The sequence below is a fragment of the Schistocerca piceifrons genome, chromosome 6, assembly GCF_021461385.2.
Source record: "Schistocerca piceifrons isolate TAMUIC-IGC-003096 chromosome 6, iqSchPice1.1, whole genome shotgun sequence".
NCBI lineage: Eukaryota > Metazoa > Arthropoda > Insecta > Orthoptera > Acrididae > Schistocerca > Schistocerca piceifrons.
Window position 1 is genome coordinate 373,493,082 of NC_060143.1, and position 144,179 is coordinate 373,637,260.

Below are 144,179 nucleotides of genomic sequence, written 5' to 3' on the forward strand. Positions count from 1 at the left end.
AGTGTGGGATAACTTCTCATGGTAGTGTTTGGAAATCATAAGTGGAAACATCAGTATGCCTGAGAGGCTTGGCGTCATGCTCAGAGAGACTAACAGTCAGTGTTACTGTTCATGCTAAGCAGGAAATCATGGTTCAAGTCCCAGTTTGGCACAAATTTTCAGTTGTAACATATTCATAACACTGCAGTCTTTAGCATATATGAATTGTTCACACTGATAGCATTTCATCTCACTGAATCTTCACTGATTTCACAAAGATCAATACATTGATTTCATGTTAGTGCATTGAATAAACTTCACTTAAAGCACTATAACACTGTTTGAAAACACAGGTATATTAAACACGGGCCATCACCTGACAATGTCCAGATCGTATTTGGGCAGGAAAACAGCTGGTTTACACAAAACAGTCATTATGCTTTGAAGACTAGTACAATAAAAATTCAAATAAATAAAAATAACCAGCTAGTGTAAATAATCGACATCTATGGGCCCACATTAAATCAAACAGAAGACGTCAATTATGTTGTGTCCAGCTGGATAACAAGATAAAATTATGAAATAACTTCCATAAATTAAGAAGCAGCCTAGTTTGACATATTTTGAACTTAAAAATATCTCTTAATGTGTTAATTCAAAGACAAATGCGCTAGGTTAATTTGCATACTTTTACTCCAAGTTATCTCCTGTAATTATATTTAAAGTCAGTTAAGGAAAAGTAAATAAAATATTAGCTGTGCACTTAAAAGTCATGTGTAGCCAAAACTGTAGTTTGGGGAGAAATGTACAAAGATCTTGTGGTTATAAAACTCACTTTCAATTTCATATAAACCATGATTAGCAAACCCACAATACAATATACACAATTTCCTTGTACAATATGCACAATTTCCTTGTAGCTCCACATTTACCACTTTAGGATTCAGAGTAGGATTCTACATTCTGATGCAAAGGACTTTAATATCCTACGATATGCAAGAAGCACAAATTCTAGACACTCTTTCAATTTAAAAGAAAGTTAGATTTCTCATTAATCACGCCTGCTACTATTAACTCATTATCAAGATTTAAGAACAGAAAATTCCTGTTAACAGCATGATGACCGTCTACATCTGTGTCCTGTGTTTTTGCAAAATTAGGATTGGTACATTCTCATAGTGATTACTGAACATCTTGTAATAATTCAGACCTAATTATGGGCAATGTTATAAATTAATATATCTCATAATTTCATCAAGATAATGATTCTGAGGTTCTACATAACTCATGTTATTGTACTGAATGTATCTATGACTGAATTTTGATTGTCATCTGTTTTAAAAGCAATGTAAAGAAAATGTCTACTAAATTCAGTGAAATGTCATCTGTATGTAAGGAAATGACATCAAATATTAATGAAGTGCTAACTACACCAGATACTACGCTTCCCAGCACAACACAATGTCCAATGAATTGTCAGTTAACAGTAAAAAACAATTACATTTCAAACTGACATAATGCACCCTTCAACCATTTAACTTTCATCTCAGAATGGCACTTCAGGCATCATTATGGACCCTGAAGTGAACTTTAAGTGAAAATTTACTGTAATCACAAGACAATAATAATGTTACAACACAAATTAGTAACTTGCAACAGGAACAGTCCAGTGCAAAACATATGAAACCAGACACATTGCAATCTGTTGTTACTACACATAGCAAAAATATTTATTCCACACTACACAATAACATCTCTAGCACCAAAATAAATTATGCAGTTCTGTCTTCAAACATGTGTCCTATGAGGGGGCACAGTATTACCATTACAGTCAACTCTATTACATGAATGCTTGTCTGCAAATGAACAGTTGCTAGTGCTCAGTTCCCTAATTTAAAAAAAAAAAACTATAGTAATAATTCAAATAACAACAGCAGCAAGGTTCTGCTGTTGTGGCATGTCAAAAGAAGGTAATGTCAATTCTGTGATGCACCCAATGCTGTCACCACTACAAAACACTTGACATGTGGAACATAGTGCACCAAGTCTCATTAAACTGAGCAGAGACAGTGACAAATGCCAAATCAGTTACCATCACACCAAAATAAGACAATGCCATGATTACGGCATGTCCACAAGCAGAAAAATAAGCAAGACACTTTTACATGGAATTTTAGTACTAAAGTGTACTGTTATGTTGAACTGGCAGAGGATCCATTCAACATAAAAAATAATAAATTGAGAGCAAAAACAGTAAGCTGTGGGGTGGATCGGGGCAAAAAAGATAGAAGAGTGAATTTATTCGATTACAGTGACAACTCCGACATCAAAGAGTTATTAACGTCTGAGCAATTTAAATGCCATGTTCGAATGAAGAGAGAATGCCACCCAGGATATATGCTGTAGTGGGAAAGATACCAACTACAGCTGTAATAGAGGTAGGTGAATGTTATATCATTCAGTTTGTTTCTATAAGATTTGTGAGGTCACAAAAGTATCCACATATCCTGTATAAAACTGGAAAATTATCGGAGCTGTTGATGTTAAATCATGAAATGTCAAGATGCAAACTCAGGTGGAGCTTAAAATAGGAACTGGACTGACAAAACACCTGTTTCTAAATACAAATGGATTGGTAGCAGAACACATTTTTGGTACTGATATTCTGTGAAAGACAGATGTAATATTTTATTTCTCTTCAAGTACTGGTAACTATTTTTTAAATTTTGATAGCTGTAAGATGCAAAGTAAATTTAATAAAAGCGGAATTAGAACATGGTAAATACTGCCAGGAGTAAAATTACTTATGACAAAGGTAACATAAACCGGTAGTATGCCCTTACACTGTAGTCAGGTTGAAAATCTGGTTAAAGATAAGAGCATAGAGCCCACTACTATTGACTCTCTACAATAAGAAGAGTTAAAAGAATATGAATGAAGTATGTACATGTGTTTGGATGTAAGCCTGATATTATCACAAATACTTGTATAAAATGGAAGTTCACTCATGAGATCTAATTGTTACAACACACGTTCCATCCCAAGAACAAAAAAGGCAGCTGTCACAAATAAAATAAAACAAATGCTTGAATGGACAATAAGTCAGCCTTCCTTGACACCTTACTGTAACCTACTGTTAGTTGTGACTAAACCTGATCAAAGATTTTGTCTAGTTTTGAATGCGAGGGACATTAATAAGATCATTATTCCTGTGAGAACCTAACCCAACCCTGGATGAACAGTTACAGAGGTTCCATGCAGTTAAATACCTTATTAGGATAGATTTGAGAAGTTCACGGTGGGAGGTAAGTTTCACTAAGAAATCTAGAAAATACACTGTCTTTACCTTGGGAGGAAGAGATTACGAAGCTTGTCTACTAAGATACGATAAATGTGAGTTCAGGCTTTTTCATCATGTTCATTGCTGCTTAGATATTGGACAGATTTACATTATACATTGATGAATTATTGATAGCCACCCACACATGGGAAGAACCTGCAGATCTGTTAGAAAAGACATTACACAGAATTTGTGAAGCCGGGATCATCGCAAACAGGAAAAAGTCGAAATTTGTGATGGATAAAATTAAGTTCCTTGGGCACGTAATCTCGTCTTCAGGACTCACACCAGACCCAGATAAAATCAGTGAAATAAAGCACGAAAAAACAGCTTAAAGTACTTTTTATGTTCATGTTTTCAAAGATTTGTGCCACATCAGTTTTTCAATAATACTTTTCTATTGAGTTTACTGAAGAAATATGCACCTTGGGTGTGGACATGCAAATGTAAAAAAAGATTTTGATGTCATAAAAAAATGCTTTAGTTAATTCTGATATTTTACACCATCCAGGCATGACCAAAGATTGTTACCTCCTAACTGACTCTTCATTTTATGGCCTAGGAGCCTGACGATTTCAAGTAATTGAAGAAGATGACAAGCAGGATATTCATGTTGTTAGTTTTGCTATCTGTACATTGAGAATGTGCCTACCCTGCTATCAATTCGAAAAATCTAGTGGTAGTATGGGTATTTAAAAATTCAGTTCTTATGTTTATGGAAAAAACATTAAGGCTTACTGTGATCATCAGGTATTACATTTTTAATGTGCTGCAAATTACCCCAATTTGGTATTCAAACCTGTGGGGTCACTATGGGGGATCTAAGTATAAGTATCAGTTTATGCCATTATTTTCCTACTTGAGAAGATGCATACAGCAGCTACCAAAAACACATCCTACATCACAAGAAGCAGAGCTCACAAACAAATGCTGTCATGCAGAATCACACACAACAATACCAACAAAACCACTGGCAAATCATCTCAATTGATACCATGACACTTGTCCTCAGCTAGAGGTGGAGATAAGTCTGTAGTGGCACTATATTACATTTTCACTAAGCTAGAAAGTCTACAGCAGCAAGTGCAATTATTAAAACAATAATAAACAGTTATATACCAACAGTTGGCAGGCCTGCCACCTTGCTGTCAGGTAACACTTCAAACTTCACTTGTCAAACGAGGAAAACATTTTTAAATGAATATGGAATTAAACAGATAACATCATGCTTTCATCCTAAAGAAAATCGTGTTGTAATATCTTTCGAGGATTTAACAAATTCATTAGGATCTATGCACACAGCAATCAAACTAAATGTGTAGAATATGCTGAGCTCTCTGAACAGGTGGCGAACAGCTTGCCATGGTACAACAAGCCGTCCACTCCAGCTGAATTCATATGTACAACAAAAGAGAAGAAAGATTAGATATATCCTCTTCCATGTCTAAACAGAGAAGAGTATTCCTGGGAAGAGAAGGTACGAAAAGTTCTAGTCTCACTGGACTCACCAAGCAGCCATGCCTGATAGAAATATACTGTGATAGACAATTCAGACAAATAGGTATATATCAGGTAGGAGAATATATTCTGTTTAAGACCCACCAAAATCTTCACTTCTTATAAAGGAAACTGTGTACATGGGTCCTTATAAGATTGTGAGGATTCCACATGAGGGCAGTTATCTCCTTGTTTACCCTAAAACCAATAAAATTAAAGAACTGTATGCACACCAGGACTTGAAAAAATATTTGCATAAATGAATGATGTCATTTATATTATGTGTAACATTTTATGTTTAAATGTAATTACAATTATTATTTGTAATCTGTGACTGGTCTAACTAGTGCCAGATGTGAGAAAGAAATGAGTATGAAATGAAGGAATGCTAGGAATTATATGCCTTGTGCTGCCTAGGGCATTCAGATTTTTATATACATGTGTGTGTGTGCGTAAATGGTAGTTCTATGATGACTAAAGCAAAAGACACTTGGTGTTAGTTTATACACTACTTGGACAGTACACGAAAGTGCATAACCGAAGTGCTATAGTGATCTATGATGTACCATAGTTACTTTAACCTATGAAGTGAATGAGAGTATTTAATGATCCTCATTACTAGGCAATGACAATATTGTGCTGTTCTCCTAGAGGATTACCATTTTGGTGTTTAGAAGAGAAAATGAATACCCTGGCATATTTAGTAAGGGTTAACTCTTCACAATGTTAACAATCTGCTATGATGTCTGCAGTATTTAGTAATAAAGCTGCACGAGTTTTAACTAAACATATTCTTCCACTGCTCCTGTAATCAGCAAAAGAAAGACTTGGCATAAGAAAATAGTGCTATAAATTGCAAACCTTTTGTAAATATTCATCTGTTATATTACTATACTGTAGCTCTAAGAGAGTGACTTAGTTTCAGTATTGTTCAAAATCATGTAAATATTAACTTTAGTAAACCACACAAGTTTTGAATTAGTGCAGTTTTCTTAGCTCCTTGCAAGTTTAAGTACACATTTTGCTCAACTTTGGGTCTAAGTTTTCCTTTGATTTTACTTCGCTTTCCCAAGTTCCAGTTACTGATTTGATCTAATGCTCTATGCAAAGGTTGACTTTCGCCCTATAAATAGACAGTGTTGTCCTGATCAGTATAATATGTAATTCTTACACAGTGCTGGAATGCATAGTGACAGAACTGAGTCGTATATGAAAGATATTTCATAACTGTAAGCCCACTTTTGTCATAATATCTGGTTATGTTTCCTACAGAAATATGAAAACATTTATTCTATAAACTTGTAACCTATGTTTTATTAAGAACACTTGAGATCCATGGGAGGGACCAAAAAGCATGGACTGGAAGTAATAGACTAATGGATTATGACATTTTGAATTGTCTCTAAGAGATGAGGTTGCTGTATTAGTGAGTCTGTGACAAGGCTATCAGACAGTGATGAATGCATATCGAGAACAGTTATGGCACACTCAACATAGCACTGTGTTAATGCATTTTGATGTGGACTATAGAACTAAACTACTAGCAAACATTTTACAACCAAGTTTGCACTTACCGGGTATGGATTCAGCAAAAGGCCATCTGCTCCTGATACAGTTCAGAATGATGGTGAGGTTATCCCAGATTGGTGCATTCTAACTATTTGTGAGGCACAAGATCCATCTAATACGTTAAAATGTTCATGTATTTTTTTTAAATTGTGTTCTGACAAGAATTCCTTTCAGTGTAACTTGTATACGCCATACCCTCCATAGAAGTAATTCTGTAAAGCTGTTTAGTGTAACCTGATAATGCTACATGGTCTGGGGCACCCTTAGGATACATGGAGAACTGAGCAGAAACCCCTGTATGGTGTTCCATTTGATGGCCTTACTGTTGAGAATCTGGTCGTTAACATGGGTTCTATCACAGCCGATGACGTTGCCTGAACCACACCCTTGGGTCCATACACCTGGTCATCATCTATCACAATATCCAACTAGTGCTACAACAAAGCCTCTCATACACTGTACTGCACACTGTTTATGAGACAGAAGCAAAACGTTTCTTTTATACCAGCATTACAATAAGTTGTCTACAGGGATAGTTAAAGTGATAAACATCTGTACACACACACACACACACACACACACACACACACACACACACTCTCTCTCTCTCTCTCTCTCTCTCTCTCTCTCTCTCTCTCTCTGTAATTATTAAGCTGTCAGTGGATGTAATTAAGCACAATATTAAGTCATGACACCGTATGTTTTACTGACAGAAAGCTAAACAATATGTGATGATTACCTGTTAAACAAGTATCATGGTGTGAATATTGAATCATCTGGATTACTTGTCTAATACTACTTGCAAAACATCACAAATACTGTTAGCACTCTTAATTTCACTTCCAATTAAATGTAACTACTGCTATCTACCACAACTGTGTCAAGACAACCCCCCTGAATAGTGCAGTTGAATAGTGCAGTTTGAATGTCTCCCTCAAAGTCTATTACAGACTTTGTTTTAAGGCATTGAACAGGGCATTGTGATAAATTAATATACCTGGTAATTTCATTGAGCTAATCATTCTGAGATTCTACTTAACTCACTTATATTGTACTGAATATATCTGTGACTGTGTGTGCTGACATGAAGAAGTTTCATATCAGTGCACACTCCACTGCAAAGTGAATATTTCATGCAGGAACCCCTCCCCAAGGCTGACGCTAAGTCATGTCTCCACAATGTTCTTTCTTTCAGGAGTGCTAGTCTTGCATGTTTCACAGGAGAGCTTCTGTGAAATTTGAAAGGTAAGGTATAAGATATTGGAGGAAGTAAATCTGTGAGGATGGGTGTGAGTCGTGCTTTGGTAGCTGAGTCAGTAGAGCAGTTGCCCACAAAAGGCAATGGTCCCAAGTTCAAGTCTGAACCTGGCAAACAGTTTTAATCTGCCAGAAAGTTTCAGATCCCATGCAGAGTGAAAATTTCATTCTGGAATGTCAGGTAATTACAGAAAAACATTTGTACAAATGCTGTGAACCAAAACTGAAGTAACTTTATCAGCTTGTCTGTGCAGTCGAGGATACTGCCTTGGTGTAAATTTTATAAAAGTCATATAAATTCCTGAATTGGACAAACAGGTCACTAAGCTGGGTGTTATACAGTACGTCTATCAGCTCAACTTAGAAGTAACTGGATACATTAACAGCCAAAAGCACAAATAGTCTGGCAGATAAATCAAACTCCATCTCCAGTCATGTAATGTCTTCGATTCTTTTTCAGTAATCAAGATTGTGTATTTCAGTTACTGAAACATAGTCACTCATGTTTGATCTACAAATGACTGCCTTGACTTTTGCAAAATGTTCCACATCATGAACTTCCAGTTGATTTTTCCATAGGATTCTTTTTATTTCATAGCATCATTCTTGTCTGCTATATCCGTAACAAAATGATTCTGTGCTTGCATTAAACACTTAATGGATTCAAATAATTGGTGATGTTGTCCATAATATATTTTGTCACCACTCTGCTTACTCTTAGCTCAGTTTTTCTATTCTGCAATGGCTGCCTACAGTTCAGCCAGCCTTCGCTGTTAGTGGTCAGAAAACAATCCTCACTGTGGCTGGCAGTGTTTTCCCGGCTCACAATAGTGCAATGGCATATTAAGCACTTTTAATGGCCTTTAAACAATACAAGAAATAAGGCATTTCTCATTTGGCTCAGGTTGCAGACACGGTACATGCCATAGTGTTCCTAATGCAGAATGAAAATCTAATTTAACGCAAGTATTGTTGTCAGCAAATTGCTTGGTGTCAGAAAAGGCGACTGCTTTGCTCTAGCGATGTCCAGCTGCAGCCTTCATTTTCCTCTTCCCCTCACCCCTCAGCCACACTTGTTGCAGCGCTCTGAGCAGTAGGCAAGACTAAGGCCACACCACTCGCACCCACAGAGCCTTATTTGGCCAGGCCTTTTCTGGATGGTCATTTTCTATGTTAATGTGCCTATGTCTCATTTTACAGCCCCTTAAATTTGCAATGACATGACTGAAGAAACATCCATTTTTAGTTCTGCTTGATATTCATTAGAACGTTTAATATAAGAGTCTAATCATCTGTTGAAATATGGCCCCATGTTTTTTGCTTAGTCACTTACTTTAAGGAACTAGAACTTCTTTATTATATCAATTTATAGAAATGGGTATTATAATTTATTTCAGTCTCCCACAACACACATATTGAGTCACTGGTTGAACACAAAGTTCTTTAAGTAATAGAGATATTCCAGCACTACACTGGGCACTGTATTTCAATTAGAAGAATTATTGGTTTTGAGTAGTGCAGTATTTTTTATGGTTACACCACTGTACGTGATTTTCATTAGTAAGGCTTGTAGAGTGAGCCTGTACAATTGTAAATAATTACTGTTTTTATTGATTTCTACTTTAATACTACCTCAGATAATTTTATTTTTATTTTTCAAATTTTCTGTTTCTTTCAATGTGAAACAACCTTCATTTTTATTTAACTTTCTGCTCTTATGTTTTATTACATGCATGCACAACATCATGGTTCAATGCATTTTGTGAATTACTTGTTTTACAAGTCAGTTCACAAGAGGATATTGAAGTATATTCTTTGTCACCACAGAAAAATTCTTTGCAGACTTCAAAAAGATTTATTGGGCATCTACAAGGTCCAGTTCACTATTACCTAGAGCTGAATCAAAGGATTTGTAAAAATATTAGCACATGTAAATTGTGGAATGAGACTATTAAGGCTGCAGTTAACTGATGGAAACAGACTAGCTGGGATCCTGAAGAACTAAAATAGAGGATTACCACTTTAAAACTAATTTGTTTTACCAACAGTTGAGCTTATGAATTTATTTATTGCTTAAAATACACAGTCCTCTTTTTGCACTGCTTGTCAAATGTCAGCATTATTTTTTCTGCCTTTTTCTTATCTATCACCATAAATAGCAACACAGTCCTTTAACATCTAATAACAAGCCTTATGCAATGCAATATATGTTGTGCCATTTGTTTCAGTAAGATTTGCATTTTCTCTAGTTTCTTTCATAGATGTACTCATATGTGTATGCTGGTGCACTGAGACTGGATGGATGGATGGATGGATGGATGGACAGATGGGTGGAAACACAGAGAGATGAAGGAAGAGGCTAGTGAAGACCAAAAACATACTACATGATATAACTTACACAAAATCAATCTCATATTCTCCTGTGTAAAGTGAAACAAATTTAAATTCCAAAATCATTTGCTACTTTTCAAGTGGCTACAATTGTGTGGATTTCAGCTGCTAATCTGCAAAGACAATCAGGGCATAACAATATCAATATCAATGACATTTATTTCTTCAATATCCATACAACGATATAAATATATCATGCTTTACAAAATCTGTATATGTAAAATATAATCTGCTGAAGGTGGAAGACATTTTCATAGAGATTCATACAAAGTTCAGCATTATATCACAGTTTTCTGGTAAGCAATACTGCACATTATCCACATTATATACTAACAGAGATATAAAAAATACTCTGCTTTGGCTACCAGCACCCTTACAACAAATGCACTGTATATATCAGTTCAATATATAGAGGACGGAATGAATACAACATACTTTGGTGTTTGTCTGATAACTAATAAGCTTGCTACGTACACAAGAAGCTAACAGACTAAAATACTGCTACGATAAAGCTGTAAAAAGCATTTCATAATACTTACATTAGTGAGTTTGTAACTTTCTGCATAACATTCTTTGGATACTATCAGTCTACTTTTTTCCATGTATCTTGTTGGAGAGTAACAGTAAGAGAGAAGGTTCAAATTTGAAATTATAACAATCATACTCATTGTTTATCCTACAAAACAGTACGAATCAAAAGAACTAAGGTGACAAAAATTTTCACGAATGGTTCTCTTTTTTTATCGTTCATTCAAAATTTTCATTTACCTTATTTATAATTCAGTTTGAAGTATGAAGACTGATCAAAATTTTTCAAAACAAAAGAAATGTTTTGGCATTTTCCTGCTGCTACTGAAGAAAAATAAATTTCAATGCGACCAGCAGGACTGTCATTTCAATCTTTGTACAGAATATTTCAACACTTACACTGGCAAAGATGACTTGACAAAATGCTGTGTGCAAAACTGGAACCAATTACCTCATTTTACTTTCACTTACAAAAACAATTATTAAAAATCACTTTATAGTACTCTGAACAAAAATTTGTCACTGATGACCAAAAATAGGAAGCTTTGAATGCTCGATATGTCAAATAAATACTGTGCCTACCAACTTTTCATGACCTGGACACACATTTATAATTTCAAAGTCCCACAATAGATTACAAAGTGTCTGAAATATAATGTAGAAGCATAGCACACAATAAAAATCTATCAAATAAAAGGCTTCTGTTTGAAGGTACATTGTGAGATATTTTCACAGTGATTGTGATGATCTGTTATCACTATTGGTAACTGAAACAACGATGAAACATATTACTGACACTTCCCATTAACAATTCACAAATCAGCAAAAAATCTTTGGTAATAGTTCTTGGACACACACACACACACACACACACACACACACACACACTCTCTCTCTCTCTCTCTCTCTCTCTCTCTCTCTCTCTCTCTCTATAATTTTCACAAATATTGAACTAATAACCCAATTAAAAGTAGGTACATTTTCTTAACAATGTAAATACGTTCCAGTACTAGCTATATTAAAAATCTTGTAAAAAACCTGAGATAGTCTGCACAGAGTACTGTGCTACTCTGATGTGGAGACATCCCTTATCCCATCATACTACCAAAATATAGCTATGTAATGTACAAACTGTCACACTACACAGCAGTGCACCATCACTAAACATCATTCCCCAGTGAGAAATGTTTAGAAGCAAAAAATACAGACCCATTTTTAACAGTCGTAAAAGACAACTACAGACTGTAAACAAACATAACTAAAAACCAAACAAGAAAAAGGCTATTTTCTAGAGGACATCCACTACCAAATGTGAAAACTATAATGAGATTTTCTTTATTTAACCATGGATTACTACCATCATCAAAATGCATTGGACACTGGTCACGTTCTCTTTCATACTCTACCATATCAATGGCGACAGCAGCTCCTTCTGTGTAATTCCAGCTGGTAACATCTTGCTTGAGATCACAGAATGGGCCAAGAGCCTGAGACATCAGTACCCTGTTAAGATCAGCTCTTTGATATACCCAGCAACGATATTTGCTAAATGCATCAAGTTCATCATATGTTATTAAATAAGACTTCAGATTCTCCTTCCAAAATCCAATACATTGCAGTCGGTAATCAGGATCACTATATATGTCAACAGGTCGACCACGGTGGTCTACACTAAGGCAATATGTTTCATCAATTGCAATTTCTTTCTGGTCTGGGTCACAAACCGAAAAATCTGATATATTCTGCTTGCAGTAGATATTTGGCCTTGGTGATAATGTCACACCTCCAAGAATGCGGGTTTCAAATGGTATATCTCCTCGCTGTGTGAAGTTAAATTTACCTGCAACAGGACACTGAACAGGGGCAGGATTCTTTGCCAAATATAAATCGTACTTCCATGCTTCTTGATTTTTGAATTGCACCCATGAACATACAGTACGAAAATCATCTGTGATAAAAGCTATACCGCGCCTATATCTTATTATATTATGATGTCGGGGCACAAAGTCGAAACATACATAATCTTTCTGACAACCATCAACAGTGAGTCTAGCCATCATGTAACGAGTTCCTCTGTGTTGGTGGCAAACGTATATGGTTCGCCGGAAACGTCCCTCATCTGGATACCATGTTTCCATAATGTGTGTTTCATTTATGAAAATATCAGCATCTATGTTTGCTGTGTTTATCCATTCACCTGAGAAATTTTGTGGAAGTGTACAACCAGGAACCACAGCTTCAGATTTCACCGGTGTGAGATGTAATCTCTCCGGACTCTGCTCCACTGTTTTGAGTGTGTTGCATTCCGCTGTAATTGAAACACCAATATACAGGTCATCATCCCTATTTTTCAAAAAACATCGATATTTTTCGTCTTTCCTCGACTCTTTTGTATTGGCAACGGCAAAAAAGTGATTTTTACCCACAAACCAGTCTCCGAGGCAACTATATTCTACAACACCATCAAACGTTTCACTCATTCCGGCACATTTCTTGTATGTTATGTTAAATTTCTGATTTGTGATCAGAAACTGTGTACCAGCAGTCTGACAGGAACGGACCATAGCGTCTGGGTGGTTACATTCTCCTGTAAAGCGAAATCGATTCTGATAACCAAACTGCCAAACGCCTTCTAAACTTGAACGGCAATTAACTGGTACATAATTTTCATCGAAAAGTGTTATCAGTTGTTGGTCGGGCTTCAAACCTTTGCAGACATTCTCCACAGTTGCCTCTCTTTCGGGAGGTACAGAAACACACGCAGTTTCCATCTTTTCCAAAACGTTAACTGTCCTGACCAATAATTTCACGCATGTATAGCAGCTTGAGCCCTCCTGCTTAAAAATAAATGTATAATTAACATGATATTCTTCTTTCATGTCAATACAGTACCCTTTCCTTGACATGGAATCCGCATTTATCTCAGTCGTCGTAATTCTTCCATTTTCCCAGGAAAACCACGAACCGCGGATAACAAGAGGAATGTTGCAGTTTTGTTCAGAGTAGGTCGGAGTAATTATAATAAATGTTAACACGACAATTAACCTTGCCATTTCTCTCTCTCTCTCTCTCTATTTCCCAGCAACACCCGTCCGAAGAGTCACGCCCACCTTCGCCACTACCGAAAAAAACCAACGCACTAGAGGAATACGTCGTCTGCTGCACAGTCAAGGAGATTAGATGCATACTCTACCATGTAAATCTATGGAATGGGTATCGATACGCGCAAGGAAGGACCTTTTTGTCTCTACATGCATTAACTGCTAGATCACGAAAGGTTTACCTATAACAATCCGCTGTATTTTAGATTTCCACTGCACTTTATCGTTTTGCCAAATCCCTCATTTACATTGCGAAAGTTACAAACTGAAAAACATCGAATGTGTAACTACAACACACGGCAAACAAGCGTGTCATACTTGTCAATTATGGATTTCAATTTTTCTTCTTTTAATAGGCCAGCTCACAATAATATATTACATTTTATCGTATATATTGCACGCATTTTATGTGTAAATATCGACAAAATTACAGGTGAAAATATTTTGTAAAAATCTCAAAAGTGTAATAATTGAACAGCAAAACTAATTTTGATGTATATACTGCGCAGCAGTTTTTCTAAGTTTATGGAGAGACTATGCTAACGGAGAAGGTGCAAATTAAATTGTACTCATGGAGTTATATGACTGTACTGCTCTTTCTTTTGTCTTTGTCCGTCCAGAGTTTGGAAATGTTGAAAATAATAAACATTAAACAGTTTATGTGAGAAACGAAAGCGTGTTTTCTACCAAATTTGAAGACACCGCCGCGATCAACTGAGTGAATTACGACGCGCTTTTGGACGTCTGATCTAAAACTTTTCCCACGAACTTTACTAAGCGCCGTTTAGCGTAGATTTTGGAGATACAGTTTAACGACGATTAGTAGAACCGGAACGACACAAGGAGAAATCTTTTAACATTGTAGCGAAAGGAGAAATATCCGACTAAAGTGGAACTATTTAAGAGTGTGCCGACTTGGATAGCGCAACAAGTTCACCTAAGCATTAGGTTTGGCACTCTTAAGTTTCTTTAGGGCTCTTTTGGAACGTTGCGACGAATGCAACAAAGTGGTAAATCTATAAATGGTAGCGCGCTAGGCAAAAATCAAATAAAAATGTAACCTCGGCACCGATTAAAGTTATTTATCAAATCCTTACATAAGCTAATTTCGCAAACAGTTCCAGAGGATGGAATAAATCTGAAATGTTTGTGGGAATTTTCTTACTCTTTTGTAATTAAATGCTGGCGAACTTGAAAGAAATTTGTGATTAAATGAAGTCAGAAATAGAACTGTGAGCAGTCTGCTATTATGGGACGAAAAATGAAATAACTGTCGAAAGTTGTTTTTATCAATCCAACATTGACAAACGAGCACTGAAAATTAATGACGATGTAGAACATAATGATTCCAATGAATAGGATGCAATACAAACGTTTAGTGAAGAAAGATGGAGTTTTCTGGAGAAGACAAAATATTCAGAAACAGATGACAAAAGTGAAACAATTTTCATCCCATTCATGGAATCAATGCTGAGGATGCTGTAAATCAGTAAAACTGGTAGTAAGTTCTACACAGCCCTGGTGCTCAAAAATGGTTCAAATGGCTCTGAGCACTATGGGTCTTAACATCTGATGCCATCAGTCCCCTAGAATTTAGAACTACTTAAACCTAACTAACCTAAGGACATCACACACATCCATGCCCGAAGCAGGATTCAAACGTGCGGTCGCGCGGTTCCAGACTTTAGTACCTAGAACCGCTCGGCCACTCCGGCCGGCCCTGGTGCTCAGCTAGGTCTCCACCAACACGATGTGAACTAAAGAGCAAAGCACATGAAGTTATCACACATTGAGAAAAACAACTCTTATAAACATATCAATGTTGGTTTAGTAAAGGCTTTTTTCCCCATTGCGTAACAGCCAAAAATGAAGCAACACACAGCATATGTCTACAATAGTCCTATGATAGAAAACACAAAAGAATAGAAATTAGCCTGCTTGTTCCCATTTAAAGTCGCTCCCATCAGCCACAGCGCCAACTGTCCACACACACACACACACACACACACACACACACACACACACACACACACACACACAGCCTCAGCATGACTAAAAAAACCACCTGGATTGTAATGATTATACTGATATTTGTGCAGATGGGGCCAAGTACACAGGGGTATAATCCACTGACCACGTAGTGCAAATGTGTTAGCCAGCTGCCAATTCATGGCTGATATGTCTGTCGTACTTACTGTGTTGTTTGCATGTTTCATTGACATGATGTTGTACTTCCACTGTATCCGAAGTAACTGTATATGCTAGCAGACTCAGGTCTGCCTGCACAGATCTGAATGTGGGAAATGAATTCACTTTCACTATCAGACAACTCTCATATGTTAAAAGCTACTGCAATCCAATGTTCTTCATTCTTTGTTGATTCCTGTTGCTATATAAGCCAGCAGCAATCTCTCCTCAACTAACTTCTATTGTGTTATTGGTTGACATGTAATTGGAATAGTAAATCATCTTATTTCCCATAGTCGTATACAACTCTAAAATGAATGTGTCATCTTTTTATATTTTCTGTTTCTTCTTTTTTGTGATATTAAGTAGTTAAGCTTATGTTTAATTTACATTTTAATCTTGTTTCGACATCTGTATGATTCTATTTATGCGAAGATTGTTGTTCTTCACTAAGGAGAGGACCATGCCTACTCGTCATAAATTTCCTCCAAATTGATGGTTTATGCAGGGCTTGACCGGAAATAAAAGTGACAAGTGGAAGCTCCAATTGGCAAGTGGATAATTAGCATTTTTGGCATGGGTTTCAGGAGGCACAATGCATTTAGTTTACCTTCCAGGCAGGGAGAAATGCAGAACTGTGTTTTGACAGTCATGGGATTGAGTCCCTATGTGGAAATTATTTTCAATTTTTACACTGCTAATGAATCAAAATTATGCTCAATGTGTTGTATTTGTTAACATTTTCATAAAAGGCAGGAAAAGGGCAGACAAAGGAAATTTGGGATTGCAAATATTTTCAATGTGCTCCACAAGTCAAATTCTTTATCGTCATAATGAATTTGACCAGAAGAGCGAAAAAGAAATCACATCCGGAGGAGAACGCCTCAAATTCTGTTCCACTGTACATCAACTACCTTCACCAATATTTTGGAAATGAAGCATTATGTATACTTATGCTGCCAAACTGTGTGATGAAAATTTACATTTTATGAATGTGTACCATTTGTTTTTCTGTAGAATCTTTAAAACAACTGTACAATTGTAGAGATGTGAAGAAAATTATTGCTTTCCCAGCTTTTACATTGAATATCCATGAAACACATGTAACTCATCAACTGTAAAATAACAAGTTTCTTGTCTAACACTATTATGAGAAGGAAAGTTGTTACCATACAGCGGAGATGCCGAGTTGCAGCGAGCACAACAAAAAGATTTTCACACTTAACGCTTTTGGCCAATGGCCTTTGTCAACAACACACACACTGCAGTCTCAAGCAACTGACAGTGTGGTTTCAGTTGCCTGAGACTGCAGTCGTGTGTGTGTGTGTGTGTGTGTGTGTGTGTGTGTGTGTGTGTGTGTTTTTGTTTTGTTGACAAAGGCCATTGGCCAAAAGCTTTAAGTGTGAAAATCTTTTTGTTGTGCCTATCTGCAACTCAGCATCTCCGCTATATGGTGAGTAGCAACTTTCTTCTCATAATTTTGTTACATTCCATCCTGGATTTGCCATTGTTTAAGTTTCTTATTTCATCTACAAAGTTCTTGTGTACACCTAATAATCCCTTCCCAGAAAATTATTTGCAATGCCATATTTTCAGTTGCCTTTCCTTTTCCTGCTCTTCATAAAAAGCTAATAAATACAACGTACTGTGCATTATTTTGGTTTATTTGTGGTGAAAGTAATGTAAATATTCAAAATAAAGGAATGTCTCCACACAGCCTTGACCCCATGACCCATTAATTACCATTCTGCACCAACTGCTACCTGGAAACTAGGCTAAAATAAATAGCACATGCCTCATCTGACTTTCACCAAGAATGCTGTTTTTTATAAACTCTTGACAATCTGAATCTCCCACTTCTGTCACTCATTTCTGGACAAGACCTGCATATACCACAAATATGGATGAAATCCTTGACTCATATGTGCAGTACACTAATAAGAGGTTGCCTTAACTGCCAGATTTCCTAAACTTGTTGCAACATCTGAATTATTCATAAATTAGGATTTAAACTACCATGATAACGTTGTATTTATCATGGTTGCACTATCCAAACTAATACGAAAAACATCACTGACTTGTTTAAGTGAGCATATGTTGTTTACTTCAAAATTAACATTGGGAACCAAGACAAGTCTTGGGCTTTCCTTAATGTTTGTAGAAGTTGTGTGGACTGCAGAAGACGTAATGTAAAAGGATTTAGATTATCGTTTGGTGGTATAGAGAGAGCCAAGTAGCCATCAGACAGCTTTGTGCTGTCAATATGAAAGGCTCCAATCTAGACAAAAATCTAATTGGGAGTATCCAAATCAGGAGCTAGCAAGCCTATACATACCACTCCCAGAAAATCCACCATCACATGTAGAACAATGGGCTATATTGGAGGAAATGGTTAAACATCACAGCAATTTTCCCTCTAAGAACTAAGTGATCCGATACGAAACAAATTTAAACAAATCATCTGAACTGTCGGCATCTAGGTGAAAAGAAAAGAACTATGACACCAGATGTTAAAATCACAAGAAAAGGAACTTCTTTCATACTTCAGTGTACATGCTGAAGTTCAGCACTGCAAGAATATCCCTTAACTAATCAAAATACCAGACTGTCAACAAGGTGTGTGTAAGTTTTTTTTGTAGATGTTACGTATATATGCAGACTACAGAGACAAATGAAAATTTGTACCAAGGCTGAGATTCGAACCCAGTTCTCCTGTTCACTAAGCAGCTGGGCTAACCACTAGGCCATTATGGCACAGTGGCTTTGCACGAATGCACAGACTACCTTAGGATGCCTCCTTCCTCAGTCAGTACATCATATATGTTTAAGACTTTAAATGATCTCTAGAACCATATAGTTTCATTTGAGTTTTACAGACAGGTCCTCAAGAAGCTTGAAATATTTTCTATTACACAATGGGAACTACTATGAATCTATTTCAACAGCTCATTCAACAAAACTATGAGGTATGTGAAAATCTCAGGATTGTCCTGCACAAACTTATCAGCACAAATGGCTTATATGACTAAACATGTTACTGACAAAATGGTTAACTTCTTGTTTGGCAACAAGGTGCATATTTGAAGTACTTACATTTCATATGTAAGTGCAATATAAAATAACAGTACCATAGGTGAAAGATAACATAGCTACAACGGAAAACATGAAAGTTGGCAGATCCAACATCAAATGCACCATTGGTTAACATGGAAAAAATAGTAGTATCATTGCATATAAAATCAGGCCTAAGTATGCACTTTTTCATGGTCTTACATAGAAATGGAAACTGATTCAATTACATCCACAGACTGTTTCCTGGATACTGTTCAAACAACAAGGCAGGGACCTTAAATGATCCTCAAATTCACAAGCACGTCAATGATACCAATTTCACTTAAGAATGTGCTTAGTTGCCTGTTTTAAAGCACTTCTTGGGAAATCATAAAGCACACAGTTAGGAAGAACTGACCTACAGGGTATTAAACTTTCAGAATATGGGAACTAGGATGAGTGTATACTTTCTTCACAGCCACTCACAAAGATTTCATGAAAACCTTTGATTTTCCATCAGGGTGTAAAAATGATGGAGAGAAGGCATAAAGATAGATGGTACATACACATGATGGCAGCCATCTGACAGACCCTGAAAGGCGACTCCTAGTAATCAGCAGATAAGAATAGGATTTCCCATGCAAAAATTGTGAACTTCGTGTTCTAGACAGACTTGATGGTTCATACAAGATATTCAGTTTGTAATGATTTGGCAATGCTTTTATATTTTTAGTAATGAGTTTTTTTCATTTATTTATGGGTTATCTATAATTACACATTTTCTTACAAATCAGAGCCAATCAAGTAAAACCACAGACACTTGGCATCAACATCATGAAGGTGTCCTGAAGCAACTTTAAAGCAACCTCCCACTCTTGTTCAAATTTAATCTGAGCACTTAACAGGTATGAGCTCATTGGTAATAACCTAGAAATGCTGCTCTCCGTATACAAAATTGACACATGAATGAACAGTAACGTGATCTGTCTTCTACTTGTGAGATATCGTAAAGTAGGATAAGTTTCCATAGAGTGACGAGAAATATAAGGCACTCTTGAACCATGTTTAAGTAATGCAAAATTTTGACCAATATAACCAAACCCGCTAACACATCCAGGAAGTATATTGTATGCTCTTGAATACCAAACTTGATTGCAATGGAGATTTAGACTCCACGTATGGTCTGTGCTCTATTTGTAAGAAGCATTTTAATCACAATTGTCACTCAGCATATTCGGGATCAGCAGATGTCTACAAGTTCTCAAGCAGCTCAAACCTACCTTTTACTTGCTGTAATATGCATTCAAACAAATAAATATATTATTAGCCAACAGCAATTTATCTGAATAAAGATTCAACTGAAGGCAGAACATAATTTACCGAAATGTGCTCATCTCAACTATGTATTCAGGCAAAGAATGAGTGAGCCCGTGGGAAATGACCATTGAAAGGTGATAAATTGCACATGGCTTCAGGATGAAAATTAATTGACGAGACATTGAAATAACTTTATTATTCACTAAATAACAAGTTTACACGTGTCCTCCAAGGGATCAGATGAAGTACAATGCCACAAATTACAAAAAACAACAGAACAAAAGGAATCCCAATAATCTCAAATACTCACAGTTATATTGACCTGTTAACATGGAACAATTTCTCAATTGGAGAAATAGATTTACACTGTCATGAAGAAGGGCTAAAAATGATATAAATAGAATATTATATCAAAGTGCACCAGCGGGCAACATTCTCCCCACAATTTATGTTCTAGTGTAAAAATGGCCATCACAGTGAAATAAGACAAAGGTGTACCACCTGAAATGTAACCATGAAAATTGCAGGCAGTAGCCTTGCAATAAAACATACTAATCTAGCTCCAGTGATCAGCAGAAGAATACTACTTGAATAGCATTCCTTGTCTCTTTCCACATGGATGACGTAACTAAAACTTAATTGTCCTGCTACTGGAGTGACCAGTCATTTATGGACACCAAAGCATACGTTCACACACACACACACACACACACACACACACACACACACACACACAGGCAGGCAGGCAGATTTAGTTATTTCCATTGAATGGGTTTATTTAGTATTGAAAAAAAGCTTTTCAGCTTATTAGGAGAATTTAATCAGATCACAGATACAAAGTGCAAAAAAAAATTTATATCTTTCGCTAAATTCAGTACTCAATGAACAGAAAATTAATAATCTATGTACCCCAACAGTCGCTGCAGTAAAATAAAACAATACTTTTTTCAACTTTTCACTCTAGTACATTTTTGCACTGCATGCACTTCACAGTAACACTTTCTTCTGTGTATATTACAGACAGGTTTCTTGCACATTACAGAACAGAATCTTTGTTTTCCGATCTTCGTTTCTCTTGCAATCTTGACATCATTGTGGCACTGGTAACTTGGAACACTGGGTCTGGATCACTGCTGCAGGAATTGCAATACCACAAGCTTTCAATGCATCTTGTACCTCTTTATGAAGACCATTTATATTTTTGGCTCTTTCTTCCATGTTGCTTTGCAGAGTACAAATGCCAGTTCAGTCGTGAAGAGTTTACGTCGGCTTCGGTTATTCTTCTGCCATTCAGGAAATCTTTGAGTGTACAGAATATATGCATTCAGTGCTGCAATATCTATCATTTCCGTGAAGATTCTTAGTGGCCACCGCCTCATTCCTCTAACACAACTGTATTCTCTTGTCATTTTGTCCCCATTTTCTACAGCACCTTTGGTTTTGTTGTAGTGCAGTATGATTTCGGGTTTGTATTCACTTTCTTCACCACTCACTTGTCTCTCATTATGCTGAGTAGAGAGTAGTATTACTGCATTTCCCTTCTTTGGAACATAGGGAACTAGGGTCAAGTCATTTGTGAAACCAAACATTGAAGAGTGAACTTCTCTCTTTCTGTTTGACAAGAATTCCTTCGAAATCTCTTTCTTATTGGAACACAAGGTACCAACCAATGCGTGTTTCATTTTAGTAGTTCAGCAGCCAGTGGAAAACTAGTGAAAAAATTATCAGTTGTTGCACCATGACCATTATTCAGAAATGGTTCCATCAGATCCAAAACAACTGTCTGTCCTTAATTCACTTCCCGAGTATTGTCCACCATTCCTGTGTAAATTTGGATCCATTAGAAGAAATCTGTCTTCACATCAGCACAAACCCAAATTTTAATGCCATACTTGCCAGGCTTGCTTTTCATATAAACCCTGAAAGGGCAGTTTCCTCGGTACATTGCTAATTGTTCATCAATAGTCACGTATTCATAAGGATAGAAGTTCTTGCACAAGTTAGACTGAAATTTGTCGAACACTACCCTAATGGCTTGCAGCTTGTCCTTGGTTTCTTGAATTCTCTGTGCTCTTGTGTCTCTGTTGTCAAATCGCAAGAATTTCAGTATACACAAACATCGGTTTCCTGACATGGCAGCAGAAAAGAATGGTTGCCAAAAGGCAACATTAGCTCCCCACAGATCAGAAGCACTTGTGCGATGTCCATGAGTTCGACAAGCTCCTATTAGAATTACTAACACAGCGTACACTTCAGTTGCATTTATATATCTCCATGTCGTTTTGTTTGAAGAATGAGCTGCATTCCACAAAGAAATTACTCGTTTGGCTTTCCCTGTGTTTCTTCTAGAATAATGCCCACGATTTCCAGTGAGATAAATAATAAAACTGACTGTTATTGTTTTGATAGTTTTTCCGTCATTCACTGGGCCAGGTGTTACATTCAAAATGTTGCAACGTCGACGCCACCCACCTTTTGGTGGTTTACTAGAAAATTGTAGTCCACTTCTAGAAACAAACAAATCTCCAGTGTCGTCGTCGTCTTCTAAACTACTACTACTACTACTACTATTATTATTATTTGTTCATGTGAATGTGTAGTGTCTTCTGATATTTCATCATCAGCTTCATCTGATACTATGATATGGTCTTTGTCAAGAGATCCCATATATTCATTCAGTTCATTATCATTGTTCCATTAATTTTCATCGCCACTGACATCAGAATTTTTTAGAATTTCCATGATCTCTTCACTAGAAAGTCCTTTGGACATCCTTACTTGCAGATGAAATACTCGTGTAATATCAGCTCAACAGTGAACATCAAATTCAACTCAACAATAGTAATCAGCAACAATAAAAAACATTGGATCTATGGCAAAACTCAACAAAGAAGGTGAATAACATATATATTTCCCAAAATCATCTTTTTCTACAAATAAGAAAATAAGACGTTTCATACCAAGTAGGGTAGTTTCACAGTCCCACCAATAAATGACCTGAATAACAATGATAAAGACAAAAAATTAGACAGTCGTGAGTGTGAATTCAACGTCAATCATTTTAGTACAAAGTCATGAAACCACAGGCATGTGGCCCTTCAGATAACATTATTATAGGGAAAAATTCAACCTGGGGTAGTCAGAATACCCCACTTGGTAATGCGAGGGTTAACAGAATTCATAAGACGATTGAACAGAGATCATGATTTAAACAGTTGCCACATTTCTAGTCTTCATATTGGAACACTTACATATAAAACTATGAAGCTTTGGCATTAGACCTAACATTAACTGTAATTGATATGTTAATGCAAATTCACATATTTCAATATTTATTAATAAAGAGCTTTATTTTATGAAATTTAGAGTAGGAAAGCTTTGCAATTCGTACAATTGTTAAATGAAAATATATTTCTATTTTCAGTTGAGCGTATTAAAAGAAATACTTTTGTTCAAGCATTTTTCTTTCCTTGTAAATTATGTAAAGTATCAACTATAACAATGCTGTAAATGTGACGCTTTGCCAAGATTCTCTACAAGGGTTGATGTTAAACCTGAAAGAAGAATTGTTAAAGTACTAGTTTAGTAGTTAAAATAAGAACTGTTGAGTTACTGTTAGAGACATGTAATGAAGCTGAAAGTGGAAAACCTACTGATAAATGAACACTGTGAAATTTGTCTGTGAGAAGATTGCTTAAAAATCAAAATACTCATTATTATGTAAGAATGCAGAATAATATAAGAAGTCATCCAGGGACATATTCAGCAAACAAGAGTGATTTAGCAGATCAATGAATGACTCCTACCACCTCCAATTCATGAAGTCAAAGTATGTTTTTCTGTCCCAGAAACATTTTATCATTTACAAGTATTTTTTTATAAAGAAGATATCATTGGAATTCATTAACTGAAACTTTTAATAAATTTATGTCTTCTTAGTTAGCAGGAACATGTGAAAATTTAATTGGATGGTTTCGATCAATCCATAGTGCCTTGGCTACAGGACACAGGGCCAAGTAGTGCAGCTCAGACTTCTGGATTCACTGGAGAACTGTACTGGATTTTTGGCATTCCTTTTGTACTGGTCTGAGAGAGGCACATTTTGTTACATTAGAGAACAGCTACATTTTATCTGCTTGTTTAGTTCTGATACTATCATGGAAACACAAGACAAATGGTGATAATGTGTTAAAATGCCATGGAATGAAAACTTCTCAATAATATCAAGGTTTGAACTTAACCTTAATTTTATTTCAAGAATATTACTATCAACATCTGTAATACATCACTTTATGCAGTCCAAGTCTGCACTGAATTCTGTGCCAACAACTTAGGTGAATGATCCTGAACATGTATGTAGTAAATAAACTACTCAGAAAAAAAAGCTACGGCTCTTACTCCTACACTTTTCAGCTGACATTTTTGCCTTAAAATGCAACCCAAGTATATGTGGATAATCACACAACACACTAAGCAAACTAACAGTTGCCTGGGAAATGACATCTAATGTGAACATTATTATAGATCAGAATTTACATCTCGTACCTCAAATATTTCTGATTCATTATGGGAGTGGTAAGTAAGTTTCTTCTTTACATTAGTTTTTAATCAACAGAGATTTACAGTTTCTCTCCAATATCTTCCAGCAACCTGTTTCAGACTTTAGTTTGTTACTGAGACCCAGGGAGGTACACACAGCCTATATATAGGTTTTTATTTTTTACTTGAAAAAGAGCTAGAGCTCAAAAGCTAGTGAACAGTTTCCTGTTACATGTGTGCATGCAACACACATCAGTCCACTATACTTGAGTGGTTTCCTTTTCCATATTTTAACTACATGAAACATTTTTAATTCTAATACAGCATTTTGGTTGTGAATTTCAGTTCATCCAAATTCATCGTTATTAAAAATGAATGTCATTACAGAGTAATTGTATTAGCACATAGGTGTAAGAATTCAGACACCACATCTGTCTAATCGTGCCCTATCAATCCCTCTCTGCTTTTTCAGAAAGGAGCTAAAGTTCAAAAAGCTAATATTAGTTTTTCCTTCTTTCATTTGTGTGTATTGGCAGTCCTGAGAATGTTAACACCTGAAGATAATTACTGCCAATCATTTGGTCTCCTTTTAATTTTATGCTTTTCTCCAGTGACTTTTCCTTTTTACACAGAACTCATTTGTTTCTCTTTTATCACTGCAGTAGTTAGGGAGTAACATGTATTTACATCTCAAGGACGTAGAAAGCATTAAAAACTTGTTTTAAAGTAGCATATATTTATTTATATTTTGAGAGTGCAGTAATACTCCATATATACACATGACACTTTCTAACATGCATAGTATTAACAATACAAATAATAGGTAATTACAGGACAGATAATTCTTAAAAGAAATAAGAAGTAACCATGACATTGTTCAAATGGTGTTACTGTTGGACACCTAACTTTTTGAGCTTCTTGGTGCAAGTTAACATGAGACGTTCTACATCCTGCGCAAAATTGGCTTCGGCCTTGTCCTGAAAATTAAAAAAAATTCTTGAGACTTCAAAAGGAGGCCACAAGACAATATATAAGTGAAAAAAAGTATTTCAACTTGTTAATGTCATAAGGACCCACCAAGCTACAAGACAGGAAACTTCTGTGAAGGAACAAAACATTGAGTGAAAATGAGTTTTCTTATTTGACACTGAGAAATTAATTTTTTCTCCCTAAGTTCCATTTGAGTTACTGTCTTTTTAAATAAGGCATAAGAATGTAGGAAACACTTTCTGAAACAAAGATTTATACATTAGAGAATTTAGTTCATTCACTAGAGCAGCTCCCAGTCGCGCATAAGTAGTAGTGCAGAATAAAAATAATTAAGATGAGTAACGCATTTAGAAGAAAAGGGTGGTGGGGGTGGTAGTTCTGGAGTGTTTGTAGTACAAAATATTGCCTAATAATTGTCCATTTGGATTCCTGCATGCAGTGCAACAGCTCTTCCATTCAGTAAGTAGTGAATTTTCTCAAACATATTTAAATTCCTTCCTGGATTTTCCATATGTGTAATATGTTATTGACTATAATAGATGGAAATTTTGTGTGTGTGTTTGTGTTTGTTTGTGTGTCTATCGACCTGCCAGCGCTTTCGTCCGGTAAGTCACCTCATCTTTGTTTTTAAAAATAATATGTTATTGAGTTACACATACATTGTGAAAGTGTTCGGAAACACGAATAAAATTTTAACTCCAAGTTTGTCATCACCGACACAGTTTTTCCCTTGACTCTGAATAGAATGCAGCACCAAGTGGTGTATATTACTGACTTATGTTCATCTGTTTTCCAAAATGGAGCAATTTCTTTCAGTACGGATGAGCCAGGAATGTCTGATAACCAGTATGCTTGTTCCAGTTTGTCACTTTACAATGGTTGTTTGGTCGGTTTGTTTAAAGGTGAGAGAAGGGACCAAACTACGAAGTTATCGGTCCCCTGTTCTTAATAAAACAAAGCCACAAGAATGAGAATAAAACGGACGAAACATATAACACAAAACGGAAAGAAAGGAAAAGCCACAACAACAAAGGGACGGCAACAAACGCTAAAAGGAACAAGGGACAAGAAAACAATGGAGAGACGCTAGAAACAGAAGAGAGTAAAACATTATAGCAGATTACAGTGACTGGCCAACCACGTGAATAAAAAGGGAAAGCCAACCACTATGCAACACATTAAAACCTCCACTCTAAAAGCACTAGGGTGGAGGACACAGAGGGACAAAGGACATGCACTAAAACCTACATAGAAGTATAAAACCCACTCTCGCGGACAAAATGTAAAACTAAAGCTGCTGTGGAGGCACTGTCACCCAACACCGAAGGCAGGGTGCTCTGAAAGTTAGAAGAGTGCCTCAAAGTGACTAAAAGTGGGCAGTCCAGCAAGAGGTGGACGACTGTCATTTGGGAGCCACAATGACACTGAGGTGGGTCCTCATGATGGAGTAGGTAACCATGAGTTAGCCATCTCCCAAAGCCGGAAAACCCCGCAGTGTAAGACAGAACACAGGCCAGCTTCGGAGATGCCTATCTCCAGAAGCTGTTTCCGTGTCACCTGTTTGGTCAGCCTGCGGTAAGTTTGTTGTCAGAGATTCCGACGTGTCCTGGGGTCCACACAAACACCACAGAACAGCAGGACTGTCCCAAGGCATAGATGGACTCCTGAATGGACTCTACCAGAGGGTGGCGAGGGAAGCACTGGTAGATAACTTGTAGGCTGCTCAATGAGTCAGTACACAGGAGAAATGACTTGCCAGGGCATGAGCGGATGTACTCAAGACCACGAGATATGGCCGCCAGCTCTGCAGCGAAAACACTGCACAAAAATGGCAAGGAGTGCTGCTCAATATGTCCTCCATGAACATATGTGAAGCCTACGTGACCATCAGCCATTGAGTCATGCCGTCGGTGTAATCATCTTCAGAGCCCTGGAACATGTCAAGAATCAAGAGGAAGTGACAGCGGAGAGCGGCAGGGTTAATGGAGTCCTTAGGGCCATTCAAAAGGTCCAGACAAAGTTGCGGCCGAGGCATACACCATGGAGGCGTACGTGAACGGACCGCAAGTAGAGGTGGTAAAGGAAAGGACTCCAGTTTGGAGAGAAGGGACCGCATGCTAACCGCAATCTGGGCCAATGATGCGGGAGATGGACTGCCGCGGGCAGGAAAAGGAGACGGTAATTCGGATGCTCAGGGGAACTATGAATGTGTGCTGCATAACTGGCGAGCAGCTGCGCACGTCTGATCTGCAGTGGAGGGACACCAGCCTCCATCAGTACGCTGGTCACTGGACTCATCCTAAAAGCTCCTGTCACTGATGGAACTCCACAGTGGTGCACTGGGTCGAGTGAATGCAGTGCTGCAGGTGCAGCCAAACCATAAACCACACTCCCATAGTCAGTTCAGGATTGGACAAGGGCTCTGTAGAGCTGCAGCAGCGTACAGTGGTCTGCACCCTAATTGGTGTCGCTCAAGCAACGGAGGACACTGAGGTGCTGCAAACACTGCTGAGAAAGATGAGGGAGCCAAGTCAATTGAGCATACAAAACCAGTCCTAGGAATTGATATGTCTCCACTACAGTGAGTGGATCGCCATTAAGGTACAGTGCAGGTTCAGGATGAACAGTACGATATCGACAATAGTGCATGACATGACTGAGGCTGAAAACTGGAAGCTGTGGGCTAGAGCCACGAATGCGCCTTGTAAATGGCTCCTTGGAGGCGCCGCTCAGCAACAACAGTACTGGAACTGCAGTACAAAATGCAGAAGTCATCTACATACAGATAAGGTGAGATAGAGGGTCCGACAGCTGCCACTAGACCGTTAATGGCCACTAAAAATAGAGACTCAATACAGAGCCCTGTGGGTCTCCATTCTCCTGGATATGGATGGAACTATGGGAGGCACCAACTTGGTCACGGAAAGTATGGAGCAACAGGAAGTTTTGGATAAAAATCTGGAGTGGTCCCAGGAGACCTCACTCATACAATGTGGCAAGGATGTGATGTCGCCAAATCGTGTTGTATGCTTCACATAAGTCAAAAAAGACGGCAATAAGGTGTTGCCGTCTGAAAAGGCTGTTCGGATGCATACTTGATGGACACAAGATTATCAGCGGCAGAGCAAACCTGGCGGAGGTCGCCCTGACAGAGCCAGCACGCCACGTGACTTGAGGATCCAACCCAACAGCCGACATACGATATGTTACAGCAGCTTACGGAGAACGTTGGTGAGGCTGACAGGCTGCTAGCTATCCACATCAAGCGGGTTTTTACCAGGTTTGAGAACAACATTCACAAAAGCAAAACGAGGATAATGGAATGTAGTCGAATTAACTCAGGTGATGCTGAGGGAATTAGATTAGGAAATGAGACACTTAAAGTAGTAAAGGAGTTTTGCTATTTGGGAAGCAAAATAACTGATTATGGTTGAAGCAGAGAGGATATAAAATGTAGACTGGCAATGGCAAGGAAAGCGTTTCTAAAGAAGAGGAATTTGTTAACGTCGAGTATAGACTTAAGTGTCAGCAAGTCGTTTCTGAAAGTATTTGTATGGAGTGCAGCCACGTATGGAAATGAAACGTGGATGTTAAATAGTTTGGACAAGAAGAGAATAGAAGCTTTTGAAATGTGGTGCTACAGAAGAATGCTGAAGATTAGATGGGTAGATCGCATAACTAATGAGGAGGTACTGAATAGAATTAGGGAGAAGAGGAGTTTGTGGCACAACTTGACTACAAGAACGGATCAGTTGGTAGGACATGTTCTGAGGCATCAAGGGATCACCAATTTAGTATTGGAAGGCAGCATGGAGGGTAAAAATCGTAGAGGGAGACCAAGAGATGAATACACTAAGCAGATTCAAAAGGATGTAGGTTGCAGTAGGTACTGGGAGATGAAAAAGCTTGCACAGGATAGAGTAGCATGGAGGGCTGCATCAAACCAGTCTCAGGACTGAAGACCACAACAACCACAACAACAGTAACAACAACAACAACAACAACAACAACAACAACGACGACGACGACGACGAGCACCAGAATGACGGTGCTCCCCCACCATTGTGATGGAAACATGCCATCGCACCAGAGCCGGTTGAAGATGACGAGAAGATGTCTCTTGTAGTCAGATGAGAGATGTTTAATGATCTGGCTGTGGATGCTATCAGGCCCAGGAGCTGTGTCAGGGCAATGTGCAAGGGCACTGAGGAGCTCCCACTCTGTAAATGTGGCGTTACATGATTCACTGCAGCGTGTAGCGAATGAGAGGACGTTCCCTTCCAGCCGCCATTTGAGTGTGTGAAACGCTGGGGGGTAATTATCTGACGCAGAGGCTCAAGCAAAGTGCTCGGCAATTGCATTTGTGTCGGTACACAACTCGCCATTTATGGTAACACCAGGAACAGCTGTTGGGGCCTGATACCCAAGAAGACGTTTGATCTTTGCCCAGACTTGGGAAGGTGACAGGTGGCATCCAATGGTGGAGATGTATCTCTCCCAACACTCCTCTTTTCATTGTTGATAAGGTAGCGAACACGGGCACGGAGCCGTTTAAAGCCTATGAGGTGCTCCAGGAAAGGGTGGCACTGTAGAGCTTGCCGACACTCTATAATTGCTTCAGCAACTTCTGGTGACCACCAAGGGACTGCCTTACACCTCTGGCACCCTAAAGAGCAAGGGATCACGTTTTCTGCCTCAGAAACAATTGTACTAGTCACCTGCTCAACCATCACATCAATGTTACCGTGTGGGGGAGATTCAGTGGTGACAGCAGCGGTGAAAGTTCTTAGCCCGCCTTGTTCAAAGCCCATCTGGGCAGGCTTCCGTGTGCCTGACACTGGGGCAGTGACAGGAAGATGGGGAAGTGGTCACTACCACACAGGCTGACATGTGCTCTCCAGTGGATAGATGAGAAAGTCCTGGACTGCAAATTGATAAATCAGTGCCCAAGTAACTACCATGAGCCACAATGAAGTGTGTGGCGGCCCCATTATTAAAGAGGCAGAGGTTGAATTGTGACAAAGTTTCGACATCGCTGCCTCGGCCAGTAAGCATGGGACCACCCCACGAGGGGTTGTGGGCATTAATCTCTCCCAGAACTAGGAAAAGTTTAGGGAGCTAATCGATCAGTGCAGCTAATACATTCAGGGGTACTGCACCATCTGGAGGAAGATATACACTGCAGACAGTTATTTCCTGTATCGTCCTTATTCTGACAGCCACAGCTTCAAGAGGGGTTTGAGGGCACATGTTCACTACAGACCAAGTTTACATAAATGCAAACTCCACCTGACACACTATTATAGTCGTTACAGTTCCTGTATTATACCTTATAGCCATGGAGGGAAGGGGTCTGCATTGCTGGGAACAAGGTTTCCTGGAGGGCAATGCAGAAAGCAGGTGTAAAGCTTAACAGCTGCCATAGCTCAGCCAGGTGGTGGAAAAAACCGCCGCAATTCCACTGGAGGATGACATCGTGAGACTGGGAAGGCATGGAACATTGAATGAGGTAGTTTACACCTGAGAGTCACCTGCTGCCACTGATTTATTGCCTGAGCAATCTATGTCCATTGTGTCTGAGGGTCTGGCAAGATCTAGGCCCTCACCAGACACCAAAATAATCATCCCATCCCCAGCCGCAGAGCTTGTAGGCAGTGGTGGTATGAGTGCCACCGCAATTTCCTTGGTCTTAGGGGGTTTTCTCTTTTGATTTCTCTCATTGCTCCTTGGGTTTCCCTGGCTGGGAGGACTTCACTGATCCAGTCTCCGGGACTGAGGATGAGCATGAAGCCCTACGACCAGCTGCTTTTGGGCTCTTCAGACACTGGCAGGTGTCACCTTTCCCCCTAGCAGAAACTTGGAAAGCGAGTGACCTAATAGACCCCTTCCTAGGGAGAGGAGCCGAAGAAGCCTTACACTTCTCTGGCTTAGAAATGTGGACTGAAATGCCCGATGGTTGGGGAGGGTGTGTTGCTCGCGAAGTAGGTGGTGCAGGAGCAATAGGGAGGGAAGTGCCCCCCACCATCAAGTGGGCAGGTGTAGTCTTCTGGCTCTTAGAGGTGACCTGGATTGGCGGAGTTGATGGTGCCAGAACTGTTGTAGCGGCGGCGTAAGACGATGTCATACATACAGGATGCAGTCGCTCAAATTTTGTCTTAGCCTCAGTATAGGTCAGTCGGCCCAGGGTCTTGTACAACATGGTTTTCCTTTCTTTCTGGAGAATCCTACAGTCAAGCAAGCAAGCAAGGCCAATGATGCCCTCTGCAGTTGACACAGATGGGAGGCGGGGCACATGGAGTATTGAGATGTGATGGGCATCTGCAATCTCGGCACGTGACGCTGAAAGTACAGCGGAAAGACATATGGCCGAACTTCCAGCACTTAAAGCACCACATAGGAGGAGAGATATAGGGCTTTACGTCTCAACAGTAGACCATCATCTTGACCACCTCGTGCAATGTATCACCCTCGAAGGCCAAGATGAAGGCATTGGTGGCAACCCGATTATCCTTCGGACACCAGTGGACACGCCCGACGAAATGGACACCTCATGGACACCTCATCGTCGCACTGCAAAAGACGGTCTCTGTGAAATATGATACCCTGAACCGTATTTAAGCTCTTATTGGGCGTGGTGGTTACAGCAACATCCCCCAGTTTGTCACAAGCAAGTAACTCCCGTGACTGGGCAGAGGATGCTGTTTTGATCAAGACTGACCCAGATCTGATTTTTGACAAGCCCTCCACCTCCCCGAACTTGTCCTCTAAATGGTCAACAAAAAACTGAGGCTTCATCAACATGAAAGATTGCCCATCAGCTCTCGAACATACAAGGAACTGGGGCGAATAAGATCCGCTGCCATTCTTAGCCTGACATTCTTCCCATGGTGGTGCCAGGGAGGGGAACGATTTGGGGTCTTACTTCTGTGCGTTGAATTGAGCTCACGATCGCTTAGAGACTGTTGGTGTTTCACCACCAGCAAGAGTTGATGGACTACGCTTCATGGCGTGTCATCCACTCTGATGCCAGCCACTCCGGCAGGGGCCCTCCCCACAGGCGCCACCCAGCCGCAGCAAAGACCACCTGGCAGGATGGCCATTGCCGAGAGTCCCGATGCCCCAGGGGGATGGGCATCTACCCCTTGGCATACATGGGGAGTTAACGGCACTGGCATCAGCAGAGTGATCCCTGTGTGGTCAGGGGGCTACAACGAACAGGGTACATGGCGGCCCCACCACAACGGACTGGCCACCATGCTGGTTATCACATGCAAAGTAGTCCATGGTCATCGTCAACACAGAAAGCGACACTGCATAGTGCATGACGGAAAACGCACCCAGGAAGATGTCCTCGCACAAGACATGGAGAATAGGCAGGACTGCAATGAGACTACGACGAAGTGGGCTAAAGATCTCAATGCATGATGGACACGAGGCACCTTGTAAGGCGCCCTTCCCCAATTGGCTCACTATTCGGGAAAATTTCGAAGACTGGAGGTCAAACCCTACAGGTGACCAAAACATATAAACTCCTTGTGGTCGCCTCGTAAGACCGGCAGGAATACATCAGGCCTATTCTAACCCCCGGACATGCAGGGGGGTCACTTAAAATGTAGTGAAAAACTGCAGTCCATGAAACTTCTGAATTCTGAGGGAAAATACAGATCAAGCAACACACATGTGCCTTTAGATATGTGCTACTGAAATGGCATCAGAGCAATGGTAGTATTGAACACTGAAAGCAACAATGTGTCCAATATACTTGAGCAACATACGAAATATTGTAGTGTACAGTTGAGCTATTAACTCACCATGCTATGACATTTCCACTGCTGTATTGAGAAGACATCAAGTATGCAAAACGCAAATACACTGATACTACAGTTGCTTAACAACAAAAGCAAAATTTTTTTACCCAATTAAACAATAAATTTCATGTAGTATGTGTCTAGAGATTTGATGAAATTAAACATGGCCTGGTTTATGCTTGTCGAGATGAAAATGCCAAACACTTTAAAATTCAAGATAACACATGTGTGTATTAACGTAAGAATTCATTTGTACTGCAAACCATGTACAATGCAAGTACAACAATGAAGATTCTGAAATTTGCTCTGGTAAATGCAGATCATCATCAATTATGCCCCAATTTCTGAGTATTACTACTTTTGAGCTTTTCAGAATTACTCACCAACTGTGCAAGAATGAAAGCTTGAATCAGATCACAGAATTCAACTGTTGTCAGCTGTGTTTCAATTTTCTTCTTTTGGGCGTAATAACATGTATTTCTATGCTTCAAATGTTCAGCCCTGTAAAATAAATAAATAAATAAATGAGCCTTTATCATTCATCCACAAAACTTACACAATACATTAAACAGAAACAGACTAATTACACAGAAAAAAGGCCACTATATAATTCTGAAAAGGAGAAAGCATTGTGACTAAGCAGGTTTTCAATGATTAATTCCCAAGCAGAATAAAAATACACAAGGGCACAGTCAAAGCACCAGAAACACTTTATACTGTATCTCATGAGGTGAGTATTCAGTTTGACTGCAGTGAGGTGCAAGCACCTGAAAGAAAAACAGCTTAAGAAGACTGCTAATAATTTTGTGGTCTCAGGAGGAAAGGAATTTAAATTTTCATCCAACCATCTAAGATTATGTTTGCGTTTTCCGTAACTGGTTGAAGACAAATTCCAGTATAGTTCCTTTTGAAAGGACACAGTCATTACTTGGCCAACCTGAATTTGGCTCTCTCTAATGAAATCATTGCTGATGTGTCGAAGCCTAACCTCCTATCTATCAGATGGTCTGTGTGTGGCTTTGTGAAATCATGCAGCTCTCGAGGAGCTAACATGTGAATTAAGCTGTCCAAGTTAGAAATGTAATGTCATTTGGATAAATGTTATTGAAGCCTTGGAAAGAACTGAAGAGAGAAAATATTTATTGAAAGAGTAAAATAGTGGGCTCGTTTACTTGCTTTGTGCTACACGTCTAAGTAAACTGATACAAAAATCCCAGAGATACTGAATAGACACTCACCTTACAATGTAAGATTTTAAAGACAACTCTGGTAGTCTTTTCAGTACTTCACAGGCACAGATTTAGCAGACACACAACATTTCCAAAAAAATAACATACTTTTGAGCATCATGGTTATACAACGTAAACTTTGTAATTGTAGACCATTTGAAAGGAAGTATAGGCTAATGGGCCTATAGCTATCCACATCAAGTGGGTTTTTACCGGGTTTGAGCACTGGAACGACGATGCTCTCCTGCCATTGCGATGGAAGGACGTAATTGCATCAGATCCGGTTGAAGATGATGAGGAGATGGCGCTTGTAGTCAGATTAGAGATGTTTAATCATCTAACTGTGGATCTGATCCAGCACAGGAGCTGTGCCGGGGCAATGTGCAAGTGCGCTGAAGAGCTCCCACTCCGTAAATGGGGCGTTATAGGGTTCATGGTGGCATGTAGTGAACGAGGGGACTTTCCTTTCCATCCGCCGTTTGAGGATGCGAAAGGCTGGGAGGTAGGTCTCCGATGCAGAGGCTCGAGCATAGTGCTCAGCATCGTGCTTGGCAATCGCATTTGCGTTGGTACATAGCATGCCATTGGTGGTAACACCAGGGACACCTGTTGGGGTTTTGGTACCCAAAAATACATCTGATCTTCGTCCAGACTTGGGAAGGTGATGTATGGCACCAATGGTCGACACGTACCTCTCCCAACACTCCGGTATCCATCATTATATAAGCTGGCATACACGTGCACAGAGCCGCTTAAAGGCTATCAGATGCTCTAGAGAAGGGTGCCACTTATGTTGCTGTAGAGCTTGCCGACGCTCTAACTGCCTCAGTGACTTCCAGCGACCACCAAGGGACTGACTGTCACCAGGGGCTCAGTAAAGAGCGAGGGATCGTGTTTTCTGACGCATGAACGATTGTGGTAGTCACCCACTCAACCATCACATCGATGTTACCATGTGGGGGAGAGTCAACAGTGACATCAGAGGTGAAAGTTCCCAGTCCACCTTGTTTAAAGCCCATCTGGGCAGGCATCCGTAGGCCTGAACCCAGGGCAGTGATAGGAAGACAGGTGATCATGTGCTCTCCAGTGGATAGATGGGAGAAGTCCTGGACTGCAAATTGATAAATCAATGGCTGAGTAACTACCTTGAGCCACACTGAAATGCGTGGCGGCCACAGTAGTTAAGAGGCAGAGGTCGAACTGAGACAGTAAAGTTTCAGCATCTCTGCCTTCGCCAGTTAAGCACCACGTCACCCCACAAGGGGGTTATGGGCATTAAAATCTCCCTAAATTAGGTAAGGTTTAGGGAGTTGATCAATCAGTGCAGTTAATACATTCAGGGGTACTGCAACATCTAGAGGAAGATATACATTGCAGACAGTTATTTCCTGCATCGTCCTTATTCCGACAGCCACAGCTTCTAGAGGGGTTTGAGGGGCCTCATGTTCACTACAGACTGAATTTACATAAACGCAAACTCCACCTGACACACTATAACAGTCTCTACGGTTTCTGTAATATCCCTTATAGCTGTGAAGGGCAGGGGTCCGCACTGCTGGGAACCAGGTTTCCTGGAGGGCAATGCAGATAGCAGGTGTAAAGCATTTAAAAAAAAGTTGCCGTAGCTCATCCAGGCGGTGGAAAAAACCGCTGCAATTCCACTGGAGGATGATATCATCATGAGTCTAGGAAGGATGGAACATTCAATCATTCAATGAGGCAGTTTACGCCTCAGGGTCACCTGCTGCCACCGGCTTTTTTGCCAGAGCAGTCTATATCCATTGAGTCTGACACTTAGGCGAGATCCACGTCCTCAGCAGACGCCAGAATCTCCACCCCATTCTCAGACTCAAAGCCACCACAAGTTCCTTATTCTTTGGGGTTCTTCTTTTTCGATTTCTTGCACTGTTCCTTGGGTTTCCCTGGCTGGGAGGACTTCAGTGAATCAGTCTCCAGGACTGAGGATGAGCGTGATGCCCTATGACCAGCTGCTTTTGGGCTCTTCAGCCACTGGCGGGTGTCACCTTTCCCCTAGCACAAACTTGGAAAGGGAGTGACCCAAGGGACCCCTTCCTAGGGACAGGAGCCGAAGAAGCCTTACGCTTCTCTGGCTCAGAAGTGGGGATTGAAATCCCCGATGTTTTGGGGTGTTGCTCCCAAAGCAGGTGTTGCAGGAGCAACAGGGAGGGAAGTGCCCCCCCACCATCAAGGGGGCAGATGTAGTCTCCCAGTTCTGAGAGGCTACAGGAATTGGAGCAACTGATGGGGCAACAACCATTCTCTTAGCAGTGGCATATGAGGTGGTCATAGCCACAGGATGTACGTGTTCAAACTTCTTCTCAGCCTCATTGTAGGTCAGTCAGTCCAGGCTCTTATATTCCGTAATTTCCCTCTCTTTCTGTAAAATCCTGCAGTCTAGCGAACAAGGTGAATGATGCTCTCCGCAGTTGACGCAGATGGGAGGCAGGACAGAGTATTGGGATACGATGGACGACCACAATCTCGACAGGTGGGGCTGGAAGTACAGCAGGAAGACGCAAGGCCAAACTTCTAGCACTTAAAGCACCACGTCGTAGGAGGGGGCGGATATAGGACTTTACATCACACCGGTAGACATCACCTTGACCTTCTCGGGCAATGTGTCACCCTCAAACACCAAGATGAAGGCACTGGTGGCAACTGGTTATCCCTTGGACCCCAATCAACGCACCAGACGAATAGAAACACTTCGCCGCTCTGAATTGGCGCACAGCTCATCATCAGACTGCAAAAGAAGGTCCCTTTGGAATATGATACCCTGGACCATATTTAAGCTCTTATGAGGCATGATGGTAACAGAAACATCTCCTGACTTGCCACAAGTGAGTAATGCCCATGATTGTGTAGACGGTGCTGTTTTTATCAAAACTGACCCAGAGCACATTTTGGACAAGCCCTCCACCTCCCAAACTTGTCCTCCAAATGCGCCACAAAAAACTGAGGCTTCATAGATTCCCCATCAACTCTCGTACAAACGAGGTACCGGACCGAATAAGCTTCACTGCCATCCTTAGCCTGGCATTCCTCCCATGCAGTGGCCAGGGAGGGGAACGACTTGGAGTCATAATTCTTAGCACTGAAGTTACACTTTGCCCGCTTAGAGACTCCTGGCGGCGGACCACCAGCAAGAGATGATGTACTACGCTTCATGGCGTGTCATCCACCCTGATGCCAACCACATCGACCAGGGGCCCTTCCCACAGGCGCCACCCAGCCGCAGCAAAGGCCACCTGCCAGGATCGCCATTGCCGGGATTCCCAATGCCCCAGGGGCATATATGGGGAGTTAAAGACGCACGCATCAGCAGAGTGATCCCTGTGGTGTGAAGGGGCTACAACCAAAAGGGTACATGGCGGGCCCACCACAACAGACTGGCTACTATGCTGGATATGAGGTGCAAAGAAGTCGACGGTCATCGTCGACGCAGAAAGTGACACTGCATAGTGCATCATGGAAAACACACACAGGAAAGTGTCCTTGCCAAAGAGATGGAGAATGGGCAGGACTGCAATGTGACGATGAGAAAGTGGGCTAAAGATCTCTATGGACGATGGACACGGTGCACCATGTAAGGCGCCCTTCCGCAATTGGCTCGCTATTCGGAAAAATTTTGAAAAATGGAGATCAAACCCTACAGGGGACCATCACGTAAGGCCAAAACTTGTCAGACTCCTTTTAGTCACCTCTTATGACAGGCAGGAATACCTCGGCCCTATTCTAATCACCAGACCTGCAGGGGGTGTCCATAGACGCTCAAAACTGTCAGTGCTGGAGATGAAATTTTCATAGTGACATGTCAGGTAATCTCAAAACCTGACATTTGCTAAACAGAAAGATCTTCCCGTCTTTCTTTATATTCCTATTTACAGCTGTATTCAGTGATAGTGTAACAGCCTTATGATTAGCGATTCCCTGTTCTTAGCTGAGTCGAAAAGTTCAGAGCTGTTTGTCACCAGGAGATATTAGATGCTACCTTCATGAGTCAGTTTAACTGCTGCAGATAATTTTTGGATAATGCATTTAGAACAATTTCACACTCCCTGTCCCTCTACACATCCTAATCACTAGTCTCCCAGTCTATAGCTGCAAAGTGAAGATCTCTATCTGAAACTATAAAATTACCAGTAAATTTGAGCAAAATATTTCCCAAGTTTGCCCTCAATTGTTCTGTCACTACTATTGTTAAGGCAGTGTGTCTATTAAAGCATCCTATAAGCATGTTTGATTCACTTCTCTCATCTTCATCGAAATTATTTAAGATTCTGAATCTGCATTAATCTCACTAGATATTATTCTATTTCTTATTGCTGTAAACACATCTCCATCACCAGGGTTTAACTTACCTTTGTGATGAACATTTCACTCTGAGTTTAGAATTTCACTGGTGTTAACCTCTGGTTTAAGCCCAGTTTTCTGTCCTAGTTGCCATTTATAAGTGAGACCAGTTCCACAACCATTCCCCAGGTGCTCCTGCAGTTAATACTATATTAACGCTTTCTTACTCCGATCTACTATGACGAACACTACTCTTATCGGAACTGTAGATGGATTTCTCCATCCTTAAAAAACCCTAATGTACATACCACACACAATTGCTATTGTAGTAGCCACTTCCTGTGTGTAGTGCAGGCCTGACCTATTAAGAAGGTCCTACATTTTCCACCACATAGCAGAAGTCTAGAAATTTGCAACCAGGATATTCACAGATTTGTCTGAGCTTCTGGTTTCAGCCTTCCACTTGGCTCCAAACCAAGAGGGCCATGATCGGTTCTGGAAATGATACTACAAGGCAATACATCTGCTTTCATGACGCAAATGAGACGAGCTATCAGCACCAAGTCAGACAGCCACCTGCAGAAACCAAGGATGACCTCTGAACCCTTGTGGCAGGCGTCATTGGTGCCAACATGACCCACAGTTTGTAGCTGGTTGCACTCAGCGCTCTTAACCACTGCCGGCAGCAGCACCTCCACATCTCTGAGGAGACCCATGGCATGCAAACAGGGTGGACACTCTTCTTTCCCGACCTCCTCCGTGTTTCCCTCAGGGGCTCCATCACCCACCCGCTATTGTCCCTACAGCTGAGGCACCCCCTCCAGGCTTAGATGTACTTTCAATAGTGATCATAAGGGGACAGCCACACGGCCAGTACCCACTTTCGCCTTATACCCAGAAATTTGCGATTCTATCACTGTTTGCCATTTAGGATCAGGTAACTGCTGACTAGCCTGGACATACCAATTTGACAGTGCAGCAGCAACAGCGATTCCAAAAGGATGTTATAGTCTCCAGAGGTGACAATTTACCTCAGGTGCCACAACACCATTGTTGCTCAGGGTAACAAACTGAAGCCTGTCAACTGGCCCACACAGCTTCCAGCTGTTTCTGGGCAATTCTTCCTGCTTCTGTACACAACAGGCACAGTCCCCATCCATCTTTAATCAATATAATATTTTACACTTTAAAATCTGGTTTGGAAATCTGTCTTTATATATATAATCAATCTAAAACCTTCCAATGTCTCCAGGACTTTGACACACCCAACATTCTTATATAATTCTCAAACTAAGTATTAGTGGTGAATTAATTATGCTCTGTGCAGAATCCTCCTTGTCAGCTTCATCTTTTATTTCTTTTCCTTTATCCACATTTGATTTTTGCTTCTCTTCCTTTCTGTACTATCTAATTCCAATCCCCCAGTACTGATTTTTGCAGGGTTTCAAAAAATGGTTCAAATGGCTCTGAGCACTATGGGACTCAACTGCTGAGGTCATTAGTCCCCTAGAACTTAGAACTAGTTAAACCTAACTAACCTAAGGACATCACACACATCCATGCCCGAGGCAGGATTCGAACCCGCGACCGTAGCGGTCTCGCGGTTCCAGACTGCAGCGCCAGAACCGCGCGGCCACTTCGGCCGGCTTGCAGGGTTTAAGGGAGTGTACGTGGCCAAGAAAAAACAATCCCAGATTTTTCTCGGACGAAAATGGATTTTTCCAGGCTGAAAATTTACTTTTTCCACATCAAGTGACAGCTTACTTTCCCTCAGAGCTGTAAAACTATCAGTCCTTTGAATGGTAATGGTTTCACACACCAGCGTAGAGCTTCCCGGAATAATGGGAAATGAAACATAGGAAAAAAAAAGTGTTTTGGTAAGATCTTTTATGCACAGCAACATGCACACTGCATTATTACTAAAGCATAAACAAATTCCATCAATACAGCACATTAGGTTCCAAAGCACTGAAACCGAGATTGTGATGTGCTTTTGTCAGCCAGCCATAGCTCATGTAACGTAATCTCACCAGCCATTGACAGCAGATATTCAGAGATTAGGACAAGATATGTAATCAGCCAATAGCAACTTCACTTAAGTAGCTTGAGCACACAAATAGGAAAAGGTAATGGTTTATAGTACAGCGACAATTAAAGCTAAGCTTCACATATAATATTGTTCCTTTTCTGCATGTGTTATCCTTTAAGATACATCAAACAAATGTGCCTCTAAAATTTTAAATAATGGCTTGTCTTCTGGCCCCAAATTTTTGGTTGGTTGGTTGGTTTGGAGTGAAAGGGACTAAGCTGTAAGGTCATTAGTCTCATCATCCATTAAGTGGCAAACCACGAGTAGTCATCAAAGGAATGAACCAAGTCAAATCCTGGAAAGCCTAAATGTAACAACAATAATATTATTATTAATAATAATAAAAGCAGATAGAAGCCCATAAAAAGACAGCACAGACAAATCATTAAAAGGTCAAGACTAGGCATTAAAAATAAGAAATGAAAAATAATAAAAAGATGAAAGGGCAGAGGCCAGACTGGGCCACCAAGCAAGGGACAACAAGGCACCTGGGGGGAGGGGGGAGGTATCCCACCAACCCAGTCTCAGGTAGTCAATGAGCACAGAAGTCCTACCTTACAGGATGAACAGAAACCAGTTTTGTAGGCAAAATACCAGATCAACTGCTATGGCATTGTCTACTAGCACCAGAGATGGTAGTGCATCCAAAAGATTGCAATGCACCTCAAAGCAGCCAAATTAGGGCAGGCCACAGCCAGTGGTTTACGGCATATAATCGACCGTATGTCATTCTGGGATGCCCATTTCCAGAATCAGCATCCTGATGATCAGTTTGGCCAACCGGTCAGTTCGTTCATTTCCCAAAATCCCAACATGACAGTGTCCAAATGGAAACGATTGGCTGTCCAGATTGATGGATGGTCAGAGACAAGATCCTGGATAGCTGTAAGCAGTGAGTGAGGACAGTAGCACTGGTCGACGGCCTGAAGGCTGCGAAGGGCGTCACTACAGATTAGGATACTCTTGCCAGAGCAAGAACAAACATGGCCATCAATTCAGCAGTGAAGACATTGTACCCGTGTGGCAGAGAGTGGATTTCACTGCACCATGCATGTATGTATGCAAAGCGTGTTTGTCCGTCAACTGTTGAGCCATTGGTGAATATCACTTCCGAAACCGGATATGTCTCAAACAGCCAAGAAAAAGCAGCAAACTAATGTGGGTCAGACAGTCACCAGGGGCGTGAAGCAATTGTAAACCCAGTTCCGGGTCGCTGTTGTGGGACGTGGAGTTCTCTTCCAGGGAAAGGACTTGGTAGATGGGATGTTCCCTGAAGCTACAGATGCATATAGCAAAATTCACCAGCTGTTGGTGGCTGCCTCATAGGTAATGGAGAGACCCCTGCCTCGACTAGGTGGCTGTTCACAGGGCTAGTATGAAAGGCTCCTGTCACAATTCGGCCCCTACAATGATAGATGAGGTCCAATAGCTGCAATGCTGAGGGTGTTGCTGAACTATACACAAAAAATTGAACAGACTCAGACTCGGGGCTTTGTAGAGCCACAAAAGGGTAGAGCAATCAGCATCCTGTGCTGGGTTTGGGGCATGTAACAACAGGAAGGAAGGATGTCAGAGTGGAAAGGCACAGGGGTGGAGCATACACCGTAGTGGGCAACCTTCTCTGCACAACATGCACTTCTGTAAAATTTGGAGAAGATGGCAAGTCAAACACAATAATGGGAACACTACAACCATTAATGGAAGGTGAAGATAGCACCGAGAGTGAAACTAGAAATCAAGACCAAAATCATGAACCAAGTCCAGGCAGGGTCTGCACCAGAAGGACCATTCGACAGAAAATCAGAGGAGTAAGAGATAGTCTAAGTGTTGGTTTGCAGCCCAGAAAGAGGAAGTAGAGCTGCAAAGACTGGGGCTTCGTGGTAGCCAAGCATGTACTCACCAAAGAGTGATTTTGCTAAGTGGCTGGTGCTCAAAGTTTTAAGTTTTGAATGAGAGTCAAATGCTCTGATTTACAAAATTCATCACACGTTCTCACATGCAACATAGTTCGTCTTGCATTAAAGGAAATTTACCTTGAAATTAACGCTTCTCAAACCATCATTCGCCATATTTTCCCCTCGATCTGTTAGAAATAGGTTCTTTAGTGCACTTTCCAGAGAGACCAGAAAATGGGGCATTCCTGCACATGTGCAGCTACAATGATGTAGGAAGCTCTTGCTCATTATTTGCTCTACTCATATAACCTTTCGTTGCATTTCTGTTTGGAACTTTGTGCATACTGTGGCACCACATGACAATGTGCAGCATCACACATTGCTCGGAGAGGGCATACTCTGTTATTGTATTTAAGGCAACTGTCTTGTCATATCCTACTAAGATAAGGAATGCTAAGTAAAAAAGCAGTCCTTGGCATAATATCCAAGTTCAAAACTAGACTTTACAAGTCAAAGTACCCTAATATTTTTCTATGTGGTAACTAATACAGATTTTTTATTTTTATTTTTTTTGTACTTTGAAATACTGTTATGTGACATTTCCAATCAGGTTTACATCCACACAGCACTGAAAAAAGGTGGTAAGAATGAATACAAATTTCTTGCAAAATTAAAATAACATTTTTGTATAAACGAGCACTAAGGACATTAAGTTTTTCGTGACTTTACAAATGGCATAAAAAATTAACAACATTATCTGTGAATCCAAGTAACTGTATAACTGGCAGTTTATACTCTACTCCAGGAGTAAATTGCACCCTTTGGGGCGTTACAGTGATAAAACACAGTATGCTGCCCATCTGTAATTTACTGAAGAATGGTGTTCTGTAAATTTAAGATGTAAACAACACAAATTAAGAAATACTGTCAAAGGCTAGAGGTGGTACAAGGCAAGTGTGTAAACATTTCCTGTGATCAAAAAACATTGGTCCACAGAGGCTGATTTGTAAAATTATGCTATAGCTATCAATATTTCAAACAAAATGTTTTATTAAATACTACTGACCAAACTTGTTTGCTTATTCGTCTGCAAGTGAACATATACATATACATGTTTGTGTTTGTTTGTAGTCTATCGACCTGCCAGCGCTTTTGTTCGGTAAGTCACCTCATCTTTGTTTTTATATATAATTTTTCCCACGTGGAATGTTTCCTTCCATTATATTGATTCATATGTATATAGCATTATCTGAAGTAGAATATTCAGAATTCTCCAAGAGTATCGGCATTTCGTAAACCACACTAAAATGTGTAATTCTGTTTGAAGCACACATTCGTATGTCCAGATTCACATGAAGTAGGCCCACACCTTCTACCAAGTTTTTCAGTGTAGTTCTTTGAATACCATTACTATATTATCTCATGTTTGGTTCTTTACTGTGGCATTACGCCACGTGCCAGAAGATGAAAATGTGCACTAAAAATTCAGTGAATAGTTTAAACTAGCCAATGCTGTGGAATGAAACATGCCAATGCTGTGGAATGAAACATGGTTTCAAATAAATAAATTGGCTGCCAGAAGAGAAGGCAAATTTCTTTTGCAAACCAGTAAAAATGACTTCATTGTTCTTGAAGTCGATTAATGCTCGATTGCCAATGAAGTGGAAATAAAATAAAAATCATAAAACAAGCTAATAACACAGTTTAGTCTTCCACAATTATGTGAAAATATTTTAATTCACTCGATACCTCCCAGTCACAGAAATCTGTTTTGGTTTCATTTGATGTGTGAACCGTAAACAAAGAGAAAACAGCAAACTCATTATAGGCAAACACTGGTCACACGGAGACTACCACCTCCCCAATCCGCAACAACTCTCACTGCTCTGCACATGTGTGAACCCAGAAGCTTGGGCATGCTAGAAATTTTTTTTATTGGTAGCATCTGTCTGCTGACTGTTTGCTGGTAGTGCTTATACACTTAAAGTAACCAGAGGGTGGATAAGACACTGTTCATACACAGCTTCACCTCTGTGCTTGTGGGTGAGCCCACTGACAACTGATCAAACGAAACTGAAGTAAACAGCTGTGACCTCACACTCACCAAAAGCACTTTGTGGTTACAAAGTATTGCACAGTTTTCATCGTAAAGCCTTTGATACATTTTGCTGTCAACAGACACTTGGGTGCACTATGCTTTTTTGTAAATGGTACATTTTCTTTCCAATTTAAGTTTCGTTTTGGTGTTTTTCTCACTTCTGTGTTACACTGCTGCAGTATTATTCTGTAGTAACAGGCTGAAGTAAAATTCTTTGTTACAGTATCAGTTCTTATGAGTAAAAAAAAATTAACTGAAAACTAAAACAATGCAAAATTCCCATAATTAAAAAAATTCCCGAGTCACTCCCAGCTTTTTCCAGATGAAAAAGATCCCGGGGCATATACCCTGTTTTATCTCCCATAACTACCTGAATAATTATCTTGGTGTTACACATTTCTTCAATCTCTATCTGTAGAGCTAGCTGGCATATGAACTTTCACTACTCTAGTTTGTAATGGTTTCATGTTTATCTTTGCTCCAAAAATGTGTTCACCATGGTGTTCATAGTAGCTTACCCGATTTCTTATTTTCACGTTATGCTGAGCTCTGCAGTACGCTTTTTTGATTTTGTATTTATAATTCTCTACTCATCTGGCTAAAGCCGCCTCTTCCGGCCACTTCACTTCAAAAACTCCCTCCATAGCTTCAATTATCCAATTCCTTTTTTGAATTCTCAAACCTACATACCAGATTAAGGGATCTAATAAAACTGGATTGATATAAAATCTATTTGTCATGCAGCAGCAGGAGAAACCTCGCACAAAGGTTAAGGAAATGTCTGAGCTTTCAGAGCCACTGTCTTCTCCTGGCAGAAGGGTTGAAGGCGAAAGAAGAGGGATAAAGACGTGGGACCGGTGAGTTTTAGGAACTGAAGAGAATCATGAAACAGTTGCCGAGGACCCTGTGTCGGGAGACTTACCAGATGGGATGAAAAGAGAACACTAAGATTCCATGCTCTGAGCCACATAATATGAGTTGTTTCTCCTAATGACATCCAAGAATATGAGTTTTATTTCTCCTAATGACATCCTCCTGGGTAGTCCATGCTTGGATATTCACCTGGGGGACTAATTTACCTCTGGAATATTTGACACAAGAGGATGTCAATTAGCCATACAACTGAAGTGCATGTTCATGAGAAAAAAATAACAGCTTTAGTTTCCCCCAATTGTGGCCCTGCACATACTGAAAAAGCTGCTGTCCCCCTTTGGAAACCATAGACTGGTCTGGTCTCTTCACAGATAATTCTCCGTTGTGGTTACACCTACAGAATGGCTATCTGTATCACAGAACCACACAAGTCAACCTACCTCAGCAAGGTTCATGATTCACTAGAATACAGGTTTACAAAAAAGATGTGCTAATGTTCTTTTCACAAATCCTAAATGAAAGTCATTATGGATGAGGATTAACTCATAAAATCTAAAATCTTTAATAAGTAATACAAAACTTCTCAAAAACACACAAATGTATATATCTGGTAGTTAACCTTTTCCTATTTAACATATTATAACATGGAAACTAATTACCATACAGGTACCAGACTTGGTAGCATTAATGTCCAGAGTATGGGGTGCACGATTTCCATGCATCATAGCCCCACCGTCCAGTTCCAACAATGGCCACCAGGTGCCGCAATCAGTCATTGTCATTCAGAGTCTGTCACACCTGACCAGTTGCAGTGCACTTATTGACGTGTCAACATGAGCTTGGACAAAAGGAGCGGGGCATTATTGGTGAAGCTCTAATATCAAAATGACAGTAATGCTGCAGCTGCATGTCAAGATTATCACCGGTTGAAAGGATTACAGAAGGGTCCTCTTTCTCCACATGCTGTGCACAGTATCATGAAGATTGAATCAATTGGAGAACTAGGCATTGCTCCAGGAAGAGGCCGATGACCGGTTGCACCAGAGGTGGTTGATGAAGTCACTGTTGCTATGGCAGACGACACTGAGCAATTCCCAATCATCATCAGGCACTGCGCGTGCTATGTCTTGACACATTGAACATCCCGTGATCCTCTGTGCAGAAGGTGCTTTGAACCATTCTCAAATGATATTCATATAAGGTCCATATCATACAGCAGCTTGCACCACAGGATGCACAACGGCATATTGACTTTGCTCTCCACTTTCTTGCAAGGATTGAAGTTGACGAGGGCTGGCCCTGGACAATCTTATGGGCAGACGAAGCTCATTTTTATCTGACACGTGAGTTGAACACACAGAATTGCCGAGTATGGGGATCTTCACCTCCAGTCACTGTGCAGGAAGTTCCTCTGTATCGTGAAGTGTCACCGTATGGTATGACTTCATGGCAACATTCAACATTGGCCCATTCTTTTTTGAACAGGTTGGCACTAGATGTGCAGTGTGACTCGCCAGTGTTACGGTGACATGCTTCGCCAACATGTCATGTCTGCCCTACAGGAAAGAGACATATTGAACTCAACAGTTTTCATGCAAGATGGGGCCCCACCACACATCGCTCATGAAGTTTGCTTCTCCAAAACACATTTGGAAACAATCGAATTATCAGCCAATCAGTTCCAAATGCTCGGCCGGCACGATCACCTGACCTCACTTCCTACAATTTTTGGTTGTAGGGCTACCTGAAGATAGGGTTTACTAAGGGAACATTTACACATGTGCTGATCTGAAGTGCAGCATATGAAGAGTGGTAGTCAGCTTACCTACGGACACACTTCATTCTGCTGTGCAGAACACAATCCTGTGCTTTCAAACTCTTCTGGTCACTGATGGGCGCCATATTGAGCCCCTTTTGTAGCAGTAATGGTACCAGTATGTGATGGTACAATGTACCGTAGCAGCATTATAAGTGTTTCAATTGAATTGATTCTGAATTATTTCTCTTCCCCAACTCCTCAACATTAAAGCTACAAAGTTTGGTACTCGGGTGGTAATTAGTTTCCATGTTATAGTGTGTTAAATAGGGAAAGTTAATTATAACCACCCAGTACATTGAAGCATGTAAGAAAACTCTTGGGCTATTGTAGCTACACAAACAATCACTTTTACAGCAAAAACACTCATCAGATTGCTACACAGAAGGATGTAGAAGTCCATTTTATGTAACTATCACTTTATCTGCTATTAATAAACCCTTGACCATGCTCAACAAGCTGAACTCGGTACCCATTTTGGCACTGGCCCCATGCTTGACAAACGAGGCACTCTCGTATGCAGTCTGCCACAACAGACTGGCTCTACAAAATTTATTTTGATGTCTATCGGCTGTCATCCTTCCTAGTTTAAAGGCCTTCAAACAGATGTCACTGGCGTTCTGTTGTGTCAATCAGTTATTTCATTAGGCAGCAGTCATTGAATCACCTCAGCACATGTTGCCCGTAGTTGGAAATGAAACGTCAGGAGGAAGAATTTCTACTGTTCAACCACAGCCTCTTAGCCCAGAAGTTTTAATTAATAACAACAGTGCTTATTCCAACGACTGTGGTATTCCTACTAAATTGTACAAATTAAATCCTGTCACTAATCTACAGAAAAAAAACTAGAGAGGCTTATATTCCTGAACATGAATTATACGTTGATGAACCACTGTTACTGTGGAAAGGCAATGGACACCAATGAACCGGACTTGCTTTGGTATAAAATCATTTTTTCTTGTGTTAAGCAAGTAGGGGTATTTAAGTCACTTTACAACATACAATGTTAAGTACACTGTATTTTAGCCACAATATAGCCAACATTGTCTAGCATCTGAAGTGGTTTTGTCTGTGCTTCGTGGATATTTTAACAAGGCGTATATGGTGTTTACGGACGTGTTTTATGCTAGTCTCAGCTTTTCCATTTTCTCATTTTTGAAATCAATGACTGCATTGGAACTTACAATTAATAGGACCAATGCAAACAGCTTTGAAGGAGGCAAAACTTGAGAAACAAAATGTTAAGACATTTCATACAGAGAAATTGACGGGAACTAAATGGCGAGATAAAGATATGTACTCACCTTCCAGTGTTTAGTAATGAGCTATAGCACACTGAGAAGACAGAAAAAAATAGTGTAAATGAAACCTGAAGTAATACTGAAATTAAATGAGCAGTTATTTGGCCTTAGAAAGACGTCTTAGAAAATACACGACACAATTTTGCCATTTCATGGGTGTAGAAACTGAATTTGTACCTGTTGTACAAGAAACTTTGTAGAAAATTCAGGTGACTTGACTTCTAAGTTGGTCCCATTGAAAGTTTGCTAGAAAACGCAGTGTAGATGTCAATTCATCCTCTCAGCATAGGAAAGCTGTATGAACTTGCCACCTACAAGCCTTAACACACAAGGTGGGACAACATTTTCCGAAACATAGTCCATTCGAGAACAAGTAGGCACTTAACACAAAAATCCTACGGTTGCAGTGAGAAAGACACCAATGGGAAAGAGTAAGAAGAGAAATGTGTACTTGTGAAATACCATGCTTTGAATTGTAGCATACAAAAACCAATTTCTACTAAATTTGTTCAAGGAAACTATATGCACTGGCTCCACCAATAAAATCCTTTCTCAGAATATGGAAACAAATACAAAATAATTTTATTTCCATGAAAACATTGTTGTGAAAAGCTTTGAACTACTCTAATTACATGCACAACAATCACTTGATCCGAAAACCTCGTGCCAAAGTGCCAAGGCACACGGGCACTGCAAGTAAGTGGCACGAGGTGAATATAATTACTGTGTAGGAATAGTTATAAACACGCTCAACTCCCCAAGTCAGCAGCCGCCAACTCTAGCTCGGCACCGGCCGCTTATCGTCACAAACAGCACTGTCAAGAGGTTAATAAAATAAAAATCAATTATTTTTCCTAAGATACCCATCAATGAAGCAGGAGCAATGGTCACCAACAAATCATTTAGGCTCCTGGTCTTTATTGGTAGCTGAGCTTTTTATGGCTGCTGGCAAAGCTGGAAAATTATTGAAGATTTACATTCCTGAACAATAGACTTATTGCTGGACCAAAGAGACAAAATCTTAACACAAATTATTCTTACTTTTAACACTGATTCCACGAACTGAGCTGTTGGCTTGAAAGAGCCATTAAAGAACAAATTTATGACCACCATATAAATTCTGAACCTGCAGTTAGTATCTTCAGATCCTGTACCAAACTTTTGCAGAATGTTTTCTAGTTAATATAATAAGGAATTTGTATTACACACTTCTGGACTCTAAACTTAAGCTTGGCTTGATGAATTTCCCCAAATAATGGAACTGTATAATGAAGTGAAGTATGATAGGTTTTTTAATTTTTGTTAATTACATATGCCTAAATGTATCCACACTGCAAATCCTCTTAACTAAATTTATGATCAAAATGTAGCCCAAAAATATAACATTGTTGCCTCTTCTACTTGACTAATATTTTAGATGTATACTGGAGAGAAGCCTCTCACGAGTTCAGAACTACTTATAGTACTTTTTCGAAGTTTAGTTTTGTTTTGTGGCGCAAAAACAGTGGTCATATGCATCCAAGTCAAAACTATAGAACTCTAAGACATACAGCAGTTAAACGACTATACGTCAATCCCAACGGACATAATAGAAGGCAGCTAAAAGCAGGCACAGGGACAAAGGGCTAAAAAAAGACACCACACAGAAACGGAGGTACAAAACAAAAAATTAAATGGCCTTCACCATATTGCTTTCCAAGATAAAAAGTAAAGCACGGTCGATAGCCCGTGCATTATTGGCTAATACAGCGGATAACTCCGGTGGCAAATCCAAACTGGAATATAAAAGATCACAAGATGGACAGTCCATCAGGAGGTGGCGGACAGTTAAAACTTGACTGCAATGTGTACAAAGTGGTGGGGTAGCGCCACTTAGCAAATGACGATGGCTAAAAAGGCATTGCCCAATATGCAGCTGAGTTAAAATAAGCTCCTCCAGCAGGAAGGCCAAGAGGAGGTCGTCCAAGGTGCTGGGAGAGGCTTGATAAGCAGAACCTTATTCCTGTGAGGGGAAGACCATTGGTGATGCCAAAGGGACACCACCTCCTGACAGACAACAATGCAGAGATCATCGGAGGGAATATAGGTACTTACAGGCTGAGGTACGAGGACAGCAGCCTTGGAAATTAGCATCAGCCTCGTTTCCTTGCAGACCAACATGACCAGGAACCCACAGAAACATGACTGGCTCCAAGTGCGAGCCAGTGACAGTTTTCCTGGACCCTCTGCACTAAGGGATGGGCAGTGTTCAGTGCCAGATACTTTGAAGGATACTGAGCAAGTCTGAGCAGAGGACAATTGGAAAAGCTGTCTTGCTGGATGTACTCCGTGGCCGGATACAAGGCGAAGAGCTCGTCTGTAAGTACTGAGGAGTTTGCCGGAAACTGATATCGAAAGACACGGGTGCCAATGACGAAGGCACACCTGACCCCACAATCAGTCAAGAGCCATCAGTGTATACAAAGGTACTATCGCGAAATTCCATGCGAAGGTCATGAAACTGAAGGCGATAGACCAAGGCTGGAGTAGTGTCAGTAGGAAGTGAATGAAAGCCAAGGTTAACATGGGCCGCTTCACGAAGCCACGGAGGTGAAGAGTTCACATCCACTAGGAAAGTAGCAGGTAGCGCGAAGTTAAGCTGCCATAGCAAGTGCCGAAAGCGGACTCCAGGAGGTAACAGAAGAGGGGGGAGCCCCATAATGACTATCAAAAGAATCAAAGAATGAGGCATTGGAGGAGTGGCCATGCATGGCGGACAAACGGCATGGATAGCTGCTGAGGAGAAAGCCATGGCGGTAGGACAGTAATAGTTCAGCAGCTTCGGCATACATACTCTCAACCAGGCTGTTGTAAAAGGCGCCCGTGACCAAACGGATGCCATGATGGTGAATAGTGTTGAGACGGCCTAAGAGGGATGCGCGTCCATGCGCACAGAGAAAGCACCCATAGTCTAGTTTCGAATATACAAGGGACCGATACAAATGGAGGAGGGTGGTTCGATTAGCACCCCCAGGAAGTACTATTGAGGACACGTAGGAGGCTGAGGGACTGCTTACAGCAGGCTGCCAGGTAAGACACATGGGAGGACCAAGAGAGTTTCTTATCGGGCACAAGCCCCAGAAATTTCGTAGTTTCAACGAATGGAATGGCAAAGGCCCAAGATGTAGAGATGGTGGGAGAAACCATTTGCACCACCAGAAATTCATATAGACAGTTTTGTCAGGGGAAAAGCAAAAGCCATTGTCAATGCTCCAGGAATAAAGGCGATCAACACAGCACTGAAGAAGCCGCTCAGCGAGACAGGTCCGTGGAGAACTGCAATATATGGCAAAATTGTCAACAAAAAGAGCCGGAGAGGCCCAGTGGGAGACAGGCCATTATAGCAGGCTGTTCCAACCGAGCTCCAGGGAGCCGGAGCGCTCCGGAGCGCTCACTGCGGCAGCTCGGAGCCCGCGTGGAGGGGGAAAGCGAACTCACTGCCCCCTGGCCACATGCAGCCGCAAGTGACGCAATAATCCTTGTTCAATGACAGCTATGACTAGCCGCGGGAGCCCTGTACCTCTGTTGGAGGATACTTTTCTATTCATTGAGAAGGATTGTCGTCCGCAATGTCTTGTATGTCAAAGTATTCAATTCTGCGAAGAGGTACAATATACAACGACATTATACACGTCTTCACGCTGCGCACTACGATCAGGTAGAAGGCGTTGCACGCAGAGAACTGGTAGCCAGGCTTAAGAACGACATAGCAGGAGACGTAAGTTCAAAAACAGTTTCGTAATACGGAGGGTATCAAAACATGCAACATAGTTCGTGTTCTGTATGGCGCTTATAATTTTCAGGTGAATGAGAGCAGAGAAAACACTACTGAATCTGCACTTCGAGCAAGCTACAGGGTCGCTCACATCATTGCGACAAGTGGCAAGCCATTTTCGGTGGGACCACTCGTAAAATCGTGCATGGTAGCTGTTGCAAAATGTTTGTTTCCAATGGAGGTGCAGGCAATTGAAGGGGTTTGCCTGTCGAAGCAAACAATGTCTCGTCGAATCCTGGACATGGCAGCGGATTTAGAGACACAGCTCAGGAGAAAGGCGGAGAGCTTTGTTGCACTTTCGCTAGCACTTCACGAAAGCACCGACATATCGGACTGTGCTCAACTTGCAGTCTTTGTGCGTGGTGTCGACATGGAGCTGCAAGTAATTGAAGAACTCTTGGATGTGGTACCACTCGATTACACCGCAACAGGACATGACATTTTTGAAGCTGTTTGTGAATCAGTGGACAATATGAATTTGCTGTGGGATAAGCTCCATTCTGTAGCAACAGACGGTGCACCACAAATGATCGGGTGTCACCAAGGTTTTGCTTCTCGTTTGAAAAATAAACTCAGGGACGAATTCGGGAAAGACATTTTGACTCTTCATTGTTTTATTCACCAAGAGGCACTGTGTGTTGAAACAGTAGAGCTAGGTGGCGTAATGAAAGATGTCATGAAGTGTGTGAATTTTGTGCGGCGTCACGGTATGAATCATCGCCAATTCAAAGGATTCCTGAAAGATATCGAAGTGGAGTATGGGGATATACCTTACCACAGTACAGTTCGTTGGCTGAGTCGGGGAAAAGTTCTTGATGTTTTCTTTGCCATTCGTGAGGAAATATGCCTTTTTCTCGAAATGAAAGGGGAAGAAATGTGTTGTCTGAAAGATATAAAATGGATATCAGACCTGGCGTTCCTAGCTGATATAACTATGCATCTGAATAATTTAAATCTGTCACTGCAGGGCAAAGGGCAGCTAATCGTTGACATGCATGACCAGATCAAAGCGTTCATGGAAAAGTTACGTTTATTTGAGAGGCAGATGAGTAATGGACATTTAACGTTCTTCAGTCGTCTTGCTTCTTTAGAACTACCTGAAGGTACTACTTTCGGCGATTAGCAAGCAAAGTTAAAGCAGCTCATCACGTCGTTTGAAACACGATTCCGAGACCTCACTAGTTTGGAAATGGAACTTAAGGTGTTCAGCACTCCTTTTTCAGTTTCCCCCGATGACTTGTCACCGTCACTTCAATTGGATATAACTGATTTGCAAAATTCAACTTTGTTGAAAGAGAGGTACTACAACACATTGGATTTGTCACGATGGTATCATTCATTACAGCAAAAAACATTTCCCAAGCTTCAGAACAATGCCGCTCAGATCATGTGCATGTTTGGATCTACGTATTGTTGTGAGCAGCTTTTCTCAGTAATGAAAAGAGTAAAAACTAAGGAACAATCGTTTCTTCAGGACGCAACAATGAAGGCCATCCTCCGCATTAACTCTGCGAATACTTTGACGCCTGACATTTCCGATCTTATAATGAAAAGAAAATGTCAAGCTACAGAGACCCAATAAAGTTAGTATGCAATTTCTTGTAAAACAGTTGTTTCTTATTTATTTCCTGAACACCGTATTTCCTGGTGTAGCATGTCACCACGTCTTAGCAGCTAAGAGTATGAGGTTGTCGATCTTGACGCAGCTGGCACATCAAAACGCTTGCCTTGCCGCCTGCCTCAGCCAGCCGTGCCGCGTGCCGGCCCACTTGACTGGTTACAGCGAGCGACACAGCTCCCTGGAGCAGGGAGCGCTCCGCAGCTCACAACGGAGCCGACGATCTGGAACAGCCTGCATTACAGGGTTAATGTTTACAGCAACAGCAAAGAGGACGACACTCAGGACGGAATCCTGAGGCACGCCGTTTTCCTGGATAAAGATGTCCGACAATGCAGAACTCACATGCACCTTGGAAACTCGGTCTTGTAAAAATGCCCGAAGAAAACAGGGCAGGCGCCCACAGAAGTTCCACATGTGAAGAGTAGGGAGGATACCAGTTCTCCAGCAGGTGTCATAGGCCTTTTCCAAATCAAAAACACAGCCAGTCACAGATTTCCACACGAAACCATTCATGACATGGGTGGACAAAGTAACGAAATGGTCAACTGCAGAACACTGCTCAAAAGGCACACTGTGCATTTGTTAGTAAATGGCAAGACTGGAGGCCCCATAGTAGCCGGGCATGAATCATACATTCCATCACCTTGCAAACGCAGCAGGTAAGAGAGATGGGGTGGTAGCTAGAAGGGAAGCTTTTGTCCTTACCAGGCTTAGGTATGGGAATGAATGGCTTCACGCCAGTGACCAGGAAATGTGCACTCGGCCCAGATGTGGTTGTACATGTTAAACAGAAAGTGCTTGTCCGCAAGAGAAAGGTGCTGCAACATCTGAATGTGGACGGCATTTGGTCCAGCGGCGGAGGATCGGGATGAACTGAGAGCATGATCTAGCTCCCTCATAGTAAAGGCACCATTGTAGCACTCATGATTCAGAGAGAAGAAGAGAAGGGTATCGCCCAAGCCTCCTCCACTAGTTTCCAATGGAGGAGTGCAGAGTGATAGTTGGAAGAGCTCAATACATCCGCAAAATGGCGGCCCAAGGTGTTGGAGATAGCAAATAGGGTCCACGATGACATCAGAGACTGTCAGGACGAAAATTGGGGAATGGATCTTGGTTCCAGAGAGCTGTCAGAGGCTGACCCACATTACAGAGGAAGGAGTGGAACTGTTAAAAGAACTAGTGAATGAAAGCCAGCTAGCTCTTTTGCTATCCCGAAGAACGCAACAACACTTTGCACGCGTCTGTTTATAATGAATGCAGTTGGCCAGCGTAGGATGGCAGTTAAAAATGCAGAGAGCATGTCTCAGTGCGCAAACTACATCGCAGCATGCCTCAGTCCACCAAGGGGCTGGGAAACGACATGGCAAAGAGGAAGTGCGGGGGATGGAACGTTCTGTAGCAGTAAGGATAACATTTGTGAGATATTTGACCCTGTCATCACAACTGGGGAAATATTGTACTTTGAAGGTTGTCAGGGAAGAGTAAAGCTGCCAGTCAGCCTTAGCAAATGCACGTGGATGGGGTAGTAGTAGTCAGATGGATAGCACACGGGAAATGGTCGCTCAAGTAGGTGTCAGAAAGAATGGACCATTCCAGACGACAGGCAAGCTGGGCAGTGCAGAAGAATAGGTCCAAATGGGAATAGGTGTGCGAGGAGTGGGTGCCCCAGTATCAAGACAGAAGACGCAAAGTTGGTTAAGGTGGTCAGCCAAGAGGGCACCTCTCAGAGGTCCTGAAAGAGCCCTAAGGAGGATGATTCACATTAAAGTCACCAAATAGCAAAAATGGGGGAGGTAGCTGCCCAATAAGTTGAAGGAAGTCTGCCTTGGTGACAGAATGATGGAGGGACATATATGGTACAGAGGGAAACAGTGAGGTGGGGAAGGAAAAGGCAAACTGCAGAAGCTTGGAGATTGGTAGTCAGGGAGATGGGCTGACTATGAATGTCATCCGGTATGAGCAGCATGATGCCCCCCATGACAGGAAATGCCGACCTCAGGGGTGGGGGGGGAGGTCAAAACGGTAAGAAATGTGGAAGCTCAGAGCTGTCGTGAGGGTGCAATTTCATTTCCTGAAGGCAGAATACAGGGGGACGCTGTGACGCTAAAATAAACCGTAATTTCTCTTTGTGGGACCAAAGGCCACGATCGTTCCATTGGAGGAGAGTCATGACGAAGAGATAGGGGTGTCATCTCGGTGGCTGCCAAGTGACAGCTGGGGAAGAGGCGCTACTATAGGGCACAGAAGGAGGATGCTGCTCCATGGGGTCCACAGAACCATCAGCTTTCTTGTCCTGTCGGTCTGTGGATTTCAACGCCAAAAAACGGTTGTTGGTGTGCGCCGGCGACATGGAGGCTGGCCGAGCTAAGGTATCACATGCCAACACCATTGAAGACGATCTTCGAGGTCGTGAAGGAGAAGACTGTTTGCTTTTGGTGGACTACTTCGAGCCTTTCTAGTTAGACTAGGGTGTTTGGCCAGAGGGACAAAGGAAGTCTTCACGGGAGTACTCCTCCTGCCCTTTCCAGCCTGCCAGTTGTGTAGCTGATGGTTTCGCCCCTTGAGGTGAGAGTTTGATGGCTTGTTGCACAACTGGACGGGGATGGCGATATGATCTTGACACTGGGCGATTTCACAATCTCAGAGCTGAATTAGAGATTGCATGTCTGCGTCGCCATGTCCACAGAGTGAGGGGTAACAAGAACAGAACTACAAGTACAAGACAGGAGAATGCAGAGTTTGCGACTTGCCAGCAACTGGATAAGGCACCTTTTCCTTTACCTGGATGTCTTGAACAGCCCACTCATCAAGATACACTGGAAACTCCAGAGAGGAGGCAGCATGGCCGCCATTGCAGTTGATACTGCGGAGAGAAGGAGGTGGAAAATCACCGTCGTGTGCATCCCTACCACAGGTGACATTTGGCAGTGTGTTGACAAGACTGTTGTTGAAATGACACCGGTAGCAGTGCATCGGGTTCAGAATATACGGCCGAATGGTGCAAATTTCATAGCATACCTTGAGCTTGAACGGAAGCACCACTCGATCACAGGTGATTAAGAGAGTGCAGGTGGGCATTAAGGACAAATCTACCTTTTTCGTTACACGATGAACGGCAATGACACCATGATCAGAGAGATAAGGTGGTATTTCGGCCTCGGTTAGACCGTCAAGCAGCCTGGTGTAAATTACACCACGGGAAGAATTCAAAGTGCTATGGGCTTCGACATGAACAGGGCAATCATGGAGAAGCAAAGCAGCAAGCAGTTGTGCTTGATAATCAGAAATGGTCTCCAAAAGCGAAGTGCCACTCTGTAAACGAGAGGATTTCACAGGGCCAGCAACTGCATCTACACCTTTCTGAATAATAAATGGATTGACCATGGCAAAGGACTGACTGTCTTCAGCACATGAGATGAGGAACCGTGGTGCTGCGGGAAGAGTCTTCGAATCATCAACCCCATTGCATTTATGTTTTGTAGACGTTGAGTGGGAAGGTGACTGATTCATCGCTTGGAAATACCCATGATTGCCACCATCTCCGATGGCGTGCTCTTTCTTCCAACTGGGGACCTCCTTCACAAGGGGACGCACCCGCCTTAGATGACTGTTCCCACCTCAGGTCACTCCTCCCAAACACCTGATAGAGGGACCAATCGGCAATTTGGGAAGGTTACAGCTCAGGCAATCACCCCTCCCTGGGTCTGGCCTGTACCAGGGGGTACGTGCGAACCCCACCTGTCGACCTAGGGCTGGGATTTACACATTACTCAGTCACATGTTACATGTCAGACACATGGGTCGGCCTTCAGGAGTGCACACGGAGGAAGAAGAGAAAGAGGAACCTCAAACGCCGAAGTGGAGCAGCAAGAGAAGGGAAACAGAGAAAGGAAAAGGGAGCGAAAAACAAACGGGAGGCTGTCACACATCAGTGACAGACTGCAGAACATTCCCAATAATACCCCAGACATGTTCCCCAAGGGAGGGGAAAAAGAATAGCGAGAGGATAGACATGCAGCATGGAAGGAAAAAATGCTGCGAAGGCTGGGGCCCCACAGTAGCCAAGCAGGAACCCGCCAAAGAGTGGTGAGCCCCCGGGGGGGGGGGGGGGGGGGGGGGGGGGGGGGGGGGTGTCAAAGTTTAGTGACGAAGAATTGGCTAGCAACCATTTATTTATGTCTATGAAAATATCAACAAAAATGTTTGACTTTAGTCAGCAGATAACTTTTCTTTATTTTCAAAGCACCAGTTTATGCCAGCAGCCCATCTTCAGATCATCTGTTACAGTTACGAAGTAAGCTGTCACGACAGACATGCAAGTTCACCGTCATGTGAGATGTGACAATGAAACTGCACTTCTGTAGCAACAAATTACTAACCACAAGAAATGATTTGAGATGGGCAGCTGGCCCAAAACCTGTTAATTGGTAATAAAGAAAAGCAATTTGTAGACTGAAATAAAAAATCTGTGTGCCAATAAAGATCGTGGACAATCCCAAATAACAAACATATCTAACAAATTAAGCCATAAAGCAGTGCAGTAGTGCTATGTGTCCACAGTAGGTATTCTTACCACGGATCATCCTCTTGCTCCCAACTATCAAGCTCCTTGTTGCACAGGAAACACTTCACCACATCCGAATTTCTTGGTCCACAGAAGTAAAATCCAGCTTCTGCCAACTGAATAGAGAAGAACATTTTTGCTCATTGATCTTTCGAAGTTTTCTTATATTGAAGTATTCTACCTTTACAATGTTAGTAACAGTTACCAACAATAGTGAAATGAAAGAGTAATTGCAATTCCAATTAGTATGTGATGACTTTTTCCATACATGCAAACATTTTCCACTAATTACCTAAGGAACTGATTGTTCATAAACATCCTAATGTGAACAAAGGTATTGTATACTTTCTTTATATGTCTGCAACATTTGAGATCTGGGCAGAATTTTTAGCAGAATCTGGAAACTGGTTTCCAAGTGCAGGCACTGTTAATGTCCACTCACTTGATTACAGTATCTACCATTTCTCCAACACAATCACTTGCTCCCTCTTCACTAACACTCATGTTTCGAATTTTGCACATAGGTAAATCTGTTTACCACTTATTTATTGCTTAATATCGCTGAAGGTAGATGTAGATATAAAGTATGTTTACAGATTTACTACTGGTGTTAAGTTTTGTGCATTCAAAAAATGACACTGTCATTATGCACACAACTGTTCCATGCATGTCTTTATGACATTACCTTCCTCATACTGAAGAACTTATAGTGGAATACGTTAGTAGCTGCAACAAACTTCCCCTGCAAACTTCTGAACAGCTGTTACACCATAGCATTGAAATAATAACCAATTAAAATGAATTGCTGACGACTCATCCAAGCACATTAAAAATATCAAATAACTCAATATAAACCAGTCAGTAACCACAAAAAAAACTAAGAGTGCTATGGGACAACATGCTTTTAAATGTCAATGCTCTCATTTTCAGGCAATTGGAGTAGCTGAGAGCAAGGATGACAGGTAAGGAAGAGGTGCGGGAGTTGAAAAGGACAGCAGAGACTGAACAATGATTATATATATATATATATATATATATTGAAGGGGGGGGGGCGCTTGAGCGAGTGTATACCTGTCCCTTTTTCCACCAAGGTAAGTCTTTCTGCTTCCGGGATTGGAATGACTCTTTACCCTCTCCCTTAAAACCCACATCCTTTCGTCTTTCCCTCTCCTTCCCTCTTTCCTGATGAAGCAACCGTGGGTTGCGAAAGCTTGAAATTTGTGTGTGTGTTTGTTATTGTCTCTATCAACATACCAACGTTTTTGTTTGGTAAGTTACAGAATCTTTGTTTTTAGATATATTTATTCCTACGTGGAATGTTTCCCTCTAAACATTAAGTGTTTAGGGCAATGTGACAGAGAAAAGCAGAAAGAAAGATTAGGGTTCAACATCATAACAAATATGTCACCACAGTCTGACCACAAGCTTGGATTGAAAGAGGGTCGCCGCACCACCACCTTTAGTTTCAGTCAAGGTGGCTAGTGGAATGCCCTCAAAGACTTTGGGCTCTATTTTGAAGCCAGATATTCCACTCCCACATCCAATTCCACCAAAGACCAAGTTAAAAACACAAAGTTACATCCTCATCAACAGTAAAAAAAATTTGTGTGTGTGTGTGTGTGTGTGTGTGTGTGTGTGTGTGAGAGAGAGAGAGAGAGAGAGAGAGAGAGAGAGAGTGTTGAAATGATAGAAGTAAGAAGGACATAAGGACCCCCAGGACCCAGTATGAGGTAGGAAACACCCCTTTGACAGCCAACCACCCTGACCTGAGTATAGCCTGTCTGGCTGTCCTTTTATCCTCAGCTAACATTGAGGATACATTGACCATAAGGCACTGCATTCAGACTGCTGGATATGAGCCACTATCAGTGAATGTCAGTCACTGCATAGGATTAAGCCATAATTCACATATGTATTACTAATATGAAGCCAGCCAAAGATAGTGGACTCTCTCTAACAACTGAGAGGAAGAACTGAACACAGCACTGACAAACACTTTGTGCGAGGGACACAGAACCTAACATTTCCTGCTTGGAAGTCAGCGTCCACAGGGTGTATACGTAGACAAGAAGAAAAAGTTTCCAAATTTCCTTATTACAAAACACTTTCCGAGGTGAAAATGAACCATACCCCAGATCAAAGTACATTTTTCCCATGTTAAGTGGCATACTTTCCCTTGGAGCTGTAAAACGTTTCAATCCTTTGAATGGTTTTAGATTTATCCATCAGCGAGGAACTTCCCGACACTAGGAAACGAAACCCAGAAAAAACAACACATTTAGGAAAGACTTAATGGGTGGAAAGAGGTGCACTGCATATTTTGGTATTATGGAAGTATAAATACAAACTCCACCAAATATAGCACAGTAGCTTCCAAATCACGGAAATCAACATTGTGATGTGCTTTCATCAGCCAGTCTTAGCTCACATCACATGATATTGGAAGTCACTGACAGCATATAATTAGGGCATAGGACAAGTGACATTAGCCAATTGTGATGTGACTTATGCAGTATGAACACACAAATGGAAAAGTTAATGGTTTAAATTAAAATGCTTACAGTACAGCTACAAGAAAAGCTGAACTTTCACATATAACACTGATCATCAAAAATTTCTGCAGCTTTCTCCGAGGGTTTGGTTAGGCATGATCCTACAAGCACAACTTAAATTGCAGCAGCTGAATATTCCTGACAGTCACAATTATAAATTTCACTTCTGTGCAACGTTTTGTGGGGTACCTGCCTGAATACATGTTCCGTCAACCACTTTGACTTTTCTATAGAAAAGCCAATTACATGTCAAATTGCCGAAGAACTCACCTCACTTCTTTTTTCTGAAGGATAATTATACTTGTTGCTACTGTTACTGCACAATTTGTAATCTAAGAAAGAACTAAAATAAATATGGGAATTGCTTAAGATGTATCAAACACATATGTGCTAGTAAAATTTTAAATACCAGTGTAAATAGCTGGTCTTTGAGACTGAAATTTTTCTAAGTGGCTCATCGTCAAAGTATTAAGTTCTGAATTACAGTCAAATGCCCCATGATTTAAGAAATTCATCACACATTCTCATATGTAATGTAATTCATCTTGCATAAAATGACATTTACTTTGAAAGTAACATTTCTCACACCCCACCCACAATATCTTCATGCAACCTGTTACAAATGTAAACACAGTGCAACTGAGATTTTATATTTTTCACCATTCTACACCATAAATTCGTAACCGCTGTGAATAACGCAAGATCAATGCTAAAAGTTCCCGGTTTTCACATTTCTTCCTAGTAAGATTTATTCAATTCTACGTTCTCGCTCAACGTCTCGCTTGACTTCATCCCGTTTTCTTCCTATTGACATTTGATTTGACTAAACGAGTTATAAATGGTAAAAAAGACAGACAGTTTGCACTGTGGGTGGTGGGAGATTAAGGGAATATTTTGGACCATCATTGAGAGGGGAAACTTGAGTGAGGAAATGCTGATGTAATCCACTATAGGCATTGCCAACGCAAATTGCAACATTTAGCTTCACCAGGCAATGATGGGTTGACTACGTTTCACACTACTTTTTGTAAGAACTGACATAACCATAATGTGGTGACACTGTGAGGATGACAAAGAATGAGCCAATCAATTTGTCCTTCACTATAACATCAAGTTGATGTTTATGGACGTGTCAGTGGCAGGAGACTCTAGGTCGTAGCAAGAACTTTTTAGGGTAATATGTTGGCAGTAGCAGAATATGCGAAATATTTGTGACAAGGAAGAATATGAATGTTCAGCTCGTTTCACTTAAAGTGTCATGTTCCTGCCTAACCACACACTCTGAAATTGCCGCATATTTGGAAATATACAGCGAAGTATTTGTGACAAAGAACCATATGAATTTTACTGCTCCTCGTTTCACTCACAGAAATGTATATTGTCCTCTTAGGTTTCTGTCTAACCTAACACTCGAATCACCACACATTCGGAAATAAACAGGTTAATGTTTATTTCATCCTTCATTCTCTAACCAGACAAATGTTTAACATCAAATATCGCAGAACATATTGTATTACAATCTTAACACTAAGTTGGAGAAAAATAATGGCATGCAGCGAGTTACTAACCTATAACCTCGAAATCAGCTAACCATGACATCCATTATACTATTGATTTCTGTTCTGAATTTTGTATTGTGCGTAATTTATCATAAAATCTCTAAGCTTTACATCATTGATGCTTTACTGGCATTTAACGGTAAGTGTGGCGTATTTGCGATATATTTTCAATGCACTGTTGCTTTGAAATGGCATGCTGCGCCCCCCCCCCCCCCCCCCACACACACACACACACACAATGCACTGTTGCTTTGAAATGGCATGCTGCGCCCCCCCCCCCCCCACACACACACACACACACACACCACACACACACTACGAATGGCGTGAATAATCGAAATGCACACAGTTCAAACAGGGATTGTTCACAAGCGCAAACTATAGTCTAAAGAAGCCCACTAGTAATGCCACAGCTGCAAAAAGTACTCTGAAGCTGTGTGCATGCTGCCACTGAAAACACGTTTCTGTTTGAAACATTATTTCCTGAAGTGTATCACACCCATTTCCGACTGTTTCTTATCTCTGTTTCTGTCCACACTAGCAGTAAACCTTTCACAGTGTATTCGCATTGTTTGCAACACTATTTTTTGCATTGTTTTCATATTGTCTGCCACGTCATGTCTAGAGACAAGGAAACTGTAATATCTGTTGCTGCGTTATTAATATTTGAACATTCACAGAAACACAAAGACATTGCCGTTGTTTATACTTTATTTATCTATCACGACTTGTGACCTGAAGGCTATAAGACCCTTCAGTGTTTGTCAGTTTTACTGACTAAGGTTGTATTTATCAAAGAATTTTGTAATTGGTTTTAAAACTATGATATTATTTTGACTAAGAGTTTGTACAGCAGTTGGTAATGGTTGATAAAATCTGATTAGTTGTACAAAATTGATTTGTTGGTTTGGAAACAGTTTTCTTTGGTGAGGGAAAATATAATGTAGAGTAACTAGTGGTGAAAACTTGCTACATATGGGAACTGTGTATGGGACAGTGTTCTAGTTTCTAAGTCATTCCATGTCAAATCACGTAGGTCACATCACCCATCATCTTAAATTTTCATGAAACTTTGCGCATTTGCTTATATTTGTAACATAAGAACTTGTGTAAAATCTTTTAGCTCTCAGATAAACTGTTTTTTATATTGAATTGTAAATGTAGTGATATTCTGATAACGGGGCTCTAAGAATGTCAATGCAAAATGGTATTTATCTTCATAAATGCCCGTAACTCAGGTGTTTATGAAGCTTTTGATTTAGGGCTTTTTTTGTAAGTTAAGAGAAGCAGATACTTAAGAGAATTATTTGCAGTACAAACAAATTTAATGCGTGTCAGTTTCCAGTTCCCAGATAAAGCAAAGACATGTCGAAATGTGCTTCTATCACATTTCTCCAACCTGGGGGGAACTTATAATTGGTCTTAAATAATTCCCAAAACACACTGTAATAAAATAAAATTATTAATGGGTTTTCTGCGAATGGACACACACACAAGTCTGAAATCTCAATACTTTGGGTTGTGATGATGAAAATTCTAAATAAGATCATCCATACCTGACACCCACTGCTTCAGATTGTCATGAAACTTTTTCTACTTGTTACTTTCTGCATGGCAATAGTCAGTGCAAAATTTCTCATAGTTCATGTAGTTTGAGGGTGGAAATGGACATTTTTTTACACACGTAAATGCCACAAGTGATGTTTGTCATTTGGATTATATTTCTTCAAACAAAAATAACAATAACAGAAAGTATCATTTTCTACACATCACTGTCATTTTTCCCCAGATGTCACAGAAGGCATGTATCTTTATTGGAAAAAATTAATAGCTATTCTTGACTTACGGGAATATATAAAATCAACTTAAGCAGTTGTGGTCGAAACAATGATTTTTAAATATGTAAAACACTTTCTGATAGTTGATACAAGATTTATTTTTATTGAAACATTATTTAAAAAAGAAACACCACAAGTTTTGATAGATATTGGATATTCATTTAACATATAACACATCATTGTTCAGAAGATCATTCAAATCAGATTATGTAAACTGACAACCTATAGTACAGCTGCCTTACAAAAGTACAGAGCCAAAAATTGTAAATTTAATTGAAACATTTTTGTAACATGGGTTAACTTTATTTAGGGTGCATCATCTGCTAGTTGAAGACTAACTCTTCTCAATAGACATCTTATAGTTCCTCCCAACCATCGCACGCAGATTTATCATGGCTAGTAGCAGCATAACAGAAAAATCTGTTTTTGTGCCCATACAAATTTTAAAGCTTTTTCTATTCTTATATTGAGCAAAACATCAATCAGTGAAATAATGCACTTTCTTCACTTGTGGGTAACGCTCTGCCAGCCACTTAACCATTTCCTTCTGCACAGCATTTACAAATCCTACGTCATGTTCCATATCACTTAAAGCAGTGGTTCACTATTACAAATTTACTTTCGTTGTGTACCACAAACACACACGGGATGGATTATACAGCTGATTCTTGTCTAGTGGTAACTCAATTTCATTTCGAATTACGAAACTGTAGTTTTCAGCAAAGTCAATTATAACAACTGCTCTTTCTGGGTTAGATTTTGTTTCAATTTGTTCCATGATTTTGACTGACAGATAAATGAGTGTGGTTTTTAAGTCCCTGTAATTTTGTTAAGAAATCTATGCATTCACCAACAGTTGCACACTGCTTCACCAATTCTGCCTGATCTGTGTTTATCCACTGGCTGAACTGTTTCATCATCAGCATCTTTGTAAGCTAATTTGTTTTAATAATTCTGACAGTTTGTCATCACAGTGATTAAGCATGCAGTATTAGTTTTCACAGTCACACAAAAACTATTCTTGATTTGTAACTTCATTGATGCACTGACCTCTCAATGCCAACTAGTGTGCACAATGCAGACTGTGTGTTTATAACAGTGTTCATGCATCAATCATATCTGTACATGCAATGCTTTGGAAAATATAGAGCTTTTAAAGTGAATACAGTAGCTCTTTATAAAATGATTTCTAAAAATTAACTCTCCTTGGTATACAGTTCTTCTAGTACACCCAAGTTCTAACTGTTAGATCAAAGTGTGGGATTCAAATCATGATAAACAATTCATGTCTTTTTTGGGTTTCACAAAATCTGTGATTTTTGAGTGCAGGTATCTGATAAATTACAAAAAGGAATGAAACCAAATCTATACTATCCACAAATAAAAAGAAAACACTATTTCTTTAATGCAGCCAAGAACTTTTACATATACACGTAAAGTAGTGCACATTGACATTGAATACATAAATTTAAGAATACACAATTTAAAAATATACTGATTTAAGAAATATCACCTTCTTTGCAGAGCAGTTTGCATTGTCTGGAAACTTCCATTTCTTAAAAGTTTGCAACCGATCCTTTAAATTTAGCATGGGAATGCCAACATCCAACACAACCTCCTGAAATAAAGCAGTACATAATGAATATCTCATATAGCATTTCTAGTTACAAGGTTGCCACAAGTTCCCCAAGCAAAATTCCCTAATTTCCAGACAAGTTTTAGCCTTTCTCTTTGAAAACTTAATATATCAAGGGTAAGTAAAGACATAAGGGTCATTCCATGTTAAAGAGACTTGTGACAAAAAAATTAAAATGACAATATTACAAATATAACCTTAAAAATGCCAAGTTAAAAGTACATTTGTTCATTGCAAAATAATCATGAATATGAAAAAACTAAATTTCTACCTTCACTAAGCGTTTAAAGTGCACTACTCTATGGCACCACAGAGAGGTATGTTTTATGCTATTTCCAGATGAGTATTAGTTGTCTTATCTATGGCTGATTGTTCTATTGTTGCAAAGAATATTAAAGTCAACATTGTTACAGCTCATAATTCGTTTTGTTGAAGTAAGCTAATTGCATTTCTTTATTTTGTTAGTTTTATCATAGATATGCAGCTTGTAAAACCCGTAACAAAAAAGATACAAAAGTTTAATTTTTAATCTAGTAAATTTGTTCTGTACAATACCTTTCTGTACAAGTGAGGTTATGCACATGTTTTACAATATCATACCATTACATGGCATTTTGAAATCTTATTTAACACTCTTAGAGCTGTTACAGGTGTTACTAATTTTTGTTTCGGGTGTTACTTAACACACGTGTAACAACCATAACTTGAATTGGAAGGTTTAATGCCACCTTCATCTTTAGTAGGCCTAGGCCCTACATTTAAATTATAACCAAAGGATATTATTATGAATGAAAAAAGTTTTTTAACTATGTTTATTACATATGCAAACAGTTTTAAGCAAGAAAACCAAAATTTTTATTCCTCTGCATACATTTGTTTACGCACTACACCTACATTATAAAAGTTAATTAGAGCAATAACCTGACTCCACTGATATTCTCCTAAAAAGCTAATTAAGCCCAAAATTCTTTAGATTACATATAGTTTATGTTTTCCATTCTAACTTTTCCATGAACAACAATATTTTTAACCTTAGTTTTAAATTTTATATAGGCCCAGTAAACTGCTTATTGACGCAAATTCTACTCATTCATAAGAGCCTATGTTTAACAATGTACTGTGCTGGGCAGTTGAAAATTAAATATACTCTGTCCAATCAATCTGTTATTTTGAGAGAGACTTTGGACTGACAGTTGAGTGGAATTTTTTTTGCCAGTTCACATGGTAAAGGAGCCATGGATGGCATTGGAGGTGCACTGAAGAGGAGCATGTGGACAGCTGTTAGATCTAAGAAGATTATTATTAACAACACAATTGACCGTTATGACTACACTCTGAAGAAGTTTTCTAAAATTAAGGTATTATGGGTTGATAACATAATAGTGGAGCATAACATTCCTATTTTGGATGAAAGGTGAAAAAATTTACAAGCAATTCCTCAAATTCAGGGCTGTCATCACTTTTGGCCATGTAACACAACTGATTTGCTGGTTTCAAAAACAGCAGAGTCATTAATGACAAGGGTGTCAGTATTTATTACTGAGGAGGCCAAAGTTAAAACATTACATGCAAAAAGAAGCATAAACTTCTATGAAGTGTGCAGTTCTGATGATTTTGATCAGGAGACTGTTTCACTATCTGAATCACAAGGCAATATAGGAAGTGCTTGTGAGTTAAGCCTAACTAATAAAACTGAAAAGTCTGATTTAAAATTTGGGTTATTTGTCTTGGTTAACATTCCAAGTGACAAAAGGGAGCCAACCCTATACAAAATTCAATACTGTTACTTGGGAATCTGCCAGAGTGAGGTTGATAAAGAGGAGGATGTGAAAATGTTTCTGAAGTCAGTAGGAAAAAGTAAAACACTTTTTAAACGAGATGAAACTGATGTTTGTTTTGTGAAATTCAGTCCAGTACTATCTAAGTTAACAACACCAGAAATCAAACAACAAGGTAACCATTTGTACTATGACTTCAATTTTGAGTTGGATGTTGCTGAAAAAGATTATTAAAAAGTTTTTAAACCTATCAATAATAAGAAAACATTTTTGCCATAAATTTATTAGGCCTACAAAATGAGGTAAATTTAAGTAATGATATCTTGGCCTAGTTGTGCTTTAAAACTGTAACAAAATTTTTTGTGTAATAAATAGCTTTATCCTTCAAATATGTTTTCTTAAGTATATACTTTTATTCCAGATAAACTATAATACTTCTTTTCTTTTAATGCAATTGTAAGAGGTAGATTTATTCCTTCAAGAATCAAATCTGATGCATCTATGTAACACCCGTAACATTTAATGTAACACCCGTAACAGCAAAAAATATATATATACTGAGTTATGATGTCCAAAAAAAATAAAAATTTATATTTCAAAATAAAATTTGGGGCAATACCTCTTAACAGTGGTTTTACAAGAATAAAAGCTTCATCAAGTTTGCAGAAATTAGAGAATTCCCTAACTCATAACAGGGGCCAGGTCTACTTTTGGTAACACCCGTAACACTACTTTTTTGATTAATAACCAGGAGAACAATAAAACAATTCCAGTATCAACATTTCTAACATGAAATATAATGTAAAAGTTTTCAATATTAAATCCAATAAATATTTTTTCTTACATTATTTTTCCTGATTTTAAGGTGTGTACATGTAACAACCGTAACTATGGAATTGCCCATAAGTTAACCAAAAAATGTAAGTAATTCTCTATTTGTCCCTCGTGTCAGCAAAAATCTTAAGTACTAACATCAACATATTTTGTAATTAACCGATTTTGTAGAAAGCAAGCCAAATAGTGTGTTTCAAAAGACCTCCGAAGTTATTTTATTTCATCAAAACAAAACACATTTAGTGACCAAAATTCACAATTCCTTGGAGTCATAAGACAGATTTATAATACTTTCACTGATTTCAGAAATAACACCAGAAAAAAGTAGGCCTCTTGAAAAAAGTGTATAAGGGAGGTAAGAGTTATGTAAACCAACACTATAAGTGACCACCAATAAAATGTTGGTGCAACTAGGCCTATGCTAGTTATTGTCTGTTATTAGTCACTGTGTTATGTATATTATTTTACAGGTATTGCAAGATTTTTCTTTTGAGAAATATGAGTACACAGCGCACAAACTGTCAGTGACTGTTCCAATTTTCTTCGTATTGTCCATACTTTCTAATATATAATTTTATTTTCCAAGTGCCAAAATGTACTAGAATAAACAAAATGTTTATAAAACATCACACTGTACAATTATAAAACATCACACTGTACAATGTGCTTGCAGTGAGACAATCGCAATTCCTAAAAATGATTGACTATGGTCTCTGGCCTGCCGAGGAGCACAGCAGTCCTGGGTCATTGGATAAACCACGAAAATCCACCGCATTATGCAACATACAAACAGACCCGGCCTGTGGGCAGATCGGTGACACTAGATTCAACAGGCATGGCCTGAACATTAGGGGGAACTGATGGGCTTCAGATCAGTATGCCTGATCTGTTAAGAGATACCTGCAGAAATTGCCTGCGCTTTTGGCCCGTCATGGAAGTCCAGTCTTGTGGCCAGCTATTCACATGTCACAGACACCATGTTGATGAAATGAGGTAGCAACTCACTGTAAAGATTATCACTGAACCAGAGATAGGCACATAGAAAAGAGAATCACAGTCTCACAACTAAATTTTTGGCCACAGCCTTTATCAGAAAACTAGAGTGCACACACATTCACACAATCACTCAGACACAACTCATGCACGCATTACTATTGTCTCCAGCCACTGCGTCTACAGTCTCTTGAGAATCAGGTCCATACAAACCACTCCTCACACCCCACTGCCTCTCATCGGCAATTGCTAGGCTAGTGGCAACAAGTGGTGGCAGAATGAGGGTATAGGAAGCACCGCATGTACTCAGCTATGCACAGCCAGTGACAATGCACGGGATCCCAGTAAACAAACCATTTCATCTACTGAGAAAAAAAAAAATCCAGTGTTCTTTCCAAATTTCCCCGATTTCCAGAACTTGTAGCAACCCTAAGTTAAAAAGTTAATAACCCATTTTAAAATACAAATGTTAGAAATACACAAATTTCAAGATCCACAAGGCAGTGGAATCAAGCAACCCACACCTATTACTGAACAATTAATTCTGTACAGCACTGCCAGTCTCCTTCCCATCTAAACGCAAATAACTCCGGACACTGAACTTATTGTATGCATGTAAAAAGCAAACTTATCACAACACATTTAATCTGCTTACTGATGTTAACCATATTTTAGGTACTGAATTCACTCATTTTTAACCTAATACATGACTTACCATTTTCCACAGAAATCTGATTACTTTCACACTTTTAATAAATGGAGTATTTCCTGCAATTTGGCTCCATTATATTTTCTACTTTAACTTCCCTGACTTAGTACCGAAAGCCCCATTAACTAAACTGCAAACCAACAGGCCAGTCATTTAAGATACCACTGGCCGCATAAGCCATAATTGCATGGCCATTTGTAGAAGCATCGGGTGACGTAGTCATGTCCTGAACTTGAGTTAGCCTTCGAAATCCAAGCTACTACAGCACTATGTGTGGCTTCTGAATTGTCTTAATGAGAAAGAACCAATTTCCAACCATCTCACTAACAAACTTACAAGGAGTCCACACAACAATCTGATTTTTTTTTACTTTTATATTTACTTTACATGATGTTCAGAACTCAAATATCAATACATCAAAGCAGTTCGATGCAAAACTCAAAAATTTTAGACAATTTATTAAGTTTTCCAAACAACCTTAAACCAATGTTGTTAAGATTTTTCCATAGCCAGCATGGTTCAGTTGGCACCACTCTATACTAGTAATCATTGGATCACTGGTTTGAGTCTTTTTTTTTGTTCAATTCTAAACATCACTTAAATATAAGGTCTATCATATATATATATATATGCTAATTAACACATATTTAATTACATTTTTTTCTGAAAAATGCTAGTGAGTTTAGGAGAAATGTGACACTCTGGTGCCTCTAAATAGAGTGTTAACAGAACTTATCTGTAAGTGTTTACTAACTTTACAGTATGCATTTTACTCTTAGGTGACAATGACAATTTCCTTTACTTGTTCACTTTATGAAGGGTTAAAGCGCAACAAATGACAGGACTATCTGTGCAATATGCAATTAGAAATAAGCAGTCCTGCATTTTTTCCAAAGTATAAAAATCAGATACTTATTACTTAGAACATATTTGATTTACAATACTATGAAAAGGAAAGTTGCTACCCCATATATCAAAGACGCTGAGTCACATACAAGCACAACGAAAGGACTGCCACAATGTGAGCTTTCAGTCAACAAGGCCTTTGTCAAAAGTAAACACACGCACAACTGCGGCCACTGGCAGCTGAAGCCACACTGCAACTTCCTTTTCATAATACTGTTATATTCTATCCTGGATTTTCCTTTGTCAGAGATTTCAAGATGCTCCTCCTCCTGTCACCCTGCCTTCCTTGATGAGAAACAAGCGGAGGAGGCTCAGGCGATACCCTTCTCTTCTCAGAACTGTGGGTGCAATGTCGCCTTTACTATGAGGAAGCTAGATCACACTTGCACTTCATCCCGATCCTCTGCCCCAGGGCCAGACGATGTTAACATTCAGATGTTACAGTGCACCTTTCTCTTTCTAATTCATACGTACAAATGCGCCTGGACAGAGGGCATGTTCCCCAGATGTTGGCGTGAAGCCACTGTCATACCCATACCTAACCCCGATAAGGTCAAACACCTTCCTTCTAGCTACTGCCCCACTTCTCTCACCAGCTGTGTTTGCAAGATGACGGAAAGTATTATTTATGCCCGGCTGGTATGGTGACTAGTCTTGCAATTTACTAGCCACTGCAAAATGTGGATTTCAAGCACGCCATTCTGCAATTGCTCATCCTGTCACTTGCTCCACCCATGTCAACAGTGGTTTTCAGTGCAAATACCTGACCATGGCTGTGTTTCTCAATTTGGAGAAAGCCTTAGAAACCTGCTGGAGGGCTAGTACAGTGGTTTTCTGTGGAAATACCTGACTGTGGCTCTGTTTCTCAATTTCGAGAAAGCCTAAAACACCTGCTAGAGGACTGGTATTCTCTAATCTCTACACGTCGGGCTTCCATTGCTGCATGTCCTATATCCTTCAGGAATAAGACCCGAGTTTTCAAAGTATGTGTGGGTTCTGCCTTGCCTGACACCTTTACGCAGAAAAATGGCGTGCCTCATGGTTTCGTGCTAAGTGTTGTTCTCTTTGCTATCGTCATTAACCCTAAAATGACCTGTTTCCCACCAGGCACCCTCAGCTCCCTTTTTGTTGTTGATTTTGCGCTCTATTGCATTCTTCCACGGACTTGTCTCCTGGAGCGGCATCTTCAGCAAAGTGTCTACAATCTTTCTTGTGGAGCACTGACAAATATCTTCCTGTCGTGGTCTCTTCCACAGGTGGTTCTGAGCCATAGCTTCTAAGAAAAATCTTTGCATGCTAACTCTTTCCCCCATCATGGGGTGTACAATAGATTTGACATCCTCAGTAACAGATGTTTTGTTTCTGATATTAATACTTGTGAAAAACTTCAGTATTTTGAACATATCTAAATATATAGGGCACAGTTTTCTCATCTCTATGAAAATCTGCTTTGCTACCTTTTAATGCAGGCTATCCCACACAAGCTTCTTTTATGACTGCTGGAGGGAAGGACGTCAACTGAGAAAGCTTTTCTGAGGGACTCAAGATATTTGTACGATTCTACATGGAAGGCATAGGTCTCCAACTCTCCAATTGGGACAGGTTTAGCTTAAGCACGTACTTTCCAATTCTTTCAGCTTCCATCTTGTAATGTTCAACTAGCCTACAACTTTTTCATGAGACACAGTTATCTTCATGTTTTCGCATCTTCTATCTCATTCTCTTTCTTATGGGGGTTTTATCTGATGGCATCTTTTGCAACTTTCCTTAGAATTTCCTTATATGCTCTGCTGAAGTCCATTTTCTGAACAAACAACATTTTAATACTACTGTAAACCATTACGGCACTTGTTATACCAACCAACATAACATTAACGGAAGTGTTTCGATTTCAGTAACAATGCACAAAACTCCCTCAGATGGGATACCATTATCTTAGATATTTGTCATTTACATACTGAACTCGGATTTATGGGTCACTGGTTTTCCTCACATCCAACCTGAAATGGACAGAACTGCTGACAAACAAGTTTTGCTGCAAACTTACTTGAAATAGCTGCCAATTGTAACAGCCGACATTTTGCCTCTCCATTGTTATCTACAGGAATAACATTCATTTAACTGTATTTCCACGACTAATTTTGTAACTTTGACAGTTATAAACAGAATTCCCTAAAGTAACCGTAGGAGACAAAGCGTTTAATAAAGAGAGAAAGAATTGTTCAGTGAGCAATGAAAGGAGATGTTCGAAATTATTAGCTAAACCAACTTATCAGGAAACGGATTGCTATGTAATACATGATTTTGTATAATTAAACTAAAATCTGGGTAGCTACGCCAAAGGACACCTCTTGGTTCGGGGAAGGGCTGTGGATGGCAGACTGTGCACGGGCAACATAGATGAGTTTCCTTTCAGTTATGTAAGTCCTTTACCACTTCTGCGAGTACGAAACGAATAGATTATTGGATGAAACTTTACTACACTGCCAGGCACTCAATTGTGAATACGTGAGTAATCATGTCGATGTACGCACTATTTGACAAAAACCAACAGTATTAGACATATTGAAAGGCGATGGAAGATTCCACACTCTTAAAGATTTTACTATTCAACAACTTATCCAGCAGTGATTGTCAAATTCTTTTCAAAAGTTCCAGAGTTCACCTTATGTAAACTATTTCCTTCTAAACCGTGAACTTCGCCTCCGCAAAGGCGAACGTAAAACATTTCGCCTCTTTCAAACATAGTTTCCACCGACAAAAATACAGTTCCTAACAAACTACACACATGAAAACACAAGTATCAGTAATCCATCAGTACAATAATAATTGTCAGCTATACTAACCGCTTCCTCGACGTTTGCAGCCACCATGGTCAAACACGACTTATACTCTTATAGTATTTCTATAAATACACAACACATAGCAACATTCAGATACAAACGACCCACCAAAATTCAAACTTTCCAACGACGTTAGCTCTACACAAAGATCCTCATACACAGAGACATAACCAAGCAGAGTACCTCGCCACGGCCGGAGTCATCAAGCTGACAACGTCGTAGCCTGTGACGTCAGTAGGCCGGCTAGCGTGACCAGCTGGGCCCAGACTGAAGTTTAGATTTGCAGACGTGTCAGATATAAATACGCAATCACTTTCTTTTTTTGTAGATTTGGTCCCTATAAATAACACAGTAACCTAGAAAAGCTAATTTCTCGCAGTATTACGCCGACTTTATGTCGGAATTACGCATTTTATTCTCGTTTCCTTGCAACGATGAACTTTTAAATAACTCACATGTGATTCATAGCAGTATATTATGACGTTTCTTACCCAAGATTTGGAGATATAAGTTCAGCAAACAATTTTGTGAGGTGCCTAGTAACATTATTTGCAGACTTGCAATTATTTCAGTCTGTTATTTGAAATGTATTGTCATGTTCCTTCCTATATAAATGAAAAACTAATATAAAAGTTTCTGACAGCTGCAACATATCTTTCACACCCTTATATATGAGGGTGGCATAATAATAATTTTTAACGAACGTTTTTTGTGTATTGTTCATTGGTATGTTAGATTTCTTTTAAAATCACAGGTGATACACAATCTATTTAAATACTTTCACACATCTTTCTGAGTCAGAATGAACTGGGGACCTTGCTGTAGGATTCGCATAAGAAGCATGACTGAAATTTATCAGTGCATTAAAGTTTATTTCATAGTGGCCACCTCCTCCTTGCCAGTACTAATCGGAGCATTTAAGGACTGAGGTTAGGGTAAGAAAGAAATTTCATGATTTTGTGTCAAAAGTTATGTAATGTTTTTAATTTTCTATTAACTCCCTCCTTCTTGGAACATATTAAATGATCATTTTGGAGTTTGGTATAATTATTTAACAATATGTTACACGTAATGGAAACCAGCTTTTTGTAGATATCAGTAAGTGACCTTCCACAGAGACATGAATCTGTTACAAATATTTGCAGAGAAACATGTGATTTAACTCCTTGGCCAACCAGATTGAGTAGTAACTGCTCTTGATTTTGACAAGTGAGGAATTTTGTTTCATACTCTTCAGATATTAAAAGCTGCATAGCTGTATATACACAAGTTTCACAACAATATCTGATGGCACAGTCAATCCACTTCGGACAAGGTTATCAAAATACTTATCTGTGGTATGTGTGCCTAAAACAAAATCAGTGCATGTTGTACAACTGAGCAATTGTGTTGTTTTGTGTGCTGCATAACCACAAATATACAGAAGCACAGATTGGTGTACATCAACAGTTTCATTTCCTATGTAGTTCAAAACACTAACAAACGGATTCACGTCAACATCTGTAGACATTACAACTGAGATGCTTATATCATTCATTATTTCTGGAGAAAATTTTACTGGGCCATATTTTGCAGACTTTATTCCCAAAACACTCATTATACGGAACTTCTTTTCAGATTCAAATACCTGGGTTACAGAAATGTTATAGTTTCCACCCTATAATTGACGATACCTACTAAACCTTGATTCCAAATTATCAGTTTGTAGTTTTCCCGTGAGATGATACTGCACACCTACACCACTGAAAGAATATTCAACAACTTCTGAAATAACAGAAGTACTCTGATACAGTGCCTGACGTGTGTCTGTGGTCAGACAACTGGTAGTGTCCAAAGCCCTCCATCTCTCTAACCAAGCCAAAAATTTGTCAAGAAATTCAAGCCTGTCATCAGAAGCACTAGTGAAAGGCAGACACAATTCATTTTGTTTGTGAATTCCCTTTGTACAGTTCTTAACATTAATAATATTCCACCAACGGAGAATGATTTCAACAAAGTGTACAGTTCCTGAAATTTCACCATATTCAGCTTTTAAGCCTGCAAGTGTTGTCTCATCAAAAATATTGCAGACAAGACTGACGTTTTGTCTTTCTAAGCTACTGGAATACACTGACTTGTGAGTCAACCGAGGAGCTAATTTCAAAAGCTGGTCGAGTTCCTTTTTGTATAGGTTCTCAATATCTAAAAATTTTGCCATTAGCAGATCATTGGATGTTGAGTCAAAATGGGGAAATTTAAATGTTCTGTCACTGTCCCTCTGGTTCAACCAGTTGTTCCTAATACTTTTTAACAAATGAACTGTGTCAAACATTACAAATACAGGGGAACCACATGACAGAAAGGAATATGAACTGCTGGAATTTTTTACCAATAGTGAAAACATATTCCTATTAATTCTGTTGTTATCAGATATAATAACAACAACAGTCAGACCACATGAGGAAAGAAACTGCAACACATTAAGTGTTAATTTATGGAGATCTGAGCCTGACAACTGTTTGACAGGAACCAAATGAACAACTTCTTTGAAACTGCCATATAAAGATGATGTGAGAAAGGCAAGCACAGTTCTTGCCTCAGATGGGGCATTATTTTCTGCATATCCATGGAGTTTCCCCCCTTTGAACTGAATACATGGCTTAACACAAATTTCATCCCCTTGCAGAATTACAAATTTTTCTCTCTCATCTAATTTATCCACAACAATTTTAAGAAAATGGGCATTTTGTGATTTATTGGTTGGACAAATCTTCAGTGAAGATGAAAGCTACTGAATGTGTTTCACATGTGGTAAGGTAAGCAATCCACTTGACTGGAGTGCTGCATAGCATGCTGGAGATTGGTTGTAGATGATACATGCATGCATCATCATATCAACCGAATATGTCCGCTTATTCATTGCCAACAAATCTATCTGTTCCAACAGAAACAAGAGTGTGGCACAGCAATTTGGATTAGTTTCTGAATGCAGAGTAAGTTTCTTTACAATATTCTTTAATTCATTTAAAAGAGAACTAAAGGTGGGTGTGTAGCTATCACAGTTGATAACTCTACTCAAAATATTTTCAATTTGTGACCATCTGGTTATTCTAAGTGAGGAAGGTAAAATCCAGCTGAGCTGCTCATGTGACAGAATGAAACCATTCACACACACACTTGAAATGAGTTTGTCATTAATTTCCATACTCGCTTTGGCCTGAGGAATGTCTTCAGAAAAATCTATAGATAAAAGAATATCTTATTCTCTTCAACACTAACACTCCACTTTCCTACACTGTTTATTCTATCCTGGTACTCAGCACACAAACATTGAAAATTTGCGATAATGTCCTCATTTAGCATGGCTTCATTCTTCTCCTCCTCTTCATGGCATGCACGCTTCCTTCTTATTTCTAGGTCACACCTTCTTGGAGGCTGCACCTTATTTAAATACGATGGTAACGCAGGAAATATTTTTGGCACAGCTTCTGGTAAAAGCAATTTCCTTTGATGGGAACTGTCATGAGTTTCCTCGTCAGAGTCCTTGTAAATCTCCACTCTTGATACATCACATTCTTCAAAATGTTTAATGCAAACGACACTTGTATTTGATGGAGTCCAGTCCTTTCTGGGGATATTTCTTGTCCACTGTTTTCTGTTTTCCTCTTCAGTATGGAATCTGAACACTGAGATGTAACCCTCTTCCTTGCTGGATTTGTAGTTGCTGTTGCAACCAGGAACACAACATTTTTCTGGCATCTGCAAATAAAATGATGCATTAATTGCTAACATCTTAAATCAAAATAGTATTATGAAAAAATAGAAAATGAGAATTTGAGTGGACTGGTTTTTTTCTACTGCTTGGATATCACGAAACAGAAGGCTACAAACAGAATCAAATGTGTAGAAATATTCATAATATTAACACAAAATCACTTAGGAGAAGATTCTGATACTAAACTTATGAATTCAAAACTTTATTTTCAAATTATATCAAGAATATAATAGAACTTTTCTTGCAATTGTGTAGACGAAAGTCGTTCACGTAGCACACTTGCACATATACATGTAAAAACACTACAAATTTCACAGAATTGTATACTTACATTGTGTTATATCTTCAACTGTAGTCACGACTACTTGCTATAAGTCAAGTATAGCGTAATTACACTGTAATTTCGGATAAAACAAACACCTTTAAAGTATGTAAACAACTGCTTCCGTTCGCTACCTTATAGTCACAGCCATGCTGTAGGCCATAACGTAACGTTGCCACATTTCAGTCCTCCGGCCTCTAATACAGGCGGCCATGACCTCGCGCCAGTAAAACGTTGGCTGTACTGGCAGGGTTGCCAATTTGGCGACTTTGTCGCTAGAAATGGCGACTTTTGCCTTCGTCTTAACGACAAAAAAAAAACTTTTTAGCGACATAAATTATTTAGTGACTTATCTGGCGACTTTTGGAGTACTGACGACTTTTGAAGTGCAAATCAAAACTATTTTGGGCCAGTATTTTCATTAACAAAACTAAGATTTTAACTATAGAATGGGCAATACACTGACTTTGTTCTAGATTTGCTAAGTTAAATTAAGTACTTAGCAGATCATGTAACATCGTTCAGCATTTAGTGAACCTCAATGTGGGCATTGCCTACAGCAGGCTGTTCCAGCTCGTCGGCTCCGTTATGAGCAACGGAGCACTCCCTGCTCCAGGGTGCCGTGTCGCTCGCTGTGACCATTCTAGTGGACCGGCACGCCGGCACGTGGCACGGCTGGCTGAGGCAGGCGGCAGGGCAAGCGTTTTGACGTGGCAGCTGCGTCTTACAAGATCGACAACCTTATACTCTTAGCTGCTAAGACGTGGTGACAAGCTACACCAGGAAATACATAATAAACAACTGTTTTACAAGAAATTGCATACTAAATTTGTTGGGCCTCTGTAGCTCGACAATTTCTTTTCATTACAAGATCGGAAATCTCAGGCGTCAATATGTTCACAGCGTTAATGCGGAGGATGGTCTTCCTTGTTGCATCCTGAAGAAACGATCGTTCCTTACTTTTTACTCTTTTCATTGCTGAGGAAAGCTGCTTACAACAATATGTAGATCCAAACACGCACATGATCTAAGAGGCATTGTTGTGAAGCTTGGGAATTGTTTTTTGCTGTAATGAATGATACCATCGTGACATATCCAACGTGTTCTAGTACCTCTCTTTCAACAGAGTTGAATTTTGGAAATCAATAATCTCCAATTGAAGTGGCAATGACAAGCCATCGGGGGAAACTGAAAAAGGAGTGATGAACAGCTTGGTTCCATTTCCAAACTAGTGAGGTCTCGGAATCGTGTTTCAAACGACGTGATGAACTGCTTTAACTTTGCTTGGTAATCGCTGAAAGTAGTACCTTCAGGTAGTTTTATAGAAGCAAGACTATAGAAGAACGTTAAATTACTCATCTGCCTGTCTATAAACTTTTCCATGAACACTTTGATCTGGTCATGCATGTCAACGATTAGCTGCCCTTTGACCTGCAATGACAGATTTAAATTATTCAGATGCATAGTTACGCCAGCTAGGAACGCCAGGTCTGATATCCATTTTATATCTTTCATACAACGCATCTATTCCCCTTTCATTTCTAGCAAAAGGGATATTTCCTCACGAATGGCAAAGAAAACGTCAATACTTTTCCCCTACTCAGTCAAGGAACTGTACTGTGGTAAGGTATATCCCCATACTCCGCTTCCATATCTTTCAGGAATCCTTTGAATTGGCGATGATTCATACCGTGACGCCGCACAAAATTCACACACTTCACGACATCTTTCATTACGCCACCCAGCTCTACTGTTTCAGCACACAGTGCCTCTTGGTGAATAAAACAATGAAGAGTGAAAATGTCTTTCCCGAATTCGACCGTGAGTTTATTTTTCAAACGAGAAGCAAAATCTTGGTGACGCCCGATCATTTGTGGTGCACTGTCTGTCGCTACAGAATGGAGCTTATCCCACGGCAAATTCATATTGTCCATTATTCACAAACGTCCTGTTACGGTGTAGTCGAGTGGTACCACATCCAAGAGTTCTTCAGTTACTTGCAGCTCCATGTCGACACCACGCACAAAGACTACAAGCTGAGCACAGTCCGATATGTCGGTGCTTTCGTCAAGCGCTAGCGAAAATGCAACAAAGCTCTCCGCCTTCTTCCTGAGCTGTGTCTCTAAATCCGCAGCCATGTCCAGGATTCGACGAGACATTGTTTGCTTCGACAGGCAAACCCCTTCAATTGCCTACACCTCCCTTGGAAACATACATCCTGCAACTGCTACCATGCACGATTGTACGAGTCTTTCACCGAAAACAGCTTGCCACTCTTCGCAATGATGTGAGCGACTCTGTAGCTTGCTCCAATTGCAGATTCAGTAGTGTTTTCTCCGCTCTCATTCACCTGAAAATTATAAACGCATTACAGAACACGAACTATGTTGCATGTCTTGATACCATCCGTATTGCGAAACCGTTTTTAAACTCACGACTCCTGCTATGTCGTTCCTAAGCCTGGCTACGAGTTCTCTACGTGCAACGCCTTCTACCTGATCGTAATGCGCTGCGTGAAAGACGTGTATAATGTCGTTGTATATTGAACAAGACACTGTGGACGATCATCCCTCTCAATCAATAGAAAGGTATCCTCCAATAGAGGTACAGGGCTCCCGCGACTAGTCATAGCTGTCATTGAACACGGATTATTGCGTCAGTTGCGGCTGCATGCGGCCGTTGGGCAGTGAGTTCGCTTTCCCCCTCCACGCGGGCTCCGAGCTGCCACAGTGAGCGCTCCGGAGCGCTCCGGCTCCCTGGAGCTCGGTTGGAACAGCCTGGCCTACAGAGTAAGAAAACCTTGTCTATAGAACAATTCATTATTCATTATTACCCACTAGCCTGTTATCGATGATAGCGTATCGATCTATAATTCTTCAACTTTTGAACTCCCTTTATTTTTCGAATTGACAAAAAACATACGTAATATTAAGTATAATAAAATACATTTCTGTCCAGCAACCTCTAATTGTTCGAAATGTTAACTCGCAGTCAAATTATTACCACATGCACAGTCGTAACGCAAGAACGATTCGGTGGGGGTATCTCAGACATTATTACGTTTTAAACAATGAACAATAGGACTGATATCGAGTTACTGAGTGAGTAGATTGTTTCATGACCTCTAGTTCGCCTGAGTTATAATGTACTTTCAGTGATTATAAATTGGTGAAACTTATGTTGTGGTGGCTTACATAATGGATTTACCGCAGAAGAAGAAGGAATACGCTCAAAAATATTGGGATGCGTGGGAAGCAGAACCTGAATTCAATGGGTGGCTGAAACCAGTCGTTGAAGACTTGTCCAAGGCAAGATGTCAAGTATGTGCAACAGAGGTTTAGGCTAAATTGTGTGATATTAGAAAGTATTCAAAAAGTATTAAGCATTAACAAAAAAGTGATTTAAAAAAAACACAAACCACCTTACCTGTGAAAATTGTTCCGAAAACTACAGTTAGAATAGCAAGCAGAGCGGAAGGCGCCCCCGGTGATGAGGGCGCTAAAAACATGCAATTACATCAGACAAAGTGCAATAACATTATAACTGAAGTTTTGGCTCCATATTTTACATAATCATTGGTTGAAGATATAGGTAACCAAAAATACAGTGTACTAATAGGTGAATCCACAGATTTATCAATATCTAAAATGCTAGGTATCGTTATCCGGTACTATAATGTAAACAACCAAACAATTAGATCAGCACTTCTCAAACTCGCTGTAGTAGAAACTGAAGAGGCAAGAAATCTGGTTGCTGTTCTTGTGAATTCTTTGAAACACCTCAAACTTCTAGTCGCTAATATGGTAGGAATTGGCACAGATAATGCTTCTGCAACGGTTGGAATAAACAATGGGCTTTTCGAACAACTCAAGAGAAAATACGGTTTGAAGCATTTGGTATTGATCCGTTGCATTTGTCACTCTCTTCAGCTTGCAGTTTCGCACGTCTCAGTGAATACTATACCTAGAAATATAGAGTTTCTTGTACGAGAAACCTACAATTGGTTGTCCATTTCACCCAAAAGACAAGAGGAATATAAAAAGGTTTATGAGACAATAAATTATGGAAAACAGCCACTAAAAATTTTGAAGGTCTGTGCAATACGTTGGCTTTCCATTGAACCAACAATACGAAGAATTCTGGAGCAGTGGGAAGAACTAAAGCTACATATTTCACTTGCCATGGTTCAAGACAATTGTTACACTGCCGATCTTTTGTACAAGATGTATTGTGAGACTCAAATAATCTTTACATGTTTTACCTTAACCATGCTTTAAAAGACGTACAAATAGCAATAAAAGCTTTTGAAGCAGAAGACAATGACGCCAGTAAATTACTAGATACACTTGTATTTCTCATGCAGTCACTCGGACAAAACATAGTTTTTCCAACTGTAGATTCATTGACAACACCAGTTCCAAGCGAATGTATGTACGCAAATCCGAACCTTGGCTTTATGTTTGAACAGAAATTGTCCGAAGACAATAAAGTTTACTTGAAGAAGAGAAACTCATAAAAGAAATTCAACAAAGACTGCCAAGTAACTTTACGATACTGAAAAAAAGTCAAAACTGAATGTTGAAGAAACACTAAAAGTGAATAAAAATAATGCTGTAGTGGATGTAGCCAAAGAATTGGGTTTTAGTGGCGATTTCATAGACGGTATGCTGCAAGAATGGCATAATATCAACCTCATTAGGTGGAATAACACTACTAACACTGTTCGATTTTGGAGTGAGGTTTTGCAGTATAAAAATGCCGCAGGGGAGAATCCTTTTTCTTTGATTTCACAGCTAGCAATGACTGTTCTATGCCTACCACATTCAAATGCAGAAGTGGAAAGTATATTCAGTTCTATGAACATTATAAAAACTAAACAATGTAACAGATTATCGTTAAAGACAATTAACGCTTTGATCATGTTGAGAGACCAGCTGAAGAAACAAAACAAAGATTGTGCATCTTTTGACATACCGTCAGATGTATTGGAGCTTATTGGAATGAACAAAAGTTACTCTTTTGCGACAAAACCAGTCGAACTGCAACATCATCTTCTGAGCAACGTTCAACCCTCTACATCAACTACAGTTCTGTCAGAGCATGAAACAGTAGAGTTATTCGATCTTCTGAGTGATGACGATGAAAGCTCACATATCGGTATGTATATATTTTATAACCTAATTTGAGTTCTTGCTTTCTTTTGTTACAAATATAATTGTATATTTCTAGTATATTTGACTACTGTGATTGGAACAACAATTTATGTGTTGCGTCAATTATGATAACATGTTTAATTAAACGTTGTTTGTTGTTGTGGTCTTCAGTCCTGAGACTGGTTTGATGCAGCTCTCCATGCTACTCTATCCTGTGCAAGCTTCTTCATCTCCCAGTACCTACTGCAACCTACATCCTTCTGAATCTGCTTAGTGTATTCATCTCTTGGTCTCCCTCTACGATTTTTACCCTCCACACTGCCCTCCAATACTAAATTGGTGATCCCTTGATGCCTCAGAACATGTCCTACCAACCAATCCCTTCTTCTGGTCAAGTTGTGCCACAAACTTCTCTTCTCCCCAATCCTATTCAATACTTCCTCATTAGTTATGTGATCTACCCATCTAATCTTCAGCATTCTTCTGTAGCACCACATTTCGAAAGCTTCTATTCTCTTCTTGTCCAAACTATTTATCGTCCATGTTTCACTTCCATACATGGCTACACTCCATACAAATACTTTCAGAAACGACTTCCTGACACTTAAATCTATACTCGATGTTAACAAATGTCTGTACGTTGTTGCAAGCGATGCGTCATTTAATTGAGACAATATAGCAATTACGTATGAGACAATTTTTATTAATATTTTATTACACCCCCCACTAGCTTATTGCACCATTCACAGCACGAGATTTTCAGTACACCCCTAGCAAAATCAGTTTTAGCGACTTTCTAGCGACTTTTGATATTGAATCTAGCGACTCTGGTTTTTTAGAGTTGGCAACACTGTGTACTGACGTTTTGGACCAGAAATTGACAACACATGGCCATACTCATCCGACTTTAAGAGAACACCTAGTTGCGCATGTTCTACTGATCTTGTAACCTTGTTTAAAAACAAAATTATTATTGGGGCGATTCTTGAACAAATTAGTTACAGTTAATTTACATTACATTATGAAATATGCGTAATGCTGCTTCATTACCTTATTTAAAAATATACCTCATCCTGAATCTTGACCAGAGTGCCATGTCGACGCCCACCGACTCCTCACACACAACTGCCACTATCTCTCGTGCACTACTACCACAGACTATGTCATCTCGCCGGCACTACTACTCTCGAACTGTCTACGTACAACTGCACTGAACTCTCGCGCGGTCAATCGCAGACTAGAAACGACAAATAGCTCTCTGGTCAGAGACTCTGCAAAGCCTCGCCATCGCCGCCACACAACATACGTGTTTCAACTGGGGGGGCAAAAATTTGGCAGCGATGGTGAGTCATTTGACTTTCCAAGCGCGGCAAAATTTTTCTTTAATTAATTAATTTTTACAACTTACAAAATATTCAGATGTAGTACATGAGTTAAATGTGGTGCACATGCACCAAGTAGAAAACAATGACAAAATGTGAGTACAAAACATATTAGCAAATCAGAAAAAATGTATATACAAATTATTTGATGGATAATAAAGTGCACACGCACTGAAAAATTCTTTAGCATTTTCAGAACAAATAAACAGAATGGCAAAAAATCATGTTGACAAGTGACATGAGTGCACATGCACTGCAGTTCAGAACATATCAGCAAATGACGAAATGTATATACAATGAGTAACAAATGACGTAAGTGCATACGCACTGAAGTATTGAACATATCATAAAAGGTATACAGAATGAGTACAAATCATATTGAAAAATGAGAAAAGTGCACAGGTACTGAAGTTCAGTAGAAAACATATTAACACATAACATAAGTGCACATGCACTGAAAAACTCTTTAGCTATTTCATAACAAATAAACACAAAGGTAAAAAATCATTTTGACAAGTGACATAAGTGTACATGCAGTGCAGTTGAGAATATATCAGCAAATCAGAAAATATATTAATAAACGGCAAAAATACACACGCACTGTAGTACAGAACATATCAGAAAGTCACAAAATATATACGTAATGAGTACAAATGGCATAAAGTGCACACGCACTCAAAAACTCTCTAATATTTTTACGACAAATAAACCTAATGAGTACAAATCATATTGACAAATGACAAAAGTGCACATGCACTGTAGTACTCTCTAGTATTTTTCTACAACAAACAAACAAATCAAGGAGTGTAATAAAGTGCACATGCACTATAGAAGTCTTTAGTAATTTCAAGATAACTGATCTTATTAACAAATGAAAGGAAGTGCACACGTACTGTATATGACTTTTTCATTTTACAAGAATTAGGGAAGGAATAGGAAGGATTGCGTCATGGTTGTAGCACTTAGGTTGCACGCAGCTGCACTGAAAGTCCATATCTTTCCACAGAAATACAACACCAAGTGAGACAATTTGCAGTTCTTTTCCCAGAAGTATTTATCAGCGTAACCAAGACACTGAAATGTCGTAGTAATATTCCATGTTTTCATTTTGGCAGTACATCAGGTACACCAAACAGTGGGACCATAATAACGTCTTCATCGCTCACGGTGGTGGACAGCATGTCGTGTCAACACCACGCTCTCACAAGGCACACCAACGTAGAATTAGTGAAAAAACCAAATATAGTGCTCCATGATCATGAGGATGGACAGGGCAAATGGATATTACAGTAATTCCAGTTAGTTAGGTCAGAAGGTGAAGGACATTAAGTCACATAGTAGTCTTCATTGAGAATTACATTAGTAGTTTGCGGCATTCATAGCCCAGTTATTGAACATTTCTGTACCATGTATTTAGTATTACAGAATAATGTTCATAAAATTAAATTATTGGCATCATGGGTAATCGTATTACAATAAACGGTGGCAGTTCTTGGCCAGTCACTAAGCATATTTAGTATGACAGAATAATGTTCATCAAAAGTCATTATTGAAAAGGAGAGTCAATTATTGGCATAGCATTAACATAATTCATTGAGTTATACAAATTGTTGGCACTCATTGTCCAGTTACCAAAACATGAAAAGTCATCATTGAAAACATGAGCTAATTAATGGCATAATTAATAACATAATTCATTTAGTTATCTTAATTATTGGCACTTAATGGCCAGCAAGTATTGAATAGTACAAAACATTGTTCATCATTCAGTATTATTCAGAACTCTCTTAAATGAGAAGCATTATTTGAAACTGGTGATACACACCATTAAGAAGTCATGATTAAAAATCAGTTAATTACAGTCATAGCATTAATAATCATGGGCATTATAAGTAGTCTCATTACAATAAACAGTGGCAGTTATTTGCCAGTTACAAAGCATTATTTTTTTTGTATCATTAAGAAGTCATTACTGAAGTGACATACTATTCAGAGCTGATCAGTATTACTCAGAATTCTCTTAAACTAGTAGCATTATTTGGGACTGGTAATACATTTTGTTTTTTGTTTTTGTGCTAGTTAGTTAGCAGTGCATTGCTTTGGGTAATTATAAGGGAAAGCAAGAAGAGAAAAAGAAACAAACAAAAAATTTGCTTCTGGGTTGTTCCTGTAAATGAAAAATGTGTAATGTCATTCGTCATGAGTCATCTGTAGCAAGGTTATGAAACAAGGCAGTATATGTGATCACATTTATAAATGATAGACACAAATGGGTAAAAAATAAAAATGCAAGTACTAGAACAGGTATAATAAGTAACAGGTTTAGTAAGTATCGTGAAAAGCTTCTCCTGAAAAGAAAAAAAAAAATACAAAATTGGTTATTGAGCTGAAAGAAGAAACGCAGACTATGCTGAAAAGTAGTGAACTTCGAATTAACAGGTAGTGAAATGTGTATAAAAATGTGTTCCATAGCTGTCCTTTCCAAAGCCTTCAGTCATCATACCATACGATATAAAACATACTGTCAAAACAAACTGCAACAAATACTTAAATAACTACATAGCATAAATACATAAACTTCAACATCATCCTCATCTGTAAAGAAAAAACTTCATTATCCATCACTTCATTACTTATATTATCATAACTCCATTATTATCATCACCTGTAAAGAAAAACTTCATTATTCATAGTAGCATTTCTTCATCATTATTCATCAGCATTCATTATCATCTGCAAAAAAATCACTTCATTACTCATTACACAACTATTCCTTATCTCTAGCATATTTCATCACTAAAACTAAGATGTGTAGTTCTGTCTGACAGCCTGCATCAATCGCCTTGTATTCTGAAAGAAAAAAATTAGTTAAGACTGCTATTCTACGATGTGCATAGTATATTCTTGTTAATGCTTGTTAATTCTGATCCATTTACTCTTCCTCATAAGGTTTTTTGCATCTTCTTTCGTTTATTCAGTATATGAAATTCCCATTTCTGTTTTAATTTATTTCCTTTACGTATCATTTCTTTCTGAAATTGATGAACAAAGATTAATGTCTTGTATTTAAATCATATACCCACTAAATAATGACTGGTTTATGGTGACATAATTAAGCATACAGCATACCATGACAGGAAACGTAATATGTCAAAGACATTGACAGTGTTCAGATGCAAAAAAAGCACAGAGAATATCACAATGCAGCAGCAAAAAAAAGGAAAATGTAAAACAGTCACGACGTTGAGATATCATAGGGCAAAAAATGTCAAAGTCAACTGGTGTGTGTTATACCTTAACTATTTCACAGTGTATACAAACAAAACATGAAAACAATCGTACATACATTTAAAAAATGGAAAATGTGCACGGTCTGATGTGTAACGACAAGAAGAGCGACCTGCTAACCTTACCTTGCCGGGCACTTGCCAAGAAAAATACGATAATCATCAATAATTAGTCATATGAATATAATTGCATAATTGATCATAAAAATTAGTAAATAGCATTACAGTGTGATAAATCATAAAGTATGTTCACTCAATAAAGGGTTTTATGTTGGATAAGTGGTGGTTTCCTTTCGATTTTCTGGTTCTCAGAGTTTCGACGTGTATAACATTGGGGTGAGGAATATTGCGAATACGATATGGTCCTGCGTATAGGAGTTCAAATTTACTGCACTTACCTTTTATTTTGCTGGATAAATAGTGTGTACGTACTTATATCTTCTGTCCCACATGAAAGTCTCGGCGTGTACAAACCTGTTTTTGCTGTCTTCTCCGGCGCTCTGCGGCACGTTTGATGTTGTTCAGCACAATGTTAATGATTTCATGGTGTTGTAGTCGACGAGATGTAGGAAAGTTTACTAATTCTTTAATTTTGTTTGGTGGTTCAACGTTTTTCAGTATAACAGATGGAGATAGCATAGTGGATTCATTTGGAATGGAGTTAATTACATCTTGGAATGAGAATATGTGTGTGTCCCAATCAATATGTCTTTTGCGGCAGTATATTCTACACAGTTTACCAGTTTCTTTCATTAATCGTTCACAAGGGTTCGAAGAAGCATGGTACTTGGATATATAGATCGGAGAAATGTTTCTAGCTCGTAATATGCGTGTCCATATAGCAGAACGAAATTGTGATCCATTATCAGAAATTACTCTCATCACATGCCCTACATTAAATAGAAAATGTTTTACAAATGCTTTCGAAACAGTTTTAGCAGTAGCTTTGCGTAACGAAGTGAAGGTAACAAATTTTGAAGTAAGTTCGACAGCGACAAAGATGTAGCAAAAACCTCTATCAGTTCTCGGAATTGGACCAAAAATATCTACTGTGGCCATATGTCTTAATTTAACAGGTATAATGGGATATAATGGAGGAATATGTGAAGTTGTGTCTGACTTAGCTTTCTGGCAAATTTTACATGACGCTAAAACTCGTCGTATACGTTTTTCCATGTTGGTAAAATAACAGTTCTGTGTCAGTATAAGAAAACATTTTCTGGCTCCGTAATGTGCGTAGCTTAAATGAGTGTACCAGATTAATTTGTTAACCAGTTCGTCAGGAATGCATAATAACCAATTGTTGCTGTCTGGATGAGAGCGACGAAACAGAATGTCATTGCGTACAGTGTAGTGGTTCCTAATCGTAACATTACTCTTATTTTGCCGAAGGTGTTTAATTCCTTTCCACACATTGTCTTTACTTTGCTCTTGTGCTATGTCCTGTAATGACGATGAAATAAAATTTTCAAATGCAACTTGCTGAATGTACATGACACTGAAATTTGCTTTGCAGAAGTTGGTTGCTACGTCTTGCTGATTGTTGCTGAGGGAACGCGATAGTGCGTCTGCTATAACATTTTGTGTGCCGGGAATGTGAACTATCGTAAAATTAAATTCCTGTAAATAAAGTTTCCATCTACTTAATCTGTCGTGTGTAAATTTAGCTGAAAGTAAAAACTGTATCGCTCTGTGGTCTGTGTAAACGGTGGTATGTCTGCCATAAACAAAGTGCCGAACTCTCGTAAAAGCCCATACAACACATAACGTTTCCAATTCTGTGACGGAATAATTTCGTTCAGCAGGTGACAAAATGCGACTTGCAAATGCGATGTTTTTAATTACTGTTGAGCCATCTTCTTCAATTTCCTGAAAAATGTGTACGCCTAAAGTGGTGTTGGAACTGTCGGTGGCAATGGAAAAATTTCTGGTAAGATCTGGGTGCGATAAAAGTGGAGCATTCAACAAAGCATGTTTCAGGTTCACGAATTCAAAATGTGCTTGCTTATCCCAAGACGAAATACTGTTTTTACCTGTTAATTGGCATAATCTAGGTGTGTCTAAAGCAGAATGATGAATAAATTTACGAAAAAAGTTAATTAAGCCCAAAAAACTGCGTAGTTGTTTTTTCGTTGTAGGAACAGTAATGTCACGTAGAGCTTGAAGTTTTTCCGGATCAGGTGTAATGCCTTCTGCTGAAATTACGTGTCCAAGAAATTTTATGGAAGTTTTGCCAAAATGCGATTTACTGAGATTAACTGTGAGTCCTTGTGCATGAAAAGTTTGTAACAGTCGTTCAAGAATCATATTGTGTTCAGACCAGTTAGCTTCAGCAATAAGAATATCGTCTACGTACGTCGTAATTCTGTCCTTAAGTTCTGTCGGAAGTATTGTGTTCAAACCGCGAATAAACGCTGCTGAAGAAATAGTTAAGCCGAACGGTAATTTACAAAATTGATAACAGTCACCAAAACAGAGAAAAGCTGTATACTTTCTGCAATTCGGATGAAGTTGAATCTGCCAAAATCCCGATTTCAGATCTAGTGTAGAATAAATAGCAGTGCCGTGAAATTTCTGTAGCAGTTCCTCTAATGTCTGTGGTCGATCTGTTTCATTAATAATAATGTCATTAATGTGACGTGAATCAAGTACAAGGCGAAGTGAGCCATCCTTTTTCTTAACAATATGTAGCGGGTTTATGTACGGACTAACTGCTGGTTCAATAATTCCTTGATCGAGCATATCCTGCAATTCTTTTTTAACTTGTTCTCTATGAATATACGGAATAGGATAATGCTTAGCTTTAAATGTGTCGTGCTGTTTGACTTGAAATTCATACATAAATCCAGACATAGTACCAGGAATGTTGTCAAAAACTGGAGCTTGCTGTAAAAGAATTTTATATAGTTGCGTGCGTTCGTCGTCTGTATTTGCACTGCTTTGTTTAACTTTATTGGAAATCATCTGCATTACGTCGTAGTCAGCTTCGTCTGGAGTATTATAGTTATGTACGTACGTATCTGTGAACAATGTGGAATTACAGTCTATGTTACGTGATACAGAAATGACCTCTGTGCGATTAATTGTTTGTTCTTCCGCAGATAAAGAGTGCTGAAATTCTAAAGCCAATTGCACATTTTCATCCTTCAACATTAAATAGGAATTTCGAAAATCAACCACTGCGTCGTGTTGTACGAGAAAATTAGTACCTAAAATTACGTCTGTTGTCAATAAAGGAACAATCCAAAAATTTGAGTGAAAAGTATGACCTGCAATACAAAATGATAAATGCGTCTGTAATTTAAAGTCTACTCCTTTACTCGATACTGCTCCTTTCACTTTCGTTTTGCCTAATGGCAATGTAGGATATGTATTCTCTTTGTTGCACTCATTGAAAGTTTCTTCATTTATTACTGACTTTAACGAAATTGCTATTGTTTTCATTAAAGAATAATTATTAATTATTATTGCTTTTAGTTACTTAATTTGCCTTTCTTTAACTTTCTTCTGTAAGTACGAACTTTGTTGTAGAACCTCTCTCTTATTTACGTGTGGTAATAAAAAATTTCACTTTCAAAAGAATTACGTACATTTAAAAATTACGTGAACTCATATTAACTGATTAAGAATATTTAGTTGAGGATTAAATCCTTTACATCATTCGGCCTTGGCACACATTTTCTAAATGCAGTGGATTTTTTGTCAAATATTTACTGAATTCTATCCCGGCATTAACTATGGAACACAAGATTATCTCTATTAGCAGAAAATGGTTAATTATTGCCAAGCCGACATTTAATTATCACTGATCAAACCTACTTCGCTATACATTTAAGTTATTTGAAAGAACCAAAATTGTTAAATTTCAATGTTAACTAACATTAACTATCTGCCTACGAATGCACAAACGCATAATTAGTTTAAAATTCATCAGTCTCAGGATCGCTGTAAAAGAAGAACAATTTCTTAACTCATTGTTAATTTTTATCTATCTGTTCCCGATTTACGGGTTTGGTTGATTTTTCCTTTAGCGGAACAATTTTTTAAATGTGCCGCCGCTGCAAATCGATCGGTCGCGGCACAGCCCAGCAACACCGCTAAAAATGCTGAAAATTCTTTAAAGAAATTTTATAGATGACATGGGCAAGCTAATTTACATTAATAATACACACTTTAGATAAATTCTGATATATTTAGATCAAACAATAATTGAACTCACATTAATTTGTAACGCCTCCTCTAATGGCGGCTAAATCTAGACAGAGACAAAAGAAGTCTACGAACTGATAAATCGCTTCGACACAGCTTCCTCTCGCATTCAGCTCTATACAGAGAAGACCAAAGAATATGCTGTACATGGTTCTTTTATACTACTGCTGACTATTAACATTTCTTTTTAATTTGACAATATTATTCTCCTCTGGCTAAATTTCACATCTCTGTTATCGCAGATACTGACACATTTCACAATCACATAATAAATATAGAAAAATTACTATCCTAAATACAGAGAGAATATTACTACAAAAAATATTATGATAATAAAAAATGTCTTTTACGCAAAATTCAATAATATTTTTTGTTCAATAATTACGGTATATACAACTTGCTCAGAGCGGCGTATATGGTACAAATAAACTCTTGTTCATTAATAGCGTGAGTTTGCCAGGGAACGTTACATGACATACGAGATCCAGAATCGATTACTGCTGAAAATTTCGATGAACCAAAGAGTTTCCATACTTTGACACAATGGTGCCAGTAACGTTCTTTACAATTCTGTATTTTTTATGGAATGGCTCTTTTAATTAGTCCCAGGGTTATATATGTTCATGGCTCCCCCATTTGGGTGAAGGCAGACAGGAAACCTGGGCAATACTGTGCCGGAGCCCAGCCATCCCAGTTGGTTCATGATTAATATTGTCTCTTTAACAGTCATTTATTTGAATTAATTTAGCAGTTTGTCACCAACGGTTACATAATATCACAGTCACATACAGTTCAACGAAAGTTTTTTTTTTTTGTGTGATTAACAATTCGTTATTATTAATTTTGGGATATACTGCAAGGTCACTTGTCCTAGGATATATCACTTACTTTTTTTTTAAATCACTTAGCACAGGATCACTTTTCATAATGTTTCCACTACCTACGTGTTACAAATTCATCTCTAGCACTTGTTAGTGTTCACTTTCACTTTTCTCTTATCAGTTTACGGACATACATAATAAATGTTCAATGTTTATCAAAATGGAGTCATTGACATGTTATGCAGTTTATGTAAATATTTTGGAAAAAGTCAATAATGCTGTAGTTGGTGAGCGGTGCGGAGTGATAGTTGAGCGGCGCTCGGCGCGGCGCGGCGGCTCCGTGTAGGTCACCACCCCCGGTGTTGACAGGTACGGCGCGGAGAGGCGTGTGGCTGTCTGGTCCGCTACGGGCTGCTGCGGCCGCTGCATGGCTGATGTAGCCGGATGCGTGTTGTATATCAGCTCGCCCGAGCCGTGTGACGTCTTCTTGTAGTGCTCCAGCAAACATGCAACAAGTTCACAAACAGTGTACTATCCTTATGGGCATTTTTCCTGCTGTGGGAAAAAAAACGCACACAGTTATTGGTAGTTATTATTCAGTAGGCCTTCACTAGTCTGGTTTGCACAATGTTTCGTTGTCACAGTAACACGTTTTATGGGCACACAATATTTTTCACCATGTCATGACTTGTCATTAGTCACACGCAAGTTTTCACCTTAGGACAAAATGTATCTCTGTAGTCAATGCGCTTTCCTAGCGTCCCTTGACACACAATAAATTAAAGTTTGACACTAACTTGGTCCACAGTCCGTCATCGGCTCACTCTTCGTGTCGTGCTAGTTCCTTGTCCACTTGCACACACGGCGATGATACAGTTTTTATTACTTATACACAACAACTTCGTGACGTATTGCTGCAGGTTTAACAGTCACTGTCTGTCTCTGCCACACAATACTGCACTTTTGTTTAAGTACCTGTATTTTGATTTACAATGTCCGTTGTGCAATTTTTGTAACAGCACATTCGTAACTCTTTACCAAGGTGTGTGATATATGCGTACATGGTAACAAACATTAAAATTTCGTATTAGTTTGTCCAAAAATCATCTATATTCGTGTTCGAGTAGGTTTTATTTGTGCATTCCAGACGGATTCAGGAATATTGTTCAATAACTCCTTTGAAATTATGTCTCACTTCACTTGCAAGGCCCTACGTAACTACAGTGTAGTCTCTGTAGGCTAAAATTGATTTGGACTGTATCAGGCTAGCTCCTTTTTTACTGATTGAATCTGCACATGCTTCAATTGAAGCTTCTTTGTGCGTAACTTTGCGCTACTTAAATTTGCAATAAGTTTGCCTCCCATGGTGCCCTCGGGTCACTACTGGGTGCATTATTCTCTCTGATAACATTGGTTAGATAATAAAGTTCTCAGGGCCTCATATTATTGATATTATTCTGGGTTCGAATCTGTCAATCTGACAGTTACACATATATACATATAAACACATATAATAGAAAAGATTGTACAGGAAATATCTCAAGTTTGACACACATAGAATATTATGCAGTACACAAACTAATCATTACTAAAATGTTCCTCCTGACTGATCTCTGTCACAATTTAACACTATAAATAATTGCACTAATCAGGTTATCTGTGCAGGGACCAAGGAATGGAGTATGAGGCTCGACAGTAGGTTTTGTGAGGCTTCACCTCGATATTGTACTGATATCCCTTAACAATTCCTGGTCGTTCTGAAAATACATCTGCATAGTTAGTTAATAACTGTACCAAATCCTGCTGTTGTATTGAGTTCAAATTTTCGGACTATGATACTTTGTTCACTAGTGCGTCCACATTTGCTTTTAATTGATCACTTTGTACGTCTGGATAATAGAGATTTTGTCCTTGACAATGATTGTCTAAATGTAGTATCCACTGATTCCTACACTTTATGTTAATAGCATTACAATTAGGCACAGGTACCTCTTCAGATCTGAGCATGGACAATTCTATCCTCCTACCAGCGTTCATCAAACTTAATTTTCCCCGAGAAGGGTCGATTACTGCGTCCCTTTCTCTCAAAAAATCTACCCCCAAAATGCAGGCTACCCTTAAACCCTTTACTACCAGGAATGAGCACGCTATGGCTTCTTCCCCTATATACATCTCTACCCGCACTTGGAGTTTAATTATTTGTCGCTGTGCACTTATGGCTCCAGTGACTTTACAATTGTTCACAGGAAAAGTCAGCATACACCTTTCTTTCCCCAGTACTTTGAATAAGTCCATACTCATGACACTGACAGTAGCACCTGTATCTACGATCGCTTGCACATCAATATTGTTAATTTTGATCTCCATTATCGCTTGTACTTTGTTTTTGTGCTGCTCCTTTATGCACGTGGATGGTTCAGTTATCAATTCATGTCCCATCTGTACCCCGTCATTATACCTGAGGATACAGATTCCCAATGTTTTGTTCGGTGTCGGGCTGCTCTCACTACAAACCTCAGCCGACGATGGAGAGCGTATCTCGGCTGAATCTAGTTTGTTGAATTATTACAGGTGGATGGGTGTAGCTGCTCTGTGTCACTGACCTGCATTATGTGTAAGTTGTGTTGCGACGGCCGCCACGGTTGCGCAATTGGCGCATTTTGTGGTGGCGGTCGGTTATTGTCACATCTTTCACTGTTTTGCCGGTCCGGACTGGGCCTCTGGTTCTGTGGCCAAGTTCGGTTTGCATCATTATAGGTATTAGTGTTCCACGCCCCCCTGGCATTTTTCCATCTACTATTGCTTGGTGGGCCTGTTTCATATCGGTCATCAGACCTCCTTTTCCGGTCATTATTCACCAGCGGACTATTGCCGTTCCGGTCTCTACCTCTATTCCCGTTTTGTACATAATCTTGTCTCCTATTGTTACCTCCGCCGTTTCCATTATTTGGTGGAGGCGTGTTATTTCGACCATTTCTGTAACCGTTTCCGTTACTTCTAGCCTGTTCAGAGGCTGCCTTAACGTCCTCCTGAATCAGGTCAATTGAGTCCAGAACAGACAAGAAATGTTCCATGTCATTCTCCGGCATGTGTATAAGTTTTTCCTTTACGTGTATCGGCAAGTGTGATTTCAAAAGTCTGATCAAATCCCGGGATGAAATCTGCTCGTCCCAATAACGGGTCTTATTAATGTACTTCTCAAAATATTTTCGCAAATTGCCTAATCGTGGAGAATACGGCTCTGGATTATATACCTCCTTCCGTAATCTCTCCTGAATACATGTTGACCAATATTTGGCCAAGAATGCCTTTTCAAATTGCTCATATGTATCGCAACTGTCAGCTGCCTCGGTTGCCCAAATGCAGCATCTCCTTGTATGTAAGACATAACGAACTGTATTTTCTGTGTATGACTCCAAACGCTAGGCAAAATGTTTCTAAATCCCTTGATAAACACTACAGGGTGAACAGATTTCTTCTCCGTTGTAAAGATCTGAAGCTATCGGTTTCTAATCAGACTTTCTTCAATCACTACTTTGGAATGACATTTATTTGTTTCGCTTACATTGGTTGCTTGTTCTGTCTCGCAGTCGCAATTTTTTACTGCTGTATTTATATGCCTATCATTGTTGGACCTGGCTGGCGTGACATACAGCTGTGAGTCGTCATGCCGCAAGCTGATTTCTATTTCGGCAAGACGACGGTTGACATTCCGCTGCCACAGCGGAATGTCGGTGTGTACCACCTTTTTCAGGTTCTGCACTTCCGCATTTGAGCCCACATCTTTGGCTTCAATCGCGGCGTGCACTTTCTCGTCTATTTCCTTTATAAATTCCTTTCCATTTTGTGCACTTGTTCGGACACTTTGTGCTCAATTACTTGATTTATGTCAATCTCTAATTGTTCCACCCTGTTGGTCAGTACACTGATTTCCTCTACGATACTGGCGTTAACCACTTGGATACTGTCTACTCTTTCGCTTAGTTCTTGCACCGTTTTGGGTATGGTTTCATAGTTTTGTTTCAAACCAACTATCTCACTTTGCATAGCTTCCAAAGATTGCATTAACTGCAAGTCTCTCCCATGCAGGCGTCGGTCACGCTCTGCTTGTTTAGCATCACGTTCTCTTTTGCGTTCTGCTTGCATATGGGCAAATTCAGCTACCAATCTCTGGTCACGCTCTGCTTGTTCAGCATCACGTTCTCTATCACGCTCTGCTTGTTTACATGCAAATTCAGCTACCAATCTCTGGTCACGCTCTGCTTGTTCAGCATCACGTTCTCTTTCACGCACTGCTTGCATACGTACAAATTCAGCTTGGAAATTGAGCATGCGCTCGAACATAACTCTTAATGATTGCACTTCTGACACCTCACCACTCTCTGGTCCGTGTCCAGTGCTTGCGGGTGGCACAGTATTTCCGCTATCAACTGAATCACTGGGTGGCAGTGGCAACATTTCTTGCCCTTCTGCCCCCAGATTCTCACATTGTACTTCCTGAACTACGTCACTAACATTACTTTGTGTCCCACTTTCTAACTCGGTATCACTACTTACTAGTTGTTGTTCATTATCCATGTTGATATCCTTCTGACTACGCAATCTAACTATAGTAAACAAAAGAAATAAAATGTGAACTAAATATTCTAACACTCAGGTTTCACTGACATAATCACACAAGAAATGGTCATTTGTTAAAACACACTTATTATATACTACAGTGACCAACTACTCAAATGTCCTGTTATTTAAAAAAAAACACTAACAACAAGCACACAACTAATGATCTGAGAACACTGCACTGAGGCTACCCACAGGACAACTACACTGTAGCTTTACCTTTTGGTGATCTATCTTGGGTGCAGCTGCCCCCTGATATTGTGGTAGGTAATAAATTTTTCGCTATAATGAGCTCTCTTCTTCAGCTTGCCTCTGGGTATATAGTGTTCTCATGCAAAAAATCATATACATGTATTACCACACAATATTGGTTATGCAATACATACAATACATGGAAAAATTATTAAATGTTCTCCAACAAAGTTCGACTATAATAATTCCCTAGTTATCTCATGGGTATTTAGTGGCCACTGCATATTCGTGCCCCACGTTGGGCGCCAATTTAACGAAATTGCTATTGTTTTCGTTAAAGAATAATTATTAATTATTATTGCTTTTAGTTACTTAATTTGCCTTTCTTTAACTTTCTTCTGTAAGTACGAACTTTGTTGTAGAACCTCTCTCTTATTTATGTGTGGTAATAAAAAATTTCACTTTCAAAAGAATTACGTACATTTAAAAATTACGTGAACTCATATTAACTGATTAAGAATATTTAGTTGAGGATTAAATCCTTTACATCATTCGGCCTTGGCACACATTTTCTAAATGCAGTGGATTTTTTGTCAAATATTTACTGAATTCTATCCCGGCAATAACTATGGAACACAAGATTATCTCTATTAGCAGAAAATGGTTAATTATTGCCAAGCCGACATTTAATTATCACTGATCAAACCTACTTCGCTATACATTTAAGTTATTTGAAATTTCAATGTTAAATTTCAATGTTAACTAACATTAACTATCCGCCTACGAATGCACAAACGTATAATTAGTTTAAAATTCATCAGTCTCAGGATCGCTGTAAAAGAAGAACAATTTCTTAACTCACTGTTAATTTTTATCTATCTGTTCCCGATTTACGGGTTTGGTTGATTTTTCCTTTAGCGGAACAATTTTTTAAATGTGCCGCCGCTGCAAATCGATCGGTCGCGGCACAGCCCAGCAACACCGCTAAAAATGCTGAAAATTCTTTAAAGAAATTTTATAGATGACATGGGCAAGCTAATTTACATTAATAATACACACTTTAGATAAATTCTGATATATTTAGATCAAACAATAATTGAACTCACATTAATTTGTAACGCCTCCTCTAATGGCAGCTAAATATAGACAGAGACAAAAGAAGTCTACGAACTGATAAATCGCTTCGACACAGCTTCCTCTCGCATTCAGCTCTGTACAGAGAAGACCAAAGAATATGCTGTAAATGGTTCTTTTATACTACTGCTGACTATTAACATTTCTTTGTAATTTGACAATATTATTCTCCTCTGGCTAAATTTCACATCTCTGTTATCGCAGATACTGACACATTTCACAATCACATAATAAATATAGAAAAATTACTATCCTAAATACAGAGAGAATATTACTACAAAAAATATTATGATAATAAAAAATGTCTTTTACGCAAAATTCAATAATATTTTTTGTTCAATAATTACGGTATATACAACTTGCTCAGAGCGGCGTATATGGTACAAATAAACTCTTGTTCATTAATAGCGTGAGTTTGCCAGGGAACGTTACATGACATACGAGATCCAGAATCGATTACTGCTGAAAATTTCGATGAACCAATTTTAATTTCGATGTCAGGATGTGAAATGGTTTTCTGAACAACAGGTCTTTCCTGTAAAAGTGTGTCTCTGATATCGTCAAAAGTAATTACATTTTCGTGAACAATATTCTGCGTGTCAAAGGTAGTGCCTGTGTTACCGGAAGATGCGACCTGTATAGTATCTAGTCAAATTCTATCTGACGTGTTATTATTATCTGGAGGATGTTGTGGCATTTCTACTATTTGGACAGTTCTATTACTTCTTCCAGACGTGTTACGCTCTGGATGATACCTACTATCGGGTCCATTCATGAGAATATGTTCTTGCGGATGATTTTGCTGTTGGTAAGATCGACTGTTATTATATGTATGCTGATAATTGCGCTCATCATTTTTACGTCTGTCATGACAGTCATTCCTATACGGTGCATTGCGATAGGAATTGAAATACTGCGTTTTCTGTACATAGTTGTTCCTTTGCTGCCGTGCGTTACTATTTGTTGGATCTGGGACTATACGTGCATGCGGCGAAACATTAAAGTTATGTTGACCTTGTGCATTACATTGTTGGTTAGGTATGCTAACTGGCTGGTTTTGTTGCTATTGTTGTGAAAAACCTCTATTGTTACTAAAGTGTGGTTCCTGTTGCTGAAAATTTTGACGATATTGATAATCAAAATTTTGTCTGCTATTGAAGTTCTGATGGTTGTCGTTCCTAAAGCGTCTGTTACCTTTTCTGTTGAAATTACGTGTCTGATCATAATTGCTGTATGTTTGTTGACCTTGGTTATTATATGAAAAATTTTTGTTTACGAAAGAATAATCTGATTGCTGCACTTCTAAAAGCTGCAGCAGATCCCTGAATGCTGAAATATTTTCTTTTTGTTGACCTGTTAAAAGTGACACTCTTAATGATCGTGGTAATTTAGAGATACATAATTGAATGAGTGCAGATTCACTGTAGGGTTCACTTAAATACTGGTTTTGTTGCACCATGTGCTCAAAAATTGCGTCACACTCGGAAAATTTGAGTTCTTATAATTCGGTAAACTAATTAACTGATCTTTAATTCCGTACTGTGTCGTCTTCGACCTATACGCTGACAGAAAAGCATTCTGAAACTCTTCTACCGAGTAACATTGTCTCGCGATCGGTCTCATTCGAGTTGCCGGTTCGCCTTCCAAAAAACTGCAAATAAATTCAAGTTTATGCGTAACGGGCCAAGTCGGTGGAAAAACAAAGCTAAATTGTTGTATCCAATCCAGTGGATGAATCTGTGTTCTGTCATTCTTAAACACTTTAAATTTTCTTACTGACAGAAAATGTTTGTAATCGAAATTATCGTCTCTGTGTGATGGAACAGGTTCAGGATTGTAAGAGAATCTGTTGAACTGTGGTTGTTCGGAATCTAAGTTCCGTACTTTCTGTAGATTGCCCAAATTATACCCGTTGCACGGGTCTGACAAATGTTCGCAAAGTGGCGTCTGCTGTGATGTGTTATTAACTGAAATACTTTTCATCTCTGTTACGTCTTGTTGTAAACTTGACAACTTTCTACGCAACGTGTTATTAGACGAATCGATCTCATTAATTGTCTGCTGTAAATTTTGAAATTCAGGTGTTTGATTAAATGAAACCGGTGAAGTATCGTCTGATTTGCTGTCATTATTACTTTCAATGACGTCAATACGACTGGCCAGTTCATCACATTTTTCAGTCAGTATTTTTACCTGATCATCGGTTTTAGTGTCAGTGGCATTAATCTGTTTTTGCAATTTACGTGTAGTTTCGTTCAGTTTTTTAACGTCAGCTTTGACATCATCGGAATCCTGTGTTAGTTCTAATTGTTCGAGTCTGTCAGTCACTGTTTGAAAATCGGTTGTGTATGTGTCTGTTTTCGATTTAAGATCCGAAATTTCGTCACGTAATTCTGTGTTCGACTGTTTGATGGTATTAATTTCGTCAGACACTGTGGCAATATTATTGTCTACATACGTTTTTGCCTCCGCAAGCATTTTACGTTTGTCTTCTTGTCTCTGAGCAGTGATTGTTTCCATGACTTGACGTTTGACTTTATTTTGATCCTGAATAAATTTGAGGAAACGCGTATCACTGTTTTGTATGTGAAGACTAAGACGTTCGTTAATTTGAGTGTTCTGCTGTTCGAATTTCGCGTCAATCTTTTCATCTATTGTGCGCAAAAGTTCTGCTGTCATTGCTTTAAACTCGTCACGTAATTGTGTAGCTCTTTCAGAGCATTGTTTAGCGACTCCGCTAATTTCGTCTCTGAGTGTTTCTGTTGCAGCTGTTTGCAATTCCCTTAATTCCTGAGCAACAGACTTAATTTCTTCGCTACTTTTTCTTGAACAAGCCTCTATTTCCTCGCGTAACTGTTCCTTGGTATCATGACACTGCACGGCAACGTCTCTAATTTGTTCACTAAGCTGTCTGGAATTGTTGTCTAATTTTTCATTTAACTGTTTGGAATTGTTGTCTAATTTTTCATTTAAGTGTTGTTTGAGTTTTTCGTTATCTTGTTTGACCTGTTCATTAAGTTTTTTGAGATTTTCGTCACTGTTGTCTAATTTTTTACTCTGTTTGTCTTGTTTTTCATTAAGATTGTCTAATTTTTCATTCATTTGTAGCAAAAATGCCATAATTGGATTCGACACAAAATTATCATTTCTATTCTTCGTGTTGTTTAGTGGTGTACCTCGAATTGTCTCACTTTCCGTAACCATTTGGTTATTCTGAGATTCACAAAAAGGTTTGTCAGTTGGATGTACACTGTCAGACATTATTTCGGAATTAAATAAATCTGTCGTACTTTGTGTATCCTGTTCATTTTCATTAGACAAATTTGTGTGTTCGTCACGTGAATTTAGTAAACCGGTTGTGTTAATCTGGGCAGCGCTCATTACAATAGAGCGCCCCGCGTCACCAATTGTCATCAAATCAACAGAGGACATAACCGAGTTCATTTGTTCATCATTAAGACAAAAATCATTATTAGTAGTTGGAACGCACTGATTGTCAGTGAACACAGGATTGTCATCATTACACTGCGTGTCACTAGTACCATTGGTGAAATTGTTTAAGTCGGTAATTTCATTCATAATACCTCGCGATACACTATTCACAGTCTTTCGCGGCATTTTTACAATAGTCACTATTATTCACAAAAGAAATAAGTACAAATACAAAAGGCAACAAACACAAATACAACAGAGCAACGAATTGCCAATGATCTGAGGAAAGAAAGTCACAAAATTAGTAAAAGCGTTGCGCCAAATCGTAATTATATTTAAGCAAATAAGAGCAGATATCTGGCTACGTTTCAGAAGATTCTCAACGAAATACGATCCTGGACTGGATGTCGCCAAGTGTAACCTAACCGCAAAAATGAAGGATAATGCTCAAATGTAAATGGACATAGAGCTAAGTGTAACCTCCCCACAGTTATTTTGATAGCCAATGTTTGAATGTTAACATGAATACAACCTAATGTAACCTCCCAGCAAATAAATTTAATGACAATGATAATTAAATAAAAATTAGCAATCTGACCCTAATGTAAGCTGCCCACAAAAATGTAAGTCAATTCAATAAAAAAAAGAAATCTCAGTGACAATGAAAACGCAAATAGACCGAAATGTCGATCTTAGGCCCTGATTAAATTCAAATTCTTACCTCAGTAAAACTGCATCTGCTCTTATTTTTCGCCATAGCTTGGAGGAAATGCATCGCAAAATATATATTTTTTTTAAGTTAAAGGGAACTTTTCTTTATGGAAATGTAAGGCAAATATTCTTCCAAAAAAGGATTCTTTGTTAAAAACGGTTGGTTTAAAAACAAAATTATTATTGGGGCGATTCTTGAACAAATTAGTTACAGTTAATTTACATTACATTATGAAATGTGCGCAATCCTGCTTCATTACCTTATTTAAAAATATACCTCGTCCTGAATCTTGACCAGAGTGCCATGTCGACGCCCGCCGACTCCTCACACACAACTGCCACTATCTCTCGCGCGCTACTACCACAGACTATGTCATCTCGCCTGCGCTACTACTCTCGAACTGTCTACGTACAACTGCACTGAACTCTCGCGCGGTCAAGCGCAGACTAGAAACGACAAATAGCTCTCTGGTCAGAGACTCTGCAATGCCTCGCCATCGCCGCCACACAACATACGTGTTTCAATCTAGAAGTAGCTACTGGACGTCTGCTAAGCTTGCCTATTCCCGCATAGCTTCTTGTTTTGGCTGCTTTCTTTGTTATCTTTTGTTTTTGTTTCTCTTTCTTATTTGCTAATTTTTTGCATGATTATGTTATTAACCCACTGTCTTACTAATATTTTTCCCAATAGTCGACCCTATATTTACTAGCATATTCTGCCTTACAAACTTTTCTCAAACTTATATAATTTTTGATAGGATTTTTTTTAATATCGTGTCTATTCACTGAATTCGTGAGAAGTGAACATAATACTGTTTTTGGAGTTTTTATTGGTATGGTATACCAAAAGAAATACAGGTATGTGCAACACTTCTAGACATTTCTCTCAATCATATCATACATCACTTTTCTTCTTTCTCGCTTAGCACACTACACAATTTCCGGATGATGTTTTCTTGATCGGATTGGGAGAGATAAACCTAACAAAACCTGAAAGCAATTGCTTATGACTCGCAAAATATCGAAAGAAATCGAGTGGGTTATGCAACACTAAGGTCCGACTGTATAAACATCGCTGACTAGCGATCGAATTTGACGTTATATCAGAAAATGAACCTTGTTCAGGACTCCGCTCTATAGTATTAAGCTAAACCGAAGCAGGTTCAGATCTGATCTTAGGTAGCACATAATATGCTTGGCAACATGACTAAATTTTGCAATTGACACAATTATTGCGCTTCGATCGTAGAGTATGGGGTGAGTATAGCCTACTGCGCACGTTCTCGACATCAAACCGGGCTAGTCACGTGGTACTGGGACGTCGCTGCTTGTCTGTAATTTGTGGTAACAGAGAAACTTTAATGTTATACGTATTCACCTGTGTTTACATACGTTTCTACACGTTTTAGTAGTAGATGAAAGGAGGACCAATTACTTTTCATAGGTACGTACAACAAATTTCTAATAGTGAAAATCACATTGATGTGTCTCGTACTGTAGAGAAAATTTCTGCGATTTTTTTTTTACCAATATGTTTACGAGAGAAATGCTAGATAAATTTGCAAGCATGTTTAAGCTGCCAGTCATTGTTTACGTATTTGTGCTATGTTCGTCTGCAGATAAAATTTGTATAAGACAGTGTGATTAATTTCCTCCAGTTTATTCAGGTCCTCAGAACCTTGTGTGTATCTAAGTACTTCTGCAGGAGACAGTTTACTACATTACATAATTTTTGTATTCTAGTTTCCCGAAAGATGAACGAAGAGTCAAAATATTTCATTGCTACAAATGCGCCGCCCCCTCCCCCCCCCCCCCAAATGAATCCTGTGATGCATCGATGCCCAATACAGTGTCACTGTGACATAATTAATTAGAACGGAGATTGAACAACATGAATAAGTGCAATAGAAAACCTAACAAGGTATTGTTGGCTGCCACTTCTTTCCCTGCACCTGAAAAAACGTAAGTATAATTGGAACCGAACTATGATACTGTGGCGGAAAAGCACAATATCCTTGCTCTTCACAGCTTTAAACCTATTTCAGTTCCAGTTATAAGATTCTTAAGATGTCCATAAGACGCATATACAGAGATTCAGAATACTTCTGATGGTGATCTGTTCTAGCGAAGAAATAACACTCTAAATACACTAAGCGCTATACGCACTAAATGAGCTGTCCAGTACCACGCGAGTTGAGCAGCAGAAGATGTTGCCGACAGATTTCTCGTTCAGCGCATCTGAATGCTCACCCCATAGCTATTTATAATCTATGGCTTCGACCACAAAAATTTATCGTACGTCGTAGGTACACAGTATTTATTATCGAAGGTGTTGTGCTATAACCATGGGAGCAAGTAAAAAGAAGGAGCGATCGGATCGTCATACGCTTCTCAATACGAGAAAGATTTGCTGCTGGAAATTGTGTTGCGCCAGTATAAAGATATAATAGAGAAAAAGAAAAAAATACAGATAAAGGCACTGTGGCCAACAAGATAAAAGCTTGGAGGGAAGTCGCTGTTGAATTTAATTCTCTCGTAGGACCGATACCTTCTAGACAGCTTTGCAATCTGTTGCCATGTCTGTTTATTCAGATCACCAAACTATTATTTGAAAAGTTCCTATGGCGTAAAATCTAAAGGTTAATAGCAATACACACATTGCAGTCAGTGTTTTTTTTTTTTATTTCTGTCAGTTGGTTCCATTAGATAGCCTCTGAACTTTTGTTCCAACTATTCTACAGCACTTTTCTATAAACGAAACCTCAGGTTAAATGACTTGTTATTTAACTCCAAGAGTGGATTCATCCTGTCACAGAACCTGTGGGGAGCTCATTGGATCTTGTCATCGTCGTACTCTGCGGAAACATCTTAATTCTCATATATATGTAAAGTAAATGAAAGGAACCAAAGTAATTCCCATCATGTTGGGTTATTGCACACAGAAGTTTGCCCAATAGTGGTCCACAGCGGTCGGAAAGCGGAGTGTATGGCATGGAATGGCATGGTAATGTTACAACTATCTTCACAATCAATAATGTAGAGAAAATAGTAACAAATCGAAAAAAAATTAAGGACCTGATATGGTTTCGAACTTGCAATGTTCTGCACTGCAGTCCACAATGCAATACCCCTTTTTTATTATTCATCAACAGGTATCACAAAACTTTTACATTGACTTTAAATTAGATGTATAAATGGAAAGAACTTCTCTCTTGTCCATTCATTGTTCAGTATTTCTTGTTTCTCGTTCTTCATGTGATGTTTCAGGTCATATATAGACACTCCTCCCTCGTTGAAGATGTTACGAAAGAAGCGTTTCTGGTTAACCCAAGATGTGTAGCGAGCAGTGAACTCCATATTCACCCATGTTAAGTGGGGCAAGTTACAATTCAATATCCAGTATCCTCTGCCAGTTATTTTGGGACGAGGTAGACCTTTTGTTTTAACAATTACAGCATGATGGTCGGAAAAGCTGATAGGGACAACTTCATAATCTTGCACAGTTCCTCCCATTGTGATACAGATTCTGTAATGCCTTGACTCTGATACTGCTGAGACATAAGTATAATGGGTACGTGTAATGGCAAGCTGCTCAACTACATCTTGCATATTCAAACTTCCAGTCATATTTTGCAGGGTACCGTAGAAGGGTGTTGTGCATTTTGAGTCTGTCGCTCTTAAAATGCAAATGAGATGACGATGTCACCTTTTGCCTGTCTCGGAAAGGTACTTTATCACCGAAAATCCTTTCCACTGCAGCTCTGTTGTTTGATCTGGAGGTAGTGTAGAGGTTTAAAAAGGTTACCCCATTCAGAAAGCATTTGACAATGTGTCCTCCTGGCTCTTTTTCCACATCCTTTAATTCTAATCAATTTCCGATTAAAATACAGCAAGCTCTCCAACTATAACTAACATTGTCATATGTCTGAAAGAAATCTACCTCTTTAAAGACGACTTCTTGCAAGAAGGCAATATCAATATCATTTGTTCTACGAAATGTCACCAAAACGTTCATCTCTTTCTTGTTTCTAATCTCATATTATAAAGGTGATCAGTCTTCCACTTTTCATTCTGTTAACTGTTAATATTTTCTAACTTCATATTTTTTTTGTTAGAATTCAGATTCTGTTTGTTCATTTTCCATATCAATCTTTTCTGTGCTCTTTTGTTGTACTTTATTCTCTTCATTTTTCATTTTACGGCGTTTTTCACAGTTCAGTCTCGTTTGACCTTTACCTTTGATGATTTTGCTCCACTTTCGTGTTTGAGAGATTTATGATTTCCGGTGATTTTCTCTGTTTCCCTAGCAGTGCGCTCAGCTTATTCGTCAGTGACAGTGAGATTATTTTTCAAAGAGTGTTTCACTTTGTTTACTTGGTTGCTGTTTTGATTTTCATTTGCAACTCTTGAAGTCTCAGTCAACCATTGCTGCATTGTAGCCTGTTGTGTTCCTTAGTCTATCAATTGTTGTTTACATTCTCGTTGTGTTACGCTCGGGTTGTCTATTATATCTGGTTGATGTGACTGATGTATGACAGTTTGCACTTCATTTTCTGCTTCCATCTCAAACTTGGGCAGTAAATTCATTGTTTTATCATACATTTGCTTCCTTAGTGTCTGTAATGGTTTCCCATCATCTTCTTTTTCTGAGTTCGAGCTTTCCTTTTCCCGTTGGGAATCGGTACTCTTTCTGCTACCCGCCTGTTCATCCAAGGATGCTTTACTCACTTATTTCATCAAAGGAGGGTAGTCATCAAAAGGGATCAGCTGTTGTTCTGGACATTCCATTGGGGTGTCTTTACTACTATCCTGTACATTAACAGCAGGTGTCACACCTTGCAGCTGTTGCCTAGTACATTATTGTAGATTGTTCCTAAAACAAACACCCGCCACAGACAATTTTCGCGAAGATGCCTCAGCTCGTTACACAAGTGACATGTAGGGTTCTGTCCTGAGTAAATAACATTACCTTACTTCCAAATACAGTAATGTGGAAGGGGATGTCACATTTTATGAACATTTGCACTGACCATATGCCATTATAGCACTGTATCTTGTACCTACTGGACCATCTTTCAAATTCGACGTTTTTAGCCTGGTCACATTTTGAAAGAACCTATACTAAATCATTATTGCCTAGTTCTGAGGGAAGATTCAAAATACTGACAGTTTTGACTGCACTGTTTGCATCACAAATGTCAACAATACTAACAGAATCATAAGGATGGCGAAATCCGAATTGTCCCTGAGATTTCATTAAAATCTTGTCCAGTAAAACAGCATTTTGCAACTTAACGAACACACAAAACTTTTCACTATCAATCTGGTTGAATTCATCATTACTGGAGATGACGAGTATTCTTGTCAAACATGAACCATAATGTATTTTGCCTAAGAGTTTCAGAAGACATGGTGAATGTGTAGGAAACGTAAAACCCACTTCTTCAAGGATGCAAACGAAGTTTGGTTAGTAAGATTCAATACTTACAAGTCTGGAAATTTTACACCAGTTCCACTAAGAATGCTCGACGACAAATCCACAAATCTAGCAAGGTCCGCTGCCATTCGCAGCACAAACGGCCGCTCAGCACGGCTGCCGCAACCTCACGGATCTTATTAGTCGTCAGCTGTTCTGCCAAGACGTGTTTCACGTCAAACAACACATTTTAAGGTCGAACTATTAGCAAATAATATATATTTCTCAATATTTTCGAGAGCGATCGGACAACAATGTTATTATCGTTGCTATCCACAGATACTTACCTCTGAGCCACCCGACATGAATGAAAGCTTATGTGGTTAGTGTATTTCAACACACAAGTTTAAGTTCTTTTTATCAACGCACATGACATTGACATAGCAGTTAAGGACGTGTTCGTTAGTTAAAAATTTAATCCGAATTCCAAAGATACTGCTACTCGAGCTGAAAGGAAACATATGTAAATGGTCTTCAATCGTTATTGGCTGTTGTCAAAATCCCCATAATTTAATTTTCACTGCAGATATTTCGTATGTTCCTTTCTTACTCTGCTGCTAAGTGTTTATAAAATGCCTTTGAACTAATCACATAAATTACGAGTTGTCGCCCCAGAGTTGTTATGAGATTGATGATTGAGTAAACACACTAGCCAGTAATTTCCTTAACCTAACCATCCAAAAAAAAAATATTCTGAGCATCAGCAGCGTGGGACTGCCTTAGTCACATACTTACTTGCCATTTTGTGTTAAAGACAACTTTTTTCAGTATTTCATTTGGTATCTGCTAAAAACAAAAGCGATCAAGTGTAATGCTATTAAGCCATAAAGTGACGATTAGAGCTGAACCTGACTTTTAACCGCAAATGTTCGCCAGTCAAATATGATTCAACTTCACAGTGATATAATCTATGATTACAGTTTATAACACACATATTTCCTGGTTAAGTTTGATCTAAGACCATTTTCTGTGTTAACCTAGGGTTAAACGTTTTATACAATCGACCCCAAGTAGATAGTTTTCTCAACTTTCCAACGATACACAACACATCATGCCATCTGTTAACACACAAGTGAGAACACAAAGAAAAAGCTATAACTGCTTGGCCAATCTCACAGCTGGCAATGTAATAACGGAATTGAAACCTGTAGCTGGCTGTGAGCAAGCTGTTTAAGCCAGTGGGTTGAAGAGAGGAATAAAGTAATTGGGGTCCAAATTATGTCGGTTGCAGTAGTTTTTTGGACATGAAGAAGCATACATAGACTAGAGCAGTGCAGAGAGCTGCATCAGACCGGTCTTTGGACTGAAAGTCACAACAATAACATAATCAACAATGACAACAAGAGCGTTGTTATGATGTAACAGCCAATGTTTCAAAGTCTGCTATTCCTTGCCTATAAGGTTAGTTTTTAAAACGTGGAGTCACCATAATATAAATATACTGTAAAGGTAGACTGCATAAGCTCTTAAACAGGGCCTTGTAGGAGTTTGCAGGTTTATGTCCTTTATGATTCTAATGGACTTTTTTTGTATTCTGAAAACTCGCTTAGCTGCTGCCAAAATGCCCAGGATATGAAATATATAAGAGAGAAATAAGGCATAATGGGTACTCTTAACTGTTTTTTCACATGAGACATATTTTAAAAAAACTTGAAGCTGATGCTATTTACATTTTCCATCACAAAGACAGCGATGAAGTTAACAAGTATGCTCAGTCAGATGGTTAGTGAGACACCTACATCTCAAATTTATATGGCAAGCACACACTCAGCAGATATATTGCCAGTTATTAAAAGTGATTTTATCTTTCACAAATTAGCAAAAAGCAGTTGCTTAGATGCTGCACTTTCTTCTGTTAATATTTTGTTCTTTGTATTAGTCTCTGTGGAAGCTATACTTTAGCAAAACAATTTTCTTGTGACAACAGAAAATAATGAGAGCAATCAAAGGAATATTGAATACGTGGTTGAACCACAGAGACCACCCTTCTCAGTGATTTACAACATTAATTGTATTATCACTGTACTAAAAAAAAATGACTTATTCCTAAAGCAAACAGAAGTTGGTTGAGTCATTAACACAAAGACGTGATGCACAGAGACATGACCTACATATGGTAGTAATGTATATTTCGGTTTTAGACTGAGTAAATCTTAATAGTCTTAACTCTGCTGGAATCAAAACATTGATGAACTACCTTTACCAGTGATGCGGAAGCCTAGAGAGTTTTATATCATATACCGAGTGCTAACAAAGAGTTTTTTACGAGATTTGAAAAACTTTTACTTGATTTAGACAAAAAATTGTACAACATTTACGTAATTTATGGGCATAGAGTAATAATCAAATTTAAATATCTATATAAATACATTTAAAGTAATCTCCAATGTACAAATAGCATATGGAATGGTCTTGTATTATGTCTGTGAGAAAAAGTCAGTTAGTTAGTTATGTGTTCCATTGAACAATAGCACGGAAAAACCGTCATGATTTGGAATGTGTCAAACGCACAAGAAATGCGCACAGGGAACATGTTTTTTTGCTTACATTATAATGTTATACCTAAATATTTCTGTTATCTATCCCATTCCCTTAAATGGCATAAAATGCATATATTATATCTCCAGATTTATTTACTCATATTCAAGAATTCATCTATGGTATAGAAGGAGTTGTCAAGGAGGTATGATTTCAATTTGTTTTGAAACTATTACTGCTGTCTGTCAGACATTTTATTTTACCTGCTAATTTATCAAAAAGTTTTATAGCGGCATATTTTACCCCTTTCTGTGCCAGAGATAGGTTAAGTAAAGGGTAGTGGAAGTCTTTCTTTTTTCTGGTATTGTAATCATAAATGTCGCTGCTGATTTTAAACTGGTCCATGTTGTTGAGAAAAAATTTCATTACTGAGTAAATGTACTGTGAAGCAGTTGTAAGAATTCCTAAACTTTTAAACAGATGCCTACAAGATGTGCAACTATGAACCCCACTCATTATTCTAACTACTTTCTTTTGAGCAATGAATACCTTTTGCCTAAGTGTTTAGTTGCCCCAGAATATTACTTCATATGACATCAGAGTGTGGAAGTATGCAAGTATGTTAGCTTACTAATTTCTACATCCTCAAAATTGGCAATAATTCTGATTGGAAAAGTTGCTGAACCTAGTCGCTTTAGGAGATCCAAAATATGAATTTTCCAATTAAAATTCTCATCTATATGTACACAAAAACTTAGTATGCTCTACCCTGGCTACTGACTTCTTTTGATGTGTTATGTTTATTGAAGGAATTATACTTTTTGCAGCAGAAAATTGGATTTACTGTGTCTTTTCAAAGACCAGAGCAAGCCCATTCGCAGAAAAGCAATTAATAACTTTTCTGAAGACCTTATTTGTATTATTTTCTATCGGACTTTCTTTTACTGGATTAATAATTATGCTTGTATCATCAGCAAACAGCGTCAGTTCAGCATCTTGTTTCACATAAGAAGGGAGGTCATTCACATATATCAAGTACGGGAGGGGACACATGATCGAACCTTGTGGAACACCTAATGTAATTTCACCCCAGTTAGATGAAGTGACAAACTCCTTTGAATCACTTTAAGCATATAAAGACAGTTTTTGCTTCCTTTTCTGTAGATATGACTTAAACAACTCATATGCTGTTCCATTAATACCACAGAATTGTAATTTCTCTAACATAATGTCATGGTTCACACAATCAAATGCATTGGATAAGTCACAGAATATTCCTACTGATGACATTTTACTATTTAAAGACTCCATTATGTGGACAGTGAAATGTATATTGCTGTCTCAGTGGAACAGCATTTCTGAAATCCGAACTGTGATTTACTAAGTATTCCATTACTGTTGAGATGGCTAACCACTCTTGAGAACATTACTTTCTCAAAGAGTTTTGAAAATGCTTTAAGGAAGGATACTGGCTGGTAATTATTGACATTTGTGGTTTCCCCCTTTTTGTTATGAGGCCTGACAGTGGCATATCTTAACCTGTCTGGAAAAATACCCTGAGTCAGTGATGCATTACATATGTGACTCAAAACATCAGCTGTAATTGCTCCACATTGTTTCAATAATTTGTTAGGGATGTTATCTACTCCAACAGAACATTTATTTTTCAAAGATTTAATAAAGTTCCTTATATCACAAGAGGTTGTTAGATGAAACTTAACCTGACTTAAATTTTTCATAACTGACTCTTCCATGTACTGCCTGGCTTTTTCTTTTGAACTATTATCACCAATTTTTTCTCCTACACTTGTAAGTGATTGTTAAATACATTGACTACCTGTACTGTTGGTTAAGATGGTCTCACACCCTTTAACAGTATTACTACCTACCCCAGTGGTTACTTTTCCTGTCTCCCTTCTAACAACATTCCATATTGATTTGATTTTATTGCTGGAGTTGTTAATATCTGCTCTAACATACATATTTCTTGATTTCCTTACAACTTTTCTCAGTATGTTACAATAATGTTTATAGTGTAAAACTACTTCGGGATCTTTACTAGTTCTTGTTGTCTCTTACAGATTTCTTTTTCTTTCTGAAGACACTTTAATTCCTGTAGTAATCAGAGGTTTCTTTCAAAAGTATCTGGTGTTACATTTAGTAATTTTCTTTGGAAAACAGTGTTCGAAAAGGGATATAAATTTATCAAGAAATATGTTGAATTTATCATTAGCATTTGGCTCATTATATACTTCTTCCCAGTTTACATTTCCTAAACTTTCTCTGAAGTGATCTATAGATCCCGGGATGAGCACACTCACACCTTTAGTTAATGGTTTCTGAAGTGTACACCTTCTTAGGTTTTGTAAGTTTGTGCATCATGGACAGATAATCCATTTACCACAGGGAAAACATGTGTTTTTTCTACATCCTCTTGCTGTACAAATACATTATCTATTAGAGTACTACTGCCCTGAGCTATACTTGTAGGAAAATTGATCACTGATTCTAAGTTATATGTTGTTAACAACACTTCTAGTTCACTTTTCCTATCAGAATTACTTAGAAAGTTAACATTGAAATCACCACAGATTAATAACTTCTTCTTTTTGTCTGACAGACAACATAATAGAGAGTAACACTTTTTTATGAATAGCTCCCAGTCTCCTAGTGGAGACCTGTACACTGTTGCTAATATCAACACAACAGCTGAAGTTCACATGCACAAACCTCAAAGTGCTGATCAACACAAAATTTGCTTACTTCATCAGTTCTGTATTTATACCCTCGTTTTATGAAAATGCCAACTCCTCCTTAATCCATTCTAGATGCTAAAGATGCTAAATTATACCCTTTTATACTGACATGACCATGCAAGTTACAATAACCATTGACAACTGTTTATTCTTGAGTCTACTTCTGCAACAAGATCATACACATGTGTCACAAAAACAGCGATGACACAATGTGTTTCTGTCAGATGAACGTTCTAATGTAGGTTTTACTGACTGGACATAAGACTCGTCTTTTTGCCTGGTATCTTGTTCACATATACACTCCTGGAAATTGAAATAAGAACACCGTGAATTCATTGTCCCAGGAAGGGGAAACTTTATTGACACATTCCTGGGGTCAGATACATCACATGATCACACTGACAGAACCACAGGCACATAGACGCAGGCAACAGAGCATACACAATGTCGGCACTAGTACAGTGTATATCCACCTTTCGCAGCAATGCAGGCTGCTATTCTCCCACGGAGACGATCGTAGAGATGCTGGATGTAGTCCTGTGGAACGGCTTGCCATGCCATTTCCACCTGGCGCCTCAGTTGGACCAGCGTTCGTGCTGGACGTGCAGACCGCGTGAGACGACGCTTCATCCAGTCCCAAACATGCTCAATGGGGGACAGATCCGGAGATCTTGCTGGCCAGGGTAGTTGATTTACACCTTCTAGAGCACGTTGGGTGGCACGGGATACATGCGGACGTGCATTGTCCTGTTGGAACAGCAAGTTCCCTTGCCGGTCTAGGAATGGTAGAACGATGGGTTCGATGACGGTTTGGATGTACCGTGCACTATTCAGTGTCCCCTCGACGATCACCAGTGGTGTACGGCCAGTGTAGGAGATCGCTCCCCACACCATGATGCCGGGTGTTGGCCCTGTGTGCCTCGGTCGTATGCAGTCCTGATTGTGGCGCTCACCTGCACGGCGCCAAACACGCATACGACCATCATTGGCACCAAGGCAGAAGCGACTCTCATCGCTGAAGACGACACGTCTCCATTCGTCCCTCCATTCACGCCTGTCGCGACACCACTGGAGGCGGGCCGCACGATGTTGGGGCGTGAGCGGAAGACGGCCTAACGGTGTGCGGGACCGTAGCCCAGCTTCATGGAGACGATTGCGAATGGTCCTCGCCGATACCCCAGGAGCAACAGTGTCCATAATTTGCTGCGAAGTGGCGGTGCGGTCCCCTACGGCACTGTGTAGGATCCTACGGTCTTGGCGTGCATCCGTGTGTCGCTGCGGTCCGGTCCCAGGTCGACGGGCACGTGCACCTTCCGCCGACCACTGGCGACAACATCGATGTACTGTGGAGACCTCACGCCCCACGTGTTGAGCAATTCGGCGGTACGTCCACCCGGCCTCCCGCATGCCCACTATACGCCCTCGCTCAAAGTCCGTCAACTACACATACGGTTCACGTCCACGCTGTCGCGGCATGCTACCAGTGTTAAAGACTGCGATGGAGCTCCGTATGCCACGGCAAACTGGCTGACACTGACAGCGGCGGTGCACAAATGCTGCGCAGCTAGCGCCATTCGACGGCCAACACCGCGGTTCCTGGTGTGTCCGCTGTGCCGTGCGTGTGATCATTGCTTGTACAGCCCTCTCGCAGTGTCCGGAGCAAGTATGGTGGGTCTGACACACCGGTGTCAATGTGTTCTTTTTTCCATTTCCAGGAGTGTATGTAAGTTTTAAGTTATGTGTTTTAAATTGTTTCTCACATATTTATACGTTTCTATAATCAAAAGGCAGGGGCGTGGGAGGGGCCTGTAGGAATCTGTTTGTCCTGTAAGGTGCAGCTCTTATAGCTCTTTGTTGGGCCAGGAAGATGACTGAACTAGCATTGGACTAGGCCAGAATGTAATAGCATACTGTAAAACGTTATGGAACTGGAAAAGAATACAATGCAAACAGTGTGTAAGCTCGTTTTCTCTGCAAATAATTATATGCTATACATACTTTCTTCAGCATTGCATTTGTTTTTGTTATGTGTGTCTGACATTTAAAGTCATGCTGAAGCCATGTGCCTATAATTCTTTTTTTTCCAGTGAACGTGTAATTTCAGTAAACTCTGTTACTGTTGCAGAGGTGTTGGAGGCTTCCCATTTCAAACAGAAGGTTAAAAGAGTTCTTTGTATACAGGGTGAGTCACCTAACATTACCGCTGGATATATTTCGTAAACCACGTCAAATACGGACGAATCGATTCCACAGACCGAATGTGAGGAGAGGGGCTAGTGTAATTGGTTAATACAAACCATACAAAAATGCACGGAAGTATGTTTTTTAACACAAACCTACGTTTTTTTAAATGGAACCCCGTTAGTTTTGTTAGCACATCTGAACATATAAACAAATACGTAATGAGTGCCGTTTGTTGCAATGTAAAATGTTAATTACATCCGGAGATATCGCAACCTAAAGTTGACGCTTGAGTACCACTCCTCCGCTGTTCGATCGTGTGTATCAGAGAGCACCGAATTACGTAGGAATCCAAAGGGAACGGTGATGGACCTTAGGTACAGAAGAGACTGGAACAGCACATTACGTCCACATGCTAACACCTTTTTATTGGTCTTTTTCACTGACGCACATGTACATTACCATGAGGGGTGAGGTACACGTACACACGTGGTTTCCGTTTTCAATTACGGAGTGGAATAGAGTGTGTTCCGACATGTCAGGCCAATAGATGTTCTATGTGGTGGCCATCATTTGCTGCACACTATTGCAATCTCTGGCGTAATGAATATCGTACACGCCGCAGTACATCTGGTGTAATGTCGCCACAGGCTGCCACAATACGTTGTTTCATATCCTCTGGGGTTGTAGGCACATCACGGTACACATTCTCCTTTAACGTACCCCACAGAAAGAAGTCCAGAGGTGTAAGATCAGGAGAACGGACTGGCCAATTTATGCGTCCTCCACGTCCTATGAAACGCCCGTCGAACATCCTGTCAAGGGTCAGCCTAGTGTTAATTGCAGAATGTGCAGGTGCACCATCATACTGATACCACATACGTCGACGCATTTCCAGTGAGACATTTCCGAGCAACGTTGGCAGATCATTCTGTAGAACCGCATTGTATGTTGCAGCTGTTTGGGCCCCTGCAATGAAGTGAGGACCAATGAGGTGGTCGCCAATGATTCCGCACCATACATTTACAGTCCACGGTCGCTGTCGCTCTACCTGTCTGAGCCAGCGAGGATTGTCCACGGACCAGTAATGCATGTTCCGTAGATTCACTGCCCCGTGGTTTGTGAAACCCGCTTCATCGGTAAACAGGTAGAACTGCAACGCATTATCTGTTAATGCCCATTGACAGAATTGCACTCGATGATTAAAGTCGTCACCATGTAATTGCTGATGTAGCGACACATGAAACGGGTGAAAGCGGTGACGATGCAGTATGCGCATGACACTACTTTGACTCAGTCCACCGGCTCTCGCAGTGTCCCGTGTACTCATGTGAGGGTTCATGGCAACAGCAGCTAACACACCAACTGCACCCGCTTCTCCTGTGACGGGCCTGTTACGGACCCGTTTGCGTGCTACGACCATACCTGTTGCATACAGTTGGCGGTAGATGTTTTCCAATGTGCGGCACGTTGGATGCTCTCTGTCCGGGTACCGTTCTGCATACACCCTGCAGGCTTCAGCTGCATTTCGTCGACACTCGCCATAGATGAGTATCATCTCCGCCTTTTCAGAGTTCGAATACACCATGGTCACAGTTCCTACAACACTACACTATCGCAGACGTCTGGTAACACGGTGTACTACAGTTGGTCTGCGTGCGGAGACGAATGCAGAATAACAATAGCAGCAAGCGCTACATGCGGACACTGCGACAGCTAGACCAAACCACAACAGTGCACTACAGCCACTCTCGTAAACACGGTCGCCATCGTAAACATGTCCCTGCAGATGCTGCTCGCCGGCCGTGGCCCGTGTTTGTTACAACACGCAACTGAACGTCGGAGGTTTCAAGCGTCAATTTTAGGTTACAATATCTCCGGATGTAATTAACATTTTACAATGCAACAAACGGCACTGATTACGTATTTGTTTATATGTTCAGATATGCTAACAAAACTAACGTGGTTTCATTTAAAAAGCGTAGGTTTGTGTTAAATAACATACTTCCGTGCATTTTTGTATGGTTTGTATTAACCAATTACACTAGCCTCTCTCCTCACGTTCGGTCTGTGGAATCGGTTCGTCAGTATTTGATGTGGTTTACGAAATATATCCAGCAGTAACGTTAGGTGACTCACCCTGTGTACTTATTATTAGCTTAAAATAATGGTTCAAATGGTTCTGAGCACTATGGCACTTAACACCTGTGGTCATCAGTCCCTAGAACTTAGAACTACTTAAACCAAACTAATCTAAGGACATCACACACATCCATGCCCAAGGCAGGATTCGAACCTGCGACCATAGGACTCGCGCGGTTTTGGACTGAGCGCCTAGAACCGCTCGGCCACCGCAGCCGGCTTATTAGCTTACTTCCATCAAACTAGTTATGCAATTGGTCTAGAGGTAGCATCTTTGACTAGCAATCAAAACGTCCTCAGCCCTAGGTTTTAACCTTGCCACTGCTTAAATTTTGAATAAGAAACGTCAGAAATGGCAGCCGATGACTTCCAGCATAAGAAGTCACCATCGTTCTGTCAATAGCCTTGTCAAACAGGGAAGAGGAGTGGACAGAGGTTTTAACACTCTCTTGACCTTGGGAAAACTGCCTCTAAAAGACAGAAGAATCAGCAGTGATTATCGGCATGAGTATGCAGAAGACAGTGGAAATGACTTCATTAAAGACACATGATGTGTAACCACAGGATATGTGGCCTGTAATGGAAAAAAGGTCATGATGATCTCTCAATTGGAAAGCCATTCCAGACTAGTCCCCCATTTGGATCTCTGGGAAGGAACTACCAATGGGCAAGTGATCATGAGAGACTGGATGACCAATGAAAGGGTAACATTCTACAAGTTGGGGCATGGAATATCAGAAGTTTGTGTGTAGTAGGGAAGGTAGAAATCTGAAAAGGGAAATGTTAAGGCTCAATCTTGGTACAGTGGAGGTTAGTGAAAGACAATAATTTTTGGTCATGTGAATATAGGATAATATCAATAGCAGCAGAAAGTGGTTTAATGGGACTAGGATTCATTATAAATAAGAAGGTAGGGCAGAGAGTGGGTTAATGTAAATATTTCAGTGATAGGGTTGTTCTCATCAGAATTAAAGCAAACTGATACTGACAACAATAATTCATGTATACATGTTGACATCACAAGCAGGAGATGAAGAGAGAGAGAAAGTATATGAGGATATTGAACGGATAATTCAGTATGTAAAGGAGATGAAAACCTAATAGTCATGGAGAATTTGAAAGCAGTTCTACAGGATGGAGTAGAAGAAAGGTGTACGCTAGAATATGGACTTGATAGTAAGAACAAGAGAGGAGAAAGACTAATTGAATTCTGCAATGAATTACAGCTAGTAATAGTGAATAACGTTAAATGCGAACATTTTTAGGTTAGGCTTTACCGTGACTGTTACTGACATTAAATGAAACAACAAGTTTACTGTTACCAGTCACCATTTTATTTTTTCACGACCCGTTTCGAAGGTTTAAACCTCCATCATCGGGTGGATTTACATTAGTTAGTGTTACATATGTGTGTATGTTGTGTTACGACATTTGGAGGAACTTGTGGCACTGCCTCCAGTGGTCACAGGTTCCTTTTTCTGTCGTAGCACTTCACATGTATACTGCCACAGTATACTGCCACAGTATACATGTGAAGTGTTACGACAGGAAAAGGAACTTGTGACCACTGGAGGCAGTGCCACAAGTTCCTCCAAATGTCGTAACACAACATACACACATATGTAACACTAACTAATGTAAATCCACCCGATGATGGAGGTTTAAACCTTCGAAACGCGTCGTGAAAAAATAAAATGGTGACTGGTAACAGTAAACTTGTTGTTTCATTTAATAGTGAATAACCTGTTCAAGAATCACAAGAGTAGGAGATATGGGAAGATTTCAGTTAGACTGCATCATGGTCAAGTAGATATCTTGAAATCATATACTCGACTGTGATGTCTACCTATGAGCAGATACCTAGACTCAGATGACAATTCATTAGTGAAGAAGAGTAGGCTGAAGTTTAAGAGACTAGTCTGGAAGAATCAGTGTGCAAGGAAGTGGAATACAGAAGTACTAAGTTATGAAGAGACACATTAAAGTTCTCTGGGGCTATAGATACAATGTTAACAATTGCTCTGTAGGTAGTTTAGTTGAAGAGAAATGGACATCTCTAAAAAAATCATTCACAGAAGTTGAAAGGAAAACTGTAGGGACAATGAAGGCAACTACAGAGAAACCATGGATAACAGATTAAATACTTCAGCTGATCGACAAAAGAAAGAAGTACAAAACTGTTCAAAGATATTCAGAAACATATAAAAACAAATCACTTAGGAATGAAACGTATAGAACATGCAGGAAAGCTTCGACAAAATAGCTGCATGAGAAATGTAAAGAAACCGAAAAAGAAATGATAATCAGAAGACAGACTCAGCATACAGAAAAGTGAAAACAACATTCGGCGGAATTAGAAGGAAGTGCCATAAAATTAAGAGTGCCCACCTGGCTAGCTGCGTGGTCTAACACGCTGCTTCCCAAGCGGGAGGGCATGCCGGTCCCTGGCACGAATCTGTCTGGCGGATTACTGTTGAGGTCCGGTGTGCCGGCAAGTCTGTGGATGGTTTTTAAGGTGGTTTTCCATCTGCCTTGGGGAATGCGGACAGCTTCCCTTTATTCTGCCTCAGTTACACTATGTTGGCGATTTATGCGCAAACACTGTCTGCATGTACATGTAAGCTTTAATTACTCTACCATGCAAACATTTGGGCTTACACTCGTCTGGTATGAAACGTTGCCAGGGGTTGCACTGAGGGGCGAACCGCACAATAACCTGGTTTCGGTGAGTGGCGGTCGTGGTGTTGGTGGACTGCTGTGGCCTGTTGTGGGGTTGTGAACCATTGAGGGCTACAGTGCGACGAAGCCACTCCATCGATTCTAGGACTTCGTTTTAATACACACATGCACACACTTTAAGAGTTCAAGAGGTTGTTAAATGAAGAGGTAAGAGTGGATAGGTGGTAACAGTACACCGAAGACCTCTATGAGGGGAAAGGCATGTCTGATAACATTCCAGAAAAAAAACACGAGCCGACAGGGAATATATAGGGGATGCAGTATTAGAATTAGAATTTAAGACAGTCTTGGAAGACTTAAGATCAAATAAGGCAGAAGGAAAAGATAACATTGCATCAGAATTTCTAAAATCATTCGCCAAGTGTCGACAAAACGACTGTTCACATTGGTGTATACAATGTATGAGACTGGCGTATACCATCAGACTTTCACGAAAACATCTTTCTCACAGTTACAAAGATTGCAAGAGCCGAGGAGTAGGAGAACTATCGCACTATCAAATCAAGAGCTCGTGCATCCAAGCAGTTGATAAGAATAATACACAGAAGAAAGGAAAAGAAAATTGAGGATCTGTCAGATTATGATCAGTTTGGCCTTAGGAAAGGCAAAGGCACCAGAGAGCCAGTTATGATGTTGCAGCTGATACTGGAAGCAAGACTGAAGAAAAATCGAGACATGTTCATTGTTTTTGTCGACCTGGAAAATGCGTTCAACAATGAAAAATGATGTAAGATGTTCGAAATTATGAGAAAAATTGGAGTAAGCTGTAATAAAAGACGAGTAATATACACTGAAATGCCAAAGAAACTGATACAGGCATGCGTATTCAAATACAGAGATATGTAGACAGGCAGAATATGGCACATCGGTCGGCAAAGCCTATATAGGAGAACAAGAGTATGGCGTAGTTGTTAGATGGGTTACTGCTGCTACAATGGCGGGTTATCAAGATATAAGTTGGTTCGAACGTGGTGTTATAGTCGGCGCAAGAGAGATGGGACACAGCATCTCTGAGGTGGTGATGAAGTGGGGATTTTCCTGCACGACCATTTGATGAGTGTACTGTGAATATCAGGAATCCAGCAAAATATCAAATCTCCAACATCGCTGCAGCTGGAAAAAGATCCTGCAAGAACGGGACCAACGACGACTGAAGCGAATCATTCAACGTAACAGAAGTGCAACACTTCCGCAAACTGCTGCAGATCACAATGCTCGGCCATCAACAAGTGTCAGTGTGCGAACCATTCAACGAAACATATCGATACGGGCTTTCAGAGCCAAAGGTCCAATCATGTACCCTTGATGACTTCATAACAGAAAGCTTTATGCCTCGCCTGGGCCTATCAACACTGAGATTGGAGTGTTGATGACTGGAAATACGTTGCGTGGTCGGCCGAGACTCTTTTCAAAGTACACTACTGGCCATTAAAATTGCTACACCAAGAATAAATGCAGATGATAAACGGGTATTCATTGGACAAATATGTTATATTAGAACTCACATGTGATTACATTTTCATGCAATTTGGGTTCATAGATCCTGAGAAATCAGTACCAAGAACAACCACCTCTGGCTGTAATAATGGCCTTGATACGCCTGGGCATTGAGCCCAACAGAGCTTGGATGGCGTGCACAGGTACAGCTGCCCATGCAGCTTCAACAAGATACCACAGTTCATCAAGAGTAGTGACTGGCATATTGTGACGAGCCAGTTGCTCGGACACCACTGGCCAGAAGATTTCAGTTGATGAGAGATCTGGAGAATGTGCTGGCCAGGGCAGCAGTCGAACGTTTTCTGTATCCAGAAAGGCCCGTACAGAACCTGCAAAGTGCGGTCGTACATTATCCTGCTTAAATGTAGGGTTTTGCAGGAATCGAATGAAGGGTAGAGCCACGGGTTGTAACACATCTGAAATGTAACGTCCACTGTTCAAAGTGCTGTCAATGCTAATAAGAGGTGACCAAGATGTGTAACCAATGGCACCCCATACCATCTCGCCGGGTGATACGCCAGTATGGCGATGACGAATACACGCTTCCAATGAGTGTTCCCCGCGATGTCGCCAAACACGGATGCGACCGTCATGATGCTGTAAACAGAACCTGGATTCATCTGAAAAAATGACGTTTTGCCATTCGTGCACCCAGGTTCGTCGTTGAGTACACCATCACAGGCACTCCTGTCTGTGATGCAGTGTCAAGGGTAACCACAGCCATGGTCTCCGAGCTGATAGTCCATGCTGCTGCAAACGTCGTCGAACTGTTTGTGCAGATGGTAGTTGTCTTGCAAACGTCCCCGTCTATTGACTCAGGAATCGAGACGTCGCTGCACGATACGTTAGAACCATGCGGATAAGATGCCTGTCATCTCGACTGCTAGTGATACGAGGCCGTTGGGATCCAGCACAGCGTTCGGTATTACCCTCCTGAACCCACCGATTCCATATTCTGCTAACAGTCATTGGATATCGACCAACGCGAGCAGCAGTGTCGCGATACGATAAATCACAATCGCGAGAGGCTACAATCCGACCTTTATCAAAGTCGAAAACGTGACGGTACGCATTTCTGTCCTTACACGAGGCATCACAACAACGATTCACCAGGCAACACCGGTCAACTGCTGTTTGTGTATGAGAAATCAGTTGGAAACTTTCCTCATGTCAACACGTTGTAGGTGTCGCCACCGGCACCAACCTTGTGTGAATGCTCTGATAAGCTAATCATTTCCATATCACAGCATCTTCTTCCTGTCGGTTAAATTTTTGTCTGTAGCACGTCATCTTCATGATGTATCAATTTTAATGGCCAGTAGTGTATATCAAGCTGATAAACATGTACAGGTATGCGGACAACCTCATGAATCCATGGACCTTGCATGTCAGCAGTAGATGGTTCAAACTGGTGGAGGCTCTGTAATGGAGCAGAGAATGTGCAGTTTGAGTGATATCGGACCCCTGATACGTCTAGATACAACTCTTACATGTGACACGTACGTAAGAATCCTGTCTGATCACCTGTATCCTTTCAAGCCCATTGTGCGTTCCAACTGACTTGAGCAATCCTGAGGGATAATGCGCTATCCCACACGCCCAGAACTGCTACAGAGTGGCTCCAGGAACACTTTTCTGAGTTTAAACACTTCCACTGGCCACCAAACTCGCCAAACATGAACATTATTGAGCGTATCTGTGACACTTTGCAATGTGCCGTTCAGAAGAGATCTCCACCCCCTTGTACTCTAACGGGTTTATAGACAGCTGTGCAGGATTCATTACTCCAGCACTAGTTCAGACATTAATTGAGTCCATCCCACATCATGCTGCGGCACTTCTGTATGCTCAAGGGGGCCCTACACGATATTAGGCAGGTGTACCAATTTCTTTGGCTCATCACTCTACAATATGTACAATACTCAAGACTGGAAGATCAAGAACGAAATTCTTGGATTAAAAAGGATGTAAGTCAGTTATGTAGCTTTTCGCCCCTATACTTCAATCTTTAAATCAAAGAAGCAGCGAGGAAAATAAAAGAAAGATTCAAGAGCAAAATTAAAATTCGAGGTGAAAGGATATCAATGACAAGATGGCCTGATGACATAGCTATTCTAAGTGAAAATTAAGAAGATTTACAGGCTGTGTTGAATGGAATGAAGAGTCTAACGAGCTCAGAAAATTGACTGAGATTAAATCGAAGAAAAAAAAAAGAGAAGTAACAGAAATGAGAACTGCAAGAAACTTAATACCAGAAATGGGGATCATGAAGCAGACGAAGTTAAAGAATTCTGCTACCAAGGCAGCAAAATAACACGTAACAAATGGAGCAAGGAGGACATAAAAGGTAGACTAGCACTGGCAAAAAGAGCATCAATGCCCAAGAGAAGTCTGCTAGCATCAAATGTAGGTCTTAATTTGAGGAATAATTTTTTGACAATGTACATTTAGAGCACAGCATTTTGTGGTAGTGAAAAATGATCTGTAGGAAAACCAAGAAGAGAATCAAAGTCTTTGAGATATGGTGTTACAGAAGAATGTTGAAAATTAAGGCCAGTTCACACTGGCAGTCATGTCACGTTACATCATATAACATCCCATCCCATCAAAATATTCTGCAATGTGTTTCAAATGGCAGAATTCACACCGCCTGTTCTGTCACATCACACATCACAGCACTGTCAAGGCTTGTCTGGAAGAATGTTTTGATGGTTGACTTCATCGATCTGTTGTTGATCATGTGACCCTCAAGATCATCTCCTCTTATATACAGCCAAGTGCAGATCCCTATATTTCGTTTCATAGTGGTTGATATCGGTTGTTTTTTTATGTCATGAAATGTTTCCTTTCGTAATTTATTTTGTCAAAATTTATAATAAACGACGAAAGATTAACTGAAGCAGTGAGGAAGCAGTCTGAATTGTATGACATGAATGTACAAAATTATTTGTCATCTACTTCATTTATAAAGTGGATTTTTATCCATACCAGCACCAAATATAATATTTCACAATAAAATGGATTGCAACATCGGTGCAATTTGAAGTGAAAAAGATGCTGCAGGTAGAATCCTATTGCTTAGTAGGTGGAATTTAATGTTGTTAGGCATTTGTAGTGTTTTGTAAGCAAATGGAGTAAAATGTTCAGACACTGCAAGCTGTTTGTTTGAATATGTGTTTGTGTCAGGCTAATTTAGTGTTAAGTAGCTCTCTGGATTATGTTGAAAGAGTTTTGCTAGCATCAGCGGTCGATATTTATAAGGTTTCACTACCTAACCCCAGTACAAGTTAGGCACTTGAACTATTAAAAGCCGAATACGAGATGTAAAGAAAACTTATAAATCTCGAAGGACAAGGTATTGAGGGAGATATGACTATTCCATAAAAATTTGCTTTGGACTAGCAAACTAAACTTAACCCTAAACAAACCAGTCTTTCAGGGGATGTTATGGCAGCTTGTAACACTATATTCCTTTTAGTAATTCTGGGTGCAATTTGACATAACAAATTAAAAAAAGAACAAATGCTTCGATATCCTAAAATATAAAACACGGATCCCACTTTCTCAAGCCCCTAATGTATCATGTGAAATTCCCCTTTGGTACCACGTAATGATATTTTTTGGACCCATTTCTTTTTGTGTTTTGCACTTCCGTCTAATCCTAAGCTATCCCTGCAAGCTGCAACCCATTTGAATTCAATAAATGTCATTTTCGTACAAATGTGGACTTCAGTATCCACATATATAAGCTACTGCATTGTGTGTGCATTTCACCTGTAGAACCAGATGAAAATCATCTTGTAAAGATCACAATTATCTTGAAGGAAACGGTTGAGGATAGCCATGCAAGCTGAGATTATGCGCTTTGAAATGATTTGACATGCCATGCCACAGCAGACAGTGTGAATACACCTTGACCTGATGGTGCCATGGTGTGATGGTGTAGTGATGTGATGGTGCTGTGACGGCCAATGTGAATTGGCCTTTAGGTGGACTGATAAGGTAAGGAATAAGTAGGCTCTCCGTAGAATCGGCGAGGAAAGGAAGATATAGAAAACAGTGACAGGAAGAAGGTACAAGTTGATAGGACATGTTTTAAGATATTAGGGAATAGCTTACATAGTACTAAAAACTGTAGAGGAAGACAGGGATTGGAATACATTCAGCAAAAATTGAGGATGTAGGCTACAACTGCTACTCTGATATGAAAAGTTTGGCAGAGGAGAGGAATTGATGGTGAGTCACATCAAACTAGTCAGAAGACTAAAAAGAAGCTTCATTTATGTTTGCTTGTAGTTGTCTTGGGGTTTCCCTGTAGGACAGACTTGCTATTGTCATGTGCAATTAAGGTATTTATATGGATTTGATGCTTAGATCTACATACTTCATATACAGAAGGAAATGGATAGGCCCAAGAATTGATGCTTAAGGGTCTACACTTTTTATTTTTCCTGCGTCTGAAAAATGTGCTCAAGTACAATGGCTTAGTTTATGTATTACTACTACTTTCTGTTGCTGTTTTGTTAAGTATCAGGAGAACCACTGTTTACTGAGAGCCTCTGATGGTGCACTTTTGGAGATTTTTCCAACAGGATTTTGTGGTCAAAGATGTCAGAAGCTTTGCTTGGATCTAAGAAAACACTATTAGCATTTTGTTTTTTTCTCCATTCTTTCCAGAGCGTTTTGTAAAAAAATGTAGATGGCACTAGTCGTAGATTTATTTTTCCGGAAACCATACTGGGCATCAGTGAGGATTTTGTTCATATCCAGGACTTCCATTAATCTGCTCTAGACGATTCCTTCATTGATACTGATAAAACCTGATAAAGGGGCTGGTCTATGGTTTTTAAAATTTGCTTTTTCACTTTTCTTATGAGCAGGGGTCACTCTGGCAATTTTAATATAGTCACGAAAGGTTCTTGTCGAAAATCGTGAGTTGACTGTATTAGCAAGGGGTGTTGCAATATTTACAATATATTCCTTTATGATGAAGTCTGGAATGCCATCAATCCCTGAATAATTTTTTGAAGGCTTTTTCTATTGAATGATGTCATTTGGGGTTGTTTTATAGAGTTACCTTGTATGGAGGCAAGAATTTACTTTGTTCTGATGGTTGTTTGCTCTACCTCTCTTATTACTGATTGTTAGGTCTTTTGCACTGTCTGTGTAGTACTGTCTGAAGATATTTGTTGTCGTTTGAGATTCAGTAACTCACTCTCTTGTTGCCACAGTGCAGGGCCATATTTTCCTTTTCCACTATTTACTTCCTGCTTTTTTTTTATTTTACAGATTGCTTGGATCTATTTTCTGACTTCGATAAATGAAAGGTCAGGGAAAGACCCAAGTAAGACAATTTTTGTGAAATTCGAGAAAAGGCGATTTTAATGTCTGGACTGTGATTACATCAATATATAACAAAAACAATACATTTTTCACAAACTGAACATCTTAGGTGCATCGAATGTGGAAATAGCGTTTTTGGTGTCTGGGGTGTTCTCAGATTTTTGAAGTAATTTCTCAAAATGCAGTCAACCCTCACTTTGTAAGGGGCAAGAAACAGGTAAGTCACGTGAAGCAGGGGCGGAGCAATTCCAAAATAATCAAGACTAAACGAATTTCTGGTTGTGACAATACAGTTACCTAACTGTGAAGCAGATGACTGTAGAATTTCACAGCACCAGGCGAAAAAATTTAACTAGGCTTTGAAAATCTTCCATTTTGGTCTGGAAAATAGAATGATATCTGCAATGAAGAACAGAATTGTTTGAGTTAGATTACATCGACCAAAAGATGACTCCAAAGCTAGTGTACACCAGACAATTAAGGAATTCTAAAGTTAAACATACCATTATGAGCAGGTTTAGCAGCTCAAACAGCCCATCCACTGGTTCATGTTGTTGTGGTATCCTTACGATGCCAGTCTGCATTCCTAAGTGACAAGTCATTTGACATTTTATATTCAGACAAGAAGTGATGGTGAATTTTGAAATGTCATTTTTTGTAGCATACTTTGAGCCTGAAAGGGTTTTCCATTTCTTCATTAACACTGACCACAGTCAAAGGAGATGGTTTACATCTGGATGTTTCGATCATTTCTTTGAAGTTTTCAGGTGTTTCCATTACTGCCCTTGCATTTCGTAATCAAACATTTTTATCACACTGTAAGTACGAATGACCACGCATGAGGAATGTAATTTTTATCTTATTTGGGCCACTAATTTGAGAGTTACAGAATGAATGAAGGGGGAGATGGTTAACTTTTCACTTTTTCCTACCAGCAGAATCACAAAATATAAAGCATGTTGCAGGAAAAAATGGTCAATATTCAGGGACATGACAGCAAAAGAGTCTAACAAACATGGATTGTAAAACGTCAGCTGACGTCGAGGGGCGTTCATTTTTCGTCATCACCAATCACAAATCACTGGCAGAAGCGTTCTGCAACCCACCTGAGGACCTACCCCCTCGAAGTTACCGCCACTTTGACGTGGTTTCTCAATTCACAACGGGCGTCCGTAACATCAAGTGTGCAGATCACGTCGCCGCGGATTTCTTCTCGCGGATCAGTGCTGTTTCCTGCATTATTGATATTTCTGATCTGGCCTCCCTCCAAGCTTCTGACAAAGATTTTCATGCTCTCCTACGAGACCCACAAACATCACTTGCTTTTACAAAGGCTAAATTTCCTGCTGTTTCCGACGAGGTCTGGTGTGATTCTTCAACCAGCACCCTACGCCCTTTGCTCCCAACCGGGCTGTGCCAACAGGTTTTTGATGCCCTGCATAAACTAGCCCACCCGGTCGTCACACGTCTTGTGTCAGAACGTTTTGTTTGGATGATTATCAAATGGGACAGTCAAACATGGGCACCCAGCTGCATCGCTTGCCAGCGCAAGACCAGCTGCCACACCTCCCTGCCTCTGGGCAAGTTCGACATTCCCGCAGGACGATTCCATCACGTACATATTGATCTGATTGGGCCTCTTCCTCCTTCAGAGGGGCATAGATACATCTTATCAACTATCGACCGTTTGTCTCGCTGGGTCAAGGCTGTCTGTCACCCTAATGTTACTGCCGAGACGGTAGGCAAGGCTTTCGTTGGCTTGTGGATCGCTCGTTTCGGGTGCCCGACTACTATCACCACCGATCAGGGACAACAGTTTGAATCCTCCCTTTTCACCATCCTCTGCAATACCTGCGGTATTAAAAAATACACCCTACCACCTATCATCCACAAAGCAATGGGTTGGTGGGGAGATGGCACCTCACCCTCAAGATGGCCCTTCGATGCCATGATTGTCTCTGGTCAGAAGCTCTCCCATGGGTGCTACTTGGTTTACGCTCGACGTATAAACCTGAGCTACAGGGGACTATATCCGAATTTGTTTTTGGAGAGAATCCAGTCCTACTGCAGTAACTTATTCTTCCCCAGGTTAGCGAGGATCTTCCCTCCTCACTAGATTTCATTAGCCAGATGTGCATGCATTTTCAACAAACGCGTTTGCACCTACCCATCAGTCACTCACCACCTGAGACATATATTCCCACCGCACTCTCCGACTGCTCTCATGTCATGCTGCATGATGATGCGGTTAGGCAGCCTCTTCAGCCTCCTTATCTTGGCCCCTACAAGTTTCTGCGGTGAGGGGACACGACTTTTGATATCATGATTAAAGACCACACACAGACAGTATCTCTATATTGTCTGAAACTGGCTTTCGTTGACCCTGATGGTCTCACACCGCCACAGTCCAACTATGCAGACGATGCATCCTGGATCGAGAACCAATTCGTGCTCCCAGCAACCTCACCGCACACCTCTTCCACTGAAGAGTGTTCGCCACCATACACTGGTTTTCCGACCTCGCCCCCTGTTTCACCCTGCGCAGGTTTTGCGCCTTCACCTCCAACATCGGAGACACACACACCTACCATCAGTTTGTCCTGCAGCCTGCCGCTGCACCAAGTGAACGAGATTTCTATAGAGACATTCAATGACCGAGTACTCATTCTTTTGACCGATGCTGAAGTCCCACCATCGAACGGTCCCTTACACGTCAACATTGCACACAACCTCACACTCCCGCGTGAGTGTGACCAAGCATCTCTACGTGCTTTCATTTCTACAGGTGGCTCGATCCATTTAAGGGCCACACATGCTCCTACCACACCGTTGACCGCCCCGCCCGCTTACTCCTGGGCTGGCCGCCATCTCATCCGGCCATGGTGGCTGACTGACTATGAAGTGGACCTGCCTCTCGCTGCTCCGCCTGCACAATCCAACTCGTTCGAGATGGAAGTACCTGTGGTGCACCTGCCTACATGCACGATTTTCACCTACATCGATGCCTGCACGTCCTCACCCTTGGACATCTGTAGTAGTCCATACTGTGGGTGGGAGGGTGGGGGGAGAAGGGGGGGAGAATGTGTGATGTCCTTAGTTCGTATCGACCATGAAACATAATATCTGTGAACTCTAACTGCTCTGTCGAGCCTCCATGTTAACTTTACAGTTCTTTGTGCTACTTCATTCTGTACGGACGCAATGTCAAGTGTACGAGCTACAACATATATGGGAATTAAGCTTTCTATATCCCTATTACCGATCCCATTCCCATACTGGTATGAATTAAGTAATGAATGGACAAGCTTTACTTAAAGTGCTGGAAAGAAAAACAGAACAATTAAATGGGATTCTGTAAGTTAACTAAGTACTAAACTGACTGTTATTACAAACTAAATAAGTTGTCTTCAGAAAGACACAAACCTTGCATGTCTCACCTGGGACAGGGTTACAATTTAGTGCTTATAAAAGAACTTCCACAATTGGTAATATGTAAAAATTCCTGTTATCAAACACCAAAATGTGTCTACAGAAAAAATTGCATTGTAAAAGCACTCAAATTAGTGTTAGTATTTATTTAACTATACTATCAACTATACTATAACTATACTATACTATAACTATACTGTCAAAGGACTGACTGCTGCTCACTGTAAAGAAAATGCACTGAGTTGCAGACAGGCAAAATGAAAAGACTGTTACACATTGAGCTTTTGGCCAAAGCATTCTTCAGAAAGGAAAAACTCACAGATTCAAACAAGTAATGCATTTATCCAGTTTGTCCATAGAATCCTGATTACTGCACTGTGATCTGCAAGTGTAGGGTCAACCACTCTTACTTTGTAGTTCCAACTATTTAGGTTTTTGACAATTGTATCAAGACAGACATCTCCTCTTGTTAGTGGATAAATTTCCACAAATAGTCAATATCTGCTTACTAAATCCATAAAAGCCCTCTCTTTGTCAGTATATTCCCTGATATGGATGCTGAAATATCCATATAAGGCAATTTTTGCTCCTAAGCACACTAGATGATTCAGATGCTTTCCAGTTAGCTGTTGAAGTTTTAAAAATTGCCATTCTGGGAATGGTACAAAGAAACAACAATTAAGTTAGCATCTGGCTGCCCCAAAGCAGCCAATTCTAGATCCACGTCCATACAGAAGTCAATTTTCTTGGCACTAAGCATGCTATTTGCATAGATGCACACACCACCATGGATAGAAGTTACTGTGCACCATTTCAAATACTCAATACACCCAAAGTGTTCTATTTCTGGTTGGGCTAGCAAGTGTTCAGTATACATAACATGTTTGGTCTCAGTTTCACAATAAATAATGATAATTTATCAAGTTTTGTCCTAAGACACTACTCATTTACAATGGCTATAACTGTGCTTGCACCTTTTTTTGAGTGGTGACTGTTCCATTTGTCCTGGAACAGTCTTGGTCTTGGCAGTGTATATCACTGGAGCACTGGGAGTTCTCCAGAATAAAAAAATTCTTATCACAATGTTTTTGGGCCATGTATTGTTGTCTGTTATCTTATCTTTAAAGTTGAAATAAATGCAAATTCTGTAGTTATTATTTAATCTGTTCATTCCCAGTTTTTCAAATGTAAAACTGCTGTGACTTGGGAAAAAGGCTTGTAAGATGCAGTCAGTGTGGCACACCATGGTTTTAGAAAATGTGCATCTACCACCACAACCACAGATAACTTTACAGCTGATGTTATTGGAGTGTTAGCTGAGCAACAATAAGTGTCTAAAGTGTTTCTTGAAAACAAGTTGCTCTGTGATTAATGTATATTCTACTATTAAAGTTTGCTGTAACTCAGGGATCACTTCCGTGACCCCTTCTTTTTGCTCTGTATGTAAAGGATATTACATTGGCAGTAGGTGACACTGTAGTAATTTTTGCAGATGAAACTTGGTAGAAGAACTGGAAGTGCATCTGAAAATATGAGTGAGGTTTATAAATATTTAAATGAAAACAACTTGTTTGTAAATACAAATAAGACAACATACATACAGTTACAAGCAAATAAAACTACAAAGCCAAACAGTATCTGCCTTGGACTTGATAATTTAGTTCTCAGAGGAGTAGAAATAACAAATTCTTGGGTGTTGTCATTGAAAAGCACTCAACATAGGAGGACCATAACAGTAAAGTACGCTAAAAAAGAAGCACTAGCATAATCTTGATGAGAAAGATGTCTAGAGCAGTAAACACAGACACACTGTTAACAATGTACTGTGACCCTCACTTATCATGTTCCATTATAGTGTGGGAAATGCAATACATTATCATACGCATAGGTTACTGAAACTTCAGAAAAAGGCTGTTAAATACATTAGAAATTTAATTCCATGATAATCACTCAGAAATAAATTCAGAGAATATCTTGACTGTCTCTTCTATACATATATTTGAAACAATAATTCCTTCGAAAGCTAGAAACACTGCAGAGATGAAAAGAAACATACACAATTACAATAAGAGAAAGAGGACCAACTATTACTTACACAAGTAGCAGCTCAGGGTAAATGAAAAAGATCCTAAAGCTGTCTATTTTACACAACAAATTACCACCAGAATAAAATGCACTGAAAGACATCAATTTTATAGGGTATTTAGTCTCTTCATCTCTGCATAGACCAAAAGAATGTCTAGAAGCTACACAGTAGAGAGGAAAACATTAAGACATCTGTGTATCTGTATACCAGGATGCATAAATAAACAAGATACATACAGTCATGATATGTAAGAATGATCCTGCTGCTGCTTGCTCTTTTTTCATTTGTTTCAGCTGCTTGGATGAGAAATGGTTCTCAACTGTGGGTACCAGAGTCAGAGACAGTGAAGATCAGTGAGTGCATGGTGTACACTGCAGAAGTGAATATTAAAGGTTGCATACTTACGTGACATATTGAGGAATTCAGGTCACTGAATAAGTCTCTGCAAGGAAGTGGAACTCATTTCATTCAACTTATTGATGAAGTTTCAGCTTTAAAAATGGAGCTTCATCTTCGTAAGAGAAAAACAAACAATGGAGGTGAAACAGAATATGTTCCAAGTTTGCAGCATTTTATAAACAAGAGTGAGATTGGGCTTACCACAGATATCTTTGCTAAAATTGAAGGACATTTATCTGAACTTCACGTTCATTTTGAAAAATTCTTTCCCAAAAAATATGATACATTTCTGAGGTTACAAAATCCCTTTACTACGCTTCTCCTCATGAGTTCAGTACTGCAGAAGAGGAAGAGTTGATAGTACTTTCATCAGATATTTCTCTAAAAGTGAAGTTTTCATCAATAGCATTGCCAACAGTTCAATATTCAGTAAGAAAAGAGTTTCCAAGCATGAGAAAGAAAGCACTGAAGATATTAACTCCCTTTGCAAACTCATATCTTTGCAAGAGAGGGTTCTTGGCAGTGACTGTCGTTAAAACCAAGTACACACCAAGACTGTGTGTGGAAAATGAAATGAGGATAGCTATATCTTCCCTACCATGTACTCCAGTTGCAGCAGTAACACAACATCATGTATCACTGATTACAAAAGAATGTGCTGGGAGAGAAGAAGCTGTAACTACAGTTACAACAGGTAGAACACCTCATTCAGGAACTAAAATAACAGAAACAGCAAAAGTGGCAGCATATTCAGCAACAAGTGTACCAACAGGTGATCCAGCTGTCCATTCTGCAGCAACATTTGAACTACCTACAGTGGGAATCCAGCCGCTTAGACCATGCCATGAACAAGAAGCAGCCAAGAGACCTCCAAGAGTAGAAGCAGTATCAAGTGTAGCGGGCAAAAGGAAAACTGTACCTCCATTACGTCTAAATGATTTTTTAGTAGAAGGCAGCAAGGGGAAGAAGCCCATAAGATAAATAGTGCCAGAGATTTAATAGCCTCTCAGCAAAATAGTGCATCTGTAAAGAAAGACAAGTTTGATTTTATAATCTGTTATCTTAACGTTGAAGGAGTAAGGGATAGAGGATTTATTGTCAATGACTTTGGATTAGAAAATAAGTTTGATATATTTTGTTTAAGTGAGCACTGGGCTAGTGAGAGTGAACTTACATTTATTAAATTTGATAATTATAATCTAGCCAGTAGCTACTGCAGAAAATTGCATTTAAGAGGTGGTGTGGCAATATATGTTAACAAGTCACTTAGCGGTACAGTCAATAGATTAGATCTAGATTTTCTGTGTGATGAACAGAACTTTGAAGCTGCTGGTATAGTAATAGACAGTTTTAAGTTATTTGTAACTTCCCTGTATAGGTCACCTAAGGGTATAACCAATGTATTTTTATAAAAACTGGACCTGCTTTTACATGTACTTACAGATACTAGATGGATACATTATGATATTGTGATAGGTGGAGATGTGAATGCTGAATTCGATGTCACAACACAAAAACGTACTGTCACTGAACTCCAAAACCTACTAAGACAGTGCAACTTACATTCAGTCAATAACAAGCCTACAAGAGAACATGCATGTCTTGACAATATTTTTGTAAATTTTAAAACAACAGAAGAATCATGTTTTGTGACAGTATTTCCATATTCTGATCATGATTCAGTATCTTTAAATTATACAAGTAGGTTCCCTCTTGATAAGAGTAATGTAAATAAGCTGTCGCAGAAGTTGTAGTCACTAGACCAGTCACAGATGAGAAAATTGACAGGTTTCGTACGTCCCTTTCTAACAGAGATTGGTTTGGCCTGTGTTATGATGAGACACATTACACTCTAAGCAATTATCTGCCAGCAAAGGTACTATTTGATAGGTTTTTTAAAGCATTTTTGGGACACTTTAATGACTGCATACCAATAAAGAAATGGAAAGTAACTGACAGAGTCCTAAAAGCAAAAGTTCCAAATAGACAAAACACATAGTATACAAAACAGCTGTCTACTATGAAAAATCAAGTTATGTTGTTGTATAATATTTATAAAAATCTGAAAACCAACCATGCTAAATTAGCCTATGTTAGATCTAGGAATGAGTACAAAAAAGCAATTGTGGAAGCTAAACAAGCACACAATCTCAGAAGTATTGAGAAATCCACCAATAAGTGCAAAGCAGCATGGACTCTAATAAATATTGTCGCCAAAGATAAAAGAAGTGACAAAATTAGTATTTCCCCCCGGGAATTTAATGAATTTTTTATTAAATCAGTTGAGGAAGTAGGAAGTGCTATGATTAAACCTGAAATCAGCTCATCACAGTTACTGTCAAAAAATATTGCTAGGTCATGAACAAACACAAGTACGTTCAATTTTTCTGAGGTCTCACCTGGTTTTGTGTTAAGAATAGTGAAGCAGTTAAAATCATCAGACAGTGTAGACATATATGACCTGTCTTCTAACATGCTGAAGAAAGCAATAGACTGAATAGTGTACCCCCTAACACATTGTATAAACAAGTGTATACTGGAGGGTTTTTTCCCTGATGAGCTTAAACAGTCTAGGGTAGTTCCAGTACATAAAAAAAGGAGATAAAAATTCTGTCTCAAGTTACAGGCCAATATCCATAGTCCCAGTTTTTTCAAAAGTTCTAGAATGCATAATTTACCAACAATTATCTGTTTACTTTGATAACATAGGATTAATAAGTGGATCACAGTATGGCTTTAAGAAAAACCTGTCGACCATTGATGCCATAGACAACGTTGTTAAATACATCCATCAAGTAAGGCGATTAATGCACTGTGTACCTAAAAGTTATGTTAGAGTATCTTACTACTCATTTTTCCAAAGCATCATATCCTATGGCATTATTTTATGGGGAAACTCCACTTGTGTGCGTGATATACTATTGCTGCAAAAGAAAGCTATTAGGACAATTACAGGCTCACCAAACGAGGCTCATTGTAAACCTTTGTTTACTCAACAAAAAATCATGACAGTAATAAATATATATATTTATTATGTTTTAATCTACACAAAAAAGAACTTACCTAAAGTAAAACGCAGGGCAAATATACATTGTTACAGCACTAGGACAAACAGCTCTATCTATACGCCCTACCACAGACTGTCAAAATCAGTTAACAGTTATGAACTTATGGGCCACAAATTATTTAACAAACTTCCACAAGCTATACAAAATTTACCAGAGCAACAATACAAACAAACACTTTATGACTGGTTAGTTGTAAACCCGTTCTACAATATAAAGGATTTCATGACCTGTGATATTAAACTGTAAAGTTCTTAACAATTCTGTTCTTTTATAGCATGTACTGTACTGTATTGTATTATGTGTATGACTTTGTCTATTGCTGTAATGGCTTAAAGACAATAAAATTATTATTATTATTATTATTATTATCTCATTTGGTACCAACATTTGACACAATGTGTAACAAGAGGCAAGCCCAAATGTTGTATTGAGATGGATAGTATGCTAATCATAACTTCTTTTATTAATTATTTCAGTTTTTGCAAGATATCCTACAGTGGAGCCATGGGAACAACATAGTTAGTCAGGGAAGTCATAAACTAAAAAAGGCTGAAAATTGAGGACCTAGTGGGTTGTGGAAAACCACCTGGAAATCACAATCCAGGCTGGCTGCTTCTTGAGCCTTTGCCATTAATCCTAAAGTGGATTCGATCCAAATCAGGCTCACCTAATTGATGTATATGTATGAAGCATGAAATTTTACAACTACTTTTCTGATAGACTTAGCACTTTCATGTAAAAACGAAACTGCAAATATAATGCAAGTATCCCTTGAATTTTGTCACCTCAATGTATGTTTAATTTCACTGTATTGTTTGAACTGCATATATGTAACTTACAAATATTCGGTGTAACTTTGTAACTTATTGCTGTTGCTAAGGTAAATTGACAAAATCAAACTATTACAATAATCAAAACTCATTTTCTCCCCCCTCTTCCCATCCCCTTTTCTACACACACACACACACCACACACACACACACACACACACACACACTTCCAAGTATGGTACTTTTCCCAGCTGCCACCAGTTATGTAATTATTTTACTGGAAATGGAAATGCTGTGTGGCTAGGGTCTCCCAGTGGGTAGACCTTTCGCCTGGTGCACGTCTTTCCATTTGATGCCACTTCAGCAACTTGTGTGTTGATGGGGACGAAATGATGATGATAAGGACAAGACAACACTCAGTCCCTGAGCGGAGAAAATCTCTGACCCAGCTGGGAATCAAACCCGGACCATTAAGTATGACATTCCATTGAACTGACCTCTCAGCTACCAGTGGCAGACATTATTTCATTAAAAGAACTGGTATGCTAAAGTTTTGGACATGCCAGTTACAGTGACTATATTATTTGAAATTAAGTCACTGTTTGAGGATATGCTGTCAGAATGATTTATAACCATACAATATTTAAAAAAATAGAACATAAAATATGGAATGATGTGAACTCTTATATAGTGCTGGATAATGGTAGGCTAGTATACAGTTATACCACTGATATAGTTGCTGTTGTGGTCTTCAACCCAAAGACTGGTTTGATGCAGCTCTTCATGCTACTCTCTCCTGTGTGAGCCTCTTCATCTTCGAGTAACTATCGCAACCTACATCCTTCTGAGTATACCTGCTGTATTCCTCCTTTGGGCTTCCTCTATGAATTTTACTCCCCACACTTCCCTCCAGTACTAAATTGGCGATCCCTTGATGTCTCAGAATATGTCCTATCAACTGATCCCTTCTTCTACTCAGATTGTGACACAAATTTACAAATTTCTTAGCTGTCCAACTGTATTCAGTACTTCCTCATTAGTTACCTGACCTACTCATCTAATCTTCAGTATTCTTCACTAGCACAACATTTCAGAAGCTTTTGTCCTCCTCTTCTTGTCTAAACTGTTTATCATCCATGTTTCACTTTCAGACATGGCTACACTCCATATAAATACTTTCAGAAAGGACTTCCTGACACTTAAATCTATACTTGATGTTAACAAATTTCTCTTCTTTAGAAACGCTTTTTTTGTCATTGCCAGTCTAAATTTTATATCCTCTCTGCTTCGATCATCATCAGCTATTTTCCTTCCCAAATAGCTAGGCTCATATACTACTTTAAGTGTCTTGTTTCCTAATCTAATTTCCTCAGCATCCACTGATTTAATTCAACTACATTCCATTATCCTTGTTTTCATTTTGTTGATGATCATTTATATCCTCCTTTTAAGATCCTGTCTATTCCATTCAACTGCTCTTCCAAGTCCTTTGCTGCCTCTGAAAGAATTACCATGCCATTGGCAAACCTCAAACTTTTTGTTTCTTCTCCATGGCCTTTAATTACTACTCCAAATTTTTCTTTTGTTTCCTTTACTGTTTGCTCATTATACAGATTTAATAACTCTGAGGATAAGCTACAAACTGTCTCACTCCCTTCTAAACCCTGCTTCCTTTTCATGTCCCTCAACTCTCATAACTGTCATCTGTTTTCTATAAAAGTCATAAATTGCCTTTTCCTCATTGTATTTTATGCCTGCTACCCTCAGAATCTCAAAGAGAGTATTCCAGCCAACAATGTCAAAACCTTTCTGTAAGTATAAAATGCTATAAATGTAGGTTGGCCTTCCCTTAACCTATCTTCTACAAGAAGTCATAGGGTCAGTATTGCCTCATGTGTTCCTACATTTCTCTGAAATCTAAACTGATCTTCCGCGAGGTTGGCTTCTACAAATTTTTCTATTGTTCTGTACAGAATTCATGTTAGTATTTTGCAAATGTGGCTTATAGAACTAATAATTTGGTAATATTATTACCTATTAGCACCTGCTTTCTTTGGAACTGGAATTATTATATTCTTTTTGAAATCTGAGAATATTTCACCTGTTTTGTATACCTTACTCATGAGATGGAAGAGTTTTGTGATGGATGGCTCTCTCAATGATATCAGTAGTTCTAACGGAATGTAGTCTACTCCAGGGGGCTCGTATCTACTTAGTTCTTTCAGTGCTCTGTCAAATTCTTCTCACAGTATCACATCTCCCATCTCACCTTCATGTACATCCTCTTCCATTTCTATAATAGTGCCCCCAAAAGTATCCCACTTTCAGGTTTCCCTTCTTTTCTTAGAACTGGTTTTCTATCTGAGCTCTTGATATTCATACAGGTGGCTCTTTTTCCTCCAAAGGCCTTCTTAATTTTCCTATAGGGCTTGTCTATCTTTCCCCAAGTGATATATGCTTCTAAATCCTCACATTCGTCCTCTAGCCATTCCTGCTTAGTCATATTGCACTTCCTGTCAATCTGATTTTTTAGATGTTTGTATCTCCTTCGCCTGCTTTCTTTACTGAATTTTTATATTTTCTCCTTTCCTTAGTTAAATTCAATATCTCTTGTATTAGCAAAGGATCTCTACTAGGCCTTGTCTTTTTACCTACTTGGTATTCTGCTCCCTTCACTATCTCATCTCTTAAAGCTACCCATTCATCGTCTACTGCATGTATTTTTTTCCCCGGGTATAGTCAACAGCTGCCTAATGCTCCTTCTAAAACTCTCAACAACCTCTGGATCTTTCAGCTTATCCTGGCCTCATCTCCTTAATTTCATACCTTTCTTCAATTTCTTCAGTATTAATCTACAGTTCATAAGCAATAAATTGTGGGCAGAGCCCATGTTTGCCCCTGGAAATGTCTTACAATTCAAAATCTGTTTCCTGTATCTCCATTTAATAATTATATAATCAATCTTAAATCTTCTGGTGTCTCTCTGTCTCTTCCATGTATATAAACCTGTTCTATAATTCTTAAACTAAGGGTTAGCAATGATTAAATTATGCTCTGTGGAAAATTCTACCAGTTGGCTTCCTCTTTCATTCTTTTCCCCCAGTTCACATTCACCTACTATTTTTCCTTCTCTTCCTTTTCCTCCTATCCAATTCCAGTCCCCCATCACTATTAAATTGTCATCTCTCTTAATTCTCTGAATAATTTCTTTTATATCATTACACATGTCTTCAATCTCTTCATCATCAGCAGAGCTAGTTGACATATAAACTTGTACTACTGTGGTGGTTGTGCACTTTGGGTCTATTTTGCCTACAGTAATGTGTTCACTATGCTGTTCATAGTAGCTTATCTGCATTCCTATTTTCTTATTCATTATTAAACCTACACCTGCATTATTCCTATTTTATTTTGTACTTATAACCCTGCATTCACCTCACCAAAGGTCCTGTTCCTTGTGCCACAGAACTTCACTAATTTTCATTCTATATAGGCCTAACCTACCCATTTTCCTTTTTAGATTTTCTAACCTAACTGCCCAATTAAGGGATCTGACATCCATACTTCAATTGATAGAACGCAGTTTTTGTTTCTCCTGATAGTGATATCCTCCTGAGTAGCCCTGCCCGGAGATCTGAAAGGGGGTCTATTATGCAACTGGAATATTTTACCCAAGAGGATGCTATCATCATTGAACCATACAATAGAAATGTATGCCCTTGGAAAAAGTTACAGCTGCAGTTTCCCCTTGCTTTCAGCCATTGGCAGTACCAGCATAGCAAGGCTGTTTTGGCTGATGTGACAAGGCCAGATGAGTCAGTCTTCCAGATTGTTGCCCCTGAAGCTACTGAAAATGTTGCTGCTCCTCTTTGGGGACACATATTTGTCTGTCCTCTCAACAATACCTCTTTATTTTGGTTGCAGTGATGATATGGGTATCTATATTGCAGAGGTATGCAAGGCTCCCCACCAACAGCAAGGTCCATAGTTTATGGGAAAAATACACTGATACAATATAAGTAACCTGTCAGGAATTAATGAAAGACATGACCCAAAAGATTCATGTGTTGATTCCGTCATTATAATGCAATGGTCACTGATCATCATGTACTTCATATTCTTGTAGTTCAAGAGCACCTGTAGCTCCTTCTGTGTAGTTTGAACTAGTAACTCTTCGATTCAGGTCACAGAATGAACCAATAGCTTGAGACGATAATATTTTGTTAAGACAAACTCACTGACAAACCCAGCAGTGGTATATATCATATTAATTGTTAATAAAATAACTTATCATTCTACCTCCAAAATCTCATGTATTTCAATATTTAACCGGGATCACTATTTATGGCGACTGGCCTGCCATTGTAATCTACATCAAGACAATGCAGTACATCAAACACAATTTTGTTGTTGTCTCTTTCAAAGACTAAAAATTCAGACATATTTTATCAACAGTAAACAGAAATTTGTTTTTCAAACAAAATATTCTGTTTCTGGGTAAAGTTGATCATTCCTGTAAATATACAGGTCATATTTACTTATTGTTTGATTTGTATACTGTTCCCATGAACAAACAGTATCAATATAATCTGTGATGGAGGCAGTTCCATGTTTGTATCTAATTACATTCTGATGTCTTGGTACAATTCAAAGCATATAAAACTATTGGGACAGCCATCAAAAGTTTGTCTAACCATTATATAATGAGAACAGGCATGCTATTTCTGATGGCAGACATAGGCAATTTGTTGACATTGTCCTTCATCTAGAGGTCGTTTCCACAGTACGTTTTGTACTGATGAAGATGTCAGCTGCTACATTTGATGTATCTCTCCATTCGCCTGAGAATTCTGTGCAACTAGGAACAATCAGTTCCAAATTCAGAGGGAAGATGCATTTCTTCTGTTCTCTCTTTGACAGTTTTCAATGTGCACTATTCTGCTGTAATTGAAGAACTAATGTAGGTATCATCACCAATGTGCTTCAAAAAACATTGATACTTTTTATCCTTCCCAGCCTCCTTTGCATTAGCAACTGCAAAAAAGTGATTTCGTCTCACCAACCAGTCATCAAGATATGCATATTCTATCAAATCATTAACTGCGCACTTTCTGTAAGTGGTATTGATTTTTTTGGTCACCACCAGAAACTGTGAAATAGCCACTGGACTTGCTGAAATTACAAATTCAGGTTGGTGGCAGTTCTCAGTAAAACAAAAGACATTCTGATAACTGAACTGCTATGCAACTTCAAGACTAATATGGCAATTTACAGGTATGTAATTTTTTTCAAAAAGTGTTGTCATTCATTGAATGACCAAGACATTATCTTTATACACGTTTTCAATAGAGGCCTCTTCCTGAAGAGGTAAAGTAACACACATTGTTGAATTCCTGTCTTTTCCAGGACTCTGATTTTCTTAACCAAAATTTTTACAGTAAAACAATGGAACCTCCAGGTAGGAATTCAGCAATGTAGGAAACAACAGACTACTACTTACCATAAAGAAGGAAAGTCAGGTTGCAGACAGACACAATTACAAGTCACTCACATAGAGGTTTCTGCTGCAGCCTTTGTCAATAAAAGAGAGAGACACACACCATTTACACACACATACAAGCAAGCACACCTTACACACTCATGACCACTAACTCCAGCATCTCAGGCCAGAATGCAACATCACAGGGGATGCAAGCAGCAACCTGGAAGTGATGGGGAAAGGGAAGAGATAGTAGTGTGCAGTTAAGGCAAGAGACAAATGGTTTCTGGCAGACTACACAGGGACTAGACTGCCAACAGGTGCAGCATCAGGATGTTGTGGGGCCAGGAGGTGGGGAAAAAAGGAGCAAAAAAGGAAAGGAGTGAGGAAAGACAGATGGATGCATTGGCAGAGGGCTGAAAATAAACAACGTGACAGATGAGAATGGGGAGGAGATAACAGGACAGAGAAGGTGGAAGCTGTTGGGTGGAGGGTGTGAGGAC

At 39.4% G+C, this 144,179-nt stretch overlaps 2 protein-coding genes across 4 annotated transcripts; both read right to left on the minus strand.

Moving 5' to 3' along the window:
- Window positions 1-10,174: 10,174 nt before the first annotated feature.
- LOC124802645 lies at window positions 10,175-13,663 on the minus strand. The gene has a single exon (XM_047263548.1). It carries the CDS (start codon window positions 13,612-13,614, stop codon window positions 11,797-11,799), a length of 1,818 nt encoding a protein of 605 aa, XP_047119504.1. The 5' UTR covers window positions 13,615-13,663; the 3' UTR covers window positions 10,175-11,796.
- An 11,817-nt stretch (window positions 13,664-25,480) lies between these two features.
- Window positions 25,481-74,974, minus strand: LOC124802884 (baculoviral IAP repeat-containing protein 5.2-B-like). Of its 3 annotated transcripts, none has more exons than XM_047263930.1 (5): window positions 74,021-74,080; window positions 66,631-66,735; window positions 59,178-59,284; window positions 33,938-34,055; window positions 25,481-25,733 (listed from the first exon to the last, which is right to left on the minus strand). In XM_047263930.1, the coding sequence occupies exons 1-5, from the start codon at window positions 74,063-74,065 to the stop codon at window positions 25,644-25,646; spliced, it is 465 nt and encodes a 154-aa protein (XP_047119886.1). In that variant the 5' UTR covers window positions 74,066-74,080; the 3' UTR covers window positions 25,481-25,643. The 3 variants fall into 3 exon arrangements, with proteins under 3 accessions (XP_047119886.1, XP_047119888.1, XP_047119887.1); XM_047263932.1 differs by lacking the exon at window positions 74,021-74,080 and adding an exon at window positions 74,925-74,946 and having other exon boundaries at window positions 25,483-25,733; XM_047263931.1 differs by lacking the exon at window positions 74,021-74,080 and adding an exon at window positions 74,820-74,974 and having other exon boundaries at window positions 25,485-25,733.
- Window positions 74,975-144,179: the final 69,205 nt, after the last annotated feature.

Bases quoted from the DNA above. Each gene is read 5' to 3' on its own strand.
- LOC124802645 (XM_047263548.1), bottom strand. From the start codon at position 13,614: ATGGCAAGGTTAATTGTCGTGTTAACATTTATTATAATTACTCCGACC.
- LOC124802884 (XM_047263930.1), bottom strand. From the start codon at position 74,065: ATGGAGAGGCAAAATGTCGGCTGTTACAATTGGCAGCTATTTCAA. The intron at 66,736-74,020 runs GTAAGTTTGCAG...GCTTTATTTCAG, and splicing joins ACAATTGGCAGCTATTTCAA to GAGGTTGTGTTGGATGTTGG. The intron at 59,285-66,630 runs GTGATATTTCTT...TTCTCTATTCAG, and splicing joins CAAACTGCTCTGCAAAGAAG to TTGGCAGAAGCTGGATTTTA.